The sequence below is a fragment of the Eretmochelys imbricata genome, chromosome 3 (genome assembly GCF_965152235.1).
Source record: "Eretmochelys imbricata isolate rEreImb1 chromosome 3, rEreImb1.hap1, whole genome shotgun sequence".
Classification (NCBI taxonomy): Eukaryota; Metazoa; Chordata; order Testudines; family Cheloniidae; genus Eretmochelys; species Eretmochelys imbricata.
The window spans coordinates 187105551-187249729 of record NC_135574.1 but is presented as its reverse complement, the minus strand read 5'-3'; the positions used below and the strand labels follow the sequence as shown (position 1 = coordinate 187249729).

Below are 144179 nucleotides of genomic sequence, written 5' to 3'. Positions count from 1 at the left end.
AATTCTTCTGTTCAGGACTCAGAGTTCACAATCCCCTCCAGTGGAGAGTTGGACTTCATAATTTCCAGTTTTCCTTCATTTCAGAATTTAGAGGGTTTTCCAACTCTGCCAACAAATGGGTTGAATTTATAATCTTCATTTATGATTAATTTCCATGAAATATACAAGAACTTTTAACAATGTAGCTGAATGCACATTATTCCTCAATTTCAGGGCTCATAGAGTGTAGTATCTTCTCCAGTAAACCAACAAACTTTGCATTTGCTGAAAATATTTAATCTCAAGGCTCACACAGGTTACAAGCTCTGCTGGAAAACCAGGACCATTTGTAATTCATGAGTCCTTGTGCTAGAAGATCTTGTAATTGTCACAAACCATAGCTGTTTGTCTCAAAGTCTTTTATCAGCTTCACAGTTGGAGCTTGTAAATTCCATGAAGAAACAGCATGGGCTCATAGAACTCACAAACATCACTAGTTCAACTAGTGTAGCTGGGAGAGCTTTTAATTTTTGTGAATCCAATGTCTAGCATTCTTGGAACTTCCACTCTGCTGATAGAACAGTCACTTCTCATGACTTCCATGAAGCTAGGATCAAGGAACTTAGAAGCTCCCCAGGCAGGAACTTGTAAATTCAGTTAGACAAATACCTAGTGTTCATGGAAATTTGCCAAGTCCTTTGAAAAACTAATCACAGTTCATGACATTTAAAGCTTTTAACTGCTGGAACTATAGTGAGGTCCACTGCATAGGTTACAATGCTGGGAATTTCATGCAAGTTATATTCTTGGCTGGGTTTGTGAAGGAGAATATAAATTTCCCTAGAGATTTCAAACATTGCAATTTCTACCAGGTGTCTAAAGCATACTATAAACCCTGCTGGTGGATCTCATCCAAGTTAATCTCCACAAGTAGCCTGAAAATTATTGTAACCTACCCCAGGTATCTCACACAAGGTACAAAGGCACCAAAGCAGCCAGAACCTGATTAGGGTAGGGAATGGTTCCAGCCTCAGAGCAGCTCCCAAAGCTTTGATAAAAGGTAAACCTGATCCTTAGTTCAAGACCTTATTGCCCACAACAGACTGATTTGACCCTTCTCCCTGATTACCTCAATGAGAGATGCAGAATCCATCCTCTCCACCATTAACAGTGAAAGGGGCTGATGCCTTGGAGACTCTGGAACAAAGGGGAAAGAGCAAACCAAAAGATATCCCCCTCCCAGAAGATATCTCAAGTCAAAGTGGGAGCTTGGCATCCAACATGGAGGGATAGGTTGGGGCCAGTTTTGGACAGAAGGTCCTGTCTGTTTGCCAGATCATAAAGAAGGCCCTGTATTAGTTCAAGCTCATCCCTTTCTTTGTCTATTGGTCTCTGGAAAACCCAACTTGAACCAGTATAGACAAAACACTCCTGGGGTGATACCTCTCTAGATTTGCTTAGGCTCATTGTTTCCCCTTAATTACCCCCCACTGTTTTTAATTTTTGTGGGAGCTGTGGTAACCTCCCCTTTGGAACAGAACACAGGCATCCCTAAACCATTTAATACACAGCATGGCCCCAAAGATTTTGCATGAGATTGCAATACCTGTCACAGTTACCATCTGATGGCTGTTCAGTGGCATTTGTGAAATAATCTGGCGATCTCATTCCAGTTGTGCATCCACATAAAAAAAAATACCATTCAGTATTAACTGACACCTGGTTAGCAGTCTTAGGATTAGCCATGGATCACACAGCCATAGAAACTGAACACATAATATTGGGCCAGATTGTCCACTCCTGCATTAAAAGTCATGGGACAGGGATTTTGGGAAGGAAATCTCCATGAGAAAAGGTTTGCCCTTCTTGAGGAGAAGAGTGTGGAGATCCTTTGGAGGCCAGGGGCATTTGGGCAGAGGCCCATGACTCCACACAGGCCATGTCCCCCAGTGGTCTACCGCTGGCTCCCTGGCAGGGCAGCTCCACTACAGGCATGTTTCCCTTAGTCCTGGGAGTCCCTAAGACAGCCTTGAGCTGTATTGCCATTACTGTCTGGGTATGTATGGTTCACAAGGCATGGGGACACACACACACACACACCTTGTCATAGTGCTGGAACTAGGGATTCTGGGGGTGTTGTCACACCCCCTGGCTTGAAGTGGTTTACATCATATACAGGGTTCACAGTTTGTTTCAATGGCCCTACTATACAAATTGTTCCAGCACCCCTGCACCTTGTCATCTCAAAAATACACTGAACAATTCAGCCACTCCCAAATTCCCTCCTGTGGTACCCTTAGTGATCCTGATATATTTTTTTATTCCCAGAACCTGAACCTTAAGACAAATCTTTGGACTCAAGGCTCCTGGCACTGCCAAGTTGGGAAGGATTCAGATTTTTTTTTTCAGAATCATTCATCCTACCCAGTCTTCTGTTTAATCAAACTCTGCAACAAATATCACATTTAGCACAAGACATGCATGTAACGTAGCAGCTTCAGAAAATATCAAGCCAACCCAGGAAAACTCCAACTTTACCAAGTAGCCTCACCAGAGCTTTCCCTAACACTGTATGAAATGATAGTTTTCATTAAGATCATAGAAACTGAACACATATAAGTGAGCTGTAGCTCACAAAAGCTTATATTTGTTAGTCTCTAAGGTGCCACAAGTACTCCTTTTCTGTTTGCGGATACAGACTAACAAGGCTGCTACTCTGAAACCCGTAACATTATAGTGTTACCCTTTTTGATCTGACTAGTTAGTCAAAGTTCAGAGCCTGAGGGATGTCCCAGTTGCAAGTAGAAATTGACAATGGAGTCTGTTTTTTCTTTGATGCAGTTTTGTTTATTTATGAGGTGTCATAAATATAAAGGGAAGGGTAAACACTTTTATAATCCCTCCTGGCCAGAGGAAAAACCCTTTCACCTGTAAAGGGTTAAGAAGCTAGGATAACCTCACTGGCACCTGACCAAAATGACCAATGAGGAGACAAGATACTTTCAAAGCTGGAGGTGGGGGAGAAACAAAGGTTCTCTCTGTCTGTGTGATGCTTTTGCCGGGGACAGAACAGGAATGGAGTCTAAGAACTTAGTAAGTAATCTAGCTAGATATGCATTACCTTCTGTTTTGTTTAAATGGCTGAGAAAATAAACTGCGCTGGATGGAATGTATATTCCAGTTTGTGTGTCTTTTTATAACTTAAGGTTTTGCCTAGAGGGATTCTCTATGTTTTGAATCTGATTACCCTGTAAGGTATTTACCATTCTGATTTTACAGAGGTGATTCTTTTACTTTTTCTTCAATTAAAATTCTTCTTTTAAGAACCGGATTGATTTTTCCTTGTTCTTAAGATCCAAGGGTTTGGGTTCAATGAGGATTTTTATCAAGCCTTCCCCAGGAAAGGGGGTGTAGGGTTTGGGGGGGATTTGAGGGGGAAAAACATTTCCAAGCGGGTTCTTTCCCTGTTATATATTTGTTAGATGCTTGGTGGTGGCAGCAATAAAGTCCAAGGGCAAAAGGTAAAATAGTTTGTTCCTTGGGGAAGTTTTAATTTAAGCTGGTAAAAATAAGCTTAGGGGGTTTTCATGCAGGTCCCCACATCTGTATCCTAGAGTTCAGAGTGGGGAAGGAACTTTGACACAAGGAATGTACAAAGTCCTGCTTTTCTGAACCTGGAGGGACCAAAACCAAAAGGAGCAGTGTCTTAGCTAACAGGCCCACGCTTTGGTCAGCTAGCACCACCAGCTCAGACCTCTCCCCAGGCTTCTCTAAGGTCACACCATCCTGACAGGCTGCTGCTTAGCTTTCTTGCTCTGGCGCTGAGTCTCTCTCTCATTCTGTGTGTCCTGCTTTCCCTCTCTCTCTGACACACATGCATGCATCCTAACCCAAACAATACTCAGTCAAACCGTCTGCCCACTCAATTCAAAACTCCTGGGTGTTTTGAAACCCCTTTTTGTCTTAGGTGTGGGATTTGTGATTAACTTTTCCTGACAATTACATTAAATGAAGGGTGTGTTTACACCCAGTCTCAGAGAGTTTGGTGATCCATGCAGAAACCAGTACCTCTCAGCATAACGGGAGGATGAGTCAATGGCTTTGAAAAAGTAATGAATGAAACCTCACAAAGCAAGTTTCCTATAATGTTTTATATAGGGTAGCTAATTTATATCTCCCCAAATCATTGAGACTGATTCTCTTCTTATTTACACCAAGATTACACTGGTAAATTGACTTAAATGGTGTCATTGTTTATTTACATGAAGTGAGAGGAAAATGAGGCCCAATGTATGCATTATGTTATTCTAGGTATCCACTACCCATAAGATACAGTCTTCCTTTGTCCTTTCTAGTTGAACCCATCAGTTCTGGCTCATGTCATTCATGAAGGTTTCTTTATCCATCACCTAGGGTATTTTTTAGAGAATCACAAAAATGAGAGATGAAAAGGACCTAATAGTAATCTAGACAAGGAGTGCCCAACCTACGGCCCGTGGGCTGTAAAGAGCCCACCAGAGCATTTCATAAGGCTCACAGCCTACTTCAACACAATATACTAATGGCTAATTCATTAGCATTTTGTTGTCATGTTTACATCATTTTAGTTTACACAAGGGTATAAATAGACACTATTGTACATAGGTTGTTTCTATCTACATATGAAACAAGCTGAACTTAAAATATAAATCAATGCAGATGACCTTAAATCTTATCAAAATATGTAGAATCTGTTTGGCCCACACAAGATTGTGTTTAGGTTTATGTGGCCCTCCTGTATAATAAGGTTGGGCACCATTGATCTAGACTATTTCTCTGTCAAGAAAGGCTTGCTCCATACAACATAGCCGAGGCCAAACTAAATAAAACAAAGCAGTCAATCTGAACATTTCCAAACTTCAAAGCTGGCCCTATGTCTAAAATGGACTGAACCAAAACCCCAGATCCAAACAGCTGCAAGTTTTGGAGAATTTTGGATCTGGATCCATAGATTCAAGCTTTGACCCAGCTTGGACAACCTTTCGCTAACAGTTCATAGTAAGGAAGGTGTCTTGGTATCCAGGTAAAACTTCGTTCCTTAATTTTATCCTGTTTTTCTCATTCTGGAGAGTGACTCATAGAAAATGTTCCTGTTAACCGTGCTTTGTTTCTAGTGAGAGAATGGCTGTAGAACTCCTCTGTTTACCATATCATGAGACTTGTGTAATAAAACATCCCCCTAGAATAATTTGCCTGTGCTCTGTGTTTAATGTGTCCACTTTTGGATTGTCAATTTGAGATTTCAACTACTATTTAAGTCAGCTTAAAGTTACTATACATTTTAATTGGCTTTACAGTAAATTTGCTACTTTCCAAACAGCATTCTGGGATACAAAGGCAGACAATACCTCCTTTTTGCCACTAGGAGGCAGCGGTCACATCTATATCCTTTTTGATAACTCAAAGCAAAATATTTGATGTAATCCCTAACTAATGGATCTGCAACGTACATTTTAAAGTCAGTATTCCAAAATGCCCTTCATTGTTTAATAGAAAACTGCAGTGGTTGCCATTAAAAGTCTATAGTTACTATGGCATGCTCTCTGGGACACTAGTAACGTCCCTATACAAAAAATTGGAAAGTAAGTATGGTGTGTTTTACTTTTTAATGGCAACCACTGAACAAGGAAAATCACTATTTTTCAAGGATTGTCTTTAGTTTTATTAATCATGTATTTTCCTGTTCTTCCTCATCCTTATGACATTTTTGCTGTTTGTTAAGGAAGATCTCTTAAATGACCTTACAACAACTTACCAAGGCTTTTAAAAATCAGCATGCCTTAAATATGCACTTACATTTAAAACCAGAGATCTATTTTAGCCAGCGTTCACAAGAAAGGAACTGGCTGGTTGAAACTACTGCTGTTGCTGTTTTTGCTATCAAGTCCCATGACATTTGAGTCTATCTTCTCCAGCATCGGACAATGCCCTCAATCAATATTTTCATTTAGGTTCGTTTGTTTGTGTATTTTCTTCTCTAAGGCTCTACCATGCTGAGCCAACTGATGATTGCTGTCAATCAGCTTGCAAGAACTCTCCCACACGTTGAGTGCAGTCCCACTGACATCATAGTCAGCTGCATTCTTTATATAAGCATAGGGGTATGGCAGGCTCCCCAGCAGTTTAGGGTGTTACAGCAAAGTCAGAGTTCCACTGGGCTCTGAGAATAGAACTTCGAGGACATAAATCAAAAGTACATCTTTCAAGGGAGCCACTTTAAGTAATCTCTGGAGGGGTTCTGTCTTCACATCAGTAGATATTCTATTTTTTTTCCACTGACCAGATAGATAACATACTGTATTAGTGCATCTGTAGTTCCCTTTGAAAAATTCCTCCTAAGTTTGATTCTTTAGTTCTTTTTTTTTTTCTTAAAGAACAGTCTTTTTGTCAGAGACCAGAGTGATCATAGCAGTGATCCAAAGCACACTAACATCATTACAACTAACTCAGTGCTGTGCTAGAGGGGCCACTTGGAACTCCCAGGAGCCAGTCATTCATGTTATGCCACCGAACTGAAGGGAAGTTTGGGATGATTTCCCTGCCTCTTACAGAGATCCCAATTCCTCACCCCTGCTCCTCCATAGTGCACCCTCTGCCCCCTGGTTTCTCAAAGAGGGAAAGGAGAAAATCTTGCAGGAGAACCTTGTTAAAATATTATCAGCACATCAATGATAATAACACTATGCTGTACAAGTTCCTTCATCTGCTAGAACCCCTTACAAGTCACACTGTTCATACTTTATCTGGATATCTTCCAGTGACTAATGGAAAAACACAATGACACAAAAGTTTATTTTAAAAGACATCAATCAGGTCACTTCCAGATTAGCCCAGATTGAATTTTCCTCATATTTTGTGAAGGTCTTCAGTGCATTCTGTGAAGCATTCCACCATTTGCTGCAAAAAAAGCAAGATCTACTGTATAGAGTTTGCATATGCAAAAGCCTGAATGCCTCATAGTAGAAAATACCAACGTACAATAACACATCTTTTTGCTATTCACAAGAGAACCACTGAGTATTGCAAAACTTGATAATTACTGATTCATGTCAGATTTAGGAAAAACATCATCTTAAGTAATCAGGTCAGGGCACTGCTGTTGACCACAGTGTTGGCAAGAGAAGCAGTTTCTTTCCTCATGTCTTTCATTAATGTTTAACATTTCGTAGAATTTAGCGTTTAGCACTTTATTGGTCCAGTCCAATAAACAACTGATAGCTTGAAATTTCCAAATTACCTGTGAGTAAACATCTATATGTCGTATTAGTGATAAATTCAATCACAACATTCAAAGACTCTTGAATTAGAATGATTGCAATTATTGAGGATATCTAATAGTTCTGGGATGAGCTGCTTTTAGAAAATTACTATTGGTAAATTTATAAAATTTGTAACCCTTCAAATGCTCTGTAACACAAGATGCACTGTGTCACATATTAACTAGCGATAAATATTTCGTTCAGGTTTTTAAGATGTTCATATGGCAAATAAAACTACATTCCAGTGAAGGAAATGTGTGTTTGATCTTCATTTTTTTCTGGAAAAGTCAGCAGCTTTCTTCTAGTGAAAGTTATTCCAAATAAATCCAGTTTATACTCTTCCATGTCCTCATGATTTTCTTTGACTGCCTTACTGCCTTTGCATAACAATTTCTTAATGTCAATTAAAGAAGATTCTCCTGACTCTGAGATAAATCTTGTGGTATCTACTCAGCTAGAAGAGTCAGACACTAAGGCCTTGTCTACATTACGGGGGGGTAGGTAAATCGACCAAAGTTATGCAACTCCAGCTATGTGAATAATGTACCTGGAGTCAACATACCTTAGGTCAACTTACTGCCGTGTCTACACCATGCTGGGTCGACGAGAGACACTCTCCCGCTGACTTATCTTACACTTCTCATTCCAATAGAGTACTGGAGTTGACGGGAGAGCAATCTGCGGTCGATTTAGAGGTTGTGACCCGCTAAATCGACCCTCAGTGCATCAATTGCAGCAGCATTGATCCCCAGTAAATGTAGACATGCCCTAAGAATGATCTCCTGAAGTTCAAGTTGGGGCAGTTGTTGATTTGCCCCACATAATTAACTGTTTTTACCAGGGAGGTAATAATGCACTAGTTGTAACCGTAATGTCTGCATTATTCTATTCAAATGTGTCTTATGCCACAAATAAAGTGTGTTTAATTAATTAAATTCAACCTTAGGGATAACTTTTAAGAACCACAAAACCACTATGCACTAGAACTAGAGCTGTACAAATAACTTGGGGGGGAGGTGTTGGTTTGTTTTTTATTTGCTGGCCAAACCAAAAACTCGGGAGGAGGAATTAATTTTGGGTCAACCCAAGACATCAATTTTTTGAATAACCAAAAGAAGTTTAAAAAAAACCAACAGTTTTGGGACAAACAAAACCTTGTTTCATTTTCAAGGGGGGGATACCTTTTAAAAAAATTAAGCAAAATTCAAAACAAAAAGTTATGAATCAAAAAGTTTCATTTCTAAAATGTTGAAACAAAACATTTTCATATTTTCACATTTTGTTTGTTTGTTTTGATTGGAACAAATTAACAAATGTGACATGAATTCATGAAATGCTTCAATTGACCCAAATCTGCATTTTTTGAAGAAAAAAGATTTGCCCATGGGCACTAACATTTACCCAAGCCAGGAGAAATAATATGTTCTTGTATGTAAAATGATATGATATTTACATACATAGGTTTTAACACAAATGCTATGGCACTGTGTTTATAATTTCTATCACTGTTAGCTCTATAGGAATATTTTAAAATTACTCAGCCCTTGTCAGAGGGTTCACTCACCACTAACAGCGCCTCCTCCTGGCCATCCTGTGTATTAGCTCTACCAAGCATTGTGCCCTCCAGTAACTGCAGCCTCCTTTTAGTGACTCAGCCCTCCAGCTTGGTCACCATATGTGTTCCCCTCTTCTGGGGTAGGTGTAACATAGTCTTTCCAGGACTCCCAGGCAGTCTGCTATCCTCCGCCTGGACTGTGTCACTTCCCCAGTGGCTGGTAGGGGAACCCAGGTCCACCCACTACTCCAGGTTCCAGCTTAAGATCCTTCTGGTCAGCAGCCAAGGCCTGAATTGGCCTACTTTCCTCTGAGGCTCCTCCTGGCTTCCTCTCCTCTCTGGGATCACCAGCCTCCTCTCAGGGACTGACTGCAGCCTACTTCCCTCCAGCTCCTTCTGTTGCCAGCTTCCTGGCTTATAAAAGCCCTGCCTCTTCCTGCCCAGCTGAGCATCCTCTAATTAAATCCTTGCTCCCTGTCTCCTTCTCCAGGTGCAGCCTGGGTAGTTAATTTGTCATTTTAACCCTTCTAGGCCTTGTGTGGGTGGACACCCCATCACAGGTCCATTTCCCTCCCCTAAACTAAGGATTGCCAACTGTCTAATCACAGAAACCCAAACACCCTTGCCCGGCCCCTGCCCCAAGCCCCCATCCCACCCCTTCTCTGAGGCCCCTCCCCCTGCTCACTCCGTCCCCCTCTCTCCGTCACTCATTCTCGCCTACTCTCACTCATTTTCACTGGTCTGGGATAGGGGATTGATGTGTGGGAGGGGTTGGGGAGTTGGGCTGAGAGGTTCGGAGTGTGGGAGGGGGCTCTGGGCTGGGGCGGGGGTTGGGGTGCTGGAGGGGTGCAGACTCTGGGAAGGAGTTTGGGTGAAGGAGGGGGCTCAGGGCTGAGGTAGGTGTTTGGGGTGCAGGAGGGGGTGAGGAGTGTGGGTGGCACTTACCTCGGGCCGCTCCCAGAATCGACCAGCATGTCCCTCAGGCTTCTAGGCTCAGGTGCAGCCAGACGGCTCTGCATGCTGTCCCTGCCTACAGACACTGCCCCCACAGCTCCCATTGGCCATGGTTCCAGCACTCAAGGCGGAGCCAGCATACAGAGACCCCCCCCCCAGCCACCCCTGTGCCTAGGAGCCAGAGGGACATGCCGGTTGCTTCCAGGAGCCGTGCAGAGCCAGGACAGGTAAAGGGCCTGCCTTAGCCCTGCTGTGCCATTGGACTTTTAGCTGCCTATTAAAATCTCCCAGGTTGGTTTCAATAGCCTCCGGGAGATCGAGGCCAATTCCAGGAGGGTTGGCAACCTTACCTAAACTGTAGTCTCAGAGGGATAGATTTATGTATTTTCTTGTTAAAATTTCTAATAGTTAAAGAAAAAGAAAACACAATTTGTGGCTTCAGTAGCCCAAACACAGGATGTGGTCTCACTGAGATGAGCAGGGCTATGTTTACATGTTAACAGACATGTTCAACCACACAGACCACTTCTCTAGTCTGCCTGCTGACCCAGATTCTAACATAGGAATCTGAGGTTCAGGAAGTGTAGTCCTTTGGTACCTGTGAGGGAATATATTGCCAGCTGAGTTGCTTTGAAGAGGAGTCCAATACCATAGAATCATAGAATCATAGAATATCAGGGTTGGAAGGGACCTCAGGAGGTCATCTAGTCCAACCCCCTGCTCAAAGCAGGACCAATCTCCAGCTAAATCATCCCAGCCAGGGCTTTATCAAGCCAGACCTCAAAAACTTCTAAGGAAGGAGATTCCACCACCTCCCTAGGTAACGCATTCCAGTGTTTCACCACCCTCTTAGTGAAAAAGTTTTTCCTAATATCCAATCTAAACCTCCCCCACTGCAACTTGAGACCATTACTCCTCGTTCTGTCATCTGCTACCATTGAGAACAGTCTAGAGCCATCCTCTTTGGAACCCCCTTTCAGGTAGTTGAAAGCAGCTATCAAATCCCCCCTCATTCTTCTCTTCTGCAGGCTAAACAATCCCAGCTCCCTCAGCCTCTCCTCATAAGTCATGTGTTCTAGACCCCTAATCATTTTTGTTGCCCTTCGCTGGTCTCTCTCCAATTTATCCACATCCTTCTTGTAGTGTGGGGCCCAAAACTGGACACAGTACTCCAGATGAGGCTCACCAATGTTGAATAGAGGGGAACGATCACGTCCCTCGATCTGCTCGCTATGCCCCTACTTATACATCCCAAAATGCCATTGGCCTTCTTGGCAACAAGGGCACACTGCTGACTCATATCCAGCTTCTCGTCCACTGTCACCCCTAGGTCCTTTTCCGCAGAACTGCTGCCTAGCCATTCGGTCCCTAGTCTGTAGCGGTGCATTGGATTCTTCCATCCTAAGTGCAGGACCCTGCACTTATCCTTATTGAACCTCATCAGATTTCTTTTGGCCCAATCCTCCAATTTGTCTAGGTCCTTCTGTATCCTATCCCTCCCCTCCAGCGTATCTACCACTCCTCCCAGTTTAGTATCATCCGCAAATTTGCTGAGAGTGCAATCCACACCATCCTCCAGATCATTTATGAAGATATTGAACAAAACCGGCCCCAGGACCGACCCTTGGGGCACTCCACTTGATACCGGCTGCCAGCTAGACATGGAGCCATTGATCACTACCCGTTGAGCCCGACAATCTAGCCAGCTTTCTACCCACCTTATAGTGCATTCATCCTGCCCATACTTCCTTAACTTGCTGACAAGAATACTGTGGGAGACCGTGTCAAAAGCTTTGCTAAAGTCAAGAAACAATACATCCACTGCTTTCCCTTCATCCACAGAACCAGTAATCTCATCATAAAAGGTGATTAGATTAGTCAGGCATGACCTTCCCTTGGTGAATCCATGCTGGCTGTTCCTGATCACTTTCCTCTCATGCAAGTGCTTCAGGATTGATTCTTTGAGGACCTGCTCCATCAAGGTTGTGGCCATCATTCCGGTAGAGGGATTGGATAAACCTTTGCTGTCAGGAAAACATTTCCCTTACAGGAGTGAGTGGTAAGCACATGCCAGAAGGCTGTTCCTGAGATGGAGAAATAAGACTCTGAAGTCCTGCACTCAACACCATCCCAAAGACAGCTTCTGCCAGGGGAGAGGCCTATGGAGCAACCCTGTTGAAAGGTACATGAGAAGGTTTAGATGAGCTTATCTGGATACAGGAGGAAGAGAAACCCTGGGGAGAGAGAAAAAGAGATGAGTGGCCAAGAATGGGGAGAAACACAAGGAAAAAAAACAGAAAATAATAAACAGGTAATAGATTATAATAAAATGGAGTAAGAACTGTTTCCAGCACAAAAGAGAGCTTGGAATGCCTACTATAGTAATGTGTCCCTGGGCAGTGTTTTGAAAGCTTTCTAGTGGTCTGTCTAATTACAGTACTGTTCACTGCAGGAGACACCTTCTGGATTACACTATCGAGAATCCTTCACAGGCAACTGGGCATGTCTGTGAAAAATAAAGCATATGGGATTGTTAGCAGCGAGCCTGCGTTTTTCCTTTCAATAAATACATAAAAACGGCTACACCCACAGATATTGAAAACAAAAGCAAGAGATGCAAAGAGAAAAAGCAAGAAAGAAGTGCTGGAAATAGGGAAGGGAACGGAAAAATTAAGAATCAGGCAACTCTGGGGAAATAATTGTATTTATTTTTATTTATGTGCCCAAATGTTGCTATATATGATAACAGGGCCTCATGCTGTAACACCTATGTATCCCCATTCTTGCTGAAGAATTGGTCTATGTCTGGTCTAAGGAGGGCCAGAGAGGAATGTCCATTTAGCTTTGGGCCAGCGTTAGGCTCTGAATCCATGACTATGTTGCTGCAGTAGCCCTACTGCCCTGTGCAATCGATATGAAAGGGCTGCAACTTCTCTTGCTCTTCTATGCCAAAAGGCTCACGTTACAGTCATTATGGGGGCTATGCAGCAGACCCATACCCTGGCCCTAGATTGGGAAGGAGGTATATTCACCTTCCCCACACAGAGTCCAGTCACTTGGGCTTTTTATGGGTGGAGCTGAATTTCACCCTGTGGGAACAAAACTGATGAGTTAAAGAACAAACTCTGTCTAAAACAAGTGAGGATAATGCTGCATTTGGAAGGTGAATAGCAAGGCAAGATTCAAAAAAATTCTTTCCACAATAGGTTGTGGAAGAACTGAGAATGGAATATTTAAATACCTTCTAAAACGTCGCATGATCACTGATACCCCTTGGAAAAACCATTCAGGTATAGTCCTGTGTAGGGTGACCAGATGTCCCGATTTTATAGGGACAGTCCCGATTTTGGGGGCTTTTTGTTACATAGGCACCTATTACCCCCGACCCCATCCCAATTTTTTACATTTGCTATCTGGTCACCCAAGTCCTGTGATGTGATCCTGTGATAGTTATACAGCTCCTTAAGGGACAAATTCTGTAATTTTGACCCATATTTAGTAGTACCTCAACTGGTGACTAGTCACATTGATTTCACTAGAACTATTTGAGGCATAAGTACTACTCAACACATGTAAGAATAGCAGAAGCTGGCTCTAGATGAGGACCCAAATTTGAACATGAGCACATTTGCCCCTAATCAGCAGTCCATCCCTATTCAGCAAAGCCCATAGGGTTAGAGCACATAGAATCATAAAATATCAGGGTTGGAAGGGACCTCAGGAGGTCATCTAGTCCAACCCCCTGCTCAAAGCAGGACCAATCTCCAGCTAAATCATCCCAGCCAGGGCTTTATCAAGCCAGACCTCAAAAACTTCTAAGGAAGGAGATTCCACCACCTCCCTAGGTAACGCATTCCAGTATTTCACCACCCTCCTAGTGAAAAAGTTTTTCCTAATATCCAACCTAAACCTCCCCCACTGCAACTTGAGACCATTACTCCTTGTTCTGTCATCTGCTACCACTGACAACGGGCTAGATCCATCCTCTTTGGAACCCCCTTTCAGGTAGTTGAAAGCAGCTATCAAATCCCCCCTCATTCTTCTCTTCCGCATGGAGCCATCGATCACTACCCGTTGAGCCCGACAATCTAGCCAACTTTCTATCCACCTTATAGTCCATTCATCCAGCCCATACTTCTTTAACTTACTGGCAAGAATACTGTAGGATTCCAAAAGCTTTGCTAAAAGACAGGAACAACAGTCCACTGCTTTCCCCTCATCTACAGAGCCAGTTATCTCGTCATAGAAGGCAATTAGATTAGTCAGGGATGACTTGCCCTTGGTGAATCCATGCTGACTGTTCCTGATCACTTTCCTCTCCTCGAAGTGCTTCAGAACTGATTCCTTGAGAACCTGCTCCATGATTTTTCCAGGTACTGAGGTGAGGCTGACTGGCCTATAGTTCCCAGGATCCTCCTTCTTCCCTTTTTTAAAGATGGGCATTACATTAGCCTTTTTCCAGTCATCCGGGACTTCCCCCAATCGCCATGAGTTTTCAAAGATAATGGCCAATGGCTCTGCAATCACATCCGCCAACTCCTTTAGCACTCTCAGATGCAGCGCATCTGGCCCCATGGACTTGTGCTCGTCCAGCTTTTCTAAATAGTCCCAAACCACTTCTTTCTCCACAGAGGGCTGATCACCTCCTCCCCATGCGGTGCTGCCCAGTGCAGTAGTCTGGGAGCTGACCTTGTTTGTGAAGACAGAGGCAAAAAAAGCATTGAGTACATTAGCTTTTTCCACATCCTCTGTCACTAGGTTGCCTCCCTCATTCAGTAAGGGTCCCACACTTTCCTTGATTTTCTTCTTGTTGCTAACATACCTGAAGAAACCCTTCTTGTTACTCTTAACATCTCTTGCTAGCTGCAACTCCAAGTGTGATTTGGCCTTCCTGATTTCACTCCTGCATACTCGAGCAATATTTTTATACTCTTCCCTGGTCATTGTCCAATCTTCCACTTCTTATAAGCTTCTTTTTTGTGTTTAAGATCAGCAAGGATTTCACTGTGAAGCCAAGCTGGTCGCATGCTTAACTTTAAGCCTGTGTGTAAGTCCCATTGACTTCAGCACATGATTAAATGCTTTGCTGAATAGGGATTTAAGCTTAAATGTGCTTAAATGTTTTGATGAACTGGGGCCATAAACCTGAGCGTATGTTTCAGATATATGAATCCAGGTCCCCAGATTGTCTGGAATTAATAAAAACAAAATAATAAATTTGAGCTGACTTTTTTGAACAGCAAAAAAATAGTTTGTAATCTGTTAGGTTAGAGTCAGTGCAAAAGTTTGAGCCACTTCACACTGTAATCAAATGGGCTGTACCCCTAGCTCCACATTAGATTCAGACTCCTGTGCTTGATGACAGCTGTGGTTTTCTGGGAAAAGGAAGAATAATGGCTACATTTACTTCACAGCACCTTGCTGTCACCTAAGCCATACAACTGCATTGGTGCAAGTTTCACAAACTGGTGTTTTTCATACCAACCAGCAGAAAAAAAGCTGAGACAGTGAAAGGATTGTCTGAAGCACAGCTCCATACCTTATGAGGTCACTAATCATTTTAATAACCTGAGATGAATCAGTCTCATGCTAGAAAGCTGCATATGTTTTTGTGTCTTTACAGTTTTGGCGATATCAATGTATAATGCAAGTTGGCAAAGAAGGAACTAAATGGATTTATACGCAGCAGAAGGATAAGTGGCATGATTTAAAGGTCATGCCTAGAAAACGCACATCTGGAGTGTTTTGCGTCTTTTTATAACAACTGTTTGCATGTTTTATCCCCCTTAGAAAAACGTTTATTTCAAAACTCATCATTTTATGTAGTTCTGTTTCCTAATATTAAGGTATTGCCATCTCAAAACCACTGCTACAAGTGGCACTAATTGCCATCTTTGTTGGCCGTCTCAGTAGAGAGGCCAGATTGGTCATGGAGATTAAACTACCCTTTCACCTGTAGAAGAGTTCCTGAAGACTAGGGTTAGGATCAGGTAGGGTGACCAGATAGCAAATGTGAAAAATCGGGACAGGGTGGGGGATAATAGGCGCCTATATAAGACAAAGCCCCAAATATCAGCACTATCCCTATACAATCGGGACATCTGGTCACCCTAGTATCAGGACACATTAACAGGGCAGCACTGGGTACTTACCGCCAATGTAGCTGCTTGGTAAAAAAATAGAGGACTTTTGTCTACAGATGTGGCTCTAAATTCTCTCTCACACACACACGCATGTGCACACAAAACCTAGTATGTCTTATTTCCAGAGCTAATCAGGACAACATGAGAATAATCCTTGTCAAGGTCAGGAATCTTAGCACTTTCCTAAAAATATTATTTATAAATTATTCTACTAAATTATAGTATAACTCAACAGTCAGCTATTCATTTTGGGCAAATCCTCAGCACCAGTAATGCCACTGGGATATATGTGGGGGAAAGCAGGGGAAGAATCCTTCCCCAAAGGCAGCAGAGCTCTGACTCCAGACTAGAGAAGACTCTGGTCTCAGGACTGAAGTAACCTCTGTGGCCTTTGTGCCCTACTCTTTACTGTGCACAGGCTGGTGGATCATTCAGCAGCAGGTCCACCTGCCCTACCCTCAAAATCCACTATGTGTAAGGGGACTGTTGTCCCCTTAGTAAAACTCAGTGGGGGTGTTTTGGTTGGCTAGCTCCCAGGACCAAAAGAAAGGGGAACGATCGATGGGAAATCAGGACCGTGAGACTGACAGTCCCCAGGAACAATGGGGAGAGGCCAATGCTCCCGGTCAGCCTGATTGACAGGGCGGGCAGGCTAATCAGGGAGTCAGGAGGCCAGGGGGGTCCAGTCCTCCGTGTGACCTGGAATTGCCTGGGTCAGACAGAGTGGGGCAGAGCTAAGGAGAAAGCAGGGGCCCAAGCTGAGCTGGGGAGTAGAGCCGTGCCAGCCAGAGGGGCCAGAGAAGCGGGCCAGAGAAGCAGCCCAGGAAGCAGGTCAGTGCTGGGAGCAGAGTCACAGAGCAGACCTGTCCTGGGAGGAGAGCAGCAGCCACAGAGCCAGAGGGGCCAGAGAATCAGCCGAGGGAGCTGGAGGCAGAGCAGCAGCAGCAGCCGTGCTGAGGCAGAGTGGAGCTGGAGCTGACGCAGAGTGGTGGAGCTGGAGCTGGAGCTGGAGCAGTCCAGAGCTGGGTGGGGTGAGCAGCCGTGGAGAGCAAGGGGCACCCTGGGCAGCGGACCCAGCACAGGAAGATGCCCCCAGCCAAGACGCCTGGCAGGCCAGACTTGGAGGGGGATTGTAACCTCGACGGGGCGGGGGCGATGCTGGGAAGAAGGGTCCTGCCACCTAGAGCCTGAGAGTGTGTGGCCACCACCAGAGCAAGTGTCTGACCCGCAGCATCCCTGCAGCACAGAGAGGGCCTGAGAAAGAGGTCTGGGACTTGTGAGGAACAGACTGAACTCCTCTCACATTCCAGAGATGCTGGTTGTGATGTCCCCGTGCCACAGAGTGGGGTTATGTGTTTTTCTTTAACCTTTCCTGTTTTTTCATTATTTTTTTAATTGATTGCTGTTTAATAAATTGTATTTACTTTGAACTGTATGTAATGATCAGTGGGTCAGGGATGCATCCAGTGCAGAGAGAGCACCCCGGAGTGACGACATCCTAGCCCCTGCCCTAAGTGACCACGACAAGGTTGGGGGGTCGAGTCCCAAGGAATCCTGGGCCCAGCCTTGTTTGGGTTATGAGGACTCTGCCACACAGGAGAGTGGAAGGGGAACCCTTGAGGTCAGGCAGGCCTCTGGGTAAAGGAAGTGGGCGCAAGGGCTCAGATCCTTTCACTAGCCCACTTCACCAGAGTAGTGTATAAGCCAGGAAAGTTCCCCACAATAGCGGGATCATTCCCCCACTTACATATGTACATTCACCCAGGAAGCTCTCAGAGTCACGTAGCCCATTTTACACATTAGTGCCAATGTTTATGGGATGCCCTGCACCTGGGGAGGACGCGGAGGAGAATTTGACCCTCAGTCCCATAGAAAGAAGAACCAAGGAAAACCATTATACTACCAAGCAATCTAGCAATTAACATTCTTAATTTCCAAGATGACGTTTCAAACTGAGTGCACACAGACTTCAGTCAAGACCTCAAGTAATGAGCTCTTTCCCCCCAAAATTTCATAATTTCCTGTCAGATAATTAATAACTGAGCCACTACTTGCTGACAAAAAGTTGAGCTTTACATGTGAAGAGAGAACAGCCAATCCTAATCAGTAATGCCTCTCTGGCTCTCGTGTTCTCCTTCAGAGGTTGAATTTATATGATGAGGTGTGTTCTTTCTTACAGATATGTCTTTAAACAATGATTGATTAATGCAACCCGAGATGGCCAGGGCCTCAAAATCTGACATGTCAGATTACTCCTTCTAGAAGTCAAATTTCCTGCTGAATATAGTTCACAAATTTAAAATGCCATAAAATAAGATATACTTTGGGAAATGGGGGGCAAAAAGGAGTTGGAAAAATAAATATTCTGTACACAAAAAAGGTTAAAAGGGTTTCTTAAGCAATAAAAAGTTGCAGAGCCAAGCGGAACAGTTGTAAATAAAACACATTCCTCCTTTTGGACCACAACATGCAATTCTTCCGAATGCCCTTTCTGACTTTCTGTTATTTCCTTATAAATCCGGAGAAAGGGGCATAGCTTTGGGATTTGGACTGCATGGAGGATTTGATGACCCGTTTATAACCTGTTCTATCCAAAAGGGTTTATATTTTCAAAGGCAAATGACTCTCCTTTATTTATATGGATTGTGTTCATGTACACCAGACAAACTGTTCTACCAGCTTTATGGTGACTTAGAGGAGAAGAAGGCACAACTCCAGCACACAAAACACTCCCTGGCTAACATAAGAAATGGTGGATTTATCAGTGAGGGAAGAGCTAACCCTCATGTTAAGTCCTCTTTGAGTATGCTCCGTATAGTCACCTGAAATCATTGGGAGTTACCAGATTGCCTTACAAGCAGGGTAGAATCCCTAATGTGCTGTTCTGCAGCCACGAAAAAGGGACATTTTAATATTTTAATCTCCTGAACTGTATTTACGATCTGCAGCTGTGGGGCCAAAGAGGCCCACAGTCCAGCACACACTGAGTCTATTATTGGCAGAGCAGAGCTCTGGGTCTTTTGGAGTGACATCAGCAATTTAACTCAACTATGCTAGGCAGCTCATGGCTGGGGGTTGTTTGTGTTTCTTTGAAGCAATCGGTTTATTCTGGGCCTTTATCTTTTTTGGTATAGCAATAATTTTTTTAAAGTTTTAATGGACCTTAACATGTGCTAACTATTTTCTGGGGTGACCGAATAAGAACTGATCTCTGTATGGCTTCAGGCTTTCATGAAAAGAGCCATTAAATGTTTAAGAAGAATGCCTACATTGAACATAATGAAAAGTTCTAATTCAGCTATAAAAAAGGAATATATATTATACATCAAATGTTATTTACTGTTAAAGTACATAGCTTGAAGCAAAGATACTCTACAGGTTTCCTTAGAGTTAAAACTTAGCAAAACATAAAGAATTTTTTGCCTTTTTAAAATTTTGTTCTGTCTTGCACATCACAGTTCTCCAGTGTTATCGTCTACATCAATGTATTTACTAGCATCTGGTAAAACTAAGGAGTACTAGAAAAACAGAACTTTTAGGTTCCTTATGCTAGCAACAGCATCTTATTTGGCAAAGCCTGTTTCAAAAATCAAATTTCTTCAATTTCAAGTATCAATACCCTGGGTTTCTTCAATTTTATCTTCTTATAAAGGAACATCCACTTATCTGATTTTTAAAATCAACCATTGTCTGTTTTATTATTATTTAATAAGGGTGTATTCTTAAAAGCACTCAATGTTGGCCTCTCTTTGCTTACCCTTGGCAACCAGAATTAGGCTAATGCTGAGTGCTTTTGAAGAGCTCATCCTAAATGTTTTTGGAAAGTAGAAGAGCACAATATAGAACATTGCATAAAAACATTAGCAAACAATGCAATAAATAAAACCAACAGACAAATAAATTAAAAAAGAAAGTTGGTTTTAACGATCCAAGTCTGAAAATGCTCAAATGAATCGGCAGTTTAATGATAGATTTCCACCATAAGGAAACAACATAGGAAAAGGCCTGGTATTCACAACTGGGAATATGGGGAAATGAGAGACACATCAAAAAAAGGAAGGAGATTCCAAGCAAGTGTATAAACAGAAATTAAGTAATTTTAAATAAGGCAACACACCAGAATGGGCTTGATCCTGCTTTCACTGAAATCAATGGCAAAACTCCCATTGCAGTCTCTCTAGGTATTTTCATGGTTCCTATCCTCATAGACTGAGATTTTCAAATAAGCCAAACCATCCAAATTCCACTGATTTTGAATGGGACTTGGACATTTATCTCTGTGAGACACCTTTGAAAATCCCAGATATCTGAGCACTCCCAAATATTTATTAATTTATTCTCACCACACCCTTATGAAGCAGGGACGTATTAGCCGCCACATTTTACACACTGAGAATGCAGGCAGAGAGAGATTAAATGACTTGCCCGAGGTCACATGGGAAGTCAGTGTTAGAGCTGGGAATTGAATCCAAATCTCCTGAGTCCTTCTGGTATTTCTATTTCCTGGACAGAACCAGGCATTGCATAAGAACATAAGAAACATAATATTAAAACAAAACAATATAATAAATTCAAGTAGACTTTTTTCAACATCCAAAAATAGTTTGTATTCTGTTAGGTTAGAGTTGTGTGTAAAAGTTTGAGCCACTTCACACTGTAATCAAACAGGTTGTACCCTTAGCTCTGCATTAGATTCAAGTTCCTGTGCTTGCTGACACCTGTGGTTTTCTGGGGGAAAGGACAGGAAGAATAATGGCTACATTTACTTCACAGTACCTTGCTGTCACCTAAGCCATACAACTGCATTGGTGCAGTTTTCACAAACTGGTGTTTTTTTCTACCAGCTACCAAAAAGAAAGCTGAGACAGTGGAAGGAAAAAAGGAATGCAGTAGGCAGTTATAATAGAAAGACCTTCTCAGGAAAAGATAATGAATGAATGGACCAGAAATATCAATATAAATAAAAGTTTTTTAAAATACAGAAAAACTGTGAGAATTACAGAGAGACTGATTAGGGAGAAAGAAATATTAGAACAAAAGCAATTTAATTTAGGGCCTGAGAACCTGCCAGTCCTTACTCCTATGTGTAGTCCCTACTAACATGATTGCTATGTGTACTCATATGAGTTAGGATTGTTTATGTGAGTAAGGGTGTGTAAGGTCAGGTCCCAACGTTTTATCCTTTTCAAATGCTGAGAATGCATCTGTAACCCATATCCTCTCTTTCCTCAGAGGCATAAGTAAGCCTGGAATCAGCTTCTTGATATCAATCAGGACCAAGCAACGGTATGGAAAATACAAGCTATACAAGACACAGGCATAGGTGTACTGCACTGGCAGCAGGGGACGAAGGTGAGAAAAGGGAGGAAAGGTGGATATGTCCCATCTACTACCAAACCTTCATTTTGTATGCTGTTTACGTGCCCTCCCACCAGCTTTATGACTAATTCCTGCAAGCCCTCCAACACCGTAATTCTTTATGGTCGCACAAATGGACCCAGGCAGAAAGGAAGGCTCATACAGAGGACAGCTAATTTCTGAACTCTCTCTCTCTCACACACACACACACTCCTGTTGATTGGAGGAGTTCTGCCTGGGGGCCCAATCCTGCATTACCACAAGTACCATATCCTAAGTAACATTCACATAGAAGAACAAAATGCATGGCTGATGCATCACTTTTGATTTTTAAAAAAGGCCAACATCACTATACTTTATTAACTGGAAAGCATCACTAGTCTTTCACATGCTAAGGTAGCCAGAGGCAAAGCAGGTATCAGCCCAGTAAAATGGGATACCTCAACTCCCATTTAGTTCATATCTTTAGCAAACAGTTGAATTAAAAACCTGCATCTGGCCCGTGCCAGCTGACCGGGCTCACGCTAAGGGGCTGTTTAATTGTAATGTAGATGTTCAGGCTCGGACTGGAGCCCAGGCTTTAGGACCCTGCAAGAGATGGGAGGGTCCCAGAGCCTGGGTTTCAGCCCGAGCCTGAACTTCCACACCACAGTTAAACAGCCCCTTAGCCCGAGCCCCATGATCCCAAGTCAGCTGGCACCAGCCAGCTGGCACCGGTTTTTAATTGCAGTATAGACATACCCTGTGGGTAAAATCCTGGCCCCACTGAGGTCAATGGGAATTTTTCCTTTGTCTGTTATGTCTAGTTAGATTGCAAGGTTCATGGGGCAAGGACTGTTTCTTACTGTGGGTTTGTGCAGTGCCTAGTACAGTGCCTGATTTTGACCTCTAGTAACTACTGTAACACAAATGAATAAATATCAACAACAGTAAAAATATGCAATGCATTTCAACATGAGGCCAAAAGGAGAAAGAGAGAATATCTCTATGTTCCCCACTATCAACTTCCTGATCCTCACTGACTTATTTATAATCCTGGCATCAATGATCAGAAATTTTCTAGAAAAATTCTTCCATTTTACCATTCCCTGGCTTTCTACTGAAATCAAGAGTGATTTGCCATTAGAATTCTTCTTTTTTAAATTTGATTTACAATAAAGCAAGCAATCTGTAATCCTCACATTGTATGCAATACACTCACAATACCTCTCTTCAAGATAAACTTGTAATCTCTTACCTGAAATAAAAGTTCAACATTTGTCATGTTTAATCAGCAATAAATTCAGTAATGTAATTCCTCAGAATATATCCTTCATCAACATGCTGTAAATTCCAAGTAGAAATGTGGAAAATGTTTAATATTTCCATTTACTACTACAAACAAGCAGCATGCCATCTTATCAAATAATTTATGTTCTAAAATTCCTGTGAATCCAACATGAAAATAAAACCTCCATTCCAGCACTTAGTATAGACAACTCTATTGTTACATGATACATGACCAGGAAAAGAAATCCTCCTAAATGGATTGCTAAGCCAGTGTGCTCTGCAGGCTTGGATTCGAATCCCATATTCTTCAAAAGATGTTTTGCAGGGGGAGGGATAGCTCAGTGGTTTGAGCATTGGCCTGCTAAACCCAGGGCTGTGAGTTCAATCCTTAAGGGGGCCATTTAGGGATCTGGGGCAAAAACTGGGGATTGGTCCTGCTTTGAGCAGTGGGTTGGACTAGGTGACCTCCTGAGGTCCTCTAACGCTGATATTCTATGACACTGAGAGCCCCGCTGAGCTAATAGTACCAATTACTTACATTCATTGTGTGCTTCATTTTTTGTTCAGATGACCTACATTTGGCTCAGAAAAGGGGAACAGGGAGTGGGAGACAGAGGAGATTAAAACACTATCCTATTTTTTGTATTCTTGGACTAATCTCTCTAGGGTCAGTCTCAGGGCTACTCTACATTATGCCCGGCTGCCTGTTGCCCCAAGGGGTAATTTCAGCAGCCAGGACTAGCTGTAGTACACATTCCTTCTTCAGCCATTCCCACCTCCTACCTGCCAGGCTTGTGAGGGAAGGTGGCATAGAGCTATTAGCAACATGTACATTGAAAAAAAAAATAAATTACTCCTCCCCCTTCCCAAAACAAAACAAAAAACGTATCAAAACAAAATATGCACTGCACACACCATTCTCCCCCTGGGGACAGAATAAGAGAAAGAACTAACTATACACAATAAATGTTAGTCATGTTGCTTAATGCACTACTGGAAGGCATTCAAATAGTACAGCTGTGAGGGCAGTGTAAGCACCTATAGAGAACAGAACAGAATTATGCTAGTTCTACACCACCCATGGATCGCACCATGCCAGGGGAACTCTCCAGTGGCTAGATTCGCCTTATTTAATGCCCTTTGAAGCAGGAGAGCAGCATAGAGGGGCCATAACACAATGGAGAATCAGGCTCCTTAGATCTATAAGTCACAGGCCTGAGCTGCAGAGTCCAGAATTGAGCCTCAAAGTTTGAGTGTTTGTTCAGATTCATCTCTGATATAATCCAGCATGATTCTGTTAGCTGCTGTATGCCTTTCACTCCCTTTGATTTAGTTCAGTCCCACATGTTGTCAGTGAAATATAATCATAGAATAGAATCATAGAATATCAGGGTTGGAAGAGACCTCAGGAGGTCATCTAGTCCAACTCCCTGCTCAAAGCAGGACCAATCCCCAACTAAATCATCCCAGCCAGGGCGTTGTCAAGCCTGATCTTAAAAATATCTAAGGAAAGAGATTCCACCACCTCCCTAGGTAACCCATTCCAGCATTTCACCACCCTCCTAGTGAAAAAGTTTTTCCTAATAGCCAACCTAAACCTCCCCCACTGCAACTTGAGACCATTACTCCTTGTTCTGTCATCAGCTACCACTGAGAAAAGTCTAGATCCATCCTGTTTGGAACCCCCTTTCAGGTAGTTGAAAGCAGCTATCAAATCTCCCCTCATTCTTCTCTTCCTCAGACTAAACAATCCCAGTTCCCTCAGCCTCTCCTCATAAATCATGTGTTGCAGTCCCCTAATCATTTTTGTTGCCCTCCGCTGGACTCTTTCCAATCTTTCCACATCCTTCTTGTAGTGTGGGGCCCCAAACTGGACACAGTACTCCAGGTGAGGCCTCACCAATGTCGAATAGAGAGGAACGATCACGTCCCTCAATCTGCTGGCAATGCCCAACATATACATCCCAAAATGCCATTGGCCTTCTTGGCAACAAGGGCACACTGTTGACTCATATCCAGCTTCTCGTCCACTGTAACCCCTAGGTCCTTTTCTGCAGAACTGCTGCCGAGGCATTTGGTCCCTAGTCTGTAGCGGTGCATGGGATTCTTCCGTCCTAAGTGCAGGACTCTGCACTTGTCCTTGTTGAACCTCATCAGATTTCTTTTGGCCCAATCCTCTAATTTGTCTAGGGCCCTCTATATCCTATCCCTACCCTCCAGCATATCTATCTCTCCTCCCAGTTTAGTGTTAAAAAAAAAGATATTGAACAAAACCGGCCCGAGAACCGACCCTTGGGGCACTCCACTTGATACCGGCTGCCAACTAGACATGGAGCCATTGATCACTACCCGATGAGCCCGACAATCTAGCCAACTTTCTATCCACCTTATAGTCCATTCATCCAGTCCATACTTCTTTAACTTGCTGGCAAGAATACTGTGGGAGACCGTGCCAAAAGCTTTGCTAAAGTCAAGGAATAACACGTCCACTGCTTTCCTCTCATCCACAGAGCCAGTTATCTCGTCATAGAAGGCAATTAGATTAGTCAGGCATGACTTGCCCTTGGTGAATCCATGCTGACTGTTCCTGATCACTTTCCTCTCCTCTAAGTGCTTCAGAATTGATTCCTTGAGGACCTGCTCCATGATTTTTCCAGGGACTGAGGTGAGGCTGACTGGCCTGTAGTTCCCAGGATCCTCCTTCTTCCCTTTTTTAAAGATGGGCACTACATTAGCCTTTTTCCAGTCATCCGGGACTTCCCCCGATCGCCATGAGTTTCAAAGATAATGGCCAATGGCTCTGCAATCACGTCCACTGCTTTGCCCTCATCCACAGAGCCAGTTATCTCGTCATAGAAGGCAATTAGATTAGTCAGGCATGACTTGCCCTTGGTGAATCCATGCTGACTGTAATGCTGGTAATAGTTCACCTTACCTGATCACTCTCGTTACAGTGTGTATGGTGACACCCATTGTTTAATGTTCTCCGTGTATATAAAATCTCCCCACTGTATTTTCCACTGCATGCATCCGATGAAGTGAGCTGAAGCTCACAAAAGCTTATGCTCACATAAATTTGTTAGTCTCTAAGGTGCCACAAGTACTCCTTTTCTTTTTTAAAAAAGATCTGAGTGTTCAGCATCTTGCAGGATCAAATCCTCAGATTTTAAAACATAATCTTATTAGGTGTGCTGACCATGTAGCCACCCTCATTTAAAGATGACCTAGAAAGTTTTCTTAAATATATTTTAAAGGTAAACTGGAAGGCTTTGACCTACCAAGATCAATTGTCAAGGTTCTGTGCAATAGATAATGAGGTCACTGACATCTAAAGCAGGGAACTGCACTTGATTGTTTCATACATTAGCCAGTGGTGTAGCAAGACAAGCACAGAGGGCCACCAGTGCTTCTGATTTCACCCACACTGATGTAACAGGGGTGTCACCACTTAAGGTGACAAGTCAAGGGAGACTGAGCAATGGTGCAAGTGACCGCAGAATCAGGCCTGAGAGCTCTGAAATATAAGTGATACATAAAAAGGAGAAATATAAGTGATAATTAAATTTGCACTTTATAGCAAAATATATGAAAATCATGTTTTTAAAAAAATTGCGTTGTGGAAATCAGTTAGTTGAAGTGGAGAGCAACCAAGTACATTAATATCAGAAAAGTTAGATACAAATAAATCTGATGTGGAGTTATGAATTAGGGACCAACCTCTTGGGACTACTCATGGGTAGGAAGCATTATGCCAGTAGTGAATATTGGCAGGATCTGGCCTAAGGGATTCAAAATCATAGAGTGGGGAATAAAAGACTATAATAAAATAAATGCTTTAACCACACTTTCCACTGACATCTTCAAATATGTAATCTAACTTTTATTCATATTTCTAAAATAACAGGTAATCCACAACTGTGACGTTCCCCTCTGGTTTTATCCAGACCGGTGATCTGCTAGGTCACTCCAATCCTTGACTCTGGAACTCAGCCTTACCCTGCTCTGCTGTGAGAACCCCCACGCATGGGCTGTTCACGCATAGCCTCTAGCATGTAAGCTGCTCCTTGGACTGTGCAACCAAATGACACTAACCAATATCTCCAGTCCCAGATACAACCTTAGGAACCCCTGTCTTGCAGTGTTCAGTTATGCCCACTGGACGCTGCAAGCTTATACGACTTTGTCATTTTGACAAAGAAATTGATATGAACTAGGCTTGTTATCCCAAGAGGAGTCTCTGGCACACTTCAAATCAAATGCACTGCTTCAGGTAGAATAAACAAACAGATTTATTAACTACAAAGATAAATGTTAAGTGATTATAAATGAAAGCATAACAAGTCAGGTTTGGTCAAATGAAATAAAAGAAAAACGCATTCTAAGCTGATCTTAACACTTTCAGTGCCCTTACAAACTTAGATTCTTCTCATCACAGGCTGGCTGGTTGCTCTTCAGCCAGGTTCTCCCCTTTGATCAGCACTTCAGTCGTTTGATGTGGTGTCTGTAGATGTAGGTGGAAGAGAGAGAGAGAGCATGGCAAATGTCTCTCCCTTTTATCGTGTTCTTTCTTCCCTCTTGGCTTTGCCCTCCTCCTTTTAGAGTCAGATGAGCATTTCCTCATCGCAGTTCCAAACTGACCAAAGGAAGGGTGTGACTCCCTCAAGAGTCCAACAGATTAGTCTGTTGCTGTCTAGGCCAGAGTCCTTTGTTCCTGTGAGGCTGGGCTTGGTTTGTCCCATAGGCTGGCCTTACCATGAGGCAAACTGAGGCGGTCGCCTCAGGTGGCAAACTGTGGGGGGGCACCACTAGGACCCAGAGTGTAGAAAATTGTGTCTGCTGCTGGTGCATATGTATTCTTTCTGCTCTGGATGCACAGAGATGGTGGAGTGCTGTGCTGGAGGAAGGAGGGCACAAGAGGTGTAACAGGCAGGCAGGAGAAAAGGTGAGGGAATAACAGAAAGCAGCAGGAGCTGCAGGGAGAGAAAGGAGGAGGAGCCTCTTATGTACCTCTCTAGCGCCCCCAGGAGCCTGGACTGATTAACACCAGCTTCTCAGGGAGCTTCCTGTTTCCTGCTGCTTCCCTGAACCCACTTGAGGAGAACAGGCAGTCAACTGAAGTAGTAGGAGCCAATTAGGCCCTTAAGACGCTGATATCTTCCCTCACTCAGGCCTTGCTACCAGCCTGCTTATTTGTCCCCTTCAATTGAGTGGTGAGAGCCACTATAGCTCGCACAGAACAGCAGTCATGAGTGAAAGAAGAAAATGCCCCTCTGGGGCAGCATTCAGAAAAAGAAAGAAATCAAAGGAAGCTTTTCTATTTAAGCAGGAAGGAGCTCTCCTGAGATACATAGACACAAATGTTCACGGTGAGCCTTCCAGCCCCAGTGAGGATGTGAGTGGTGAGGAGATGCCTGATCTTCCAGTTTTGCAGAGTGTAGGTGACCTGGCAGCTACTGCAGCATCCATATCTCCATCTCAAATGAATGTAACCATGCACATTCCTGAAGAAAAGTGTAGATCAGAGAAGAGTGTGGTGGAGGCACAAGAAACAGCTGCTGCTGAGTGTAGTTCCTTAAGTCTAGATGATCCAGGACTGTGGACCCACTTGAGCAGTAGCCTGAGGGACTTCCTTGTACTGCATGGGCCACAGCAAGTGAAAAACTTCATGTTCCCCAAAGACAATGAAAATAGAAGTTTCCATCCAACACATTATTGGCATGAAATCCCAATGGTGACAAAGTGGAGAGGCCATGGCTTATGTACTCAAAAACCCAGAATGCTGCATACTGTTTTTGTTGCAAACTCTTCCAGTCTAATGTTCCAGCCACATTGGGTTCTACAGGAACAAAGGACTGGAAAAATCTGGCTAGAAATCTGGCATGCCATGAGAAGGCAGCAAATCACCAGAGACACCATAGGTGGAAAGAGCTTGAGATGAGACTAAGGTTAAAGGCCACCATAGATGATCAGCATCAAGAGAAAATTGCATCTGTGTCTCTTTACTGGCAAAATGTTCTGAAAGGGCTCATTACAATCGTGAGAATGCTTGCTACCCAAAACCTAGCACTGCATGACACTTCAGATCAGCTGTATGTGCCAAACAATGGAAACTTCCTTAGAATTGTGGAGCTGGTGGCTGAGTTTGATGTTGTACTCCAGGAGCATCTAAGAAGAGTCACCACTCAAGAAATGCACACACACCACTACCTTGAAAAAACAATTCAAAATGAGATCATACAGTTACTGGCAACAAAAGTCAAACAGAAGATGGTGGCAGTTCTGAAGTCAGCAAGATATTACTCTGTTAATCTGAACTGCACACCTTGACATCAGCCATACGGAACAAATTACTTTAATGGTGTGTTTTGTAACAACAGAACCTAGTGAAAATGTCCCTGCAATGGTGACTGTCAGAGAGCATTTTCTAAAATTTATTGACATTGATGGTACTGCGGGAGCTGGTATGACAAATGTGCTTCTTAAAAAGATGGAAGATACGGGAATTGTGATAGCTGACATGAGAGGTCAGGGATACAATAATGGTGCCATCATGAGAGGAAAGAACAGAGGAGTGCAGACACGGATCCTAGAGTTAAACCCTCGAGCTTTTTTTGTCCCATGCGGTTCTCATTCATTGAACTTGGTGGTCAGTGATGCAGCATCAGCTTCTAGTGAGGCTGCTGAATTTTTTAATGTAATTCAAAGCATCTATGTATTTTTCTCTGCATCAACTCACTGATGGCAAATTTTGAAGCAACATCTAGGAACATCCTCTCTGACACTGAAACCACTGAGTGCCACACGATGGGAAAGTCGAGTGGAGGCGATAAAGCCTATCAAACACCAAATTGGGAAGATAGATGATGCCATAGTTGCCATTATGGAGGATAATGCTATGACAGGAACTGTTCGTGGGAGAACAGTGGCAGAGGGAAATGGAATCACCAGAAACATAGATAACTTCAAATTTCTGTGTGGCTTAGTGTTATGGCATGACATACTCTTTGAAATAAATGTTGTAAGCAAGAGATATATCTGGAGCAATGGAATAACTGGACAAAGCAAAGTCAGACCTACAGTCTTACCAGTCAGATGAGGGATTTCAAAATGTTCTGAAGAGTGCACAGAAGTTGGCAGAGAAACTACACACTGAAGCTATTTTCCCACCCATTCAAGAATACAAGAGTCACCGAAGAAGAAGACATTTTGATTACGAGGCATGGTATAATCCCATAAGAGACCCCAAACAACAATTCAAAGTTGAATTCTTTAACCAGGTGCTAGATTGTGCAATACAATCAGTTGAAGAACATTTCATGCAGCTCAAGGAACACAGCAGTATATTTGGGATGTTGTATGATATTCCAAAATTCCTCACTATACCTGAAGAAGACCTACACCAGCAATGGAGGGCACTAGAGACAGTGTTGACACATGATGACATGCACAATATTGATGCGAGTGATTTAGGTGATGAGCTGAAAACCCTTTCAAGATACATTTCAGCAAGATCAACTCCAAAGGGTGTTCTGGAATACATGTGCGCAAATAAGATGACCACCCTCTTTCCAAATGCTTTTGTTGTTCTGCACATACTTCTAACACTTCCTGTAACAGTTGCCAGTGGAGAACGCAGCTTCTCCAAGCTGAAGTTAATAAAAACACATCTACGCTCCACAATGACATAGGAGAAGCTGATCGGCCTTGCAACCATCTCAATAGAGCATGAGCTGTCCCAGGCTGTGGAACTTCAGGAATCAGTTCAAATCTTTGCAACCAAGAAGGCACAGAAAGCACCGCTTTGATTATTCAAACAGATAAAAATGCCAGTGTTTACTATGCAGACAAGAAAAGTTACATTTGCTGTTAAGGCATTTGAAAGTTAAGTGTTACTTAAAATTTTTGAACAGGGCATTTTAAGTTGTTTGTTCTCCTTTATTGGGGTAGGCAGCAGAGCAGTACCATGAGAGAAGTAGAACAGGAAGAAGGCAGAATTGAGACCTTTAAAAGTTTTGGCCCAAGCGAGAGGGTATGGGGGCATCATTTGAGCTCCCCGCCTCAGGTACCAAAATGTTGTGGGCCGGCCCTGCCCATACACGCCCTGATGAGGTGTGAACTGCCTCTCAGCTCTTGGAGAGTTTTTGCCTGAGCTTATTTTAAACCATGAGAATACATTTTCATCCTCATAACTATATACATGAAATTATAACCTATAACATTACTATAACAATTACTGTAACAATTACTATAACATCACTATAACAACAATGCTCAGTACATCATGAGCCTTCCGAAGACACCCAACATGACAAACTTTGCATTGGATACCACACAATCATTTTATAAAGATGAACATGGGGGTGTAGGGTGTTCTCCCAAGGTACAGAGCGTCACACCAACACGCTTACTCAGCCCTTTCAAATACTTCTTCAAATTGTCAAGGGTCTGGATCCTGCTGTCCTTTAAAGCCCCACTAAAGTCGAAGTTTCCACTAAAGTGGAAACTTCGAGACTACAGGACTATGGTATGGACCTATTATCTCTATTTTTAAAAGATATTATTGTTATTAATATAAAAGGGGAAATAATGTTTCTTGGGATATTGTGGAGGTGTATTTCAGTGAATGTATAGCACCGTCTACAGGCTGGTACAGGGCACATACTCTGCCAGTGTTCCTCAATCCCACACTGAAATGTTTTTGTTGTTCTCTGTTTAGGCTTTTCCAGAGCAGGGACTGTCTGAGATAGTTTTGTGATACAGATAACATTTTCCTTAAGTGCTAGGTTAAGCCAAACTGTTTTTTTTAATTTTTGACTTAATCTAGGTTTGAATCCAGATCTCCTGAGATGAAAGACTTACACATTCAAAATTCATTGACCCCCCCCCGCTTTTATCACATCTGTATCCTATATATTATTATTTTGCATCCATCGGATTACTGGGAAGACTTTTTTTGAGGCAAGGATGAAATTGTTTTCTCCTAATGTCTATGCTGCTGGATATAAGCACTGGCTAGTACATTTCCAAAGCACTGTGTAGGGTGTTAGCCACATGAATCTAATTGACATGAGTCCAATCCAGCAGTCATGCAGTTAAAACCTATGCAACACTTTGAACTTTTGTTTCTAGGAGCTTTATATATACTTTGAGGAAAAGAAACGGCTTTTATCAAATGATAGCTTGTTAAATTGCCAGTTTCATGACGATATGTGCCAAATGCCCTTAAAAACTTGATTTGAACATACATTTCTTATACCACACTTTGTTGCTACTGCTATGCTGTAATTATCAATAAACTGTATGAACTGCAAATCCTGAATTTTTAGAGGGAGCCTCACTCACCTGTAATCACAGAAACTGCAGTGAAGAAAGAAACAAGACAATATACTGTGCTTCTAAAGCCACTTTGGAAGATGCTAACATGGCTCTTCCTAAAGCAAGTGAGAAGAGACTTAAATTTGGTTCACTGAATAAGAATGAGTGCAGTATATGGAGGTCAAACAAAGAGTTAATGTTTGGAATAGGCAAGGCATGTTTTAAAACAGGGGATTTAGTAGATTACTTAAAGAGTCATGCTTTTGACCAGTTGCAGCAGAGTATTTGTTCCCTACCAGGCCATGCAAATTTCTGAAGGCCTCTACAAGCTCACCTGGAAAGACCAGCCTGCCACGGAAGGTCAAAAAATCCCAGCCTTCTCTGATCTGTGTTAGGGATTCATAAGATACTGCAGAGGAGATGAGAGCTCTTGTTAATGAAGTGCATGCCTCCACAACTCCCTATGGACTCAGCGGTGGCTAGGGAGCCATGCAGAGCTGCACTACCCCAGCAGGAGGCTCAGGTGGCTTTATGCAACAGGCAGGCACAACCCCTGCAGGAGCACGTCTGTTGAGCTATCCATTGGCCAGTATCATCCATATGTAGAGGGGAGTCCTTTTGCATGCGTATCTCCTCCTCCTACATCAACAGGATGCTCAACCACTTCCTCCACATTCCCCCACCCTCCAAGCTCCACAGAGAATTCTCACTGGCTGCATGAGGGGAGGAGGTGAAAAGCAGGACGGATGGGAGAAGAAATGTCTGAGACAGGGATGATGCCCATTGTTCCCACTTCTGCATTATAGGGATTCCCCCTAAACAATAATACAGCCCAGGACAGTATTATCTTTTCCATATATGTAGCCCCAAGCATAGGTGCTGGAATTAGGGTTTGGGGGGTGTGGCAGCACCCCCGGCTTGAAGTGGTTTCCATCATATACAGGGTTTACACTTTGGTTCAATGGCTCTCAGCACCCCCACTATACACATTGTTCCAGCATCTCTGCCTCTAAGGGCAGCCTGGAGGATCCCAGGGAGCAGAGCACCATTAGATTTGAATGGTCCTTGAGTTCAGAGAAGCAGTTGGATTACCAGTGTGCCAGCCCCTGCACAGAGATAAGGAGGAGGAGGAGGGAGGGAGATAAAAAGAGTGCACAGAATCCTGTGTGTTGAACCTATTCCTCTCTCCTCTCATGGGAACCACACAGCCCATGAGAGTTTCTATATATCTGCAGAGATCCCCTAAGAGACTTCCTACTGTCTAAAGGCAAAGCAGCAAGGCATTCATATGTACAGGTGCCCCATGCCTGAAGGCCTCTGAAGGCCTAACATCTCACACACCAGATATCATAAACTAATGATTCCTGAGCTTACCTGTGCACTAAAGGAGTCTTTTGAGCCTCCCCATTAATAGTCTTCTGTTGATACCAAAGAGAGAAAGGGCCTCCCTGTCTTAACTACTGTAACATCTTCCTCTCTGGCCTTGACCACTGCAACCTTGCTCCCCTCAAGTCTGTTCAAAGTGCTGCTGCTAAAATCATCTTCCAGGCTCATCACTTGGACTATACCATTCCCCTATTTGAGTCCTCCCACTGTCTCTCCCTTCAGCTCTGCATCAACCACAAGTTTTCTAGATAGGAGTTTCAAAATCACCTCAGTGACTTTGGAGAACAAGTTCCATTGACTTTCAGTGGGACTTGTGCTCCTAAATCCTTTGGGCCCTTTTGATAATCCCCCCTTTACTTTACCTTTAAGGCCCTTTACAACTTAGCTCTGCTTTACTCATCTGATCTAGTAATGCATTGCAACATCAACCCCTGCCTTCATTCCAATGTTCCTGGCCTTTACCACCCACCAGTCAGCTTCATCCATAAACACCTCTGTGCTTTTTCCCATGTGCCTCTTATGAATGATAAAATCCATATAAACTTCTCCCTTATCCTCCTTCAAATCCCCCTGTAAGACTCACCTCTGTCATGATGCCTTCTGATCATGGCTGGCAGGTGCTAAGCTGTGAGCATCCTTCTTCACTTTCCTTCCCTTTCTCACGTCCTAACTCTTACTGACTTCTCCATTTCTCACCCTATTAAAGTATTAAAGTACCCCAATTAAACATATTAAAACACAAAACAAAACCACCAACAAAATGTCACTCTGCCAGTTCTTCACCATATACATTGACTTTGTAACATTATATCCCCAAACCCTACGCTCTTCTGTTCTAAATATGTTCTTTATACTGAGCTCATCACCACATTATCTGAGCACCTTCCAGTTGTGCATTAAGCAATGTGATTATATATCTGTCCTATGTGTGCAGTGGAATGTTTTGTCTGGGAATTTTTATATTTATATATAAAAATACATCTACACACCTTCCTTTGGGTTTATGTTAGAGAAAGCAAGGTCAAAGAAAGGCACCTTGCACTTAAAGCTGAGAATGGTGAGGTGTGTGATGAACCTCAGTTCCTGTGGGAGTACATTCCACGGTCTTGGACTGGCCCCCGAGAAAGCCCCCTATCCTCCATCTCTTTTATCTTTGTACAGCAAAAGCCCTCACTGCACTTATATCTTTGTACAGCACTCTTCACAACTGGACTCCAGTCACAATTAGGGCCTTTGAGTCTTTATCATAATACAAACATTTACAACTACTACTAATAATAATCGTGCTCTTCTGGCAGGCTATCCAGCTGGAGGTCTGATATGTTGTTTCACTTTCTTCTTGTTTACTGATTCATGATTGTTTTTTACCCAATTCACCCATGCTTTTTCAAATTCAAAATGGATTGGCTGTAAGGAAAACTACTCAATACTTGAAGAGTCTTAAACTGGATTAAGTTTTCAAAAGTGAACTAATTTATTTTGTTTAAATATACTTTTGCTTGTTTCACCCAAATCATTTTCCAAAAAGAATTGCACAATGCCCTGTGAAAACAAGGGATGGACATTGTAATAATTCTTAAACACATTTTACATTAGAAAAAGTCTTATGAGAAGATTTGAATACATCTGTCTTTTTAGGATTTTTTTTTAACACTCTAAAAGCTTGGCCCCAATCCTGCAAATACTTAAACTCGTGCTTAACTCTACACATGAGTAGTCCCAGTGGAACACCTCAGGTGCATAAAGTTAAGTATATGTACAAGCACTTATCTACAAACAAAAGTTGTACCATTTTAACTACCCCAGTATATTGAAAGCAGTACAATCCCCTAGAGTTGAAAAAATTATACCAATGTAAAGGTGCTTTAGATTGGTGCACTATTCCTGTATTGGAAGGGGAATAAGCTGTACCAGGGAGTATAAGGCACTTTTATCTCAGTTTAACTGCATCCACACTAGGGACTGTATGAATATACGTATTTGGTTTAAAAAATAATAATAATAGCCCTAAAGAAATAGTTATACCAGTATTAAACTGTGTTTGTGGGATAGAGGCCCTTGTCCCTATTTCAATTCTATAAAATATAATATGATATAAAGCCCCATCCTGCAAGGCTCTGAACACCTCTTGTAATGTACTGAACACGCTCGAGCCCCATTAAATTCAGGCATAGTGCATATTAGTGTACATGTAGCCCCAGTGAGTTCACTGATGTAGCCCCAATGAGTTCAATGAGTTCACAGTAGTAAGCTCTATCCCTGGTATAAGAGTCTGCAAAGTCAGGCCCTAGATTTCCTAGTTATATTTCATGATATTGAATGCCTGCACTGATGAAGCTGTGAATGCAGGGAAGGGTTTATTTTTTCTTATTTCTAAATGTTCCTGTTACTTGCTTTCATCTATCCCAACTCCGTCATACATAAATAGCAATGTCCACTGACACATAGAACCCTGCTTGTCACCACCCTGTGGTTTCACCTTAAGCTTGAGCATGAAACATGCAGCGTTAGGACTCAGATGTGTTGAGGGGCTTCACCTTCTGTGATAGCAAAAATTATAGTGATGGTTGCAAGGCATCTCATTCTCTCTCTCTCTCATCTCATCTCTATCAAGCATTCTTACAACTGCAATACCCACCTGTGGAAGTGAAGAAACAGATTGATAGAGCCAGAAGAGTTCCCAGAAGTCACCTACTACAGGACAGGCCTAACAAAGAAAATAACAGAACGCCACTAGCCGTCACCTTCAGCCCCCAACTAAAACCCCTCCAATGCATTATTAAGGATCTACAACCTATCCTGAAGGATGACCCAACACTCTCACAAATCTTGGGAAACAGGCCAGTCCTTGCCTACAGACAGCCCCCCAACCTGAAGCAAATACTCACCAGCAACCACATACCACACAACAGAACCACTAACCATAAACCTATCCTTGCAACAAAGCCCGTTGCCAACTGTGCCCACATATCTATTCAGGGGACACCATCACAGGGCCTAATAACATCAGCCACACTATCAGAGGCTCGTTCACCTGCACATCCACCAATGTGATATATGCCATCATGTGCCAGCAATGCCCCTCTGCCATGTGCATTGGTCAAACTGGACAGTCTCTACGTAAAAGAATAAATGCACACAAATCAGATGTCAAGAATTACAACATTCATAAACCAGTCGGAGAACACTTCAATCTCTCTGGTCACACGATTACAGACATGAAAGTTGCGATATTACAACAAAAAAAACTTCAGAACCAGACTCCAGCGAGAGACTGTTGAATTGGAATTCATTTGCAAATTGGATACAATTAACTTAGGCTTGAATAGAGACTGGGAGTGGCTAAGTCATTATGCAAGGTAACCTATTTCCCCTTGTTTTTTCCTACCCTCCTCCCCCTCAGACATTCTTGTTAAACCCTGGATTTGTGCTGGAAATGGCCCAACTTGATTATCATACACATTGTAAGGAGAGTGATTACTTTAGATAAGCTTTTACCAGCAGGAGAGTGGGGTGGGGGGAGAGAAAACCTTTTGTAGTGGTAAACACCCATTTTTTCATGCTTTGTGTGTATAAAAAGATCTTCTGTACTTTCCACAGTATGCATCTGATGAAGTGAGCTGTAGCTCACGAAAGCTGATGCTCAAATAAATTGGTTAGTCACTAAGGTGCCACAAGTACTCCTTTTCTTTTTGCAAATACAGACTAACACGGCTGTTCCTCTGAAACCTCTCATTCTAATGTTGTCTTCATTCACAGCTATCCAAAAAATCTCCTTTCCATGTTTGGCCTCAACCCAATGGTGTATTTTAAAAAACAAGGCTGAGGAAAATCTCTTCATCTCTTTTTTCTTATTTGTTCAGAAATGCAAATATAATTTTTCCATTAATTTGGACCCCAATGTTGCAGCGGGTTCAGCCTGGATGGATCCTCATGGTTGGGCAGTTCCCTTGAAGTCAGTTACAAAGATCCACCCATGCTGAACTCATGGCAGGATCAGGTCCAAGCCCAGAAAACCTCACATAGTAGTCCCATTGGCCTCAGTGGGTGGTTAAGGTATTCACACAGGAAACAAAAATTGCCATGATCCATCAAGTCCAATACCATGTCTCTGACAGTGGTCAACATCAGATGCTTCAAAGGAGAGTACAAGCAACTTTAGACAAATGTAGTTTAATCTGCTCCCCACATTATGTGGGCCCGGATTATTGTGGATGATACTAAACTGGGAGGAGTGGTAGATACGCTGGAGGGCAGGAATAGGATACAGAGGGACCTAGACAAATTGGAGGATTGGGCCAAAAGAAATCTGATGAGGTTCAATAAGGATAAGTGCAGGGTCCTGCACTTAGGACGGAAGAACCAAATGCACAGCTACAGACTAGGGACCGAATGGCTAGGCAGCAGTTCTGTGGAAAAGGACCTAGGGGTGACAGTGGATGAGAAGCTGGATATGAGTCAGCAGTGTGCCCTTGTTGCCAAGAAGGCCAATGGCATTTTGGGATGTATAAGTAGGGGCATTGCCAGCAGATTGAGGGACGTGATCGTCCCCCTCTATTCGACATTGGTGAGGCCTCATCTGGAGTACTGTGTCCAGTTTTGGGCCCCACACTACAAGAAGGATATGGATAAATTGGAGAGAGTCCAGCGAAGGGCAACAAAAATGATTAGGGGTCTGGAACACATGACTTATGAGGAGAGGCTGAGGGAACTGGGATTGTTTAGCCTGCAGAAGAGAAGAATGAGGGGGGATTTGATAGCTGCTTTCAACTACCTGAGAGGTAGTTCCAGAGAGGATGGTTCTAGACTATTCTCAGTGGTGGAAGAGGACAGGACAAGGAGTAATGGTCTCAAGTTGCAGTGGGGGAGGTTTAGGTTGGATATTAGGAAAAACTTTTTCACTAGGAGGGTGGTGAAACACTGGAATGCGTTGCCTAGGGAGGTGGTGGAATCTCCTTCCTTAGAAGTTTTTAAGGTCAGGCTTGACAAAGCCTTGGCTGGGATGATTTAATTGGGGATGGGTCCTGCTTTTGAGCAGGGGGTTGGACTAGATGACCTCCTGAGGTCCCTTCCAACCCTGATATTCTATGATTCTATGATTCTATGTCTCCTCCTAATCCCTAATAATTAGACTTTATCTTAAACCCTGAATTATAAGGTTTACCACATCTTCCAAAATGCACATTAGCATTCACTGTAGCAATGCTGGTTGTTACTGTTAGCCATATCAATATCCAATCCGGTGTTAAATCTTGCTGAGTTTTTGACCTCAACAGCATCCTGTGGCAATGAGTTCCACAGTTCAATTATACATTGTGTGAAAAAAAAAGTATCTTGACTGGTTTGAATTTGCCACCTCTCAGTTCATTAAACACCCTCTTGTTCTTGTGTTCTGAGACAGAAAGAATGGAAACTCCTGATCTACCTTCTCTAGACCATTCATATTGTTATATACTTTTATCATGTTCCCTTTGATTCATCTCCTTTCTAAAGTAAATAACCTTAAACTTTTCGGCCTTCATATGAGTTTTCCCAAGCCCTTCATCATTCTCATCACACTATTCTTCATTCCCTCTAATTCTGCATTTTTTTCTGTTAACTAGGATAACCAGTACAGCACACCCTATTCCAGATGAGGCTGCACCATTTATTTATATAATGGCATTATAATGTTTTCCGTATTAATCTCCATCCTAGACACAATGCACCCTGTGTCCTTTTGACCACAGCAGCTAATGCAGATGTGCCTGACTTCCAATGACAAACTCTCTGGGGCAAGGACCTGCCTTTTATAGCCCCCAATTCCGGCAAGCACTTACATTTGTGAGGAACTTTACACACAGTGGTCTGACTCCTGAAAGCACTCTGGCACATGCTCAACTTGAACAGCACGAGCAGTCCCACTGCAACCAAATTGACCCACTGAGTGCTGAAGTCTCTGGCTCTTCACATTTTGCCTGGAAGGGGACAGCCCGCCCCCCGGAGCTACCGAAATAACGACGCGTTCACATTATTCTCGCTTAGCCTCGGAACAGCCCAGTGCAGTCTGGTGCAAGGGGCGGAGGGGCAGCGGCTGGGGTTTCTTAACAAAGGTGACACGCTCCCCTGTGGGTGGCACCGCTGGGCACGGGGAGATCGCTCCCTAACCGCCTGGCTGTCTCTCCTCCCCCGCAGCGTGCGCCCTAGCCGAAGGGGTTAACTCACTGAGCACGGGGCCGGGAGGGGGCGTTCAATAGACACCACCGGAGCGGGCCCTTGTCACTGAATGCCAGGCCGGCGGGGGGAGCAGGAGCGCCAGGCAGCCTTGCGAGCGCTACCTCGGCGGCGCGCGGAGAGGACGGGCTGGGAGCCGAGCGCGGGGCCAACCTGCTGCGGGAACTCGCTCTCCTCCCCGGCGGCGCTTGCCAGGCTAGCCCAGGTACTAGGTGCCCTCAGAGGAGCCCTGCTCTGCGCTCAGGTAAGGCGCCGCCTGAGCAGCCCACGCGGGAGACGAGGAGCTGGGGGCGCACTGCGAACGGCTCGCCGGGGGCTGGTGGGGTGAGTGCGTGCGTGGGGCACAGTCCTGCGGGGACTGCTGGTGAATTGCTCTGTGGGCGCCAGAGGCCGGGCAGACCGGGAGAGGGGATGGGATCACTGGGCTCAGGGCAGAACACGACTCTCGCGGGTTCGGGGCGCTGGGTTTCCCCGCTCCCCCTCTTCCGTGCGCAGGGGATGGGGGACTGCTTCAGTCTACCTGCTTTGCTTGGAAGCTGTCCGACGTTGGCAACGTTAATCAGAGCATAGGGGGAAGGTTGAGCAGAGAACTTTTCTGAGTTAATTGAAATACGAAGTAACCCGAACTGAAGTTGACTAGATGGGTTTATTTTTAAAAACCTTCTGAGAATGGAATACATTGGAACTTCCCACGCTTAGTTTATAAACTGGTTCTGCCAGGGGCTTGGGGAAAAGTTGAATCCTGCCAGATTTTGGGCCCAGGCACATCATGGCACAACAGTGTCACCAACGCTGGATCCGGCACCTGGATCCTGCCGGATCTCCCATTTTTTGACCCAAATCTGAACACCCAGAGAACATGTTTAGTTGCTCCTAGCTACCTTAAAAACCCTGATCCTGTTGCACCCCAGTGCAGCAGCACCACAAAAGCATTTTTGTGGCCACAATATGTTGGTAAACATAAATGAATTCCTTGCAATGAAGGGTCAAATACAGTTGGATGGTAATAGTGTGACTGGGAAGTTCATGGCCAAAACTCAGCCAGCTTTAGTCACTGGATACATGTTTTTGCAGCACTGTTGCACTATGATACATTGGGATCCGGATGATCGTGGTGGACTAACAGAAACTGCATACATTTAGATGGTAAACTGGGGGGAGTAGGCAGCCAGCAGTTAGCCAGATCCAGCAGAGTACACATGCCAAATTAGAGTTGTTGGTAGCTTCCTTGTACCTGCGTGAGTGAAGGTCCAGATTGTTTTGGTGGAATAATGGAAGGTGGTACAGTTTCTGGGTTTGTGGAAAAATTGGGCAAGACCCCGCAGCATCCAGATTTCAGAGCAGAGTTTTTGTGGGATTGTTGCATTAGGATACATCAGGTCTGGATTTTTAAGTTGCAGTCAGAGCAGCTAAACCTGTTATCTGTTTAGATGATGCAGTTTGGGGGACTAGGGCCAAAAATTGTCAGGATGCAGGTGCTAGGTATGTCATTTTGCAGTGCTGTTTCATCAGGATCTGAGATTTTTTGGTGCGGTAGATAGGGCTACACTTAGTCTCTATTTTGATAATACTATATGGGGGTTGTTTACAAAAACTGGCAGGATCCAGGTAAATCCCATTTTTATCTTTTTTCCCTGGTTCTTTTACCTGTTAGATCTCTCTCACAGATATTTCTGGTGGGACATGAAGTCATCTGAAAATTAATTTTAAAACCAAATCAGATAATTGCAAGAATGTTGGTACTTGGGCTATGTTATTTTAGAGAACAGACGCTTGAGTGTGATGCAGTGTTAATTGTTACATTATTTTAATGTCTGTTACTTCAGCTGGGGAAAGATAAAACTGACTAAGACATTGCTAAATCTCAGCCACTTCCTCATAATCTAACAAGGGCTCCATCTTGCCTTCCTTATTCTTCAGTGGAAGTCTTACCCTAGTAAGGAGTGTGGGATATACCCCCATAGCTGGTTATTCTTAGCTTTTTAACAGTAAAAGGTGCTAAACATTGGGTTTCTTTATTTCTTTCTTTCAAGATTCATGATGTTGACAATTATGTTCTTGGCTGCTTTCACTCTTACTACAATAAATTCACAGGAAACTGAAGAAACTATAACATACACGGTAAGATTTAATAAACTTTGAGATATTTATTGCTTAGCAGGGATTCTTTTCTAAATAACCCTCAACAGAGAAACCATAGTTCTTTGCCAATATAGAATGTTCAGTTCAAAGTTCTTTGACTTTGTATTTTAATTTTAGACTAAGGTGCTTCTCGAGTGAAACCAAGTTTCAGACTTTGAACTTGTTGGTGATACCTTCTGTTTTGAAAGGTTTATTTAGGTACTAAATTAGATGAATTGAAGAAAATTATAAGATGAGGCTTTTTCCCTACCTTTCAGAAAGATTTGAATCCTCCGAAAGCATTTTTGTTTTGTTTTATGGATGCAAAAAATAGACTGGAAAATCATAAATGTACAAAGTAAATGTTATCCATAACAGAAAAGGGTATGACATATTGTTATATGCAATTCCAAGTTCTGTGAAATAAGATGCCCAAGCATCTTCAAAATTACAGAAATACTGTATATGACTTATTTAAAACAAATGTATTACATTAATTATAAATATATGAAACATCATATATGTCAGCTACTAGTCAAAATGTGTTGCTCCATTTCTTCTAGGAGATTTCAAGGTGTTTTAACAAAATATAAGTACTTTGTAACTGTAGTCTTAAAATTTAATGCTGTGTGTAAATTATGACATTTTCTAGCTGGTAAATCATCAGTGTCAAGAATAGTTTTGAACAATTATTTGTGTGGCTATGACCAGCTGCTAATAAAATATTGGAAATATGTTCCACTCATACCCTAAAATGGATGTGATAAGAATAGAGGGGCAGGGCTGTCTTCTTTATGTAAGTTACTTTTTCATCTATGTTTGCTCATTTACTTTTGTAATGAATATCACTGGCAGAGTAATGTTTACATTGGCTTGGATCATGAAAAAAAAAAACATTTTCATATTTGACCCCTATTACAAACACAGGCCCTGATCCTGAAACTTGTTTTATGTAGGTGGACTGCTGTTCCTGCACAGAGCCCCACTGAAATCAGTGGGATTCCACACAAGCAAAGAAGGTTGTCCTTGTGGGACAAATTGTAGGATTTTGGCCAAAGAGCCTGATATCATGCAATTGTTGCTCACATAAGTAGTCTCACTGAAGTCAGGGGACTGTTCACTTGAGTAAGTGCTGCAGAATCAGTCTATATGTTATAACTACTTATGTTACAGCAAAAAGCAATTTATAAAATGTGTTAACATAGGGCCTTAAAAGTGAGATTATGCCTAGTACACAGGCTTATTTTCCATTTTTTATTGTGTATTCCCTAAAAAAAAAATCTAGCATTCTTCCAATAAACTTGCCTAGTTTCGTTTAGACCTACCATAACATTTTCAAAAGCCTCTAAGTGATGTAGGCTGCTAAGTGCTATTTTCCAAAGTGTCTTTAGAACTTAGAAGCCCAAACCTCATAGAATGTCAGTGGAACTTAGGCTTTAAGTGCCTAACACACTTTTAAAAACAGGATTTAGTTGCTTTTGAAAATTGTACCCCTATTACACTAATATTTTTGATACATGTACTATATGCATTTAGGGCCAAATCTTGGTTCCACTGAAGTCAATGGCAAAATTCCCATTGACTTTGATGGGAGCGGATTTGGCTCATTAGTATTAAGTACACATTACTTCTGTTGTGCATTAGCAGGAATTGGGTGATTCAGTAAATACATAAATTTGCTTGTTTTCCTTTGGGCTTGGGTTTTCATAGCTACAGTAACTTTTGTGGTGTCAACTCAGCATGCAGTCATTCCTTTAGAGAGCTAGAATTATATTACAATTAGCTGTCCTCTTACCCCCTCCTAACACTAGAGGCTTTTCCCTCCAGCTCACTGCTACATTTGGCAGATCATTGATGTCACCTGTGAATAAACAAAATGTTGTTGTTTCTACTGCTGATTCAATCTCTATTAGTAACAAGTTTCTCAGAACAACTTCAGCATAATACATTGAGCAATATGGATATCAACACTCTGGGTCAAATTTATCCCTGATGTAGCTCCACTAAAGCCAAGGAGATACAGCAAGAACTAATTTGGCTCACTGTGACTAGCTGATTTATTGAATCAACTCCTTTTCTGCAACACTATGAGAAATAATATATCAAGCAGGACAGACAACACGTACTATATCTTAGTTTATCTATTGATGTTTTACGTCTGTATTCTTGTGCACTTCAACAGCACTATGGTGCTCAGTCAGTTTCCACTAATTGTCATTTGAGATGATAATTAAGCCTCTCAAAAATTAGATCTTGTGTTCTAGAAAATGAATACTTTGGGGCAGAAGGAAGGTGAAGATGCCTTCTAAAAAGTCTGGAACCTTATCCCTCAAACTCTTTCTCACATTTGTAGTCCATACTGATGTGAATAGATACATGGATTTCATGTTTTATCTCATTTGAACCCTGCAAAGTCTTACTCACATGAGTAGTCCCAGTGTTGCAACTCACAATTTTATCATGAGTCTCACAATACCTGCTGTTTTTCCTAAAGCCCAAGCTCCTGGATTCATATGATTATGTGAGAATCTCATCTTTCTTCTTTAAAAAAAGAAAGTAAGTTTCTAGCCCTCCTGGCTGTAGAGAAAAGCTTAAGAATGTAAACCTTAATGGCTTAAAATCAAGAAGGCAAATAAAAAAGAGTCCACAATTTATTATTTTTTAAAATCTCATGATTTGGGGCATGACTCATTATTTTTAAGATGGCAATACTCTAGTGACATTGACATCCACAGGACTACTCCTGTGAATAAGGCTTGGCAGCATCAAGGTCTTGAACTGGAGTGTCATCTACACCAGTGCTTTTCAAGCTATCTGATATGGGGAACCAGCAATTTTTGTTTCCAATGTGCGCACAGACTGGCAGCCGCTGGCTTGCAGACCAGCATCAGTCCACGGACCACCACTTTGAGTAGCACTGATCTACGCTTTATGAGTCAAAGAACTTAGGGTCTGGTCCTGTGAGATCTTGAGAGCCTTCTGCAATTATTGACTTCCCTGGGAACAGAGGATGCTCATCTCTCTGGAGGCACTGAGCACCTTAAAAGATCAGGCCCTAAATTTGTCAATTTAGAATATACATTAGGCCAACATTTAGGAAAGGATTATTCATTTCCTGTTATAAACTACTTCTTAGTTTTGTTACACAGTAGTACTGCACTGAGATCTATTTTCCTGATATTATGAAAAATATATAACCACGCTGGTTATTGTTTGTTCAGAACACAATTTTCCATAGCAACAACAAATGCATGAAGTATTTAAAAATATTAATTCATCAGTCATTTTTCTGCATCTCTTTTCTACATAGCAATGTACAGATGGCTATGAATGGGATCCTGTCAGGCAGCGGTGCAAAGGTATAGTAAATCTTTATAAGTGAAAGACTTACTAATGGTATTTTTAGTCCTTTCTCTTGAGTTATCTTCTACATCCGTGTTTTGATGTTTTGGACAATACACGTGTACTTGCATGCCTTGTTACATTACTTGTGTTAATGTCTGTTAAGGTCTCATTTTAAAATATGACTTGTGTTGTTGCTAATCACAGATATTGATGAATGTGAAATTGTCCCAGATGCATGCAAAGGTGGGATGAAATGTGTTAACCACTATGGAGGATACCTCTGTCTACCTAGAACAGCTCAAATTATTGTAAATAATGGACGAGAAGACACAGCTGCTGAATCCACTGGTGGACGAAACAATGTCATTCGACGGACCCCTGCTGATCCTCATCGACCACCTCCAAATCCAACTCACCAAATACAGTGTGCAACTGGGTATGAGCAAAGCGAGCAAAATGTATGCCAAGGTAAGCAACTGCCTTCTGTTAAGCTTTACAATCATGTTCAAAGTGAATGACAGAAAATCATACATATGCAGAATGACAGCAGGGGAGTTTTGTCCTTGCCAGCAATTCCATTGCTGCATCCTAGTATAGTACACATATATAAATGACAAATTTTAAAGAACATCCTAAGAAAATATATTTCACTGTCATAGTTCAAGGTAACAATATTTGTGATTTCCTGCAGCTTTACCAACTCTGGTCCTGCTTCTGCTCCCACTGATGTGAATGAGCAGAATCAGTCCTACTGTTTATACATCTTCATGTAAAACTTAGATAAGCAAATTCAGTTGTATTAAGCATTTGGGGTTACATTAAATGTGTCTGAGATACACTGCATTGAAGAAGGTAGGAAACATAGTACCTGAAAAAGTAGGGGGTATTCTTCCAGTTTCAGAGATAACCTTAAACTATATATTTTCTCTAATTAAAATTTGAATGCATGAAAGATTAATTGCACTATGAACTTTACCTTAGACTCAAACTATAATATAGAATGTTTAGATCACATATATTTAGATCACATTTGCATACAGTCTCTATCTGAAAGACTAGGAAACAAACAGCTGAACAACTTGTGCTCTTCCGATTTTAGAGGAGTAGATCTGCTGAGAGTCTGCCAGCTTACTTCCAATATGAAGGTTATCTAGCCTGTGAAACTATGGCAATGAACAAAATCCATATGAGTGCACATACACCATGCACAGTGCCACAATTCTCAGAGTATTAGCAATGTTAATGTTAATTCAAGAGTCAGACTTGCAACACTATTCTAAACTGAGATGGCTTCTCATTTGTTATTTGTTTAAATAGTTTACTTGAACATCTGTTATTTTCAGAAAGTATACGTTTATGAAAGAAAAGATGTTGGGCTAAATTCTGCCCTTGATTCATAAGCATGGTTTTCAAGCAAGTCAATAGGAAACTTGTGGAGAACTCAAATTGCCCACTGAAACTTGGCCTGTTCATTTTTTCCATCCTCTGGCTTCAAAATCAATGTAATCATATAAAATAGTAGTAAAGTGGCTATAATCAGGGCAAGCTGTGTTACACAGCTGTAGTTCCTTTCTTCTTAGTATTCATTTATACAGTACCAACATCATTTACTTACTAATAAGCAGAAGCATAGTTATTGTAATGGAAACTGTTTTTAGTTAGTACCATAAATCAGTATTTCAACAATGATGCTTCATCTGCCTGACCAGTGTATTTTATGTCTTTAATTTCAGAATTATGGTACATGGCACTGAACTTAATGTGACATTTGTTAACATTCATTTTGTTGAATTTCAATAAGTTATTTCAATTTAATGGATTATTTAATATATTTTATATATTATAGTGTTCATAAGTAACTCTAAAATGTTTTAAATAGAAGTGTGTTTCCTGCTACATTCTTTTTAGGTTTACAATTATTTAAGGTGCCAGTAGGGAAGTGCTTAATTTTATGTAGTATTAATGCCTTACTGTGTTCTGAGTATTTTGAATTTTGAACTGAATTTATAAAATTCATGGTATAATGAAGGATTAATTTCCTAGGGTTGAACAAAACATTCTAATTTCTTATACCAGCATTTTTTGAGAGGAAGGGTGCTTGTGGTATTAAAGCTTCTTTGGCTTCCAGAAAGCTTTTCAATTAAAGATAAAATCAGTTTTGTAAAGGCTTTGGTTAACTATAACAATAATTAACTAACAGTGGCTAAAATCTTAACTTTGGCTAATCATGTTGGAGAAGCAGAATGTATGAACTAAGGATGAAATCTTAGGTCCATTAAAGTCAGTGGATGAATGAATGAACGAACGAACGAACGAACGAACGAACGAACGAACGAACGAACGAATCCCAGTTGCAAAATGGTTAATAGTCACTATGTTTGAAAGAAAGGTTAAGAGGTTTTGGAGGATTTAAAGTACACACACAACTTGGATACTTTCATGCATTGCAATGCTGAAAAGATCTTATAAATGATATTGTTGATCATCAGTGACCGCACTGAAGATTTACTTGTGGTTAAAAGTTCTTATTTCATATGACAATCGCAGGAAGGGGAATCTGACTTCCGTACATACAGGGCTTGTCTACATGGCATAGAAAAGTGCTCTACCGGGCAGGACATTAACTTGAATGCAGTACCTTTTAGATCACACCAGCAGGTCTACATGGGGAAGTTAGAGAACAACCCATTAGAGCTTTCTACAAAAAGGACCCTTGTAGCGTGCTTTGCCACACTGTGTAGATAAGCCCACAGTCACACTTAAGGATGTTTTATTGTTTAATTAATAAAAAAAATAGTCCAACTCCTTCTAATTGTTTGCAGATGTATGACATTTTCCTTCCAGTCCAACAACACTAAATAATATTTTACAACCAATGTGAAAGTTTGGGGACCTCTGTTTAAAACAATAGCATGCTCTGAGGAGCTGTATTACTGACATCATGTTGGAGTAAGAAGGGCCTTCTGTTTTAATACAAATGTCCACTCCCTTTTCAAACATTCCATAGCTATGGTATGATCATCCAAATAACTTCACTTTGGTCTATAAATTTGGAATAAATAAGTATCTAAAGATTAATCACATTTGCATTCAATTTACTTCAATTTTCAACAAATCTTAGTCAACGGATAAAGTTTAAAGATACACAGTGGGCCCAGATTCTGTTTCTACTGACATGAAAGGCAAAAGTTTCATTGACTTCAAGCTCTTCCTACAATAATGCTGTGACTAATGTGACTTGCAAAAAAGAGAAATTTAGCTATTCATCTGTAATATTTCAGCCATTTTTGTTATTTAAAAGAAAAGACATGAAAATTATTAAGATATTTCACTTTGATTAGTATCTACTGTCCATATATGGTATAGTAAGTACTTCTCAGGTGGTTTTTGCAACATACAATCTACCATATTTATCCAAAAACCAAATCTCTATTCATAATGCATCCTACATCAGATACATAATACAAAATTGAAAAATAGTATGAATATATACTTATATGATAGGAAAGATTAGTCTTTTGCCTTAAGTCATATATTGCAAAGCAAAGTTCTTTATATAAAATGCTTACAGTAAAATTAGGTGTCTGATTTAAATTCAAAAACTCAGAAAATTCAGTTTAAAAATAATCAGTTAGGTTTAAAATATGCCCTTAATTTGCTCCATTTTGTCTGATTCATACAGACAACTTCCACTGACAAAACTGAGTTCACATTACTTCTAAAACAGCTCTCCCCGTTGCATTCAAATTGTTACTGAATTCCTGAGCTAAGTAGACAAACCTTTATTTAGCATGCTGACTGGTTTCTAAACTGCTCAGCTCTTCTAACACTGGTAAATGTGAGGGTTAGTGGGAGAACATCACCCAAAGAGGGAAGAAGCAGCAAGATTACTGAACAGAAATAGCAGAGGAAATAAATTTTTAAATAAACTTTGAGTTAACTAACGGCCACCGACATTTATTTATGATACGGGGGGAGAAACACATTAAAGTTTTCCCATTGATGTCAATGGGAGTTTTGCCATTAACTTTAGTGGGGCCAGGATTTCACCTCTACTGTATACAAGGAGTATACATATTTTACTTTTACTATATTGTTCAGATCACTGAGGACCTGATCTCATTGAATTCAATGGCAAAACTCCCAATGACTTTGATGGTGCAGGATCTGGCCTATACATAACTACTAGTTTTGGCTGGAATGGCGCGATGATCAAAATGTACCTTAACGCACAAATACACTGCTATGTTTGAGAAGGAAAAAATACATTTTGTACCATCCTATCATGAAAGCTCCACAAGCAGCTCAGTAAACAAACTATTATTTTGCTCTCCAACCTGCCTGTAACCTTTGGTATTATGTACAAAATGTGTTTTTGTAGTAGTGTGGAACAAGCCCTGATTATATGAAAGAGTACCGTGTGTGTTCGAAATACTTATATTTCATCACTAAAAGTATCCTCTATAGCATGCAAGTATTTTATGTGTTCCATCATTATTTGCAGCCTAGTATACAATTGGTCTTGTAAAAGGTGCATTTGAGTTTGTGCATTTTGATTTTTTCTAAACTGATACAGTTAGCTTCTATTTTCTGCATAGCCTCTTTTTGTGTTTTTTCTGGTAACAGCCTACATAATTATCTACCACATTCAATCCAGGATTTTACCTAGAGAAGTAGAATTAGTGCTAATTAATGTCACAATCCCTGGGCCAATTTGTTTGTTGTTTTTTTCCACACAGATATTAGTTTACATTATGGACATTAATTACACATTATGGTCTTGACTCAGCAAAGCACTTAACCAGTTGCTTAGCTTTGGCTTCAGTGGAACTTAAGCATGTGTTTACTGAATTAGGGTCTATGTTAAGACACCTTTGTGATGCTTTGGTGTTCAAGCCAGACCAGTAAGGGGTTGTGTCACTGCCTGTGCTACTGTGGCTTACAACCCTAACACCAACAGCCAGCATATAAACATGCAGGTCACACCCTAGCTTCCACCGCCCAGTTACTCTTTGCAGGGTGACCCCAACGCCCACATAGTCCCAATTTTCCCCAAACCGTCTGCCCTGTAGTGTCCAGCCCTCTTGCTGAACACTTATGGATGTTATTAGGTTCGCTGCTTCTTTAAAGAGACAGTGCCCAGCAGCTTATTTCCTTAACTGGAGTTAACAAACACTCCATTTTAATCAAAGTATTGGATTGTTTTCTAGTAAAAGTAAAACAAGTTTATTAAACAAAAAGTCATTGGTTTAAGTGATACCAAGTATAAGGAATAAAGGTAGAAAGGGTTACAAGCAAACAAAAATAAAAATATGCTTCTAAGTCTCTAAAACCTAATTTGACAAACTAGAGTCTCTTTTTTCAAAGTGTTTCTCACCAAGTGTCTTCTCCAGACTCTCTGGCCAGGACCCTTCCCAGAGCTCAAAGTGGTCAGTCTCTTGTCTTCTCAGGTGAAGGGGTTCTGTCCCCCTCTCTCTATAGTAGTAAATCTTCAAAATGTATTCTTCTGAAGGGTATCCCCAGATAAAGTTCTGTTTCCCTCCTGATTGTAGACACCATGTTGTCTGGTGTAGACTCTATGCTGGTTCCTCCCCTTCTGGTGCTTTTTCCAATGCAAATGATGTCTTCCTGCAACCTCCAATACAAATGAGTATCATATAGACTTTGGTCATACCTGGTTTGAGGTGTTGGCCTCTTTCTTCTGTCTGGGGAAAAACAGTTTATCAACGTCCCTGACACTCCTGGTTTAAACACACACATTTTAGTCACATGTTTCCAACACCGCTATAAAGTTCTTTGTGGGTTTGCCATACATACGTGACACAAGAATATTAATGATCAGTGAGTTACTAGTTTTCTAATGGTATATTACATGCCACTTTTGAGGTAAATATCATGACAACAGTGTGCCAGCTGGCAATGCGGTGGATCTAGGAGTCATAAACTTCTTGTTCCCCTTAGCCCATCCTCTGGGGTTGGATCATCCTGCAAGCATCTTGCCATCTTTGTCCATCCAAGGCAGCCCTAAGGTCCATCCATTGTTTCCTAGGCTTTCTTCAGGGTCTCTTTCCTGCCAACATCTCCTTCCATGCTGTCTTCACCGGGCCCTCTTCATTCATCCTCAGTATGTGTCTGAACCAGCGAAATCACACTTCCTGGATTTTGTCAGTCACGGAATGACTTTGACTTCTATCCTAATGCTTTCATTTCAAAATCTGTCTTTGTGTAACTTGCATTGTGTGAAGATATCTTGAACACCTGTAGGCCATCTCTCTACCAGCCATGCTTTTACACCATACAGCATGGTGGGGTGCACCATTGTATTATACGGTTGGGCTTTCAGTCGCAGTGTCAAACACAACACCTGAGGTGTTATTCAGCACTATTCCAGCACTCCCCAGTCTGGACTGTCTCACATTCAAGCCCACTATCTTCCATAAACCAGCCACCAGAGTACTTGAACAGATCAGTTTGATGTAGACATGCTCCATTAATCTCTACATCCAGTTTCCCTGCGGCACTTCTGCTGACCCACATTACCTCACTCTTAGTCATGTTCATCCCATGCCTGTTTAGCTGGCCATACCACTGGTATAATTTTTCCTATATTAAGAAGCCATTTATGAAATATTTTATTATTTATTAAAGGGGCACTATCAAGCAGTTAAAGATTAACATTTGATCATTGTTACATGAATAAAGCATTCATACTGACCTCTTAATTGGAAAAGTTGACAACCTTAACTGTAATGCTGTTGTTGTTCTAGTAAGAGTTATTACACTTTTCTGCTGACATCAGAAAAAGACTATACTTGCTCACTTACATGGTGAAAAGGTAATAAAAATTGTTGTAATACCCTTTTATTGACATCAGTGAACAGGAATGGCCTTTTAATGACAGTAGTGATCTAGCATTTCTAAAGCATGTTCAAAGCATCTTTGGAGAATCCTCCTCTCTTTGCTGTGAAATTAATATACCATCATGGTATAATCTTCTATGCTCCAGCAAGGAACTACAATAACTTCTTCATAGAGCCAAAACAAATATCTTTATTTGGTTAACTTCAAATGGTTCCTTTTTGCCGCCATTTCTATAAAAGCTCTACATGAGGAACTCCCAATTGACTAAAGTGAGTTACAGCTGAAGGAGGGCTTGCAGATTTAGACCACTGATTATTTTGAAATACTAAACAAATTATACTTTTTCATATTTATAGATACAGGGTAACATTTTCAAAAGTGCTTAAGATACTTAAGATACTAAATCCCATTTTCAGAAGTGACTTGAGTGCATGGAAGCCTAAGTCTCACTGGAAGCCAAAGTCATGTCAGTATGGGCCAATCTTCCAGCTGTAATTGGCCTGTCACAACAGCCTCTTGTAAGGATTACTTCTGCTAAGGGCAGGAATAATCTTGCAAGAAATGAGGTAACTTGAGAAATGGGGCCAAGAGGCCCATATTTTAAAAAGAACTGACTATGGTCAAGCTCAGTTCTAAAGTCCTTCCAACCAACAAAGACCTTTTTTGGTAAAGAAAAAAACTTTTTAGAAAAAAGGCCTGGTTATTGATTTTAGAGACACAGTACAAAGTAAAGTCCCTTCATAAATGCCTTCAGTTCCTCAAACTGCTTATTCAGTCAAATTCATGATTAAAAATAAGCAAAACAAAAGTACAGGAATTCGTAGCAATCCATTAGAGAGAGGAAAAGTAGTTCTCCCCTAGCAGCAGATTTCCTAAGAGGCTGTGTGCCTTCATTATATGTGACAGTTGAAAATCAGATGTATGGAAAACCTGCAAATCAGGAACTGTGCAGACCTGAGAGAATCCACAGAAGGGTGCAACATTTTTGCCCCACTTGGACAAATCTTCCCCCTTCCCACCAAGTACACATACATGACATAGGTGGCCTGAATTTGGGGCAGCAATATACAGCCCACACATAGGATGAATAGTCATGAAGTTATTGTTGTCAAGAAGAGCTTAAGTGGCTGTCGTATAGTCACTCTGAGATCATCTATTATATATTTTCTTTCCCTATTAACCAGAAAATCATTGCTTTGGAAAGAAAACAAAGAAAAATATTTGCCATAATTTGTTAATAAATGTCAACCTGAGCAAACACCTTACATGCTTAAGAGTCATGCTGTACCTTTTAGTTTATATTTTAACCTAACTAAAAATACTGTAGGGATTTTCAAATTACGGAGTTAAAAAATAATTAAGTATACCTGTAGTTATTATAAAATAGCTTTTATACTCATTCACAGTTTTGTGTTTTGTTGCCATGTTGTTGATCTCAACTCATGTTAAAGGTGGTTCTGTTGTAAGTATAGTGGGGAAGTGTTGAATTTTTGTTATGTATGATTATATGGTAAAATGTGTACATTTGAAGCTGAAAAAAGATACTAAAAAAAATGTGTTACAGATTTATTTTGTAAAGTTATAGTGCCAACAAAAGAAAAGATTCTTGAGACATACAAGAGAATTGGGCCTTCCCTGGCATAATGCATTCCAAGGAGCTTTTAATTAAGCATTTTTTAGTACTAAAAGTTCGCTAGAGCTGTTTTTATCGCTGTTTTAAATAAGTAACCTTACCCCATAGGAAATGTCATCATATTCAGCAAGCTACCAGTACTTGGAAATATGGTCTGATAACTAAGTTTTGTGGCTGGAAATTAGCTGTTTGGCATTCTCTTCTTTTACATTTATTTTTCCTCATTTTCAAATCTATATAGGGTTTTTGGAAGGGACATCCTGTACTTGTTTGCCCAAGTATGACAGTGTGGCCATAGACTGCCCTCAGTATACACCGAAAATTCTCATTAATAATGGGAATTAAATGTGGGAGTAAGAAAAGTGTGTGCCCCTTAGACAAGAAATGTTAAAACAGTTGCTTTGCATTTCAGGGCTTCCCAAAGTTATCTGTATTACAGCAGAAGGCTCCCTGAATGAGTGAAATTCAGCCTGTACAGTAAAAAGAAAAGGAGTACTTGTGGCACCTTAGAGACTAACCAATTTATTTGAGCATGAGCTTTCGCGAGCTACGGCTCACTTCATCGGATGCATCGGATGCATCTGTAGCTCACAAAAGCTCATGCTCAAATAAATTGGTTAGTCTCTAAGGTGCCACAAGTACTCCTTTTCTTTTTGCGAATACAGACTAACACGGCTGTTTCTCTGAAACCAGCCTGTACAGTGATACCATCTGAGCCTTTTGCATTACTTAAGACACATATAATGCAGGTCTCAAGTGCAAAGGACCTTGCAGAGGCCTTCTTTAGTAGGTGAATTTCATGTCTAATTCATGACGTGGTAATATATGATTTTAGCATGTCTGACACTACACTTGATGCTGTTATCCAGTGACTGAACAGATGCTGTTTGCAGTATCCTGAATACAGAGTGAGCTTATTCAAGGTTTTTTGTGTGGGTGATGTGCATGCCTGGGTCAGAGGAGAATTCCTGTTAAAACTAGTTAACTGTTAATGTGTTCAGTCAAGTTTCAATGGATAGTAGCAGCAGTGAGGAGTATGTTGAAGTGAAAGTTGTAAGCTTGGATGATCTCAGGAATGTGCACTGTAGTCTGTAACCAAAGTCTTTAATCTGCGTTTTCAAAAGTAGTCAACAAGTGACCACCCATACATTTATTGAAGGCCACCTCCTCAAAAACAGGAACTGAACTGTCTGTTTATTATATTTGAATAAACAAATTAGTCCTTCATACACAGTGATACAATTCATTTTTTAAATTAATTAACATATTTCTTTTGCCTATCAGCAGCTATAAATCAGATTCATACAAAAAAGCTCAATAAGATTGATGGAAACACTATTGCAGAACAACTGGTGTTAATATAAAGAGCATTTTAGCCCCATTTGCAGGTTCCAGTCCAATAGTTCAAAACTAGAAGACTTACAGAAGTCTAAAAAAATTGGAGGGGAGAAATGGAAGGCACAATGCCAAAAAACCAAGCGGCAGAATGAATAGCTAATTGCTGCAGATTCCATACCACTAAACAATTAACATGCAGTAGAGTCATTAGTGAGTCAATCTCATATTGGTCTATACTGACAGCATTAGCATAACCTTAGAATGAAAAAGTTGATAGTCTTTTTTAAACTAACCTTTTTTTTTTTTAGATGTTCTCAAATAAGCCAATATTTAATAAAGGACACATGGAGGGAAAAGAAGACAGGAGTGAGTGGACGCTGTTAAGTGGGGTTTTCAATTGAGATAAAATAGCTCAAGCAAGCTAACTTGACGGGAAAAGGCACCTTTTCCCTAGTCTAAACAAGTCTTTGGGGGCAATTTGAACCTCTGGATGTTAAGAAGAAGCAATCAGAATGGAATATATTGATAGAAAGTAAATTATAGTTCATACACTATATTTTTTTCTGCAACTCCTTTGATATGGTATCTTCCTGTGTTTAACTGCCTGAAAACAGTAAATAGGATGATAAAGCTACCATATCTTGGCACATTTTATCCACCACATTTTTAAAAAATTGATAAGCATTTATCTTCACCAAGTGTCTTAAAATACAGTGTGGCAAATTGCCAGCACACTATAATGGGTCTCGCGCTTTCTCTTCTTCTGGGGGGGTTCAGGGCACCATTTCTTGCCCCTGAACTGGGGTATTAACTGCCCCACTAGTGTCCTGGAGGAGGGGAGAGGAGAGGGAGGGACCCGGGCCTGCCCTGTACTCCGGGTCCCAGACCAGAGGCCCTAGGGATAGCAGTAAACTGCTTGAACTAGTGGTTCCTTCCCCTGGACTACTTCCCTCTCCTGCCCTTCAGCTTGCGGGGCTTCCTGCCCTCCCTCTGTACAAACCAGGTGTCCCTTTACCTAGGGTCTTGGTCTTCTTAGCCCACCGCAGCACTTATCCAAACTCTCCTCTGCTTCCCTCCAAACTGCTCTCTGCTCCAACACCAAACCACTCTGCTTCAACTCCTCCTCTTATCTGATTGAAGCAGGGGGGTTTTATCAGGTGACTGGCTTCAGGTGCTCTAATTGGCTTCAGGTGCTTTAATTAATCTATAGCAAACTTTCTTCCCTCTACAAGTGCTTTAATTAATCTATAGCAAACTTTCTTCCCTCTCCCTTCTGACACTCTCCTGTTGCCCTCTGGCCATGCTGTATCACATATCTTCCCCCCGTCCCCCCACCCCCGCTCAACACAATGGGGTTGGGCTACTTGGGATGAGAGGCAGTGCTGTCGTGATAGGTCATCAGCATTGCCATGTTGGCTTCTGGACTGTACCCAAAAATGGAAGGGCTGCAGGGATAGGAACCACCTAGTCACGCTTGTGTTCTTCTCCTTGTTTCTGTGCATCCACTGGAGAGGGGTGTGGTCTGTCACGAGGGTAAACCGCCTCCCCAGTAGGTAGTAGCAGAGAGTCTCCATAGCCCATTTTACTGCCAGACATTCCTTTTCAACAATGGCGTACTTTTGTTCCCTGGGGAGGAGTTTCAGGCTGAGGTACAAGATTGGGTGTTCCTCCTCCCCTAACATCTGCGAAAGGACGGCTCCTAGCCCTACCTCCAAGGCATCTGTTTGTCGGACAAATTCCTTCTCGAAGTCTGGGGCTATGAGTACTGGATGGCAGCAAAGGGCTGTCCTTAAATCTGCAAATGCTTCTTCTGCCGCATCAGTCCACTTTATTATCTCGGGGACCCGAGCCTTTATCAAATCCATCAATGGCCCTGCTCTTGTGGCCAAATGAGGGATGAATCTCTGATAGTATCCTGTTATCACTTGACATGCTCTGACCTGCTTTTTGCGGACTGGTCGAGGCCAACCTTGTATTGCCTCCACTTTGTTCCATTGGGGTTTCACCAAACCCCTCCCAACTACATACCTGAGGTATCTGGCCTCAGCTAGTCCTATCATGCACTTGAGAGGGTTGGCAGTGAGGCTGGCCTTCTGCAGGGCATCTAGCACCGCTTCTACTTTTCCTATGTGCATTTCCCAGTCAGGGCTATGGATGACTATGTCATCTAGATAGGCGGCAGCATACTTGGCATGGGGTGCAATTTGTCCATAAGTCATTGGAATATTGCAGGGGCCCCATGGAGTCCAAAAGGGAGGACAATGTATTGGAACAAGCCATCGGATGTAGAGAAGGCAGTCTTTTCCTTGGCATTCTCGGCCAGGGGAATTTGCCAATATCCTTTGGTCAGGTCCAGAGTGGTTAGGTATCGGGCCTTGCCTAACTGATCAACTAGCTCGTCAATGCGTGGTATCAGATAGGCATCGAATTGGGATACTTCATTCAACTTCCGGAAGTCATTGCACAACCTCAGAGTGCTGTCAGGCTTGGGGACTCGGACGATAGGCCTGGACCACTGGCTGTGGGATTCTTCAATAACCCCAAGTTCCAGCATCTTCTTCACTTCTGTCCTAATTTCTTCCCTTTTAGCTTCCAGTATTCGGTATGGTCTTATCATCACCCTTACTCCGGGACTGGTGACAATATGATGTTGGACCAGTGTTGTACAGCCCAGCTGTGTACAGAACACGTCCTGGTTCCATTGGATCATATCAATGACTTCTGTTCATTGTTCTGGAGTTAACTCAGGAGATATCTTCACCTGCCCCTGTGGGTCGTCTGTCTGGGGTGGAGCTCCCCGAATGACCAGGCACGTCTCTCGGTCACACCAGGGCTTCAGTAGGTTGATTTTCAGTAGATTTGCTCCGGCCTTCGGTGGTCTGGTTTTCTGACCTTATAGTCCACCTCCCCAATAGCTTCAACTATCTCATATGGTCCATGCCAGCTGGTTAGGAGTTTGCTTTCTGCTATCAGCACTAGCACCATCACCCATTTCCCCGGCTGAAATCTCCATACTTTCGCCCGACGGTTGTAATATGGGCCTCTTGTGCTTTTTTCCAAATGTTCTCATACTATAGGGGTTACTCGAGTTATTCACTCTCTCATCTGTGTCACATGCTCAATGACATTCTTTCTTGGGTTGGGTTGTTCTTCCCAATCTTCCTTGGCAATATCTAACATTCCGCATGGGTGGCATCCGTATAGTAGTTCAAAGGGAGAGAAACCAGTGGACACCTGCGGGACTTCCCATATAGCAAACATTAGATATGGTAGAAGGGTATCCCAGTCTTTTCCGTCCTGTGCTACCAACTTCCGGATCATACTTTTAAGGGTACGGTTAAACTGCTCGACCAGTCCATCTGTTTGTGGATGGTAGACTGAGGTCCGTATGGGCCTGGGTCCCTCCCTCTCCACTCCCCTCCTCTAGGACACTAGTGGGGCAGTTAATACTCCAGTTCAGGGGCAAGAAACAATGCCCTGAACCCCCCACCCCCAAGAACAGAAAGCACGAGACCCATCATAGTAGTGCCGGCAGTTTGCCACACATGGTGTTAGCGGTGGGATCTATGAGCTGAGACTTAAACCAGGGTTAGCCAAAACCCTCCCATCCCTAAGATGGACGACATGATCAAGGCCCTAATACAAGCTACCGCAGCCCAGCAGGAGGCTACCTGGACCCAAGCAACCGCCCAACAGGAGGTGACTCGGATGCAGCAGGAGACTAATCATCTGTTGATGAGTCAGGCTGCCCAGGACCAAGCCCTGCTGCAAGAGCTGGTGAACCAGATGAAGGCCCTTAGGGAACTGAACCGCAACTGCGATGGGACCCGGACCGTACAGGCCAGCCACTGCCTACAGAAAATGACATGGGAGGATGATGTGGAGGCATACCTCCCCGCTTTTGAAAGAGCAGCCCTGAGGGAGGCTGGCCCTCAGATCAGTGATCTGGTATCCTCGCCCCGTTCCTGTGTGGGGAGGCCCAGAAGGTCTATTACAATATGGCCGCAGAGACTGCAGCAAATTACCCCCAGCTGAAGGCAGAGATCCTGGCCAGATCTGGAGTAACAACAGCATTGCGAGCCCAGAGGTTCCATGAGTGACAGTACACAGAGGACAAGACATCCCAATCGCAATTGTTTGAACTGATCCACCTGACCCAGAAATGGCTGCGCCCTGAGGCCCTCAGCTCTGAGAAGATGATGGAGTTCCTGGTACTGGACCGGTATATGAGGGGGCTACCAACAGGCCTCAGGGCTTGGGTTGGCCAGAATGACCCCTCCACCTAGGATGAGTTGGTCTCCCTCGTGGAAAGACAGCTGGCAGCCCGCGAACTGTTCCAGACCCCAGGGGGTGAGACACGGCAAACCAGGAAGCCAGTCCCAAACCCAAGGCCCCAGACTGTCGAGAACTCCAGGAGAACCATAACTGGGAGGAAAGACACCGAGGAATGGCCCGAGGCCAAGAAGGGACCTGGGGGTTTGGAAAGAGAGGGCTGGACGGGCTGGCCAAATAGCCCCAGGCAGAGGGCGGCAACCAGAATAAGGGGCGGTGTTACGAGTGTGGGGAATTGGGGCATACATCAGCCCAGTGCCCCAACAGGGAAGAGCCTATACAATGTAATCTGTGGGATCACGGGGAGCAATGTAGCCTAATCAGCCTGGTAGGGGTCATAATGACCTTGCATGGGTATACAAGATCAGTAAAAATGAATGGTATTCAGACCATAGCATTAGTAGATTCTCGGAGTGCTGTCATGCTGGTCTCGGGGAAGTTGGTGGGGCAAGACCAACTAACCCAGGCCAAAAACACAGGGGTAACGTGAGTACATAGTATCATAAATTTCTACCCCACAATCCCGGTACAGATTGAGATCCAGGGGAATACTCCCAGGGTGACTGCAAGGGTGGTCCCCAGGCTCCCCTACCCTGTCTTAATTGGTAAGGACTTCCCCAGGTTTGAGAGCTTACTCCCCGCAATAGAACCAGGGGAGGGTAGCAACCCCCGGGCTGAGATGGAGGCACCTACAGATAGCTTCACTGCAAAGTTTGCCGAATTTGCCCCAGAGTTATTCTCATCCCCCAGAAAACCCGAAAGTCTAGGTGGGAAAGGAGGGCAGATAAAAGATTAGGGACCAGAATTCTAGCAGAGAACCAGAAAACCTCCCTTGTTGGTAGGCGAACCTGTTCAGGAGGCAAGGAGATAATTCAGGTCAGTGAGGACGGGGAGGCAGTTCCTAGCCCAAATAGGGGCAACACAGGGGGCGGAGTAGAAACAGGCCCCCTGGAATTAGGTCAGATCGGTACCACACATGAGAATTTCGGGCATGTCAAGGTTCCTTCCCCACTCTGAACTCTAGGGTACAGATGTGGGGACCTTCATGAAAGACCCTCTAAGCTTATTCTTACCAGCTTAGGTTAAAAACTTCCCCAAGGTACAAACTTTGCCTTGTCCTTGAATCGTATGCTGCAACCACCAAGTGTTTTAAACAAAGAACAGAGAAAGAGACCACTTGGAGATGTCTTCCCCCAAAATATCCCTCCAAGCCCTACACCCCCTTTCCTGGAGAAGGCTTGATAAGAATCCTCACCAATTGGTACAGGTGAACACAGACCCAAACCCTTAGCTCTTAAGAACAATGAAAAATCAATCAGGTTCTTAAAAGAAGAGTTTTAATTAAAGAAAAGGTAAAAGAATCACCTCTGTAAAATCAGGATGATAAATACCTTACAGGGTAATCAGATTCAAAACATAGAGAACCCCTCTAGGCAAAACCTTAAGTTACAAAAAGACACAAAAATAGGAATATACATTCTATCCAGCACAGCTTATTTTACCAGCCATTAAACAAAAGGAAATCTAACGCATGTTCTAGCTAGATTACTTACTATCTTAACAGGAGTTGTAAGTCTGCATTCCTGATCTGTTCCCGGCAAAAGCATCACACAGACAGACAGAGCCCTTTGTTCCCCCACCCATCCAGATTTGAAAGTATCTTGTCCCCTTGTTGGTCATTTTGGGTCAGGTGTCAGCAAGGTTACCTTAGCCTTTACAGGTGAAAGGGTTTTGCCTCTGGCCAGGAGGGATTTTATAGCACTGTATACAGAAAGGTGGTTACCCTTCCCTTTGTATTTATGACAGGGCAGGACCAAGCCAATGACCCGCTATATGTGAATGTGAGGGAGGAGGTAGTGGAAGTAAATAGCGTACCTGTGGAAGGAAAGACCAAAGGCCATATTATGTGCTCAAACGTGATCTGTTGTACAGGATAGCGCAAATACGAGGGGAGGAAGTAAAGTAACTCTTAGTCCCATGGAAACACACAAGGGAAGTACTAGAGTTAGCTCACAGTCATCTATTTAGGGGACATCTAGGAGTAGACAAGACACTGGATAGAGTCCTAAGAAGGTTTTATTAGCCAGGAATATGTGCAGAGGTCCAGCACTATTGTGCCTCCTGCCCTAAATACCAGTTGCATAGCCCCCGACCTCATTTGCGGGCCCATAAGTACCTTTGCCTATTACTGAAGTCCCTTTCGAGAGGATAGCCATGGACATAGTGGGCCCACTGGAAAGATCGGCACAGGGCCACCGAAACGTACTAGTCATCCTTGACTACGCCGTGCGGTATCCAGAAGCCATTCCTTTAAGAAACCCCACATCCAAGGCAATAGCAAAAGAACTACTCCAGGTTTTTGCCAGAGTGGGCATCCCTAAGGAGATCCTGACAGACCAAGGAACCCCTTTCATGTCAAAATTAATGAAAGACTTATGTACCTGTCATAAATATAAAGGGAAGGGTAAACACCTTTAAAATCCCTCCTGGCCAGAGGAAAAACCCTTTCACCTGTAAGGGGTTAAGAAGCTAGGATAACCTCGCTGGCACCTGACCAAAATGATCAATGAGGAGACAAGATACTTTCAAAAGCTGTGGGGAGGGAGAAACAAAGCCTCTCTCTCTCTCTCTGTCTGCATGATGCCTTTGCCGGGGACAGAACAGGAATGGAGTCTTAGAACTTAGTAAGTAATCTAGCTAGATATGCGTTAGATTCTGATTTCTTTAAATGGCTGAGAAAATAAGCTGTGCTGAACGGAATGGATATTCCTGTTTTTGTGTCTTTTTGTAACTTGAGGTTTTGCCTAAAGGGATTCTCTATGTTTGAATCTAATTACCCTGTAAGGTATTTACCATCCTGATTTTACAGAGGTGATTCTTTTTACTTTTTCTTCTATTAAAATTCTTCTTTTAAGAAACTGAATGTTTTTTTATTGTTCTTAAGATCCAAGGGTTTGGGTCTGGGGTCACCTATGTAAATTGGTGAGGATTTTTATCAAACCTTCCCCAGGAAAGGGGGTGTAAGATTTGGGAGGATTTTGGGGGGAAAAACGTTTTCAAACAGACTCGTTCCCAGTGATCGGTGTTAGACATTTGGTGGTGGCAGCAAAAGTCCAAGGGCAAAAGGTAAAATAGTTTGTACCTTGGGGAAGTTTTAACCTAAGCTGGTAAAAGTAAGCTTAGGAGGTTTTCATGCAGGTCCCCACATCTCTACCCTAGAGTTCAGAGTGGGGAAGGAACCTTGACAGTACCCTACTCTGCATCCAAGCCAAACTGCTCTCTGCTCCAACACCAATCCATTCTGTTTCAATTCCTCCAAACTGCTCTTTGCTCCAACGCCAATCCACTCTGTTTCAACTCCTCCTCTTGTCTGATTGAAGCAGGGGGGTTTTATCAGGTGACTGGCTTCAGGTGCTCTAATTGGCTTCAGGTGCTTTAATTAATCTATAGCAAACTTTCTTCCCTCTACAGGGAAGAAGGCTCCCTTCTGACACTCTCCTGTTGCCCTCTGGCCATGCTGTATCACAAAAGCAATCTATTGCAACTTACTTAATACACCACTGCTTTGAAACATTTGATTATTTAGGACCTGCATTGCTAGGTTTTTATTTGTACTTCCATTATATTTTACCCATATTTCTGGCTTCTTCCCAATACTGAAAAACTGGTCTGAACAACTTTATCAAGTGCAAGTTCTCAGTGAAGATTTGTCGAAGGTATAGGTGAGCCACCTTTGTTGCTCACACTTCTTAACTTAATCCAGAGACTCTCCGGTTTTTCTGCAGTTTCATACTGGAGCTCTGAGAAGTCATACTGCTCTTACATACAATACAACTCCCCCACCTTTTCTGCCCTGCCTGTCCTTCCTGAACAGTTTATATCCATCCATGACAGTACTCCAGTCATGTGAGTTATCCCACCAAGTCTCCGTTATTCCAATCAAATCATAATTCCTTGACTGTGCCAGGACTTCCAGTTCTCCCTGCTTGTTTCCCAGGCTTCTTGCATTTGCATATAGGCACTTAAGATAACTCGCTGATCATCCTGCTTTCTCAGTATGAGGCAGGAGCCCTCCCCTCTTGCGCTCTCCTGCTCGTGCTTCCTCCCGGTATCCGACTTCCCCACTTACCTCAGGGCTTTGGTCTCCTTCCCCCGGTGAACCTAGTTTAAAGCCCTCCTCACTAGGTTAGCCAGCCTGCTTGCAAAGATGCTCTTCCCTCTCTTCATTAGGTGGAGCCCGTCTCTGCCTAGCACTCCTCCTTCTTGGAACACCATCCCATGGTCAAAGAATCCAAAGCCTTCTCTCCGATACCACCTGCATAGCCATTCATTGACTTCCACAATTCGACAGTCTCTACCCAGGCCTTTTCCTTCCACAGGGAGGATGGACGAGAACACCACTTGCACCTCAAACTCCTTTATCCTTCTTCCCAGAGCCACATAGTCTGCAGTGATCCTCTCCACCTCTCTGTGGACTGGATCTCAGATGAGTAAACCTAGTGAAGAACTGGTTTGTGTATTCATATGGGAGTCCTATCCCCTTTCTGCCACATGAACAAAGACCAGGATTCGATTTTCAGCTTCACTGTCAGCAAACCAGTATATTTTTGTCATAAAACTAATATGCCATGAAGAAATCAGGGAAAAGAGAGTAAAATACAGACATTTTTCTGTAACATTGTTATGCTTATGTACAAATAATCACATATAAATCAGTACATTAGCTACCTAATAGAATGTAATGTGTTTCCGTATCAATAAACAGAAATCAGATAGGAATATCAGAATGCTTTCAGCAAAAGAGCCAGAGTCCTAATGTAAGGAAATATGCACAATACTGAAATATGTTAGTTTAGTCATTTATATATTTAATGCCTGGAGTTCAGCTCTCAGACTAAAACTATAATTTTTTGTTCTGCAGTAGCACCTACAGACACTAATGAGGGTTCCATTGTTCTAGGCAACGTACACATACAGAATGAACAGATGGCCCCTGCCTTACAATCTAAGACCCTGATGCTGCAAGCACTTACACATGTGAAAATGAATAATCAAGTGCTTTACACATGTTTAACATTACACATGGGGACTAAAGTGATTTCTTCCTCAATTGCTTTTCTTTGGATTTGATTCTTTAAAGTTTTAATGAATATCTCTTGTATCCAGTGTAGCCAAAACATGGTCTCAGCAACTGATGGTTCTCAGAAGCTGCGTGGGCCTCTTGGGTTCCATATGCATTCCTCATCTGTGACCACATGGTGCCAGATGGGCCATTGCATATTGACCCCACCCTGAGGAAGAGGCAAACTCATGACAGTTTTGAACAGTAGGCTGAGAGAAAAAAAAATTAAAGAGACCAATGGGACAATCTGGGGTTTTCCCAGACGGAGTACTCCATTCTGGGGGTTCAGCCAGGCAGAAAAATATATCTTCATTGCCTGAAAATAAGACAAATGGCAATGGAGAGGAGGTTTTATCCATAACGTTCCAAGCTGAATAGCCATGGGCGCGGGATCTATCACAGGCTGACCTATTCAGAATACTGCAGAAACTTACATGACACACCAAACAAAAACACACTCCTGCTCCATGCAGAACCTCCTTTACTCTACAACTTTAGATTCAAGACGGTAATTAATATCCCCAGGAGATACAAGGATGTGGATGGAGAGACTGATGGCCTTTAGAATCTTAAGTGAAAATAGGCAGTTTTGCCCATGACTCTGTCACTGTGTTTTCAGAGCATGTTAAGAGTAAACTAGGCTTGTTAACACATTTTTAAATGTTCCAGTTCCATCTGCAGTATTTCCTGCATAGGCTTTATAGTTTATATTAAAAATAATTTACCAAAGAAGTCTAAGAAAATAGTAATGTATGATTTTGATTCTAAGATATACAGATAATCTATGATTGAAAATTACTACATGGCTTGTATAAGTGAGCCTATCAGCATTTATATTAATTTGAAAAAGAAAATCTCTCTGTTCACTTCTTGAGATTAAGTCTGCTTTTTGTCCCATCAACTAGGGTTGGCAGCTCTTGTTCTTCATCTCCAAGCATTCTTGGAAAAATGTGTTTTCCAAGCTGACATCACCCTTCTTTATTTCCCCCTGCAGCATCTTGAACCAGGGGGATGCTAGCTCATGTACTCTTTGGCCATCATATAGAATATCAGGGTTAGAAGGGACCTCAGGAGATCATCTAGTCCAACCCGCTGCTCAAAGCAGGACCAAACCCCAATTTTTGCCCCCTCAAGGATTGAACTCACAACCCTAGGTTTAGCAGGCCAATGCTCAAACCACTGAGCTATCCCTCCCCACCACATATTATCTCACATGACCCACCCATCTCAGTTGGAACGCCTTCAGCTTTTCTGTGATGCGGGCCACTTGCATCAAAGCTTATATGGCTTCTTTGTGCAGTTCTTGTCTGACCCAGCATCCACCTGAGCATTCTCCTTTCGGTAGTGTGAAGTAGCTGCTCTTCTCTCTTCCTCATTGGCCAGCATGCGAACCCATACATTATGGCTGGCCTAATCATGATCTTCTACACACTGCTCTTTAGTTTACTTGGCATATTCTTATCACAGAGAATTCCAGTCACCTCCCTCCATTTACACCAAAGCACTTTTCATGAAGCCTATAATATCCACATCATGGCGGTACACTGAAGTATTTAGATTGTTATACAGACTTTAATTCTATACCATCTAGCTTTACTGGCTTCTTCTAATCCCTCTTAAAATATCAGAGACCATGGGTCTTGAACACAGGTCCGCAGGGTTTTTAAGAGGTAGTAAGTTCCGAACGATCACTCAGTGATCTGCTAACAGTTGCCAGAACTAAAAGCTCAACTCTGACAGAGGACTTTACTCCTGGGATCTGACTGGCAGAATTCTGGGGGTCTTGACTGGTTCCCTGCTTTTATTAAACCAAGTACAGAAACAGGAAGTAGTCCACGCAACTGGGTTTCTCCTGCTTAGGACTATCTCCCCTGCACTGCCTGCTCCTACTGCCTGACTCTGATCTCCTGTTAACCTGATCCTGCCTGCCTCCTGACACCTGACTCTCAGTCTGTCCTCTAGCATATCTCAGAGTTTAATCTCCTTATATCTGATGCAGCCTGGCTCCCAAAAGACCTCTTGGTCAGACTGTCCACATCCTGGTCATGACACAACAAAGCATTGCTCCTGTTCCGTCTTTTCACAGATGATTTGTAAGCCATTTTCTCATAGCTTACAATGTAAGCCATAGTTCCATGTCCCTTTCCAGTTTGGATTTATCTTCACATCACCACATAGTGTCATCAGCGAAAAGCATGCTCCGTGGAGTCTTTCCTCTAATCTCCTGCCTCAAGGTGTCCATTACAATCAAATAGGAATGGGCTTAAGGCTGATCCTTGATGAATACTTACTGTCACAATGAATGACTCACTGTAACTGCAGGTACAGTACTGTTTCGCTACCCTTGTAAATGTCCATGGTAGTCTGAATAGACATCTCTGGCAGATGGTATGACCACAGACACCACAATAACAGTTCTCTAGGAACTCTGTCATAAGCCTTCTTTAAATCAAGAAACACTAAGTGCAGTTCCTTGCATTTCTCCCTGTACTTCTCCTGAAATATTCAGGCTGCAAACAGTGCATCCATTGTTGACCTTCTTGGCATAAATCCGAATTGGTTGTCACTTACTTGATGCTCCAGTTCCTCCTAGTCTTTTCTTGATAATTCTTCCCAGCCATTTCATCATGTGACTCATTAACTTGATGGGTTGTTAATTACTACATTCTTGCACATCTCCTTTATGCTTGAAGATAGGGACCAATGTACTCAGGCATTTTTCCAGGGCAGAGAACTCAGTTTTAAAAGTTTGTCATCATCACCGCTCCCTCATGGCCTAATGCTTTAAATGCCTCCGTGAGCACACCCACTGCCTTCCCCGTGTTTCATCATCTTTAGCACCATCTTTAGCTCCACGATGGTGATGGGCCTTGAGACTGTTGCTTGCTCATACTCCCTCCATGGTTTCTGTGCATTCTCTTCACAGGGCAGTATTTCCTAAAACCACTGCCACCTGCTAGTGATTTCATTGTCTTCAACCAGCACTCTTCCATTTTCATCTTTGACACACTTCACAGCTCCCAAGTCCTCTGTGCTTCTGTGCCTAATCTTTTCCCTTTCCTTCATTAGCAGTCCTGCATATAAGACCCTTAGCTTAACACTATTTTTACTATTTAGCATAATGGCAAGCAAATTGTTTCTTTTAAGATTTTTATTGGCCTCTATTTCACAGCTGTCCTAATCTTCTTTAGTTTAGTGCTTAGTTTGCATAAGGATTAGATTTATGACTCAGTCTTCATACATTTATTATTGCAGAAATCTCACTAGTATCAAATATTGCTTACAGAACACTGTATTTCTGTAAGAAATCTGGAACTTGTACTTTAGCCAAGTACATAAAAGATACTATATATATTCTGTTACTATTAACAGATGAGGACATGTATACCATTCATTATTCAGTTACAATAATAGACAAAAGAAGCTGCTGAATAGGAAAAGACTATTTGGACCAATAAGTCTAAATTTCTCTGTCTCCCCAACACTATTATATCACTACATTTTACTCCCCTGTCTCTCTCAATAATTTAAATCAGTGGGAGTTAGGTATCTAGGCACTTTTGAAAATCCCTCAGGCACCTATCTGCATCTTTAGGCACCTAAAAATACCTTTAAAAACAGGTCCCATTGTGAACTTTACCTGGATTGTGTTCAGTCAGGTTCGCAAAATAACCATCTCCCTGCTACTCCACACCCATTTTTAGAAGTGAAATCTAGTCACGACATGAAACATTCGGATAAGTTCCTTACACTACCATTTGCTAGCCAGGATCAGAACTAGAAATGACAGAACACTGCAAGGACAGTTCCTCTGGCATTACTCCTGGCAGGGAATGCAAGTGAGTATCAGAAAGTTTACAAGAGAGTTGTTTTCTTTATCTTTTCAGACTAATTTTTCAGACTCAAGAGACCTGATTCTCCACTGCCTGGCACCTTGTGCAGAAACTTACACATGTTCAGAATAGGAGTGAAGTCTTAAGATTTTAACTACAGGAGTCAGTGACTACACAAGGTGAAAATGTGTGGAGATTCAGGCCCAGGAGGTTCAGATAAGCATCCAAAACAGCCTCAAACCCTACACTTTTTGCCGTATGCCCATTACCAGATTGTTGCTTATTTTTACCCCAAAGAGCTTTCAACTTTTCTCTTATAGTATTTGTTTACTTCCTACCCATCTGTTACACTTTAGCCTCTTTTTTCATTTCCCTCCCCTCCCCCATTTAAAAAAATGAAACCATTCTACATGTGGTCTTCTTAGAAGTCACTTAAATATGGACTTGGACCTGAAAGACACTGAGCATTTTCCACTCCCACTGAAATCCATGGGACTAGAAGACACTCGGGATGTCTCAGGATGGGGCCTTAGCTTCCGCTGTTCTGAAGTATATTTGAAACCTAGAAATTAATCACAGTTTACTCACATGATTAACTCAAAACAATTAATCGTGATTAAAAAAATTAATCATGATTAATCTCAGTTTTAATTGCACTATTAAACAATAGAATACCAACTGAAATGTATTAAATATTTTGACTGTTTTTCTACATTTTTAAATATATTGATTTTAATTACAACACAGAATACACAGCGTACAGTGTTTACTTTATATTATTTTTATTACAAATATTTGCACTGTAAAAATGCTAAACAAAAGAAACAGTATTTTTCAATTCTCCTCATACAAGTACTGTAGTGCAATCTCTTTATCATGAAAGTGCACTTACAAAAGTAGATTTTTTTTTGTTATAACTCAAAAACAAAACAATGTAAAACTTTAGAGCCTACAAGTCCATTTAGTCCTACTTCTTGTTCAGCCAATCGCTAAGACAAACAAGCTTGTTTACATTTACGGGAGATAATGCTGCCTGCTTCTTATTTACAATGTCACCTGAAAGTGAGGACAGGCATTCACATGGCACTTTTGCAGCCAGCATAGCAAGATATTTATGTGCCAGATGCACTAAAGATTCATATTCTCCTTCATGCTTCAGCCACCATTCCAGAGGGCATGCCTCCATGCTGATTGCGCTTGTTAAAAAAACAATACATTGATTAAATTTTTGACTGAACTCCTTGCGGGAGAACAGTATGTCTTCTGCTCTGTTTTACCCGCATTCTGCCATATATTTCATGTTATGGCAGTCTCGGATGATGACCCAGCACATGTTATTCATTTTAAGAACACTTTCACTGCAGATTTGACAAAATGCAAAGAAGATACCAATGTGAGATTTCTAAAAATAGCTACACCACTCAACCCAAGGTTTAAGAATCTGAAGTGCCTTCCAAAATCTGAGAGGGATGAGGTGTGGAGCATGCTTTCACAAGTCTTAAAAGAGCAACACTCCAGTGCGGAAACTACAGAACCCAAACCACCAAAAAACCTTCTGCTAGTGGCATCTGACTCAGATTATGAAAATGAACATGCGTCAGTCCACTCTGCTTTGGTTTTTATTGAGCAGAACCTGTCATCAGCATGGACTCATGTCCTCTGTAATGGTGATTGAAGCATGAAGGGACATATGAATCTTTATTGCATCTGGCACGTAAATGCTACAACAATGGCATGTGAATGCCTGTTCTCACTTTCAGATGACATTGTAAACAAGAATCAGGCAGCATTATCTCCTGCAAATGTAAACAAACTTGTTTGTCTGAGCGATTGGCTGAACAAGAAGTAGGACTGAGTGGACTTGCAGACTCTAAAGTTTTACATTGTGTTATTTTATAATGCAGTTATTTTTGTACATAATAGTTCAACTTTCGTGATAAAGAAAGTACTACAGTACTTGTATTAGGTGAATTGAAAAATACTATTTCTTTTGTTTTTTACAATGCAAATATTTGTTATCAAAAATAAATAAATATAAAGTGCACTTTGTGCACTTTGTATTCCGTGTGGTAATTGAAAGCAATATATTTGAGAAGTAGAAAACATCCAAAAATAATAATTATTGTTTAACAGCACGATTAATTGCGATTAATTATTTTAATCACATGATTATTCACAATTAATTTTTTAATTGCTCGACAGCCCTACCAGAAATCCATTCAGAAGTTCTTATTAAAGACTAGCTCATCTGTTGCTTCCTCTGGTACTTTCTCATGAGGGTTTCAAAGCAAATAAAGATATTTATTGTAGATTCTAGATCAGAGGTGGGCAAAATATGGCCTGTGGGCCACATCCGGCCTGCGGGACCGTCCTGCCCAGCCCCTGAGCTCCCGGCTGGGCAGGACAGTCCCAGCCCCTCACCCGCTGTCCCCCCTCCCCCCCAGCCACGCCGCCACACAGGCAGCACAGCTTGCGCCCCCCCCACGTCCCAGGCTTTCCAATAAGCCTGTCCTGCCGCTCTGAGCAGCATGGTAAGGGGGTGGGGGGAGAGAGGGGTTGGATAAGGGGCAGGAGGTCCCGGGGGGCAGTCAGGGGACAGGGGGTGGTTGGATGGGGTGGAGGTTCGGGGAGGGGGGCAGTCAGGAGACAGGGAGCAGTGGGGGTTGGATGAGGGTGGGGTCCTGGGGGGGGGGCAGTTAGGGACGGGGGTCCCGGGATGGGGCGGTCAGGGGACAACGAGTGGGGGGTGGTCATGGGTCAGGAATCCCGGGGGGCGTGTCGCGGGCGGGGGTGTGGATAGGGGTTGGGGCAGTCAGGGGAAAAGGAGCAGGGGGGATTGGATGGGTCGGAGGTTCTGAGGGGGGCAGTCAGGAGGCGGGAAGTGGGAGGGGGCGGATCGGGGTCGGGGGCTGTTTGCGGAGGCACAGCCTTCCCTACCCAGCCCTCCATACCGTTTTGCAGCCCCAACGTGGCCCTCCGGCCAAAAAGTTTGCCCACCCCTGTTCTAGATGCTCTCATCAATTGGGCTCTTTGATAAGATTAGGTCTAGATAGGCTCTATCCATGTAGGATGTTCAACAAATTGATGGAACTCAATCTTGCAATTGTTCTCTTACCTGTGTTTTGCAGTTATTGACTGAGCTAACATCTGAGTAATTAAAACAGTCCTATAAGCAATGTTCCAGCCTTCTTACAACTGTAGAAAAAATTCCCAATCCACTTTCTTTAACTGCCATTGATATCTGATGTGACCTGGAAGAAGAGTATAGAGCTCAAAAGCGTCTCTTTCACAAGCAGAAGTTGGTCCAATAAAAGATATTACCGCAGCCATCTTGTCTCAGTGATATCTACAATTCAAGAAGACCCAACTCTCATCTGACTAGTTTATTGTTTTTGCTGTCTCATTTTTACAGGCTCAACATTGTACCTAACCTGTATTTACTTTCCTTATCTCTTTTGGTAAACTTTTTAAAATTCCATAGGAAAGGTTTTCCATTTCCATATTCCTGCAGTGTTTGAAATTCAAGGACTTTTGGTTCAATCATGAGAATCTGAAAGTGAAATTGATAACAAACATGAAAATGACTAGTCTGTTTTTGTTGTCCTTCCAGATAGAGATTTAGAAAGCAAAGAGCACGGTGAGGAGTAGTGTTCTCTCTAATTTTTCCCACGCATGTGCGGAATTTTGTTATGTGCACCGATATGGAGGCAATGTGTAACATCACCTCCATATTGGTGCACATAACAAAATTCATATGGTGGGGGTGGGGCTGAGGGGTTCGGCGTGTGAGAGGAGGCTAAGGGCTGGGGCAGAGGGTTGGGGTGTGGGGGTGAAGGCTCCGGCTGGGGGAGTGGGCTTTGGGATGGGGCTGGGGAAGAGGGGCTCAGGGCTGGGGCAGAGGGTTGGGGATGGGGTTGAGGGCTCTGGCTAGGGGTGTGGGCTCTGGGGAGGGGCTGCATATGAGGAGTTTGGGGTGCAGCCTACAATGGGGGGATAGGACTCCCCTCAGCCCTCTCTCACTGTAGCAGTACCGGGGCTGGGGGGAGAGGGAAAGAGGCGCCTCTCCCCAGGCCGTGGCAGGTCCGGGGCTGGGCTGGGTGGGGTTTCTCTCCCGCATCCACGGCAGAGCCAGGACTGCGTTGGGGGAGGGGCACCTCTTCCCGCCATGGCAGATCCAGGTAGGGTTGCCAACTTTCTAATCACACAAACCGAACACCTAGCCCCACCCCTTCACTGAGGCCATGTCCCCTGCCCTACCCCTTCCCCAAGGCCATGCCCCCACTCACCATATTCCCCCTCCCTTGGTGGCTCGTTCTTTCCCATCCCTCACTCACTTTCACTGGGCTGGGGCAGGGAGTTGGGGTGTGGGAGGCGGTGAGGGCTCTAACTGGGGGTGTGGGCTCCAGGGTGGGGCCAGAAATTAGGGGTTCGGGGTGTGAGGGGGGGCTCCAAACTGAGGCAGAGGGTTGGGGTGTGGGAGGGGGTGAAGGCTCCGGCTGAGGGTGCAGGCTCTGGGGTGGGGTTTGGAGTGCAGGAGGGGGCTCAGGGCTGGGGCAGGGTGTTGGGGCTCAGGATTGGGGTGTGGGCTTACCTCTGGCGGCTCCCAGTCAGCGGTGCAGAGGTGGGGGGCTAAGGCAGGCTTCCTGCTTTTCCTGACTCTGCGCTGTGCCCTGGAAGTGACCAGCAGCAGGTCCGGCTCCTAGGCAGAGGTGCAGCAGGTGGCTCTGTGCACTGCTCTCACCCTCAGGCACCACCCCCGCAGCTCCCATTGGCTGCGGTTCCCAGCCAATGGGAGTGTGGAGCCGGTGCTCGGGGTGGTGGCAGAGTGCAGAGCCCAGTGGCCCCGCTCCTAGGAGCGGGTCCTGCTGGACACTTCCGGGGTGCAGCACGGTGCCAGGACAGGTAGGGACTAGCCTGCCTTAGCCCCACAGCACCACCTACTGGACTTTTAACAGTTCGGTCGGCAGTGCTGACTGAAGCTTCCAGGGTCCCTTTTTGACTGAAACACCCGGTCACCCTAGGTCCGGGGCTAGGGGAGAGGCATCTCTCCTCACCACAGCCCTGAGCACCTGTGTAGTGCTTAATAGGCTGCTGTGTGGCTGTGCAGCTTAGAGAGAATTTAGGTGATGAGTAAATCTGATTATTCGTGAGTTAGTAATAATAATAGGCATTATTAGTTTAAAATATATGATTTTTAACTTGTCTTTTTATGCAGTTCTGCTATTATTCTGTTATTTGTAAATAAAGTTGATATACTTCTAGCAGTTGTACAGAAGATACTTGGATTTCCTTTCCTCTGTTAGTCATTTATAAAGCATCAATAACTACTGTTTAGACATCTTTCCCTGCTCTTCATTTTAATTATTTCCTGTTCTTTTTTGGATATGTTAGTTGGACATAAGCAATCGCTCCTCTTAATTGTTCTCTTCCCCCATCACTTACTGGAAAAATCCTTTTGACATTTTTTGCCATCGAGCATTGGAATCAGCATGATGTAGGCTCTTCAGCTGGACTGAACAGCTGCAGCTGAGTGGCCAGTCACTCACCTCGGGTCTAATCCATTTGGAAAGCATTTGAAAAAAACTTCAGTGACTCTGACAGTCTTTTCCAATCATTTTGGGTGAAAAATCCAAAATTGGGTGAAAAATCCCTCCTCCTTATTGAACACATTTTTACATGAGAAAAAAATTTAAACTGGCCAGCACTGGCCTGTATCCAGCAGAACACAGCCTCCTTGTGCCTACCCTTTTCAGAGGGGCTAGTTCATCTCAGTGGCTTGCAGGTGGTGATCAGGTTAGGTATTAAACATTCATTTCTGACTGTCTCTAAGAATTAGTGGCTGTGGCTTCTATGGCAATTGGATGAAGAAGCAATTATGCTGGGGGATGTATTGAGCATGCTTAGCTGATCCCTCAAAAGTGCTAAGTTGTAGGCAGGTTCATCCCTGGCTAAGTATATGCGGTTAGCCAGAGTAGAATTTTTAGGGGGTTGTGTTATGGCCTAGAAATGTTGTTTCTGGAAGATGAGGGCGTACCAGACCAAACATCATGCCCAACCCCAGAAAAAAGTTCAATGGGGGAAAGGGGCATCACCACTAACTATACTCCTTGTTGATGTGGGCAGATCATCCCTGTCCACCACCATCCCCTGGAATCAGGAGTGGGAAAAGTATCCCTTGCCACACAATTAAAAAAACTTGCCCAGTAGATCAGCCAGGATCTGCCCTCTTTCCTGTTCGTACAAGGGAGTTTATTAATAATTCCTGTGGGGGTCTCAGGAGCTACCAGTACTAGTGACCCCCTCTAGTACTTAGAGGGTTAATTCCTAACTATTCCCTGCAGTACTACATATTTAATTTTAGTATACTTTCTTGAATACCTACATTTTCTGTCACAACAACAAATATTTTCAAAAACAACAATTTTCTCTCAGTCACTTATAAACTACTCTTTCTGGGATTTCATTAACTTGTGCAGAGTGGAATAGACTGTCAGAGAAACTTCCCATCCTTTCTTGGCCATCTTGCAGGGTTCACTTTCCCACAGAACTGCATTTTGCCAAAATATGTTCTCTTTCAGTTCTCACTTACCTGAGTCCCATGGGTATCAAGATCATTTTGAAACTAGCACAATGATGTATCTATTTTAGTTTATGTTTGTTGACAGCTAATTTATTTTACCATGCACCCACGTGAACAACATAATAGATCCTGGACTTTTTTATAGAATTTCTTTGGCTACAAGCTCTCTGTGGATTTCACTTGCCAGAAGTGATATCAAGCAGAAGTCTCTGCCTCAGTCTCTAATGTAAACTGAAATATACCTTAGAATTAGAAAATACAGCTAATGACAGTAATGCTGCTGGGCATACGGCCACTTCTGGGCTATGAGAAAAATTCAGTTAGATATGATTAATAAATATAATTAATAGGATGCCATAAGCACTTTACAAACAGAGGAAGACAAATTCCCTGCCCTGCAGTATTTTGAAGGGCAGAACCAGGGAGAATAATATACAGAGAAAAATAAGAGGAAAAGGAAAATGGGAGGTCAGAGGTGAAGGAAACAAACAAGGGGAAAATTTGATTTGTCATAGTTGGAAATACAGTTTTAAAGCTCTTTAGACAATTTACCTATGGTGAACTTAAATTAAATGTTAACTAGATTTAGATTTAGTGCAATGTCACCTATGTGTCTCGTGACCTGTTGAATAACTTCACAAGTAATTTGGCAAAACTCAGAGTAAAACATTCAGGACTTTTAAAAGAAGCCGGTTTATCCTGTTAAAACTCAGTCCAACTTAAGTCAACAGAAGACTCTCATTGACTTCAGCTAAAGCTGAACCAAGCTCAGATCAACCAAGTCTCCTTTGTAAAATCTCTCATTAGTGACAGGTTTCTCATTCAAGAGATATGATGATCTGCTTAGATGATATGACAGTGATTTACACAGACACTTCTTGGGGTTTTCGCTTATAGAAGCTTCAGATCCTAAATCCTAGCATGTTTACATTTGTGTTATTATGTTTGGAGGAATTATATGAGAAATATAAAATTACAAAGCTCTAGTATAGCTTAACCAATCCATTATTGCTTTGCTCCAATTGACAAGTGTATAAAACTTCAGAAGCACCTTATTTAGTATGTTTAAACATTTTGCAAACATATGTGCTATTTACCATGCTCCCCACTGTTCTCTACTGTGGAAGGGGGGGCAAAGAAGTCCCCCAAATATGAGCTGAAAATCACAATACCAGGGAATCATCAGCACATTGCACCTTCTTCCTAGCCCTTCTTAGGGAGCCTGCCAAAATAACTCCATGTTAAAACTCTGCAAGTGTTGATCCTTGAACTTGTGGTTGGTACAGAGATGGAGCTATACTGCAGGTGCTTTCCATGGCAGGCTACCGTGGGGATCCAGCAGATTTCTCAAAGGGCACATGGTGTGCCCAGCTCTCTTTCCTGATCCTCAAAGGTTGTGGGGTTTTCTGAAGAGCAGGGCTTCAATGCTGTGTTTTGTGGTCTCACCACTAAGGCCTGGTCTACACTTAAAATTTACATCAATTTGGCTGTGTTGCTTAAGGGTCTGAAAAAAATCACATCTCAGAGTGCCGTAGCTAAGCCAACTGAACCCCTGGTGTGGACGCAGCTACGTCAACACAATAATTCTTCCATCAAGCTAATTACTAGTGCTTGGGGAGGTGGATTACATAAATTGACAGAAAAACCCCTTCCGTCGCTGTCTGACGCATCTACACTGTGGTGCTACAGTGGCATAGCTGCTGCGTTGCACTTGAGCTGTGGTAAAACCCATAGAGTAGACATGGCCTAAGCTTAAAAGCCCTCCTCCCCCTTGAAAATCCCACTCCCTCCCAGTTTTCTGAGCACTTTTTCTCTTCCTGAAGAAAAACCAAAGGAAGGAGAACATTTAGCACTTACTTAGATTCTAAATGTATTTACATGCTTCTTTAAATGCTATGTAAATACAGGGAAGTAAAACAAGGATCTTATGAAACAAAATCCTTCGAGCTTAAAAGCAAATGTAGAACGCAGAAATAGGCTTAATAGCAAAGAGAGAATTGCCGTTGCTACCGGCAAGTCAGTGAGAGATTACGTGACCTGACTTGAAGTCACAACCTAAATGTGTAGCACCATCTACTGCATCTCATCCCTTCAGTCCAGTAATGTTGCATTTTTATCTTTTAATAAACTGCAATTTTTACTGGTATTTACCCTTTCTATTTTATTCTGCTTATTTTCTAAAAAAATATCAAAGCCACTCTTTTTACTTTAAACTTGGAACAGGTTAATAAAGATTCCCTCAAATCAACAGTATCATTAATTGAGAGGCTAAATCAAACAACTAGGAGCGAGGAGAACGTGGATTTATCCACAGCTCTGCCACATATTGTAACCTTGAGCAAATCATTTAGCCTCTAATTTTCACGTGTCTACTAATTTTGAGTGCCTCCATTTTTATTTCCAATTTGAGACACACAGGGCCTGATGTTTATAGGTGCTAGGCACCGACAATTCAGCTGAAGCCAAGGACATCTGTGGGGGTTTTACACCATGCTGGAAGATCAATGCATCTTGACTATTTCAGCCCACGGGCAGGGGAGTGAATTTCAAAGCAGGGGGGCCCTTACAGAGAACACCTGGTCAGCAGTTCTCTTTCACATATACCAAGGGCGCTCTAGCCCTCATGACACTGGTAGAGAGGCAGTAGGGTGACCAGACAGCAAATGTGAAAAATCAGGATGGGGGGGGTAATAGGAGCCTATATAAGAAAAAGACCCCAAAATCGGTACTGTCCCTATAAAATTGGGACATCTGGTCACCCTAAGAGGAAGTGTCATAGGTAGGATAGTCCTAGGCCATTTAGGGCTTTTACAGGTCAAAGTCAACATCTTAAACTCCACCAGAAGCCAAAAGACAGCCAGTGAAGATCATGAAGCATTGGTGTCATATGCTCACAGCATGACATTTAACAAAGCTACTGCATTCTGCCCTGTCTTCAGTCTCCAAGTGGTATAAGAGGTAGCCCTTGTAGGGCATATTGTAATAATCTAATATCAAGGTGGCAAAGGTCTGGATCCTGGAAGCAGCATGTTCAATATTTGAGAGAAAAGGATGCAACCTCCTGGCCAGACAATGGCAGAAGAAAAACTGTCATGATCACTACAGCAATTCGATCTTCTAAAACCATCAGGGAGTTAAACTAGAGCCCAAGCCTGTGAAAAGAGCCGGTCGAATTTTTTTAATTCGAAATATTTTTAGATGGAATATGGCTTTTTCATTAAAATAGAAATTTCTGTGGGAAATATGAATTTTCAGAGATTTTTTTCTGGTTTTCATCAAAAAAACAAAGTCCCAAATTTTTTTAGTTACCAAACAGTAAAAAGTGTGGCTAAAATCCAGAAAATTTCAGTTTCTAGCCAAACTTTTTGGTTGTCAGAAACAAGAAAAAAAATCAGTCCGTTTTTGGATTTTCATCTAAATTTTTCATAGGAATAGAAAACATTTCCTAACTGGCTCTAGTTATAAACTTTAGAAACAAATGTAGAGTGAACACCATGTCAAAGGTGTTCCTATCTAATTTCAGCCATGCCTTCCCCTTGCTCCCCCACCCCAACCCACCATACTCACTTTCATCTTATCTAGCTTGTTCTCATCCATGTTCCAGTCTTGCACAGCCACTGGGAGACACCCTCACCTGCACTCTCCAAGACAGACAAGATGGAGATATAAAGCTGTATGTTATCAACACTTCAGCCCAAACCCCCTAACTAACACTCCTGACAGCCTCATATACACAGTGAATAGGAGTATGATGTTACATTTTGACAAGTACCTATAAACCTTTCAGACAAAATGTGAACATCCAAAGCATCAGCCAGGCCATTATTATGGCGTATCTTATATGGGAAGCCATACTAGATTATCATAACAGTCCCTGCTGGCCTTAAAATCTATGGAAGTATTTAATAAAGCAAACTTTTGATAAACTTTTTATCTATTAGAGCCTCTTAGAGCTTAGTTATAATCCATTTTTCTTGCTAAAGAACAAGGACATTAAATGAAAAAAACTTTGTTAATGAACATTCAATCTGCACAATTCACATTTAAAAAAAATCAGAAAATGCAGATATATGGTTCCTGTGGCAACACTACTTTGTCAATATAGGAGTATATAATATTCCTCTTGTTCTTGTTAAATGATACCTTATAATGTTGCATGCCTGTGGCATGGCTGAAACAACATTGCTATAGAAACTTTAACTTACGCATTTCCTAACATATTACTTGAACTCTGCAACCGGACCATTGTCTTTTGTCCCCCATCCCCAGAAAGTCTGGGCTCTGGACCAAATCTACTGACATTTTTCCTTATAAAAAGAATAATTTCCATAATTTGGTGTTATAAATTAGTCATTTAAAACTGGCAGAGAGCAGAAGAATTAGACTGTATTCATCCCATCTTAACTGTTAGATAAGTTCATAAATGGGACAGTGTTTTCCAAATAATCCAGTTTAGAAGTAAATATTTCTTACAAAACAGCATACCTCTGTACACACAGAAGCACATTAAAGTATTACACAAGCATGTAGAAAAAATTCGTGGCTAGCTGAAAGGCATTTTTTGATGCTGGAACAGCATCAGGAATCTGCTTATTTACATAGGGAGTTGTAGAGATTTAGAATGTTGGTACTGCCAACAGATAGGATGATTATTGCTCAAAAAAATATCATCTTTTAGATAAGGCTTCTACTTCTGATAGTTGCTACTGAACTCAACTTGAACTTAAATGTTCCCAGGGAGTTATAGGTACAGATTCTAAAAGAGCTCATTCACCAAAGGGAATTAATTTGGGGGAAGAAAATATACGCAGATACTCTGGTGTATGTTTCTGATCATTTTAAATGGTTTCTCACATGAGTTATCTTTTAAAAAAATTATTAAGCGATTATGCACTGTGGGGATCTTCCTGCCAAATCTTAAGAACATGAGTAACTTTATTCACATGAGTTGTCCTCATAGCAGTACATATCTATAACATCTCAATTTAGTAAAAGGAAAGAAATTCACTGACTGTTAAGTTATGTCTTGCCTGAGACATCACTGCTAGAAAAATTAGGTCACTGTAATTCAGAGTAGGCTCAGATTTTAAATTATTTTCTCTCAACACATCTACTCCCTGTTGTGTTAACTATTATTCTTTTGTAACTACTTTTAATAATCAACATATGAGTAAGGGGTTCTGCCAATAAAAGTATGATTAGACCCCAGCCAAACAACATCTCTTATTATGAACCATGGCCAGGGACAAATACAAATGCAGATACCTCCCCTCCACCACATGGTACATAATGGGAAATGTAGTCCAAGCCCAGCCCATAGAGGAGAATGGAAACATGAGGCACCAGCATTTCCTAATCAAAATATGTCAGTTTTCAACCAAATTATTTTAGGTTTTGATTTTTTTGCCAAAAATTTGAAGTTCTCTGTAGGAAAACAGCCTGTTTTCTGACCGTTGCTACTGAATGTGCAGTTAATTAGCTTCTAGCATATACATTAAGATATGATTTATGACTTTTAGTACTACATGGGACCACTTCTTACATTCATTGCAAAAAGATATGTAAACTAATAAAGGGATTGCTGTGTAGGAACACAGAAAACTAATTTTTAAACCATTGTTTTTGTCTTTTGGGGATGTTGATTGTTGAACAGAATAATTGATAGTTATCTATAGTGTAATTAGATGCAGGGGCTAGGAAAGAAAGGACGGACTTGTAGGAGATCTGAGTTCTATTCCCAGCTTTGCCATAGACGTGCTGTGTGACCTATAGCAAGTCAGTTGATCTCTCTGCCACAGTTCACCATCTATGAAATGAGGATAATAATACTCTTTGTCTATCTTGTCTATTTATATTGTAATTTCTTTAGGGCAGGGACTATTTTTTCCTATACATTTGTACAGTAGCACAGTGGGGTCCCAATCTAGACTGGGTCCTCTAGGTGCAACTGTAATACAAATAATAATACATTCACAAGAATTTTAAATGTTTGATGTTTTATATGCATGTAATAGTTTCTTAACAGAATGTTGTAATATAATATCCATTTCTGTTATTCTCCATGAGAATAACATCTATATGCTTTTCAGTACCACTCTTTCATCCAGTTTGGGAAATGTTCCCAAATCCCATCCTTTTCTTTCCATTCCTACCAGTAAAACTTTTTTATCTAATTATTTTATCTTACATTAACTAATTGAACCCTTTTCTTCAGGCTCCCTCTTTCTTCATTCACCCGCTCCAGTCTATCCAAAATAGTCACTCTGTGTCCAAGCCCTGCTTCTCTCCAAGAATGGCTCTCGCTCCTTCTTCATGAGATTCTGTATCCTTGTCCTCATTTTCCTCTAACTACAAATGCATTCATGCCTATATTGGCTCTTATATTACTCCTCTTCCTCCATAAAACACACTTTTCCTTGAAGCCTCTCAATCATTTTCCACTCAACAAAGTGTTATTTTTATTTAAAAATCTCTTTGCACTGCCCTGTTATTCCCACAGCTTCTTACTACCCAGTGCTAAATGCATTGTTTTCTTTGTCAACTTTAAGTTCTGATTGAAGAAAGTATCCCTATTGAGCCAGAGAGCCTAATCATATGCTTAAAGTTAAGCTCATCCATGAGCACCCTTCCTGAGCAAAGATACCTTCCTGAATGGAAGTGTGTGCTTAAGTCCTTTGGACTTAAAGTTTGAATAGGGATGGACTTAAACACATGCTTAAATATTTTTCTGAATTAGGGACATAAATTGTGAAGATTAGATTGTAAACTCCTTGGGGCAGGGACCATATTTTTGTTCTGTGTTTGTATAGTGCAGTGGTGCCCAAACTTTTCCTGTCACACACAACCTTACCAGCAATGGAATCTGTCCCCACCCCCGCTCCATTACTGCACAGTTGGCTCAGCTAGGGTTGCCAACTTTCTAATTGCAGAAAACCAAACACCCTTGCCCCACTCCTTCCCCGAGGTCCTGCCCCTGTCCCACCCCTTCTCCAAGGCCCCACCTCCCACTCACTCCATCCCCCCCCCCCCTCCATCACTCTCTCTCCCCCACCCTCATTCACTCACTCATTTTCAATGGACTAGGGCAGGAGGTTGGGGTGCGAGAGGGGGTGAGGGCTCTGGCTGGGGGTGTGTTCTCTGGGGTGGAAGGGATGAGGCGTTTGGGGTGCAGCAGGGGGCTCTGGGCTAGGGGTTGGGGCCAAGGGGTTTGGAGTGTGGAAGGGGGTACAGCCTCTGGGCTGGGGGTGTGCGCTCTGGGGTGGGACCAGAAATTAGGGGTTCAGGGTGCAGGAGGGGGATCAGGGCTCAGGCAGAGGGTTGGGGTGCAGGGGGGATGTGGGCTTGGGATGCGGGTTCTGGGATGGGGACAGGAATGAGGGGTTTGGAGTGCAGGAGGGGGCTCAGGGCTGGGGATGCAGGCTCCAGGAGGGAGTTTTGCTGCAGGAGAGGGTTCTGAGCTGGAGAAGGAGGTTGGGGCATGGGAGGGGATGCAGGCTCCAGACATCAGTGACCTCAAGCGGCTCCCAAGAAGTGTCCGGCATGTCCCTCCAGCTCCTAGGCAACGGTGTGGCCAGGGGGTTCAATGGGAGCTGCAGAGCTGGCACTCAGGGCAGTGCCCGAGGGTGGGGGCAGCGCATGGAGTCCTCCTGGCTGCCCCTCTTCCTAGGAGCTGGCGGGACATGCTGGACACTTCCTGGGATCCATGAGGATCTGGGCACGGAACCAGCCTGCCCCAACCAGACTTTTAGTGGCCCAATCAGCTGTGCAGACCGGAACTTCCAGGGTCTCTTTTCAACCGGGTATTCTGGTCAAAAACCGAATGCCTGGCAACCCTAGGCTCAGCAGAGGAGTTTGAACTGCAGACAGAGTTGCGGGCAGACCTGGGGACGGGGGAAGAGCTGGGGCTAGAGGCGAAACTGGCCTTAGGGTGGAGAGGGAATGAAAGCAGAGCAGGAGGCGGAACACAATGGGGCTGCTGCTGGGAACAGGGCTGTGGCTGGGTCCTGAGCTGGGCTGGGAGCGGAGTGGAGCTGCAACTGGGGATGAATCTGGCCTGGGTGGCACTCTCTCCCCGCCCTTCTTGGGGGCTGGCCCTGGCCCTGCCGTGCACGCCCTCCCTCCGAATGTTGTACCCCACAGTTTGGGGACCACTGGTATAGTGCCTAGTCCTGGTCCATGACTAGGGATCCCAGGCACTATGATAAAACAAATAATAATACAGGTGAAATTTTTCAAAACTTGAGTGCCTCAAGTCCAGCATCTAAGAAGAGTTATTTAATTTTGAGAAATGCCAAGCACCTGCAGGTCTCTTTGAAGTCAATATGGAATGAGTGGAAGTCAGTGGGAGCTCATTATCTCTAAATAAAATCACATTACTATTATGTAGGTGCCTATTTTTAAGCATCTGGGTTTGAAATTGTTGGCCTTGCAGGAGGAGGTGTCTGGTTTTTGTTCTGTAGAGCACTGAGCACACTGTATTGTGTTTGACAGAGAGCAATAATAGAAAGCACTGCCTGGGGGTGGAGAGGGAGAGGATGGTTTTCCCTGAGCTCCCTATTTCAGAGGGCCCCCAAAACAAGTGGCATAGAGGCCCTGTGTGCTAGGTTGCAATGCCACTCACTGAAATTTGGCCTGTCAGGCCCTCTGTCATGACTAAACTGGGGTGGCACTGTACCTTCTTTACCAGGTTGTCCTGCAGGGAACCAGGCCCTGCCCTGCAGGACAGGAGTTGAGCCACCACTGTGCGTGAGTGTGATGTGGGTTCACTCTCCAAACTTCCCCCTCTTCACCGGGGCTCCCCCAGTGGTAGTTTTTTGAAAGGGGGGTTCTCAGTTTCAGATTTTGCTCTGGGCCCCCATAAACCTCTGTGGGGCCCTGGTAATAGCAAAGTTATAGTATAACAAATGGAAAATTATCAATTACTGGTGCCACACAAACATTTGTACTAACAAGATGTTAATGCTTCAAATGAGATACTTTCTTTTAAAGTATAATAATGAATAGAACCCTGGGAAATTGTAATGCTTTTTATGTTAGATGCTGCTAAATTGGTAGTGTTTAATTTATTTACATGAAAATAAAAAAGATGTTTGCAGAATTGATAACCTACAATCACGAGGGATCTAGAGTCTGTCTTTCTAGCATGCTCTTGTCACATTTTTCACCCGTGCAGTTGGGATGCCGTGCAGCTGGGGAAGGCATGAGGGCCAAAATACCAAACAGTAAACAGAGATTATGTATGTAGTTTCTTCAGCAGCCTAGATGCTGAATTTTATTTTAAAAGACTTTAAAAGTAGGCCACAAGTTCACCCAAAGCTATATCGTTTCGCTCCTTAAAGCAGTCCAGGGATTGTTTCAGACATTTTGAACTGTTGTAGCAAACAGTTCATTTGGCATTTTCTTGTCATCATAGCCTAAAAGCTGGCCATCCATTGATCTGTTTTAGCTACAAGACAAGTAGATCACTCCTAGGTGGGTGACTGGGACAGTTGATAGCCAGAAGGTTGAAACAAAAGAAGCCTCCCTTCGACTTTCCTCTTAGTCTGCTGCAGAATGGATTTTTCACCCACTCAGGTCTTTAAGGTGGAGGATTTGTTGAAGGATCTAAATTGGTCAGAGGTAGGACTTTTGTTATGATGATAATCAGCCATTATTATTATTATAGAAAAACTTCATTATCTATTTTATCAATTTCAATTATGATGCAACATCTAGAGCTAAAGAAATTGAAACCAACAATTCCTGTGGTATATTCTAAAATTTTATTACAGCTACCTCAAAGGGATAGATTCCCATAGCATATCTTTGATTAGTGGGGAGAAGAAAGAGGGCCTACATTATTATCTGCTGTTGAAGTACAGTGCACTCAGTACATTTATCCAAACGGCCCAGGGGTTCTCAGGACAAATTATTCAGTGGCCTCAGAGTGTGACCACCAACTCTTGTTGGTGGCTGCTCTCACACTTTTTCCTAAAATATTTAATTAGCTTTAGGAAAAACAAATAAATATGCAAATCTACACATCCAAATCATTGTAATTTATTTATTGCTAGCTAGTAAGTCTGTTGTGAAAAGTGGTATTAACAAACATACAAGTATCACTTTTCACAGCAGACCTACTCAGCCCCAGAAAGCCGGGGGACAAATTAAGTTGTAGATGGGGGGTCGGGTGGAGGCAGCGGGGACCAGGGGAGATGGGGGTGGGTGGGTGACTGGGGAAGGCAGCAGGGGGCTGGAACCTGAAGCCCAGTGGACGAGGTCCAGGGATGGAGCCCGAAGCCCCACGGCCGGAGCCTGCTGCCTGCTGCCGCACAGCCGGAGCCCAGAGCTGGAGACTTAAGCCCCACGGCCAGAGCCTGCCATCCGACCACCCGAGGACTGAGGCCCAAAGCCTGAACCCCACCACCCCTGGCAAAGTGGGGAACTCACCAGCTGCTTGCTCCTCCAGTGTTGTGCCCTTGATATCTCCAGAGTGGGGCAGTGTCAAACCCCTGTTTACAGCCCCAGCAGCCAACACCAAGGTGGTGCATTCAGGAGCACCAGGGAGGGGCCACTGCTTCTCCCCCCCATCACAGCCCAGGAGGCTGTGACTGCAAGAAAAGCCCCTGGTGGCCACATGCAGCCAAGATGGCTGCATTTGAGAAATGTTGGCTTAGGGGACAGCCATTTATCTGAATACCTGGTTATCTCAAAATTTCAGAAGTGCTATTTTGAGCTACAGTTTCACTGATGCAAGCTGCTGTTGCAGCTGAAATGGAATTAGGTCTCAGTAACTACAGATAACCACTCAGAACCACTATATAAATACAAACTCATTGATTTGCTCTAACAGGCGCTAAGCTGCTAATTGAGAAGTTATTAGTGGGTGGTTAACTAACACAGTACTACATGGGAGACACACTGTGGATTCAGATAACTAGGAATTTTGGATAATTGGAATTATACTGTATATTACATTGCCATAGTATACAGCTGGAGAAGATTTATTGCTGAAAAGTGATGCTTCCCAGTGTATTTTTTTAAATGTCATTATTTACAGCAGTGGTTCTCAACCAAGGATACATGTACCCCTGGGAATATGCAGAGGTTTTCCCGGGGGTACATCAACTCATCTAGATATTTACCTAGTTTTACAACAGGCTACATAAAAAGCACTAGTGAAGTCAGTACAAACTAAATTTCATACAGACAACAACTTGTTTATACTGCTTTATATACTATATACTGAAATGTAAGTACAATATTTATATTCCAAATGATTTGATTTATAATTATACGGTAAAAATGAGAAAGTAAGCAATTTTTCAGTAATAGTGTGTTGTGACACTTTTGTATTTTTATGTCTGATTGTGTAAGAATGTAGTTTTTACATAAGGTGAAACTTGGAGGTATGCAAGACAAATGAGATTCCTAAAAAGGGTACAGTAGTCCAGAAAGGTTGAGAGCCTTTGGTTCACAGCATGTGCAGTTTTTCATACAGACCAAATTGTTCTATATACTGATAAACTACCATTTATTTCAGTTTAAAATACCATTCTGAGCTGGTTGCCAAAAAGGCAACTTCTGGAGTAACTGTTTCCTGTGGGATTCTTTATGCTTGTTTCCCCAAATAATACATAGATTTTCATTTTAAAAGTATACTATGCAGACTTTCTTTTGTGGGGAGATTGTGCAGTGGCAGTGTTGTGAAAAGCCCAGCAAAAATGTAATGTGATTCTCCAACATCCTAGTTAAAAAACACAAAAAACATGCACACTTTTACTTCCCAATATTGCAGGTTGTAACAGTAGTATTTTGTCCAGTCAAGCCTAGTAAAAGAAGATGCTTACGAGGTTTCCAAGGAGAGAAATAAACAAAAACTAAATGAACAGGGAACTTGGAATTTAAAACGATGTCATTAAGAAAAAATACATACTTCAGATAATTCTGGAAACTATTAGAAGATATTCATAATAAATAACTAGTTGGTTTTCTTTCATGCAAGGGTGACAGCTTTACATCAAACACTGGATAGCTTTTCCATTAACTTAACTAAACAAAACATCATGCCTCAAGGAAATGGTCATCTTTTTTCATAACTGTGTGTTTTAGTTAGAGAATGAGAACTAGAAGCTTAATTTTCAGATGTGAAATTGGGTTTGTATGCTATTACTTCATATTAAAAAATACTTTGAAACACTGGTGAAAACAATGGTAAGCTGAATTTATGAAAATGTTTCATATTAGTTTTGAAAATGACATGCCAGATGTAGGGGAAAACTCTTTCATCTGCAATAATAGAATTTTTTTATCCACCCTTGTTGTTTTTGAATATAGTCCAATTGTATTGGTCATCATGGGTGGGTAATCCTTACTTGTCCTTTTTAGTTCATGCCTGCCTAAACTGTTAGTTCTCTACTATAAGATCATAAGGCGGTAACAGCAGGAAATACTCCACTAAATGTAAAAATAAGCTATTACAGTGTAAATCAGTCAGATTACTATTTTGACAGCTAGTATTAACATACCAGTCAGTGAGGCTTTCTGCAGCTTACTGATATATTGCATTCAACTGTTAGATTACAACATAAAAGTAAATATATCTCAATTTACAATCCCACTAGAACCAGGAAAGCCAAAAATACAGCCCTTAAAGTAAATGTAGATCAATTTTACAATGTGGAATGTTTGTCTTGTTGAATAATGATGAAGATAATAGTTAATTTTACATTCTTGCATTAGGGGAAACTCTCCTCTTCCCTCTGAGAGGCTTTTTCTTTTTTAATGTAACAACCATGTGCTTATTTTAAGAACAGGACCTTAAATTTTTGCATTATCTTAATTAAAAGAACCTCAAATTGAAAACACTCATATGAAAAGCCTTTATGGAACAACTGCAGAAGAGAAGAATGAGGGGGGATTTGATAGCTGCTTTCAACTACCTGAGAGGTAGTTCCAGAGAGGATGGTTCTAGACTATTCTCAGTGGTGGAAGAGGACAGGACAAGGAGTAATGGTCTCAAGTTGCAGTGGGGGAGGTTCAGGTTGGATATTAGGAAAAACTTTTTCACTAGGAGGGTGGTGAAACACTGGAATGCGTTGCCTAGGGAGGTGGTGGAATCTCCTTCCTTAGACATTTTTAAGGTCAGGCTTGACAAAGCCCTGGCTGGGATGATTTAATTGGGTATGGGTCCTGCTTTTGAGCAGGGGGTTGGACTAGATGACCTCCTGAGGTCCCTTCCAACCCTGATATTCTATGATTCTATGATTCTATGAACTTTTATGCCCCTATATTGGATTAATATATTGGTTGCCTACATACATATGGTCAACTGCTTAAATGTTCTATTATTTCAGGGATATTTTGCAGGTAGGATTCTTTGTAAGTGGTTAAGAATTCTGACCAGCTCTAAAGTACTCAATCACATGCTTGATATTCAGCACATGCTTAAATACTTTGCTGAATCACAGACTTGTGTTGCTAGAGATCTGCTGAAGTATAAAACACCCCGCTAAGTGTAAAATGCTATTACATAGCAATAAAAGCTTCTAACTAACCTAATATGGTATTACTAATATGGACAGCTGTTGACAATTCCCAGTAAGACAGTTAGATCCCATCCCTGTCATACTTTGAAGAGCTACCATGGGACACAGCTATAACAGGTTGGTGTCTACTATGGTTACAATATCATTCCACTCTTACTGTATTTCCAAGGTTTTAGCACAATCTGTGCTTCAGCACACTTACATTTTAATAATATGGTTAAATCACTGTTTGGTCTGGTCTGCACTGTAAGACCAAATTATGTTTTAACCTATGTTCGGCACTGCTTTGTTGTAACTGGGGTCCACAATACGTTAGCTGATAGTGGGTCAACCTAGGGTTAAATAATCACAGTTTGTCCATGTTTGGAACTAATTGGTGTTTTAAAATGATTATTTAACACATTAACTAACACCTATTTTCCCAATCTAGACATGTGGAGAGTATAGTAGATCCCAGGACGGATTAATTCCAGGATTTGTCTCAACTTCAATTTAAAGGTGTGTTGTTAGAAGGTGTTCAGCTAACAAGTTCTAACTACTACAAGTGTAGTGCAGCCAGTGCTAAGCTTGTAGAATTGAAGCCCAGGAACAAGTAGCTTTGAATTCAACATGATCAGCTTTGCATTTGTTAAAAGTATATAATACCCTTGTCTACTGGAGAGTTTTAGAACATATTAGCTAAAACCTTCTAAACAACACAACTTTAAATCCCACTCAAGACAAATCCCCAAGTAAAGTAAGAAAAGGAATATTGTTTCAAACTTACATTTTAGAAAAGGTGTTAGGTAGGTTAGAAAATATAAACCTCAATGGAGTTGTAGAGGCAGAATATGCACTGAGGCACCAATTCAAGAAAATGTTCCTATTTAGGACATCCTTGAACATCTGTCCATGAATTTAAGCAAATGATTAAGTATTTTCCTTAATCAGGGCCTAGGGGAGGAGTGAAGCATGTAGCACACGTTCAGTTGTATAGGGCTTGCATTAGTCTTGTACCAGATCATATAAAAATAGTATCTGAATCAAAAGCACTTTACCTTATCTACTCTTCTAACGAAGAAAGATGGTACCATGGATGCAGGCAGAGGGAAGCAGAAAGGAAGTCATGCATTGGTTGACAGCTTCATTCACTGCTTTCCTTTCAGCTGCCTACCACTCCCAAACAAACATGTGGTAGATGTTTCAGTGCTGAAAACTATGGCTCACTTCTTTATTTAGTTAATCTGCAAGTTAAATCAATTCAATTTGGACATACAAAAGACAATGCATAATTGTGACAAAGTACTCTAGATCAACCTTAACTGTTACAGCTCACTCCTCTGTTTAACAAATGGACACTTTTGCTATGTCTTCCTCTTCATAAATTCATTGTAGTGGGTAGTTTTCTGTACTATATGCTCACTTTATTGGAGACTGTAGATAGGAATCTCATCTGATGGTTATGGTTCACCTCTACTGTGCTTGTCATCCTGAAAGGGTTACTTGTACTCTGCTAGGAATGTCTGTAGCACTGAGAAACAATTACGAGGGCCCTCCTTAGCTGTGCCCAGAAAATTTGAGAGTTCATATATTTATGCATGCAAAAAAATTGCATCTCTGCATGAAAATCAGATGAAAACCTGTGTTTCCATTTGCTCACAATTACTTGAGGTGTGTGCACAAATACAGGTTTTGGCTCACACAAATACAGGTGTCTTGCCCATGTAAACAGATGTTTGTGCAAACTGCTCTTAAATATCTGAAAACTACCATTGCTAGGGCTGTCAGTCTGACATACACATAACATAAAAAGCAAAAAAAAAATAGCAAGGGAATTTGTTAACTTATGCTGAATGAACTAAAGCAGCACTGAAATATTAATAGGCTCCATCATTCCAGAACTGATAGGCAACTAGAACTATTAACCCTTTGGGTATCTATTTATCTGATGTTATATAACAGCTTTCCCATTGGTGCTTGCCTTGGAGAATTCAGTCTCCCATCACCAATGAGTTAAAAGTTGTCTGGGCACCATGCCCAGATGAATAACATCCCAAATGTTGAAGGAAATAGCAAGGGAAATAGAAAAGCTTTTGACAGAATTTTTTGATAGCTTGCTAAGGCTGGGGAGGGAACCAGAGAGTTTGGAAAGTTACTAATGTTGTTCTTGTGTGTAAGAAAGGATCAAGGGAAGATCCAGGAAGCTACATAGCAGTGAGCTTGGCATCAGTTGTAAGAATGATATGAGACATTTAAGTAAGGGATAAAATACTTAATTTGGTAAAATACAGTCAGCATAAATTAATGGAAGGATTATGGCTATTGTATTTCCTTACGTTCTTTTAATACTCTTCCCTAAACTGTTAAGCAATGCAAATATAATTTGCCAGTATTTCAAAGTGATACTATACATTCCAAAGCCAGTAAACATTCAGAAAGGCTAGAAGAGAACACTGTGATAATCTAATCTGACCTCCTCAATAACACAGGCCATAGACTTTCCCTGAATTAATTCCCATTTGAACTAGAGCATTTCTTTTAGAAAAATATCCAGTCTTGGTTTAAAAAATACCAGTGAATCCACCACAATCTTTGGTAAAGTGCACCATATTTTGAATCTGAATTTGTCAAGCATCAACTTCCAACCACTGGGTATTATTTTACCTTTGTCTTCTAGATTGACAAGCCCTCTATGATCATATTTCTGTTTCCCATATAGGTTCTTATAAACTGTGCTCAAGTCACCCCTTAACCTTCTTTGTTAAGCTGAATCGATTGAGTTCCTTGAGTTTATCACTATAAATAGGCTTGGTAAGATTCGAGTTTTTTATTCAGTAAATGTCATTAAATGTCAATTTCACCATGCACATATAAACCAACAAAAATATTTTCATTGATAATAATTGAAGGTTACAGATAGGCAAAGGAAGAAAAATTCAGAATTTATTAGAGTTCAGAATACTTCTGGGTATTTATTTTGTATATTTTAACATGTGATACTGACTGCCCTTCACTCCCCGCCAAAAAATTTTTTTCACAGTTGTGCAAAATTATAAGTCAATAAAAATAAAAAAAAACTGCCTAAAAATAAACATTGATATTATCCATCAAAATTGTTTAAAAAATATCTAATTCTGCCAAGCCTAACTAAAAGGCATGTTTTCCAATGCTTTAATCATTCTCTTGGCCCTTCTCAGAATCCTCTCCAATTTACCATCATCCTTCTTGAATTGTGGACACCAGAACTGGACACAGTATTCCACTTGCAGTCATACTAATTCCAAATACAGAGGTGATATAACCTCTCTACTCCTACTCGATATTCCCCTGTTCATTCATCCAAGGATTGCATTAGCCCTTTTGGCCACACCATCACACTGGAAGCTCACATTCATCTAATTACCCACCATCACTCTTTTTCAGAGTCACTGCTTCCCAGGATAGAGTCCCCCATCCTGCAAGTAAGGCCTACATTCTGTGTTCCTAGATGTATAACTTTACATTTGGCAATATTAAAATGCATATTGTTTGCTTACGCCCAGCTTTGCTCACACTCTGCTCTGGATCAGGGACATGTCTCCTTCATTATTTACCACCACCTCCCATCTGTGTCATGTGCAAACTATATTAGTAATGGACTGTCCTAAATGTAGCATATATCTGGGTTGATAGTGGATATTGTTCTCTAGCCCTGGCCTCAATACTTGGTAGTGGTTAAAAGAGAAAAAGGAGCTTTGATTGGTTAGATAAAGGTGCAAAGTAGCTATGAACCGAATTCATTTTTCCGCAGAAGTGTAAAGTACTGGTGAAATACACACTGAAATACTGTGTGCAGCTCTGATTCCAAGTTATAGGAAGAAAGCTGCAGAGATTAAAACGTTGCATAAATGAGCAAGCAGCATGAGTCAGGGGCTTGGGAGGAATGAGTCACAGCATGGAAAGAATAGAGCCAGGCTTGTAATTCAGAAAGAGAAAGACTAAGAGAGGATTTTGTGGATTACAGATACGACATTTACAGGATAGATATAGTAGGGATTTTGAAAAACTAACTATCTCTACAGCAAGGAGCTATGGATTAGATTTAGGAGGAACTATAGCTAAGATTATAGCTAAAAGCAGGTCAGGCAAAATTTCTGTACACAACTAGCAGCTGAAATATGGAGCAGGCTGCCAAAGTCAGCAATGGAAGGACATAATTGTGTAAATCACTTCAAGAGGGAGCGTGGGTACATTTTTGGAAAGTGAGGGAATCAGTGGGTCTAGCTATTAGCGAAGCTTGTGGAATTAAAACTATGAAACACAAGTTGATTTATATTTCGCAAGAATGCAAGGGGCAAGCTCTGCTGCCCTTAATGGTTCTCACATTATTTTTGCAGCATCCTACAAACTTCAAACAGTAGCAATGCAAATCAATGAGCACTTTCTGAATATATAGATATTTACATATATGAAAGCCTTCCACAATAGATTTTTAAATGTCTTGGAGATTATTGCAAAAGGCAGTATTTGTATTATGATGAATGATTGGGGTCTGGTGGCAATACCATAGTATACCATCATAAACATTTCTGAAAGAGATATTGAAATGCATTTTTACTCAGAGCCCATTACCCTAAATTTTAATGTAGTTAATTTCAGTTACTTTTTTCCCCACCATCATTTTGACCCATAACATCTAACTAAGAACTTTATATACCATTAATCTTTTGTAGCATCTGGGTACATTCTACCTGAATAGAGAAAGCCATGCCACCTGATCCCACTGTGGGAATGGGAATGGGATTTGACTGAGTGCAAGTCTGTGGAAAAAATGGTATGTGCACATGCACAAGTGGGCTGAATTAAAGTTGAACACATTGCATTTCCTAACTTCTGAGTGTTTGACTTTGCAACCTTAAAATTCTTTTAATGTAGTTTTTTGTAATAATTACGAACGGTACATGGTAAACAAACTACTCAATTCCAATGCAAGTTATAGTAAAATAAAAACTACCAAACACTTATAACTATGTAAAGCAAATACAAAAAAATCTAGCAACACAACTTAGCTCTCATGCAACCCTCTTAAAGTAGTATGACTGTTTAAGGCATTGCAAATAAAGAAAGTGGCTTAACTTGAAATGAATTTTAAAATAAATAAGTGTATATCTATTGCTAGAGAAAATACAGCTATTCAAAAGAAATTGTGTAGGGTTAGTGTACGTGTTGAGGGTGGGGGGAACTGGGTTTAAAACAAGATAAAAAATGGAGGCCCAGAATGTTGATTGTGACATGATAAAAAGCTTACTGGCTCTATTTGGGATAGACTAGATAGCCCTGAAGAACTGAGAGTCTCCTTGGAACACATTCTTATATAGGAGGGGAAAATACGCGAGGAGTCCCTATCACAAAAAAAGATGAAAATTTAAATAAAGGCATATATTAGACACTGCCATGCGCTTCATGATGGCTGACATTAACCACTGTGCTTTCAGTAACAGCTCCTAGATATTTATGCTTGAGGACTGGAGACAGAGTAATCTCAGTGGAGGGTCCCTTACTATGAAGCTTACTTCCTCTGGCAATCTGTCAGCATTTATTATCCTTCCGAGAATGATGCAGAGCTCAGCTATTCAGCCAAGCATTTGCTGGATGTGTTTTGGCTATGATATTGTCTTATATGTTCTCACTTTTCTGCTATCATTTCTGGTGAGCGAATGGCTAGTTGCCACAAAGTTCATATCGCTGCCCAAACTTCTGTTTGTTTTTGTGAGTGATTTGCAATGATGAGACTGCAATAGGTTCCTTAAGTTATAAAATACTAAATACTATGTGTACGCTGCATGCTTCCACTATCAAACATGATACAAGACATTTAACAATTTGGCACAGGCATGCAGTTGTTGATTATATACACCGTCATCAGCTACAATGATAGGAGAGATTAGAAAATATAAAGGAATAAAGAAAGGATATTGGCAAAGTACAAGACAGTGTTAACTACGGGTTACTGATCTAATCTGAAGTGGCTATCAGAGTATAGATATAGATATATATGCTTAGCATATGGAAAGGGAATAGAAAAATACAGTCCCCAGTCACTAAGAAAGTGGTAGCGGTCGGGGCACCAGAACACAGGGGGCCAAGGGACCATGGCCCTCCCAGTTTTTAAAGTAAACGGGCCTGGTCAGTCCACTCTTCGCCACAGGCCCAGCCCCTTGCCCCTTCTCTTCCCCCTGAGGCCTTGCCCCCTGACCAGGCCGGAAGCTGGAGCCCGGCCCAGGTAAGAGCGGCCCTGGGTCCAGGAGCCCGGGCAGCTGTGGGGAGCCGTGGACCCTCCACCTGCCGAGGGTGGGGGGGCCCAAGAGCAGCTCCCCATGTCCCCACCTCTCAGACTCCCCACCCAGGGCAGGTGGAGGGTCCACAGCACCCCACAGCTGCTCAGGCGGCTCTTATCATGGCCTGGCTGTGGCTCTTCAGCCCCTTAGTGCCCATCCCCCGCCCAGAAGCAGGAGCCAGGTCAGTATAAGAGTCACGTGGAAAGCTGTGGGAAGCCGCAGACAGTCCACTTGCCCTGAGCCAGGGACCTCGGGGTGGGGACATGGGCCAAGGGCTGCTCTCTGGACCTTCTTGCCCGCCCCTGCTCCCTGACCCAGTTCCAGGGGACTTCTGGGGAAGAAGAGGAGGGGCAGGGCCACAGAACAGGTGGGGCCTTGTGGCCTCCCCACTTCTAGGAAGAATCTGTCACCCCGATGGGGATAGATTTAGGCATTTCCCAAGATAAATTTATATAAGATAGCAGCTATTTCTGAAACACTCAAGAAAACAAACATTAGTATGATGATGACACTGAGGGGGTTGTTTTTTTGGGGGGGAGGGGGGTTGCAGAGGGAGTAGAGAGATGCCCAAGAATGAAGTCATAAAACTACATTCTTTTCTATTCTAATCAGGTTCTTATACCATACTCATCATCATAGTATATGAGCACCTTCCAGTAGTGCACTAAATAATGTAACTAACATCCATCATGTGTTTGTTCTCTCATCACCTTCCCAAAGAGAGAAGTGTGTGCGCAGTTGGGTGTTTTGTTTTGGAAAATACAGTTTATTTATACACACAAATGTACACTCGCATTGCTATATGTCTATGTTAGAGAAGGCAAGGTCAAAGAAACATGCCTTGCACTTAGAGCAGAAGGTTTCTGATGATCCTTATTTCCTGCAGGAGTTCATTCCACAGCCATGGGCCAACCCCCGAGAAAATCCTGTCTTCTGCAAACTGCATTCCCTCAGTGGTAACAAATAAGCTCCAGTCATAGGTGTCTGCTTTAGATAGAGGCCAAAAGGCATGGATTCCCCATAGCCTCATTGCTATTCATATTCTGCTGGGGAGGGTTTGTCCTGAAAGATCAAGGGGAACAAAGAGATGTGATCCAGGGAATAGCATGTGTAAACTGCTATTTTTTAGCATGCTAACTCAATTAAAGCATATATACATCTACCCGAGCTAGAAGTTGCTCCTCTAACCCTAAGCTTCAATGCAGACATACACAATGAGTGAGCTGGTACTAAATGAGATACGTGGTTCATTTAATGTGAAGAAGCAGAAGTGAAATAAAAATTACTGGAAACATGCCTGATTTGTCAGATTTAATGACACTCTCAGATCAGACACTCTTGTTTCTGTGTTTGATTCTGAGCTGGATATTCTATACCATTTATCCTAATAAAAGTTTTCCATTTAAAGAAAAATAGTGATCAGAGAAGATTGATGGTAAAAAACAGTGTGAATGAAATAGTCTGGGAACAGAAAACTCTTAGCTTATATTAGATATATATAGAATTGAGGTGTATGATCTATTGCCATCACCAACCAAAGGACAGATGGCAGTAGGAGGATCCTTGTACCATATACAAAGGAACAACCCGCATCATCAGATTGACACAAGGCCCTATATTTGAGGGCTATTATCACTTAAATGAATTATTGATAGCTCTGTCAAGTTGTCTTTAGTTAAGAGCTTAGGAAATGCACATATCAAGTTTAATCGTAGAGGGTAAAAAGCCAATGAAGTCCACACAATGGTGTTTGCAATAGCAATGGACTAAAAAATTACCTTGTAACAAAGTCCTTGGTGATTCCTCCCTCAGAAAGTGGGGGAACCTGACCACATCCATTTATCTACATGGGATGGTCACAATATAGGCCCACTTCCCTATTTACAAGGGGAGCTCTTCCCTTTATAGTTAGTTGGTTAGTTAGTTCCCATTACACCTCTGGTGTTTAGGGCAGCGATGAAGCTCCTCCACACCTGTCTGTTTCTGGCAAGTCTTTCAATGGTTCCCAACTGTGCCCCAGGTTTTTCAGCTCAGCTTCCACAGCTCTTCACCATGTTGTTTTCGGGCAGCCTCATTTTCACTTGCCTTCAGGTGTCCATCTTATTGCTATTCTGATGATGGAATCAGTTTCCATCTGAATCACATGCCTAATCCATCTCCAATGCCTTCTGGCAATGATGGTGCTAATATCTTCTTGGCTGCACTGTGTGAATAGGTCTTGGTTTGAAATTACTCTAGGCCAAAAGATATGGAGGATTTTTCTGAGGCAGGTTGTGTGGAATGAAGACTGTTTGGACATGTCATACTTTGTCATTCCCCAGCATTCTACACTATAAAATAGTGTTGAAAGTACTCAGCTCTGATAAATCTTGAGCTTGGTTTTGGTGTTGTATTCTGATGATTTCCAGACTGTATTTAAGCTCCTGAAGGTGTTCCTGACTTTATTGATTCTGTTCCGGATGTCCTGGCTTGTTCCACTGTCCTTGCTGATGGTGCTGCCCAAGTATGTGAATGTTTCTGCACTGGTGAGAACATGATCCTCTAACCGCACTGGTGATGGTGAGGCAATATTAAAGGTTATGATATTTGTCTTATTGCGGTTGATTTTCAGTCCAATTTGCTGGCTGAATGTGTTGAGTCAGGTTGTTTATTCTTGTATATGATGTTGGGTATGTGATAGGAGAGTGAGATCATCTGCAAAGTCCAGGTCTTCAAGGGATGAGAAGGGTGTCCATCTAATGCCTCTTCGCATGTCTTCAGTTATACGTAGCATTACCCAGTCAATGGGAATGCTGAAGAGGATCGCAAACATGACACACCCCTGACATACTCCTGTTTCTGGTGTCTGTGCCTTGTCGTGGCAGGACAGCACGCATGCTCCAAAGATCCCCAGAGTCTGTGTCAGTGGGGGCTTTCTGCTCCTGGCACATTCAGTTATGCCGGCTTGGTCTGTGAGGGAGGGGCCAGACAATACAGACGCTCTGGTCCTACAGATTGGGGGTTAGGCACAGGGCTAACAACCCTGTCCCATAAAAAACAAAATATGTTACAGAGACAGCAGCGGAGAAATCGACCATTACTGTGTGTGATGGCTTCAGGAGTCTGCCCTGTATGGTCCTCCTTAAATCTCTCCAGCTGAGGGATCAAAATGAAAGTCACAAACCCATGCATTCAGGGATACTTGCTCCCTGTAATACCTGAAAAAAGGGTTGGGGAGGAACTGGCTAGTCTATAGTGCTGCCAATGATCCAGCCCCCGTGTAATGGGTTTGGGGAAATCGCTCTGACTGGGTCTGTCTCTCTTATCTTAAGAGTCCGCTGTATTCTAGGCAGGAAACCTTCACCCGGACCCTGAGGAAGAGTTCCCTGTACAGCTTCAGGAATCACTCCTGCAGTCTGCTGTTTAGGGCTCTCCTCTCTCCTCCCACTCCTGCCCCTGCCCCTGCCCCTGCCCCTGCCTGCTTTTTCCTCCCTTTTAAAGGCCTCCTCCCTATCATGCATAATTGAAAAGGCCGGAAGAGTGGGGCTAGCCCTGCTGCCAGGACCTTTCTGGCCCCTTACTTGTCCATGTGGGCCTATACACCCCAGCACAGATCTACTTGTTAGAGCTGAAGCTAAGTTTTCCAGCAAAGGTAGCCACTACTTACAAGACTAGTCTACTTCACAATCCGATAAAGCAAGCATTCATGACAAACTTAACTCTCCATTAGTGAGAGAGTGTTAAAGTGGTCCAGTCATTTAAAAACTGAACTCTGAGAAAGCAACAATAGCACAGGATGTGATGGAGTAGGTGTAAAACCCTTTAACAAAAGTGAGTTGTACCAAGTTTCTCATGACAGACTGATGAGTTCATAAAGAAGAAATAAAATTAACATTTATTTACACTATCTTATTGCAGAATGCTTTACTGTTACTGAGAAGCCTCTGTCCCTCTGGCAAGGCTTTTTGTCCAGACCATTGCTTGCTCTGGAGCAGTGACACTTCTACCCATTTACTTATAATCAGAGGTTAAATGTACCTCGTTCCAGGAATATTGTCAAAAAGGTGAAAGTATAAACAGCTTTCCTCCATTTTTATGCAAAGACTAGGAGTCTCATACAAAGCACATTGAAGTCAATGCAAAGAGTCATATTGACTTCACTGCACTTTGGATCAAGCCCTTAATGGCCTGTCTGCTCTGTGACAGCCTGGGCAGCCTGATCTAGTGTGTGAAAAACCTGCTCTGCATCTGAGCACGAGCTTCTCAACTGTCAGTCCAGGACAGTGGAGCCAGCTACTTCTGTATTAGTATGCTGACTTCAGAACTGGTAACATGCAGAAATGAAAAGGACAGCACAAGAGTTAGACCTTTATTTGCGCTGTCAGATTGAGAGGAAGTATTCAGCAAATATTTGGACATTTGAGAAAAGGGCAAATACTGAGAATTAATTCAAACTGTTGATAGTTTATTTTTTATTGAATTTTGTGGTCAAAATTATTTTCATTTGATATGTGAAAGAATCCATCACTTTTTCCAAGGCATCACCCAGAATCTTCCACAGGTGATGTTCTAAGATCCCCGGTGCCTGTACAAATAGAGAGTATCAGAGGAGTAGCTGTGTTAGTCTGGATCTGTAAAAGTGGCAAAGAGTCCTGTGGCACTTTATAGACTAACAGACGTTTTGGAGCATAAGCTTTCATAGGTGATAGTCTATAAGGTGCCACAGGACTCTTTGCCACTTTTACAAAGAGAGAGTTCAGCTGAGATTTGTAAACTAGAGATCATGAGTTATAAGGAAGTTGTTTATTCAGCCTACAGCCACCAGTTTGTGTAGAATGCCACCATTACAAAGTCATAGAATATCAGGGTTGGAAGGGACCTCAGGAGGTCATCTAGTCCAACCCCCTGCTCAAAGCAGGACCAATCCCCCATTTTTGCCCCAGATCCCAAAATGGCCCCCTCAAGGATTGAGCTCACAATCCTGGATTTAGCAGGCCAATGCTCAAACCACTGAGCTATCTCTCTCCCTCCAGTTCTTTCACTGTTCTATGTCAGGTTACAGTAAGAAACTCTAAGAAACAAGTTGACTGATCAACGATAAAGCAAATTGTAATTTAGTTTTATACAATCCTTATCAACACACACAGTGTAATTACAACTAAGTATACCAAAATATTATGAAGAAAACAAATCAGAATATCAGAAAAACACAAGAGTTACTCTTTTGTATACTTTTATATATCTGCATTCAGTCTGATTTAGAAACTGCATTGAATCATACATATAATTACATACACAAAAGACTACATTAAAAGAACATTGTTAAGATTGCAAAGTCAAGCATTTAAAAGTTAGAAAATGCCAGAATTCAGTTGCCTGTGCAAACTTTATTCAGCCCCCTTGTGTGTGAGAGAGTACTATTATTTCTGCTTTAAAGATTGGGAACTGAGGCACACAAAATAAGGTCAAAACCATCCACTAATTCTGGGTGCCCAATTTGAAATTCCTACAACCTGATTTTTCAGCGTACTGAACATTATATAGCATTTATATGTTCAAACCACAGCTTCCATTGGCTTCAGTTGCAGCTGTGAGTGCTCAGAACTTCTCAAGTCATGGTCTGAAGTCAGGCAATCAGAAAATGAGGAAAATAATTAGTGGCCACCCACTTGTGAAAAGTTTGGTTTAAGTGATTTGAGTAGCATCATGTAGGTTCTCTCTGCCAGAAGCAGGGGTAGAATCAATGTCTCTGGGGTAGGGATTCTCAAACTTCATTGCACCGCAACCCCTTTTTGACAACAAAAATTACTACATGACCCCAGGAGAGAGGACTGAGGCCGCCCAAGCCCCACCTTGGGCGGGGGAAAGAGGGTGGTCAAAGCTGAAGCCTGAGCTCCACCACAGTGGGCGGGGGCTCCAAAGCCAAAGTCCAAGGACTTCAGCCTTGGGGAGAGGGCCTGCAGCCTGAGTCCCATCACCCAGGGCTGAAGCCAAAACCCAAGCCCCGCCACCAGGGCTGAAGCAGTGGGGGCTTGGACTTTGTCTTCGACCCCAGGTCCCAGCAAGTCTAATGCCAGCCCTGGCGACCCCATTAAAATGGGGTTGTGTCCCACTTTGGGGTCCTGACCCACAGTTTGAGAACTGCTGCTCTAGGGCAGCATTCAGCTGCCTTAACCATGAGAGCCTCCTTTCTCTTCATGCAATACCCTGCCTCATTTGCTACACATTTTCCATCCCTGTTCCTCCTGATCTATGCACACCCCATCCCTGGCCCCACCAAGTCAAAGGACCTCATCGTCAGCCTCCTCCTAGAACTAGCCAAGATGGCCATCCATCACTCCAAGAGGAGGAAGCTGGGCACAACCGTGACTGTGGGGCCTATTTCCTGTACCTTGTCTGCTCACGTCTCCAGGCAGAGTTCCTCTGGGCAGCATCCACAGATTCCTTGGACACTTTAGAGAAGCAGTGGGCGCTGTCCAGGGTTCCCTGCTTGGGGTTCTCCTCTGGATCCGTCATTTTTAAACTCTCACCTCACACCCACTCCTGTTTTTTTCATTCGTTGTCTCAATAACTCATTTGGAGCCTGGGCTTTGTGGTCCCTTCTCCTTATCTGAAGGACAAGCCTTTACTTATGGGCAGGCCTAGACCCACCTGCCCCAGTGGTACAAATAGTACACACTTTCCAGCTTCTGCAAGAAATGAGGCAGGGATTCTACATACAACAGCCTTCTTTTGACACTAACCTGATCATCCCCTGAGCAGATCTATCCTCTGTACGGAATGTGGCCAGGGTTCTGTGAAAAAATAGAATAATAGAATCATAGGACTGGAAGGGACCTCGAGACGTCATCTAGTCCAGTCCCCTGCACTCATGGCAGGACTAAGTATTATCTAGACCATCCCTGACAGGTATTTGTCTAACCTGCTCTTTAAAATCTCCAATGATGGAGATTCCACAACCTCCCTAGGCAATTTATTCCAGCACTTAACCATCCTGACAGTTAGGAAGTTTTTCCTAAAGTCCGACTTAAACCACCCTTGCTTCAATTTAAGCCCATTGCTTCTTCTCCTATCCTCAGAGGTTAATGGGAATAATTTTTCCCCTCCTCCTTGTAAAAACCTTTTATGTACTTGAAAACTGTTATCATGTCCCCTCTCAGTCTTCTCTTCTCCAGACTAAACAAACCCAATTTTTTCAATCTTCCCTCATAGGTCATGTTTTGTAGACCTTTAATCATTTTTGTTACTGTTCTCTGGACTTTTTCCAATTTGTCCACATCTTTCCTGAAATGTGGCACCCAAACTGGACACAATACTCCAGTTGAGGCCATATCAGTAGGGCCACACCAAATTTACGGCCATGAAAAATGTGTCACAGACCGTGAAATCTGGTCTTTAGTGTGCTTTTACACTATACTATACAGGTTTAATGGGGGAGACCAGCGCTTCTTAAATTGGGGTTCCTGACCCAAAAGGCGATTGCAGGTGGGTCACAAGGTTATTTTAGGGGGGTTGAAGTATTGCCACCCTTAGTTCTCTGCTGCCTTCAGAGCTGGGCAGCTGGAGAGTGAGGGCCATTGGCTGGGCACGCAGCTCTGAAGGCAGCACCATACCATGCCACCCTTTACTTCTGCACTGATGCCTTCAGAGCTGGGCTGCCAGACAGTGGCAGCTGCTAACTGAGGGCTCAGCTCTGTAGGCAGCAACATAGAAGTCAGGGTGACAATACCATACCATTGCCACCCTGACTTCTGCACTGCTGCTGGTGGTGGCTCTGCCTTCAGAGCTGAACTCACAGCCAGAAGCCACCGCTCTCCAGCTGCCCAGCTCTGAAGGCAGCGCCGCTATCAGCAGCAATGCAGAAGTAAGGGTAGCAGTACCACAACGCCCCCTACAATAACCTTGTGACCCACCTGCATCTCCCTTTTGGGTTTTGTTCAATATCTTCATTAATGATCTGGAGGATGGCGCGGACTGCACCCTCAGCAAGTTTGCAGATGACACTAAACTGGGAGGAGAGGTAGATATGCTGGAGGGTAGGGATAGGATACAGAGGGACCTAGACAAATTAGAGGATTGGGCCAAAAGAAATCTGATGAGGTTCAACAAGGATAAGTGCACAGTCTGCGCTTAGGAAGAAAGAATCCCATGCACTGCTACAGACTAGGGACCGAGTGGTTAGACAGCAGTTCTGCAGAAAAGGACCTAGCGGTTACAGTGGATGAGAAGCTGGATATGAGTCAACAGAGTGCCCTTGTTGCCAAGAAGGCTAATGGTATTTTGGGATGTATATGTAGGGGCATTGCCAGCAGATCGAGGGACGTGATCATTCCCCTCTATTCGGCATTGGTGAGGCCTCATCTGGAGTACTGTGTCAAGTTTGGCACCCCACAGTACAAGAATGATGTGGAAAAATTGGAAAGAGTCCAGCGGAGGGCAACAAAAATGATTAGGGGGATGGAGCACATGACTTATGAGGAGAGGCTGAGGGGACTGGAATTATTTAGTCTGCAGAAGAGAAGAATGAGGGGGGATTTGATAGCTGCTTTCAACTACCTGAAAGGGGGTTCCAAAGAGGATGGATCTAGCCTGTTGTCAGTGGTAGCAGATGACAGAACAAGGAGTAATGGTCTCAAGTTGCAATGGGGGAGGTTTAGGTTGGCTATTAGGAAAAACTTTTTCACTAGGAGGGTGGTGAAGCAGTGGAACGGGTTACCTAGGGAGGTGGTGGAATCTCTTTCCTTAGAAGTTTTTAAGGTCTGGCTTGACAAAGCCCTGAGTGGGATGATTTAGTTGGGGATTGGTCCTGCTTTGAGCAGGGGGTTGGACTAGATGACCTCCTGAGATACCTTCCAACCCTGATATTCTATGATTCTGTGATATTCTATTCTATGAACCTTGCAACCCTCCCACAACTCCTTTTTGTGTCAGGACGCCTACAATTACAACACTGTATAGTTTCAGATTTAAATAGCTGATATCATGAAGTTTATTATTTTTAAAATCATATGACCGTGAAATTGACCAAAATGGACCTTGAATTTGGTAGGGCCCTAATTATCAGAGCAGAGTAGAGTGGAAAAATTACTTCTCCTGTCTGATCGCAATACTCCTGCTAATACATCCCAGAATGATATTTGCTTTTTTTTTTTTTTGCAACAGTGTTACACTGTTGACTCATATTTAGCTTGTGATCCATTTTGATCCCTTTCTGCAGCACTCTTGCCAAGGCAGTCATTTCCCATTTTGTATGTGTGCAACTGATTGTTCCATCCTAAGTGGAGTCCTTTGCATTTGTCCTTATTGAATTTCATCCTATTTACTGCAGATCATTTCTCCAGATTGTCCAGATCATTTTGAATTTTAATCCTAACTTCCAAAGCACTTTGAATCCTCCCAACTTGGTATCAACCCCAAACTTCATAAGTATGCTCTTGATGCCATGATCTAAACCACTATAATAATGTGTATGTAGAAGGAGGGCAGATTCAGGTGTACGAACAACCTTAATTCTGTCATTTCCTAGCTTTAAGTGCTTTAACTTTGCAAACTTAGTAATGTTCTCTTGATGTCATTTTGTGTGTGTAATTTCCTAACTTAAAAAAAAATTCATTGTGTGGCCTTATAGGGACATTCACACGGTTCATCACCAGGGTTGGAATCTTTAGATGTGCTACACAGACCTCTGCCACTTGAGCTAACAAGTAACTGATAGTAGTAGTTTGTTTAGTCCTGTACATAGACCAGCACTACAGAAGGATGAGACATTTTGCCAATGGATTTGTGATGGGGGACACTCACCGCTCGTGAGTGCCTCCTCTCAGTTGGGTGTGAACCTGCACTCTCTCTCTTTCTGCTCCCGGCACCCCCTGTCAGCTGTTAACCTCGTCAGGTGGGTCTTCAGTGGCCCAGCCCTCCAGCCAGTTCACACACTGTCAATATGTGAACAAACAAGCATGTCCCTTCCGGGGTAACAAAAGTACAACAGGGCCTATCACTATGCCCTTGTTGGTACCTGCAGCACTGTCTCTGGGCTCAGTTCTCAGCACCTTCTGAGCTAGCTTTAAGTCTGTCCCTGCCCTGGTATGGAACAATGTCCCCAGGGCTTTCTCCCTGAAGACTCTTCGCCTTTCGGGTCCTGTGATGTACCCAGCTCTCCAGCCAGGTCACTCCTTCACTTCAGTTGCCTTCCCAGGGTAACAAAGTTCAACAAATGGTTAGCCCACTGCCAGGTCTTCAGCCCCATCCTAGAGCCCTTTAAACTCCAGTCCTGCGCTTGGGCTTCTAAATGAAACTTGTCTCTTTCTCAGGACAAAAAGAGGTCACCAGAATTTTTTGTAACATGCACAGAACAACATATTTTTCACTAGTCTCATTCTTGGAAACAGTTGAAGCATTATAGCTGAAATTTTCCAAAATATGCAACCTACAAAAGATATCCAGCAGTGACAGTTTCATCCCAAATAGTTAATATTTGGCAAAGTTGTAAGCAATTGAAAACAGGTCTTATAATGGGGAGCATCCAGCAACATTAATAAGTGGTGCTACCAGCCCCACATAGAATAAATTCCTATGGAGAAAAAAATTAATACTGGAAATATTTTAAGACACAATCAGTCAGATTTAAGAACTGTTAGAAATCTTTGTTTTGTGACCCAAAGGAATAAGACAGTTGTGATGTTCTGTACCTCGGGGAAACACCCAGCACCCCCATGTTTATCCTAGTAAAATGATTGTGTGGTATCCAATGCAAAGTTTGTCATGTCATGTGTCTTTGGAAGGCTCATGATGCACTGAGCATTGTTGTTCAAGTAATGTTATAGGTTATAATTTCATCTACGTAGTTATGAGGCTGAAAATGTATCCTCATGGCATAAAATAAGCCCAGTGAAAAACTCTCCAAAAGCAGAGAGGCAGTTCAAACCTCATCAGGGCAGGTATGGGACAAATCCAGCCCAGCCTCACAGGAAAAAAGGATGCTGGCCTAGGCAGCAACAAAAGGATTTGTTGGACTCTTGAGTGAGTCACCCCCCCCCCTTCCTTTGGTCAGTTTGGGACCGCAATGAGGTAATGCTCATCTGACTCTGAAGGCAGGAGGGAAAAGTCAAGAGGGAAGAAAGAATATTATAAAAGGGAGAGACTTTGCCATGCTCTTCCTCTCTTTTCCACCTACATCTACAGACACCACACCAAATGACTGAAGCGCTGATCAAAGGGGAGAGCCTGGCTGAAGAGCAACCAGCCAGCCTGTGGTGAGAAGCATCTAAGTTTGTAAGGGCACTGAAAGTGTTAAGATCAGCTTAGAATGCATTTTGCTTTTATTTCATTTGACCAAACCTGACTTGTTATGCTTTGATTCATAGTCACTTAACATTTATCTTTGTAGTAATGAATCTGTTTGTTTATTCTACCTGAAGCAGTGCATTTGGTTTGAAGCATGTCAGAGACTTCCCTTAGGATAACAAGCCTGGTACATATTAATTTTTTTGTTAAATTTACAAACTCATATAAGCTTGCAGCATCCAGTGGGCAAAACTGGGCACTGCAAGATGGAGGTTCCTAGGGTTTTGTCTGAGGTCGGAGGTACTGGCTAGTGTCATTCAGTTGCACAATCCAAGGAGCAACTTACCAGAAGCTGTGCGTGAACAGCCCATGAATGGGGGTTCTCACAGCAGAGCAGGGTAAGGCTGGCTCCCAGAGTCAAGGATTGGAGTGATCTAGCAGATCACCAGTCCAGATAACACCAGAGGGGAATGTCACAACAGTGTTGTGTGTTCTGTAAATAGAATAAACCCTGGCATAAAAATCTTTTGAATGGATTTGAAACTTGCTATCTTCATTTAAAGCATGGTTTGGAAATGGGTAAAAATTTTTAAATTTGAACCAAAGTTTCTGACTAATGTTGTGTTTGCTTTTTTATGAAGATATAGATGAATGTGCAACAGGAACCCATAACTGCAGGGCAGATCAAGTATGCGTTAATTTAAGAGGGTCTTTCAGCTGCCAGTGTCCCTCAGGTTACCAGAAACGAGGGGAACAGTGTGTTGGTAAGTTCTGAACTAGCATAAGCGATGTTCATTGGCTATCGAGGTCCATTTTCAAACTTTATGTGGAATTATAAAGTAACTCCACATAGTTTAGAAACAGGCCTGCCAATGGGGTGGGCAAAGGGGGCAATTGCCCAGGGGCCAGGGTAATTTAAAAGGGCCGGAGGGCCCATTATCCACCACTGTAGCTCAAGGCTCAGAGGTGACACCGGGGGTGGGGGGCAGGAAGGGTTGGTCACCCACTCTCCCCAGACACCTGCTCAGGGCACTCGACCCAGCAGCCAGCCTTGGCTGGGGAGAGAAAGGGGTGGGGCCAGAGCAGGAAGGGAAAAGGAGGGGACAGAGCCTCTCCTCTTCTGGCCACGCTGCCCGGTGCAGCGCAGCAGCTGCCCTGGGGTTCAGCTTCTCCAGTGACAGTGGCCGAGCAAGCCAGAACTCTCCCTGGCATGCTCAGAGTCAGCTCCCATCCCCAGAAGCTAGGCCTGGGCAAGGCAGGGAGCGGCAACAGCGGCAGCCCTCTCCCTGCCCAGGCTCAGCTCCTGGGGACAGGAGCTGACTCTGAGCATGCCAGGGAGGGCAGGGGACACCGGCTCACTTGCCACTATCACCAGAAGCAGAGCCTGAGGGGAGTGGCCTGCTGCTGCCGCAGCCAGGCACTCTCCCAGGCAGCTGCTGTGCTGCACCGTGCAGCATTCGGGAATGGCTCCAGAGCCTGGTGGCCAGAAGAGCAGCTGAACAGCAGGGCTGGCACAGCAGGAGGACAGAGCCCCCCCACCCAGGTAATGTGGGCTGGGGAAAGCGTGGGGGGCGCAGGCTGGGGGCAGGGTGGGGAGGAATAACGTGGGAGGGGTCTTGTGGGGGTGTCACATGTCCTCCCCTTAGCTGGTGCCCCTCTTTGAGTCCCTCCCACCAGTCATCGCTGTCAGGGCTCCTAGGCACACGCAGGATGGTCCCAGCAGCGGCGCAGGCAGCCAGGTGGGCGCGTAGAAGCCATGGCCATGCCAGAAGAGCGTGCCCAGCAGCACAGCTGGCAGCAGCTTGCTGGGCACCAGCCAGTGCAGGTGGCATCACCACCTAAATGTCAGGCGGACGCATCCGCGCAGGCTGGGGGCCCATTGACTGTTCTGCCCTGGGGCCCAGAATTGCTGTCAGAGGGCCTGTTTAGAAAGATGATGGATGAAAAGTAAATAGTTTCTAAAGGATGTAGCTGCAAACTATTTTAAGCATTTTCAATACTTTTAATTGAATTTAGCTGTTACCATATTTATTACTTGTATGGGGGTAGTGCCCGATTGCCCTCGGCACAATTGTGAGCCAAGTGCAACTCCCATTAATATCAGTGGCAGTCTTTCCATTGACTTTAGTAAGAGTTAGATCCAGCATTATAGGCCTAGGCACTGTGTAGACAAGACACAAGACAACACAGTCCCTGCCTTGAAGAGCTTATACTCAGTGGAAATTTTGGGTCCAGATGTCTTCTCTTTGTGACATATCAGCAACTGTTCTGAATCCCTAAGAGCCAAGAGCAGGGGCTGTAAACTCTGAACTACTCACATAATAATAAGCCCTAATTCATGAAGGAACTGGATTCAAATCTTGACTTCACTGGAAGTTTTGCCTTCACAAGGGTCACAAGATTAGGCCATACATTTGTCACATGTAAGAAAAGTGTGAAATAGTAGAATAAAAGGCATATCATTAGCTGATGTCTAATAGTACCTCTGCAATATACACTGGATCAGACAAGGTGATGGCATAGGTGCTGGAACTAGGGTGCTGGGGATGCTGTCACAACCCCTGGCTTGAAGTCAATGGAAAGATTCTCAATGACTTATATTTGCCAGTTTTCTGTGCAGGACCAGGATGAGTAGTTTGGCATATAGATAGGGGAATCATTTTGACAAGTTGTTGATTCTTATAAAAAAAGTTATGCTTTCACTAGAAGGTATATTCCCATTGTACAGTAACTCCTTTTCATTTCAACAGAATTAGGGTTCAGCTTGTACATAAAGGTCTAATGTAACATTGAAAGTAGAGAACCATCATGATAAATTACTAAAAGTCAAAGTTTTATATGTATGTTTAAATTAAAATATACATATGCTCTCTAGAAGGGAAAGTTTCCCTTCTCCTACTTCCCCCTGTGTGACTTAGGTCAGAGTATAAAACAGCACAAAAACAATGCTACAGTTAAGTACTGTCAGCACTTCATAATAAAACCACTCCTAAGTGAGCCAGAAAAAATCATTTGGGGCAAAACCTTGATAAAGTCTCTTATCCTGGGAGGAAATTATCCTTTAAAGTTTGAACAAAATTGTTCCAGACTTTTTCTGGCTTGAAGGCAGAAAAAGACCCTTTTCTAACTTTAATTTTATTTTTAATTTACTCAAAAAATGTGTCTGGATGAGGTTTTTTTTTATTATTTGATTTAAGGGTTTGATTTTTTTATAAAGTTTGTTCAGATGCAACAAAGATATTTTCTGAAACATGGAGACTGCAGATACAAGGAAACTTTTTTTGGCAACATTCTTTCAAACAGAAAATTTGGTTCTCTGATCAAATCCTGCCTACCTAAGGTTTCCCATAGTCTTTCATAGAATCATGCGCACAAATGGTATAGCCAAGTCCTTCACACTAAACTCACACTGACTTAGGGTCTGAGCTTGCAAATATATACACACAGAGAAGTAACTTTAAGCACAAGCATAGTCTTATGGAACTCAAAAGATTCAATGGAACTACTGTTTCTCTGAAATAAAAGAGCTGTAGTGAGCACCCCCTGTAGTTAAGATTGCCAAACCCTGTTCAATCGAAGCCCTGTTTCCCATCACTCATAACTATCTAAAATTCTCAGCTTTTGGACGTGAGACTACTAAGTTTTTGAAAAAAGGGGTAAAGTCATTTTTGAATATTAAAGTGAAAAAATGAACACTTTCCCCATTGTAAAAAAATACATCTTTAAAAACATATCTACAACAGAAACAGCTGGGGGTAGGAAACTCTAAATTTGGCATGAAAATGAGAACTGCCTTTCACTGTGTTCCAGTGAAAACTGGGATTTATTTGACTGAGTGCTGAGCCTTTTAGAGATCACATTCTCTACATGCATAGGACTTTGCATGGATTTCTTTTGCTAAGCTAAAGAAGATTCTCCTGTGCATGCATGGCCAACTTAGCTATTAGTCATAGAAACTGTTCTGCAGATGCACATGAGCTGAGGCAGAGGCCCATCAGTGCCTGTGGCTTGACCCATGCATAGCTTGCAACGTGCCAAGAGGTCAAGGTAGGGCTGTTGAACACTTTATACAGTTTGTAGGTGGAATACCCGCTCGGCTGCACTTTAGGAATGCTGAAACTGGGAAAGGCAGCATGCTCCACCCCAGAATTATGGCCAGTCTGCAGGGAAAGTTAATACTGCCTGAGACAGCATTGGCTTCAATCATGCAATCTTATTTCCTCCACAGAGTCAGAGAGCACAGCCAGGGGCTGGCAGCCAGTGGCTATAGGGAACTGCTGTACTGTCTTGCCTAGGAAGAGATGGTGGGGAGTGAGGGGAGTCTTCTGAGTAGCTGGCCAAGTCCTGTTGGGGGATGGAGCCCACATTCCCCTGAAATCCCAGCTCTCCACTTCTTTCCCTGCTCACTTCAGAACCCTGTCACTCCCATGGACTGGGGACAGAGAGAGTGCTTGGATTCTGAATTGCTAATGGAGCTACAGAGGTTTAGCATTAAGTTGCTGCTATGTGTACTTTTGTTTAGGAAAGGATCATGAGAGCCACTCTGCTCATCCACTTTATGTCTGGTCAAGATCTGGTCAGGAAGCATGTTCTAAGTTTACAGAACAAATACAGAGATCAATACTACAGTAAGGGTATAATTTAAACACTGAATAAAGGATAATGTTTATGTGTATTGACATCATTGGCTGAGCAAACACACTCAGTGTAAAGCTGATTTTAACGAAACTTAAGGCGTGAAGACAAGAGAAAGAACACAATGCTGCTCCCATTGAAGTAAAGGAGGGAACTTAAGTTGGAGCAGAATTGAGTTGCAAATTAGCTTCTCTCTTTTCATTTAATCAGATCACTTTACACTATTTATTTGGGCACAAGATGGCAACAGTGAACTTTTGTTATTACATTTGAGCTAACATTTTTACTGTTTTGCTCTTGTTATGGTAACAGACATAGATGAATGCAATCTCCCTCCATACTGCCACCATAGATGTGTGAACACTCCAGGTTCCTATTACTGCCAGTGCAACTCTGGGTTCCAGTTAGCAGCCAACAATCACACTTGTGTAGGTAAGCACTTCTCTGTATATCCATATGAACCAGCCCATGTGGTTACAAAAGACAACTACTGACTCATTGCTAGCTTTCATCAGCTCAAGTCACCGGACAGAATACTTTAAAGTATGTCATGCTTTCCTAGGCTTACAGACTCTTGGAACCAATCAAAGTAATAATCTTGAGGAACACAGAATCCTTGGACACAAAAATGGAGACTCACTTTGAAAATGGATTATTTTGTTGGCAGACTGGTTTCTGTGGGCCATGAGTTTGGCAATCTGATCATCAGGGTACTGAACTCATTATTAAATCTTGGGCCTGACTCTCCTCTCAGTTACGCTGGTTTTACACTAGTGCTCCATTGACTTTAATGGAGTTACTTCTGATTTACAGCAGCTTGAGATGAGAATCAGGCAGAACTGGAAACTGGGGAAAGAAATGCCAAATTCTTACAGCTAAGGTTAATTCGCTGCAGCACATGATAAAAGAAAACACGACTTGGCATTTCAAATATGAATCCTTGGGAAATAGTATTAAAAATTAAAATGAGTGATTTGGGGCATGCTGAGGACTAGTGTGATTGTAAATAAAATGCTAAAGGGATCCTTGCAACAACTGAGAAAAGGCAACAAGTGTCCATATTTTAAAAAGGGACCAGTCAGCCTCACTTCAGTCCCCGGCAAAATCATGGAGCAGGTCCTCAAGGAATCCATTTTGAAGCACTTGGAGGAGAGGAAGGTGATCAGGAACAGTCAACATGGATTCACGAAGGGCAAGTCATGCCTGACCAACCAGATTGCCTTCTATGATGAGATAACTGGCTCTGTGGATATGGGGAAAGCAGTGGATGTGATATATCTTGACTTTAGCAAAGCTTTTGATACCGTCTCCCACAGTATTCTTGCTAGCAAGTTAAAAAAGTATGGATTGGATGAATGTACTATAGGGTGGATAGAAAGCTGGCTAGATTGTCGGGCTCAATGGGTAGTGATCAATGACTTCATGTCTAGTTGGCAGCTAGTATCAAGCAGAGTGCCCCAGGAGTCGGTCCTGGGGTCGGTTTTATTCAAGATCTTTATTAATGATCTGGATGATGGGATTAATTGCACCCTCAACAAGTTTGCAGATGACACTAAATTGTGGGGAGAGGTAGATATGATGGAGGGTAGGGATAGGGTCTAGAGTGACCTAGACAAATTGGAGGATTGGGCCAAAAGAAATCTGATGAGGTTCAACAAGGACAAGTGCAGAGTTCTGCACTCGGAAGGAAGAATCCCATGCACCGCTACAGGCTGGGGATCAACTGGCTAAACAGCAGTTCTTCAGAAAAGGACCTGGGGATTTCAGTGGATGAGAAGCTGGATATGAGTCGGCAGTGTGCCCTTGTTACCAAGAAGGCCAACGGTATATTGGGCTGTATTAGTAGGAGCATTGCCAGCAAATCAAGGGAAGTGATTATTCCCCTCTATTCGACACTGGTGAGGCTACACCTGGAGTATTGTGTCCAGTTTTGGTCCCCCCACTACAAAAGGGATGTGGATAAATTGGAGAGAGTACAGCGGAAGACAATGAAAATGATTAGAGGGCTTTGGGCACATGACTTACGAGGAGAAGCTGAGGGAACTGGGGTTATTTAGTCTGCAGAAGAGAAGAGTGAGGGGGGATTTGATAGCAACCTTCAATTACCTACAGGGGGGTTCCAAAAGATGGAGCTCGGCTGTTCTCAGTGGCGGCAGATGACAGAACAAGAAGCAATCGTTTCAAGTTTCAGTGTGGGAGGTCTAGATTGGCTATTAGGAAACACTATTTCCCTAGGAGGGTGGTGAAGCACTGGAATGGGTTACGTAGGGAGGTGGTGGAATCTCCATTCTTAGAGTATTTTAAGGCCCAGCTTGATAAAGCCTTGGCTGGGATGATTTTGTTGGTGTTGGTCCTGCTTTGAGCAGGGGATTGGACTAGATGACCTCCTGAGGTCTCTTCCAACCCTAATATTTTATGATTCTATGAGCCATTAGACCATTACTGAGTTTGATGGAATCTACAGGATTTTTTATTGGAAGACCTAGAGTTAAGAAGAAGAAAGGAGGACATTGGGCTGCAAGCAGATTTGCCTAATGAGGTGCAAGATACTAAAAGAAATAGTCATGTTGAATGTAACTTTTTGGTAGAGGGCTGTTATTTCGAAAGTGAAGCAGATAAAAAAGGTGATTTTCCAGGAGCCAAGAGTAGATTTATTTCCATATGTGGCAAAAACTACTCAGTCACACCAGTGAAGATACATGCAGTCCATGAAAGAATTTATGAAGAAGGGAACTAATGTTTCCATTTCATCCACTGCTATTGTGTGGGTCAAATTAATAAGTAAGTGGGCGGGGGGAGATCTGTTTTCACTGAATATGACTAAGCTAAATGGTTATATGATACATAAAGCTAAATCCTCCCCCACTTTGAGGTTGAAATGAACATCAGGGGAAAACAGATCTTCAGGCCCCAAGAGAGGATGTTGCAGAACTCCTGGCCTCACTGAAATCTATGGAGTTTTTGCCATTGACATGAGTGGAGCTGAGATTTTACTCAGGGTATGATGGATTTGGGAAGGGAATTGGCCATTGAAACGTATGGATGTTGTGACTGGCAGGGAACAAGCCCACCAATCACTGGGCTTCTCCCGGGGTTTCACAGCTGCCACCACTGCTCCAAAGCATTGCCATGCGATATGCCATATACATACATAGACCTTCTCCATGGTGTTGAAATGCCACAGAAGGCAAGCTACTTCTACTTTTACAGTGGTTTAGTTATAATTTCAGATTGTCTTGAGGTGGTATACATCACACAGAGCTGCTATTCCCTCTGGCTGCTTCCTATCCCCTCGCTCCACTCCACTATTGCTGAGTGGAACACGTCCACAGTGCAACGGGAGAGGCAGCTTCCTGGGGTGGCTGTGAAAAGGAAGACACCCTCCACACACTTTCCCATCCCCAAAAAGAAAAGGAGTACTTGTGGCACCTTAGAGACTAACCAATTTATTTGAGCATGAGCTTTCGTGAGCTACAGCTCACTTCATCAGATACATACCGTGGAAACTGCAGCAGACTTTATATATACACAGAGAATATGAAACAATACCTCCTCCCACCCCACTGTCCTGCTGGTAATAGCTTATCTAAAGTAATCGTCAGGTTAGGCCATTTCCAGCACAAATCCAGGTTTTCTCACCCTCCACCCCCCCACACAAATTCACTCTCCTGCTGGTGATAGCCCATCCAAGGTGACAACTCTTTACACAATGTGCATGATAATGAAGTTAGGCCATTTCCTGCACAAATCCAGGTTCTCTCACTCCCTCACCCCCCTCCAAAAACCCACCCCCATACACACACAGACTCACTCTCCTGCTGGTAATAGCTCGTCCAAACTGACCACTCTCCAAGTTTAAATCCAAGTTAAACCAGAACATCTGGAGGGGGGGGGGAGGAAAAAACAAGAGGAAATAGGCTACCTTGCATAATGACTTAGCCACTCCCAGTCTCTATTTAAGCCTAAATTAATAGTATCCAATTTGCAAATGAATTCCAATTCAGCAGTTTCTCGCTGGAGTCTGGATTTGAAGTTTTTTTGTTTTAAGATAGCGACCTTCATGTCTGTGATTGCGTGACCAGAGAGATTGAAGTGTTCTCCGAGTGGTTTATGAATGTTATAATTCTTGACATCTGATTTGTGTCCATTTATTCTTTTACGTAGAGACTGTCCAGTTTGACCAATGTACATGGCAGAGGGGCATTGCTGGCACATGATGGCATAAATCACATTGGTGGATGTGCAGGTGAACGAGCCTCTGATAGTGTGGCTGATGTTATTAGGCCCTGTGATGGTGTCCCCTGAATAGATATGTGGGCACAATTGGCAACGGGCTTTGTTGCAAGGATAAGTTCCTGGGTTAGTGGTTCTGTTGTGTGGTATGTGGTTGTTGGTGAGTATTTGATTCAGATTGGGGGGCTGTCTGTAGGCAAGGACTGGCCTGTCTCCCAAGATTTGTGAGAGTGTTGGGTCATCCTTTAGGATAGGTTGTAGATCCTTAATAATGCGTTGGAGGGGTTTTAGTTGGGGGCTGAAGGTGACGGCTAGTGGCGTTCTGTTATTTTCTTTGTTAGGCCTGTCCTGTAGTAGGTAACTTCTGGGAACTCTTCTGGCTCTATCAATCTGTTTCTTTACTTCCGCAGGTGGGTATTGTAGTTGTAAGAAAGCTTGACAGAGATCTTGTAGGTGTTTGTCTCTGTCTGAGGGGTTGGAGCAAATGCGGTTGTATCGCAGAGCTTGGCTGTAGACGATGGATCGTGTGGTGTGGTCAGGGTGAAAGCTGGAGGCATGCAGGTAGGAATAGCGGTCAGTAGGTTTCCGGTATAGGGTGGTGTTTATGTGACCATTGTTTATTAGCACTGTAGTATTAGCACCATCCCCAGATCCCTTCACAGGTACTGAACCATTCAATTCTCTCCAAGCTGTGTGAGCAGAGGGGAGCCCATAGCTTACAAGGAATATTTCTTCAGGTATTTGTGTTACTATAGCACCAAGAAATGTGAAAGATCCTTTACAGCACATCCTTCTCCTGTTACCAGCCTCAAAGCTCAACATGTCTCATCTCAAAAGGAAACTTTACAAATGGCTGATTGCAATTTTTGCTACATTATGTGGCGAACTGTTGTTTGCAATGAGTATCTCTGTTAACTGTAATATTTGTATGACACCTCAGAAATCCACGGTAGATACATTCGTGTAACAACTTTTGTACCTCTTGAGAGTGGATAAACTTTAGAGAAGCATATACATAAATTTGTTTTTTCTGTCTTTTTGTTTAGTGTTTCTGATAACATTGTTCTCACAAATGTCACTGCACTTTTATCAAAAACTATTTAACAGAAAAAATGCTTCACAGACATTCCTCCCTATCCACTTTTTAAACATATATGGGCTAAATGTTTTACTCCCCAGTTGAATTTTTGATGAATGGTTGATTTTAATAGACATTTTGATAGAGAAGTGAATTTTGTCAGTTGTATTAGTTATATCTGCACATGAATATTTCTGACATTGTTTATATATTAAAACTGTAAAAGTTCAATAATGGTTGTATCTGACAAAACACATTAGGATGTGAATGAAAAGTATTTTCTCTTGTATTCCTCTTCTGTGTACACTAAAAATCTATATTCAAGTTGGTACACATAAATAAATTAGTCAACAGTGTATGGAAAATAAGTGTTAAAGACTCCAGAGAGGGGTATTGCAGGTTCCTGTACATAACTTTCCATTGAAAATGCCCCCTTTTTCAGATTGCAGTATCCTCACACATGTTCTTAAGATGGGCACATCATGGAAAGAATCTAGCATCAAAAAAATGCCTTCCCCAATATGGTCTATGCCTTAGAGCTCTGCAAAACTCTCTACTGGTCTAAACGGCTCATGTTATAATTGTAATGGAATTTAAAAGAACAGATTTTAAGAGTAATAAATATCTCAGATAAAATCTTAACCACTGCATGCTGAGAGTCTTATCAGTATGTGTTCCTTATATCAATTATTCACAGACTTGGCATTTCATACCTTGACTTGGCATTTCATGGAAAAAAAGATGCTGGAATGTGGAGTTTAATAGCTGTACTAAACATTTTTGGAAGAGTTCATTACATGTCAGAATAACTCTCATTCCTGGAAAAATATTCCAGTTTTTCTACAAGGAATGAAGAGCACAGATCTGACACTGTTCCAGCAACTGCAAAATCTTTATTGATATATTCTTCTAACTTTTGCAAAGTGGTGGACCCAATCTAAGGGCTAATAATTTGATCATCTTAATTATCAGATACAAAGAACAAGATGTGCATGAAGATATGTAACCTTTCCTTTCAGATATAAACGAATGTGATGCCAACAACCCATGTGCACAACAATGCTACAATATACTCGGTTCTTTTATCTGTCAGTGTAATCCAGGATTTGAGTTAAGCAGTGATAGAATCAACTGTGAAGGTAAACTACGCTTTATACGTTTTAGAGTAACAGCTGTGTTAGTCTGTATTCGCAAAAAGAAAAGGAGTACTTGTGGCACCTTAGAGACTAACCAATTTATTTGAGCATAAGCTTTCGTGAGCTACAGCTCACTTCATCGGATGCATACTGTTTTATACATAATGTCATAATAGAAAGATGATAGTACATGATAACTGCCATTTTTCTGATTCTGCATTTTTTCTGAGAAGTTATTCTGTGAATTAAGAGGTATGGGGTGGTTCTAGTCAGACTGAGGTCTGGCATCCCTATTGGTGGCCATAAAATTTGCAGCCATAAAATTTGACATATTTTTGCACCTGCCAGAATGAATTGCAGGCACAAGTGTGAGTAGTTGTACCTATATTCAGGTAGGTAGAGATGCTGCTACTCAGATATGTACTGACAATTCAGTTGCAAACACAAAATTGCATACACCCATTTTTCAGGCAACACCTGGGTTGGGGGACACACTTCTGAAAACTTACTCCTGAAACTAACTTGAATGGTGTTTGATCTAATACAGATTATCATGACAAACTAGAAATGGAGGCAAACCTAAACAAGGATAACTTTGTGTGGTGTAAAATTGCTCTAAACAAATCCTCTTACATTTGTCATTCTAAAGAAGAGACAGTTGTGCCTTTGAGTTGCTTTTATGCAAGTGGATGTCCAAACAGCATCTCCTGACAATTATACAATCAGCACTTAATTTTCTCTGTCCGAGCCCCACTGGATCATAGGGAGCAGGAGCAAGCCTTAGACATGATGTCTCCAAAGAGCTCCCAGTCCAAGAGTAAAAGTCTGAGCTCAGGTCTCCAATATGATAAAACACATTATGCTAATGTCAAGACACCCTCTAATTCTATTGATTCATCTATTTTTTCAGAAATATCACATAAGTTGTTAAATAAAATTAAATTCCATCCTAAATTGCTTTTACTGACAGCTAATCAGTTAGGGAAAGCTACGGAAGTCAAAAGAGAATAGGATGCAGCCAATACTATTTGAAGGGAGAAAATGATCCTTATCCTCTTCTCAAGAGCAGTTCACATTGATTACACTGGGAGTTGCATACATACGTCAGGGCAAAATATTTTCCCTGAACTAATAACCAAAGTGGTCAATGCTTTGATCAAGGGTTGGGGGGAGGGGGAACCACCCACATTTTGGAACACTAAAAAATGACTTTCTAAAATTATTTTCCCAAACCTGTTCTGAACACTTTGTCATTTAATCTCTGTTTCCTAGAGTATATTTCTTAAACATCTGATCTTTAGAGAAAGTTACATATACCCAGTAGAATTAGCTTTTTTGGTGGCAACTTTAAGTTGCTTAAACGTAGCGCATTCATTTCAGATTATGGAGAACTTCCTTCTTTCAGACTGGATATATTTTACTTCTGTTAAAGCTAATGTGTAGTAATAGTAAATTAATATATTAATACTTTCTGTGATAAGACAGGTTTTTAAGACAATAAGTTCAAGCTATTTTGCTGTTCTCCAGATATTGATGAATGCAGAACTTCAAGTTACATATGCCAGTATCAGTGTGTCAATGAGCCTGGGAAATTTTCATGCATCTGCCCTGAGGGGTACCAGGTGGTAGGAGCTAGAACATGTCAAGGTAAGTGAACTGATTTTAACATTTTAAAGTACTGCAATAGTGTATGTGTGTATCTTTTGTAACAGGGATTACCCATATACTAGAGTAAGAAAGGGTACAACATTGCTTGACAATTGCCACATAACTTACATGAGTTACATTTTTTAAAAAATTCTGATCTCTCTTGGAATTTTTATGATTTCAGAACAAAATTTTCAAACATGGGTGTGTAGTAAATTTAGACGCCTACATCCATAGTTAGGCACTTAAACAAGCAGCCTGATACAGAGAGAGATGAGTACCTCTGCAAATCAAGCCAGTTGTTCAGGTATTGTGACGGGGCAAGGCCAGATGGCTATAGAAAAGTAGTGGGAGATAGATATATTAGCTCCCGGCTAAACAAATCCCTGGTACCAGGATAAGTGAAATGGCAGCTGCTCCAGGTCAATTAAGACACCTGGGGCCAATTAAGAACTTTCCAGAAGGCAGGGAGAATGCTAGGTTGACTGGGACACCTGAAGCCAATCAGGGGCTGGCTGAAACTAGTTAAAAGCCTCCCAGTCAGTCAGGTGGGTGTGCATGTCAGGAGCTGTGGAAGGAAATTGTGCTATTGGAGAGGCTGAGTAGTATACACCATATCAGGCACAAGGAAGAAGGCCCTGAGGTAAGGGTGAAGTGGAGCTTGAGGAAGTGAGGGCTGCTGTGGGAGAAGTAGCCCAGGGAATTGTACATGTCATGTTTCTAAAAGGTCAGCTACCATAGCTGATACTATTAGGGTCCCTGGGCTGGAGCTTGGAGTAGAGGGTGGGCCCGGGCTCCCCGCTGCTTTGCCCCCAATTAATCACTGAGACTGGGAGACAACAGAGACTGTGCAAGGAAGGATAGCTTCTCCTCACCTCCCTCACTGGCTTACGATGAAAATGGCTCAATAGACTGTGACCCTTGTCTCTACAGAGAGAAGGGTTACGTAGAGCCTCTGAGGCTAGCGAAATCTGCCAGGAAATGTGGGACCCACGGAGGCAAGGACAGAGCTTTTCACAACTGGTGTCAGGAGTGGGATTTCGTTCACAATGTGGTGGAAGAAAGAGGTTTTTTTTAAAAAAAAAAAAAGTGCACTAGGGTTTTGGATTGTTTGTTTGTTTTGGTTTGTTTGTTTGCTTTGTACCACAGTGGAGGAGGTGGTAAGAGCTCTGGTACAAGCCATGGCAGCCCAACAGGAGGCCACCCGGGTTCAGGCAATGGCACAACAGGAGTCTATGCGGTTACAGCAGGAAACAATCAATTATTGATGAGCCAGGTGATCCAAGATCATGCCGTCTTGAGAGAGGTGGTGGACTAGCTGAAGCTCCTCACCACCCAGGCCTGGGGATCTGACGGGACGCGAACCCTGAGGGCCACTGGTTGTCTGCCAAAGACGATGTCAGGAGATAACGTAGAGGCATATCTCCTCTCATTCGAAAGGACTGCTCAGCATGAGGCGTGGCCCCTGGAGCAGTGGGCCAGCATTCTCACCCCTTTTTTGTGTGGAGAGGCCCAGAAGGCCTACTTTGACTTGCCTGCCACGGATGCCACTGACTATACCCGTCTGAAGGCAGAGATCCTAGCACGATCAGGGGTAACAGCAGCGGTAAGAGCCCAGAGGTTCCATGAGTGGAAATACCAGGAGAACAAACCCCCGAGGTCCCAGCTATTTGACCTCATATACCTCGCGCGGAAGTGGTTACAGCCCAAGGTGTGCAGGCTGGAGGAGATTTTGGAGACCCTGGTCATCGACCATTACATGCGGGGACTACCGCCAGATCTCCGCAAATGGGTAGGCCAGAACAATCCGTCCACGTACTACGAGATGATCACACTGGTAGAAAGACGGATGACAGCCAAGGAACTGACCCGACTACCCAAGGAAGGCCCCTTTCGAAGCAAGCACCCGACCCCAACCCTGGAAGGTTGGGCAGCCAAACCCCCAGGGAGTCCTAGGTGGAAGAAGGGGGGGGGGGCGAAAACCAGCAAGGACCCCAGAAGGAAGGGATTGGCCTGAGCCGGGGGAAACCCGAACCCCCGGGATAGGGGAGTGATTAAAAGCAATTATAGATGTTATGCATGTGGGGAGTGGGGACACATAGCAGCACAGTGTCCCAGCACCAAGGAGCCTATCCAGTATAACTTGGGGGATTGGGAGGTCCCATGCTCCCTTATCCACCTTGCGGGGGGTCGCATTAGCCCCACATAATTACACGAGGCCAATGAGGATAAATGGAGCAGAGACTACAGCGCTTGTGGACTCTGGGAGTGCTATCACCCTCACATCAGGTAAGCTGGTAAAAAGTAGTCAGCTGCTACAAGCCAAACGCATAGCAGTGATGTGTGTGCATGGGGTCATGAGCCATTACCCCACCATCCCAGTGGAGATAGAGGTTCAGGGAAACCCCATTGACGTGACCGTGGGCATAGTTCCTAAACTCCCATATCCTGTAGTCATTGGGAGGAACTATCCAGGGTTTGATCATTTACTGCCCCTGGAGAGGCTGGAGGGAGGTGGGGACCCTGAGGACAGCGACTTGTCACCGAGGGAATGTCAGCCCCCGATGTTCGCTGAGATTTCTCAGGATCTGTTCTCAGCCCCCTGAAAGACCCGGAAGACAAATAAAGAGAGGAAGGCCGTGAAGGCCTTGGGAACCTGGATCCTGACCCAGGGCCAGAAGACCTCCCTAGTAGGCAGATGGACGCGAGCAGCCAACAGAAGGTGAGCCACCTTCCACCACAGAAGGTGAGCCAGAGGCTGCCCCCAGCCATGATGGCGGCAAGCCATTGGAAGAAGCAGAAGCCTGCCCCTGGGAGCTTGGGCAGGTTAGTCCCGGGAGAGAGACTTTTGGACGGGACCAGGCGGAGGACCCCAGATATGATAACGCCAGGAAAGAGGTGGCTGAGATCGATGGGATACCCGTGGATGGGAAGGTCCAGGGTCCCGGACCTTACTTTATAGCGAAGAAAGATCTCCTGTATCACGTGGTGCAAATGCAGGAGCAAGAGATACAACAACTTCTGGTGCCACAAAAACATCAAAAAGCCATATTGAGTCTCGCCCACAGTCACCTGTTTGGAGGACACCTAGGGGTAGAGAAAACCCAGGCACAGATCCTGCGGAGGTTCTTCTGGCCAGGAGTACATGAAGATGTCCGGCGATACTGCACCTCTTGTCCGGAGTGTCAGTTACATAGCCCTCCCCCGCACTTGTGGGCTCCTTTGATAGCTCTTCCAATAATAGAGGTTCCTTTCAAACAGATAGCTGTGGATCTGGTAGGGCCCCTAGAGAAGACAGCTCGGGGCCAACAACATGTGCTTGTTGTACTGGACTATGCAACCCAGTACCCGGAAGCTGTTCCCCTACGCAACACAGCTTCCAAGACCATAGCTAAGGAGCTAGTACAGATCTTTGCCCAGGTTGGGCTACCCAAGGAGATATTGACTGATCAAGGGACGCCTTTCATGTCCAAGTTGATGAAAGATCTCTGTTCATTGCTCCATGTACAAGCCCTACGGACCTCTGTATACCACCCGCAATACCTTGTGGAAAGGTTCAATAGGACCCTCAAGGCCATGATCAGGAAAGTGGCGAGCCGGGATGGGAAAGATTGGGATACCCTATTGCCTTACCTCATGTTCGCCATCCGGGAGGTTCCACAAGCCTCCACGGGTTTCTCTCCATTCGAATTACTATATGGGCGCTACCCTTGGGGCATATTGGATATGGCCAGAGAGGCCTGGGAAGAGGAGCCAAATCCTGGAAGGAATATAGTTGAGCATGTACTGCCGATGAGAGATCGGAAAGCCCGAGTTACGCCCGTTGTACAGGAACACTTGGAGAGAGCACAGGAGACCCAACAAACCCATTATAACCACCAAGCGAAGCTTCGACGGTTCCAACCAGGGGATCGGGTGATGGTACTGGTGCCCACAGCAGAAAGTAAACTGTTGGCCCAGTGGTAGGGACCCTATGAAGTAATTGAAGCCGTGGGAGAGGTGAACTATAAGGTGCGGCAGCCAGGCCGCCGGAAATCGGAGCAAATTTACCACATAAATCTTCTAAAACCTTGGCACAATTGAGAGGCATGCTTAGTCATGCAGGAGACCCTTCTCCAGGAGAATAACTTACACGAGCAAGTAAGGATATCATCCGACTTGACGCCGATCCAAAAGATTGAGGCAGCCGACGTGATTAATCGCAACCGAGATGCGTTCTCTACAAAACCAGGGCGGACGACTGAGACCTATCACCATATCCGCACGATCCCTGGAGCCAAGGTAACATTGAGACCCTACCGAATCCCAGCAGCCAAAAGAGAAGAAATCAAGGCTGAAGTAAAGAAAATGTTAGAATTAGGGGTTATTGAAGAATCTTACAGTCAGTGGTCCAGTCCAATTGTTCTAGTGCTTAAACCTGATGGTGCCATGAGATTCTGTAATGACTTTCGCCAACTGAATGAAATATCCCAGTTTGATGCATACCCCATACCACGCATCGACGAACTGGTTGACCGACTGGGTAGTGCCCAATTCTTGACTACACTGGATCTGACAAAAGGGTACTGGCAGACTCCTGTGACCAAAGAAGTGAAAGAAAAGACAGCAGTCTCCACCCTGGATGGGCTATTCCAGTACACCATCCTCCCTTTTGGGCTACATGGGGCCCCAGCCACATTCCAGCACCTCATGGATAAGCTGCTGTGCCCCCATACTAGTTATGCAGCTGCATACCTGGATGATGTCATAATCCAGATGCCAGACTGGGGAACCCACTTGGAGAAAGTTGAGGCAGTACTGCGCACCTTAAGGTGGGCTGGCCTCACTGCTAATCCTGCTAAATGCGCCATAGGGCTAGCAGAGGCTAGGTACCTGGGATATATTGTGGGAAGGGGCATAGTGAAGCGCCAAACGAATAAGCTAGAGGCAATTCAAAACTGGCCCCGGCCAACCCGAAAGAAGCAGATCCGTGCGTTCCTAGGCGTGGTAGGTTACTACCGATGTTTTATTCCCCACTTCGCCACGGGCAAGTCCCTAATGGACCTGGTGAAGGCCCATGGTAAAGTGGACCGACGCAGCAGAGGGGGCATTCACAGACCTTCGGATGGCCCTCTGTAATGACCCCGTACTAATAGCCCCGGACTTTAACAGGGAATTTATTTTACAAACAGACGCTTCCAAGGTGGGGTTGGGGGAAGTTCTGTCACAAATGGTGGGAGAAGAGTAACACCCGATCCTCTGCCTAAGCAGAAAGCTTCTCCCAAGAGAACAGGAATATGTAGTAGTCGAGAGAGAATGCCTTGCTGTCAAATGGGCTATGGAGACACTGCGTTATGACCTCTTAGGCTGGCAATTTACTCTTGTGACAGACCATGCACCCCTCCAGTGGATGGAGTGGAATAAGGAAAAGAATGCAAGGGTCACCAGGTGGTTCTTATCCCTCCAATTGTTCCAGTTCCGCATACGGCACAGGGCTGGATGCCACCATGGCAAAGCTGATGGTCTGTCACGAGCATACTGCCTGGCATCCCAAGTTGCCCAACTCTATGGTGTTGAGCAGAGGGGGGCAATATGTGACGGGGCAAGGCCAGATGGTTATAGAAAAGTAGTGGGAGACAGATATATTAGCTCCCAGCTAAACAAATCCCTGGTACCAGGATAAGTGAAATGGCAGCTGCTCCAGGTCAATCAAGACACCTGGGGCCAATTAAGAACTTTCCAGAAGGCAGGGAGAACGCTAGGTTGACTGGGACACCTGAAGCCAATCAGGGGCTGGCTGAAACTAGTTAAAAGCCGCCCAGATAGCCCAGGGGGTGTGGATGTCATGAGGTGTGGAAGGAAGTTGTGCTGTTGGAGAGGCTGAGTACTACACACCATATCAGACAAAAGGAAGGAGGCCCTGAGCTAAGGGTGAAGTGGAGCTTGAGGAAGTGAGGGCTGCTGTGGGGGAAGTAGCCCAGGGAATTGTACATGTCATGTTTCTAAAAGGTCAGCTACCATAGCTGATACTATTAGAGTCCCTGGGCTGGAGCCCGGAGTAGAGGGTGGGCCCGGGTTCCCCCCCGCTTTGCCGCCGATTAATCACTGAGACTGGGAGACAACAGAGACTGTGCAAGGAAGGATAGCTTCTCCTTACCTCCCTCGCTGGCTTATGATGAAAATGGCTCAATAGACTGTGACCCTTGTCTCTAGAGAGAGAAGGGTTACGTACAGGGTCACAGTGAGCCTCTGAGGCTAGCGAAATCCACCAGGAAACGTGGGACCCACGGAGGCAAGGACAGCTTTGTCACAGTATCTAAATATGGATTTACATCAACTGTTTCATTTTACATAGACTCCTACGTCTCATCACACCACAAGTGAAAGACAACTGTTCTTTCCAATAACAGAAAAAAGGTGTGACAATTTTTCAAAAGCATATTGACTGTACGGTATAGTTATAAAACAAATGTACTCATATCAACATTCAAATCAGTTTTCTTTCCCTTCCTCTGCTACAGGCCAGATGGGGCTTATGTTAAATACAAATACAATGCTCTCACCTCGGCAAGTAGTCTGTATTGTGAAATCAAACAAACAGCACAGTATACTAACTACAAGAGCTGTACTTTATATAAGCCATAAAATTGTTGAAGCAGTCTTGATTTTTAGAATTTAATAATTTTGCAAATTATTCTCAATAAAGAACAAGGAAATAACACACATGGATTCGGTCACTATTTTGGAGGTTCCGCAGTAACTCCATAACTGAAGTTGTAACTAAGCTTCTGTTCTAAATCTGAATATGACAATTCTTATCTACAAGCTGCCCTCCACCATAAATTTCTCATGCATACTGTCTTCTTAGACTAAGTTGGTTTTGTTTGTTTTTAACTAGAGCTTAAGTTGACAAAATAACTTTTCAGTTTTGTAAGAGTAGGTGTTTTTTTAGAAACTCATCTCCTTTAAGAGATTTGGTCTAGAAACTTCAAACATTTCATTCAGTTCTTCTCAAGGATAATGAGTGGTTTTGAGTATTTTGAGGATGGATTGGTGATTAATTTTAGAGGGTTATTTGTTATTATTATTTGGTGTTTTGAAAACTTTGGTATGTCTTGGCAGAAATTATAGATTCAGCTAACCCTTCAGACTTGTGTTATCTCATTTTTGCCACTTTTTAAAAAAAGTTTTGAACATTAATACTGACTACATGAGCAGAAAGTGCACTAGTCATTATTTCCTTAACATCTCCACCTCCTCATAGCCCAGCGTTCCCCTTACCTGCACTTTTTCTGCTCCAGACACTCTCAGCTCCACTCACAGCTGTTCTCCCCTAACTGCAGGCACTCATAGCTCCAATCAGGAGGGTCAGAGAGTGGTGAAATCTTCACAAACCCACTCACTCCCCTCAAATCCTTGCTCTTTGACATACCAGCTCCTTCAGCACCACTCTTAGAAGATTCTCCCTGCTTCTCCCAACTCCTCTCTGGTGAGATAGAGCAGGTACTGCTGTGCTTTGCCTTCTGGGACAGGACCTTCACCTTCTGCAAGAGGTGAAAGTATAAGAGGCAGGTGGACACACCCAACCCCATCAGAAAGGTAGAATCTCCATTCCTGTCTCTGATTATTTGAAGCCTTGTGGCATATTTACTTCCCTACCAGTCATGCAAGACAAAGATGACTTGATGTTTAGAACAGGCTGCAATCTACAGATAAATGGGGTTGGCATGGCATACACTGAATGCAAAACATCACAGGAGCCCAGCACAGGGCAGCTGGGCTCCAACAACATTTAGAGAATAAGCTCGCGGCTTGTAGGTATGGGTACAGTGGGGCAGAAAGGCTGGGAGAGAAGAAATTGCAGGCACAGCAAACTGGCAGAACCACTAGAAGGCATATGGGTAGGGGCAGGAGACTAGAAAGTCAAGAAGATAGGTGAGGCTCACTGAGCCAGTTGTGGCCCTGGATGGGTAAAGGGAATGTCAAAACCCCAGTTCACCCCCTGTAAGTCACCCTGTCAGTGCTGGAGCACAGGAACCATCTCTTCCCCAGAATCAATCTACTACCTTCCTTACTGTCAATCTACAGAATGTAAGTGCTCTACCAGCTTCAGGTTCAAGAAACCTATGAAAGGAAGGTGGCAGGGGGGAAACCCTGGGTCAGATTTGCACCCATCTGTATTTTAAACGCTTTCTAAAAAAACAAAGGGTATTCTCAGACAAAAAACTTTAAGAGTTAAAGATGAAACATATATCAGTTAAATAAAACCTAATTGACAGAATGTTCTATGTATATAAAAATTAAAATAAGCCTTTGAAAGCCAGGCAATTCATAAATGAGGCCCCACAAACTAAGCCTGATCTTCTTCCTTTATTGATGCCCACCCTTTACCTGTTCACCAGAAATCTTCTAACAAATATCTCAGCAAACTCTTAATACATCAGTACATTTGTACTATATAGTATAATTTAATATATTTCTTTAGTCTATTGCAGTGATTCTCAAACTTTTTTTTCCACGGACCACTTGAAAATTGCTGAGGGTCTCGACGGACCACTTGATGATCTTTCCAAATGTTGCTTGTATTATTATCTAACTATTGTAAAGGGCTTTGGATAAAAACACTATATAAAAAAAAACTTAACTTTTTTGTTCTACAAATAAAAGCACACAACTCATATTTTAATATCAGTAGTCTTACCTTTCTAATGCAATGGATGTGCCCTCTCTCCCCTGCTGTGGCAGCCCCCAAGCTGGGGCTGGGAAGGAATGGGGTCTCTCCCTCTCTACCCCACCGTGGCAGCCCCTGAGCTGGGGCTGGGAAGGAGGGCCCTCTCTCCCCAGCAGCCTCAGTCCTGGAGCAGGGGAAAGTCATCACTTTCTCTGGCCACCACAGCCCTACACATCCCAAATTACCCCAGTCCCTCCTCTCATCCCACTGCCTTCTCCTACCTACCTCTTATTCCCCTCCCCCGCACCATCTCACCTTACAAGTGCATCTTCTCCAGGGTCCAGGCACCTAATTAGTGGATCCAGACCTGCTTGTCTCCACTAACTAGGTCGGTGGCCCTTCATTCTCTCATGTGCAGCTGCCCAGGCACACACCTTAGAGGGAACTATCCCCAGACCACCTGAATGGAGCTCGCGGACCACAGGTGGTCCGCGGACCACAGGTGGTCCACAGACCACAGTTTAAGAACCTCTGGTCTACTGGATGTGTTCAGTCAATTTAAACCAAGAGTCAACTCAATAAATACATTCAGTTTCTGCATAGAAGAATCCTACTTCAGAAGGCGTTAGAAGAGAGGTGGGGAGCAGAGGTGTTGGGTGTCCTCAGTGCAGAAGCAGGAGGCATTTTGTTTGTTTTTAAACTAAAACACTCCCTATACGTTTTTTCATACCAACTTTGCATTCCATCTACATTTACTTAGACTGGAAATTGATATGGTTCCTTCCTTCCTATCTAGATATAAATGAATGTGAGACTACTAATGAATGCAGAGAGGATGAAATGTGCTGGAATTATCATGGTGGATTTCGTTGTTACCCAAGAAATCCTTGTCAAGAACCTTATGTCCTGACATCTGAGAAGTAAGAAAAACCACACATAGTTTGTAGGATTATCCTTAATAGGCAGCATTGCTAATTACAACTGAAAGAGTATCTTGCTAATTTGCACATGACTGAAGTTTGATCCATTTTTGTTTGTTTTTCAGTCGCTGTGTTTGCCCAGTTTCCAATGCCATTTGTCGAGAGCTGCCATACTCTATTGTGTACAAATACATGAGCATCCGTTCAGACAGAACTGTGCCCTCTGATATCTTCCAAATTCAGGCAACCACTATTTATCCCAATACTATAAACACTTTCCGGATTAAGTCTGGAAATGAAAATGGAGAGTTCTACCTGCGAGTAAGTATTGTAGGGAGGCAGACCAGGGCAAGGGTGCAAAGAGAATTGGGAGATGTGTTGGTACAGCCAAGTGCTACAGTGCTTTGGCTGTTTTTTATAGCCATAAAAACAATTCTGCTCTGTAAAAAATGGTATTTTGGCATCCTATATTTATTGTCTCTCTATAATTTCCCTATTAAATGTGCTCACTTTACAAGTAAAAAGATGTTCTCTTCTATTAGCCCTGCAAACTCAATCTCTGATCTGAGAATCAAGTTGGGTTCTTTTCATTCAGTGCATCATCACTGATAATAAGATTCAGCAAGATAGATTAAGACCTCAGTTATTCCCATGTAAACCCATTGTCTTCAAATTATGTTCCCTTTCATAAGAGGAAGTATTCACTATAATCACCTGGAAAATAAATACAGAGGCAAGTCCTTGATGAAAAAGGAGAGCTATAAAGACTGCTGTGGTCTTCTGAGCTGTAGATGCCCAAATGACCATATGACAACCAAACGGCTAGGAGAAGAATTCTTTGGTACCAGAAAATGAACTATTAGACTGCTGGTTTGGGGAAACTGAGATGTGATTTAGTGACAGTCTATCCTTGGGGCTGAAAGATGCCCTCAGTGTAACGGGTCAAAGCTGATGTTCAATTATGACTCTTATAAGGCAGAGCCATGCTGAGATTGGCAAGGAGGAGGTTCTGCTCTGTGCACAGCATGGTGTCTGTAGGCATTAAGTCCCTGAAAGGGGGAATGAGGGAAGGGCTTCCTCCTTTTGCTTCAGCTGCTTAAATATACCCACCATAGATATCCTAGCATGCAGAGAGGGGTTGCTATCCCTGCCAGAGGTCCAGATGGCACCCCTCTACATCTTGCATTCCCAAGGTCAGCACCCAGGTTATGGCTGTCCTGCATTTGGAGGGGAGAGTTATGAAAGGATTCCTTATGCCTCACTCTGTTCTCCAGTGTATCTGTACTATAGTGGTCACCATTGGCTCTTAGCTTTTAATATATTTTATTTGTATGACATTTCTTTTCTCTATTGTAAAAAGTAAAAATGGCCATAGTCTGGGATCTAATGCTCTAACCTCAGACCAGAACTGGATTAAGACATTTGCACTATAAATCCATGCCTATGGCCCCAGCTCCTTCAGTCATATGATGAGATCAGAATCTCAGCTTTCATTAAAATATACATAACATATTATGATGGAGTGGTAGCAACGCCGCAGCTAAGGTTGCAGCAAAGGTTTCATTTTGATGGGGTTTGAAGACCTTTATTTTTCAGGAGGATTATAAAAGTTTCAGGAAACAAACCACAGAAATTAGAATTCACTTGTCATTTGACCATTTTGTGATGGTTCTCTGTAGACTGGGCTGATGCAAATAGAATAATAAGATGTCAAAAACAACTACTTTTATAAATGTTTGAAAGAGATCTCACCTTTCTTTGGTTCCTTTTGGAAAATTATTTATAAGCTCCTGAGATCCAATTTTTGCCTCACATATTGCCTTACATCTGCTATGTACAATCATCAAACAATCCAGTTTAATATTGTCATGGTTATTTTAGAATGTTAAAATAATGCTTAAGTTATGCATCTGATGATGTCAGAGATGAACCATTTTACAGTAAAGCAGTGTCTGGAGGTAACTAAAGAATGATTTCAGATTTGCCTGAATGAAACAGTTTTATCTTTGCTATTTTTTTTTTCAGCAAACAAGCGCAATAAGTGCAATGCTTGTACTGGTGAAATCACTATCAGGACCAAGAGAACATATTGTCGATCTGGAGATGCTGACGGTCAACAGTTTGAACTATCGTACAAGTTCAGTGCTAAGATTAACAATAATAGTGGGACCTTACGCATTTTAGTTATTAACCCTTCACAGGCACCTAAAGCAGCCAAAGAATATCTTAAAGAAAGCACTTACTATTTTATTTATAGATTTTGCTTTTTTAAAAAAGATTTATTTAGTAAATCAATATCTATAATTCACACAATATACCTGTAATTCAAAATTAATACATGCGTTCCATATTATAATGTGGATATTGTCACTTTCTGTATAAAGACTAAAGTCTTGCCTTAATTACTGTACTTGGATTAGACATCTACATATTACACGTTTGTACAAGAAATATATGCTTACAGTATTTTGTAAAACTTTACTTTTCCTAGCCAAGTAGGTCATACAATTAAAAGGTGATCTCCTGTGTTTTTTATAATAGATTTTAAGTTCTAGCACAGTTACACTGAATCTCAAAAAAATAATATAGCATTAATGAAATACAAAATAAAAGCTTTCTGATAGGTTAAAATGTATTTCTTCTTTTTAATTGCCTTGTAAGAAAGGATAAAGGTCAATAAAAAATTATTTCTTTAGACACTTATGCACTATCAAGTTGGTTTTTTAATCTGGTTTGGCGTAAATATTTTGCATTAGATGTTTCTTAAGGACCTGATAAATGTAAAGACTTTTAAAACATACCATACAGTAACATGTGATCTTTCCAAGAAAAATGGGATATGATAGAAAAACTTCAACAGTAAGTGAAACTCTCAAAGGAAAATCATCAAACTGAGAAATATTTCTGTATGAATATCAGTGCTTGTTTATCAGAATGGTACTATTAGTTTTTGTGTAGAGGGATATTGCATTTCTAGACAGAATTTAAATGCTACTCTTCCAGAAATACAAAACTGTATACCTAGAATTCAGCACATTTGCTTGATTATTATGTTTTATGCCATATTTTCAAGCAATTGGTCCTAATTCTGTTTTTCTATATCTTGGATTTTTGTTTCTCATGTACAGTGTTCATAGTAATTCAAGAATGAATACATTTTCCTTGTAATATGTAAGACCTTCTCTTATTTCTGGTTTAAAATGTAATAGTTTATACTTTGGTGTACAAAGTTTTTTAATAAATAAATCTCTCTCCTATAGTGAGTTATTTAGTCTTTTAAGATATTTTATACTGAATAACTGTAAATTGGCCAGATCCTCAGCTGGTGTGAATCAGCATAGATCCATTGACTTCCATAGTGGTATTTCAATTTACATGCGATTGGCCCAGAAAGTCTTGACCCATGTATTATTTCAGTTCATAGAAAACTGAAAGGGGACTATTTATTGTCATGAACAAGAGTAAAAAGCAAGCTTCTTAACTGCGGTGCAATGTTTTGTATAGATTAAAATATTATGCAAAAGTTGCAACACACTAACACCCAGGGCTAGTTAAATCAAAAAATCAGAATTACCACAGTATTTCATCTGTAAAATGATTAATAGTAACAGGATGGTATGTGTGCAGCACAGGCTAAAGAATAAGGGGGACATATTCAGGAAGAGGGCAGAATATCAGCTGGGATAACATATTTGTCTGGGGGGGCCTCAAAGCTTTGGGATGGGATACCTAATACATACTGAGTTAGATTCTCCCATCCAGCGGAGCTGCACGTGGTGCAAGACCAGAGTTTAAGGTGACTGAAGTGACCTTTACACTCCACCAATCCTGGGGCTGAAAGAGAGCAAGTCTGTTCGCCATCATAAATTAAACAGTCTCAAGGTTGCTCTAATTTATGCCCAGCTGCCCACAGTTCCAATGGGCCATTCTGGCAGCCAGAATATACATACAGGTTGCCCTCTTCACCCATTTCCTCACTGACACTCACTGTCAGAAAGCATAGGCTCATTATGGCAAAATTATACCAGTCAGACAGTCCCCTAGGCTGAAGGAGTACTCTAATGCACAGGTAAGCACAGAGCCAAGAAGCCACATTGGACCCTAGGATTGAGACCATTATATCTAGCTCATGTAAATTCCACAAAGCTGTGTTTAGTCTGTTAATTAATGTATGGATCCAGAATCCCTTGTGGATGTCACCAATCCACCTGTTGTCTGCATGATGGATTTTCATTTGGGTCTCTGGATTAACAGAAAGAGTCAAAAGTCCATGTAGGTAGATAGATCCCTAATGATTATGCGTCTAATAAGGTTCATATTTATTGATGGTACTGTATGAAATATACTGCACTCATTTTCACATGCTATTTTCACATATAAACATGAAAATAAATGGTGCAGAAGACTATAACCTCCTACTTTTGACCTAACCATACCCCATCTGGTAGATCTCCAAGTCTCAGCATACTCATATATTTGGCTTAATACACTGTAAGGCAAGATGGAACAACTTTTTGGCACAAAGCATACTCTTAGCCATCACACACGCTGACTATGATTCACATGTATTATATGAGTCCTCCATATGGTTGGCCTTTTGGTATATAAAACCAGATAAGAATTTTACTGAGGCTAAAATACAGCTCACTAGTGTGGAGTAGGCTGCTTGCAGCATACCTGTATAGCTTGAGTAATCAGATATGCACAAGCAATTCTCTTTAGGTCTAGGTTCTCTCTTACAAAGCTATAGTAATACCTAAAATGCATTTCAGTGAAAAATCCAATGCAAATTTCTTTTTTTCCTTCGTGAGCACAGTGCTAAAATGCTTCGTGTCTTCTCAGAAATATTGATATTTTCTGTCAAACAGAACTTTAAGTAAACAAGACATAAGGAAATAGAAACCAAGTTCATTCACTTATCCTAGACCACCTGAAAGTAATGCAATGGGACTATTTTGTTTGGAAGACTCAAAATAAGAGTTTATTGTTGAATCCTGTTTCCATGACTGCAAGCAGTTGCTTATGTTTTGAATGGCTATACATGTTGCTAACTTTATAATTCTCCTATTAAAATATAGAGCAGCTGCTGCCCTGGTCATATGCTAGGCACATGGAGCCCACCAGGGACAAAGCCCACTGTTAACATGTAGAATTATTTTTAACACGCTCACATTTCTAACACAAATCCTCATCTCAGCAAAATGGCAAGTGTCCATACTTTCCAGCTGGGGGAACACCTGCATAATAGAAACTTCAACTGTGTTACATCTGGTATTTAAACCAATTTTATTTCATCAGGCTAGCAGAATAACTTATCAGCACTAGTGAACAGAAACAGGGCAAAAAGTTAACTGCCTTTTATATTTAGGTAAAGACAGATGTCTAGTTAAGCTGTTTATACTGCATGCATTTCTGTATACGTTAGGAAAAGACAGACCTGTTTAATAAAATGGAGTTGTCATATAGTTGCAAGAGGAAATTTAAGAGCAGAATACAACAGTTCTGTTGTTTTCATCTTTGCATGGAAGAAAAATGAGAACCTGTTTTATACTGGACATGTATATGTAATGAATAACTTTTAAAAGCAAATTAGCAGTCACAAAAGTGCTCCTTTCCTTAAAACTTCCTATTAATTATCTTAAAATGCATCTCTGTTTGGCAAGAAGAGCCTTTTCCCTATGGTTTTAAACATATAATGGTCTCTGAAAATCAAGCAATAGGCTTACTCTGGCTCATACCAATACGTCCAAAAATGTAAAAATCGTATTTTAATTTATCCCTACTGTCTAGATGCTGTAGGTGAGATGACCCTCCTGTAGGTACCCACAGACTGGTGAGCTCTGTAGATCAAAATAGTGGATTTAGACTTCCAGTTTTGTTTATAAATGTGTTTATCTTGTGTCGACTGCTTCCTCTTCACATCCTTTTGGTAAGCCATTGGGGTAACTAACATTCTGAGCCTGCACTTGATTGCTGTGAGTATCCATAACTCCTCCTGTCTTCAGTGCTCAACACCTCTCATTGCTTCCAGAATCAAGCCCTTTGATAGTAGATTCAGTTCATGGAAGTGTTACTGTAGTATATCATTTTTCATTGTTTAACCTCTGTGTTAGCAGGAAAGTACAATGTTCTCCATGAAGTTGTGTGTGTCACTGACTGAAGGCAAAAGTCCTAGACCCTAATCCTAAACCTGCTCTAGAATGTTTCACTAAAGATGAATGTTTATAAACTGATTATTACATACCTTTAATAATAAACAACAGGTTAGAAATTTAGGGCTCCTCTATACATAGGGTTTATACTGCTTTAACTAAGAACCTGACATAAAGTGGTACAACCTCCTATCATGGATACAGTTATACTAGTATAAAGGTGCTTACCGTTGGTATAGTATGTTTCTGTGATGATTCATACCTATTAATAATACCAATAATTAAAACCTGTTTAATTAGTACTGTAAGGCTCTCAGATCACTGGACACGGGTTGTAAGAGAAGTGAAGAGTACATATTCTTAGCTTTCTTTTTGTCATTCAGAGTTTATACAGAGTAGCATTTTGGAAAACACCCTCTGCCAACTGGTCTATATAATGTGTGCCTGCTTGCAACCCACAGACTGCCAGTTATTAATTGCAATGATCCAAAGATACTGGGACAAATTTGTAAATCAGCCTCAAGCACTCTCAATTTCTGTACATCCAGTCACAACAGCAATCAGCTGCATGTGCAAAGGAAATGTACAAAACAGAGATGGGCTGGAAATTTGGCCCATTATTATGTTTACCCTAATTTATCTGTGAGCTAGTAAGAGATTGATCCTGGCCTCAGATATGCAGACATATATTACCACATATTGTCTCTTTTGAGATCAACTGCACTTGAGTCGCTGAGCATACATGAAAGGAAGGGTCTCAACTCATCATTCTAGAAATTTAACAGATAAATACAGTTGGCATCTACAAAGCTGGCTGTCCTTGCAGAACTGACTGACTTTTGCTGTTTAGTCTTGGGATCTTCTCCCTCAACTGCTAGCACACACCAATAATATAAATCAGAAACCATCCTGGGGACTCTCTCCATTATATTAGCTCTGTATACTTCCAGCATACTTGCTTGTGCCCAGGAATCTGTCCCTCACACAGAGGTTAACTTGTTCACCCAAGTTATAGTAAACCTAGAGGTTTGAAGTTGAACTGTTAGATGGGAATGTGCCATCTACTCTGGAATTAGAAAAGGAAAACACAACAGAAGCTAAGTATGGTGGCAGAGTAATGCAGGGAGCAGCAGCCTGTTACAAACTGTTCATTTTAGATTGCAGTTTTTTGCCTCTGACCAATTTCAAGGAACAGCCCACAGAAAGACATGCTAAGAAGAGCTAGTAAGGACCAGACAATTCAAAGAATGGTGCTCCTGGGTAACACAGGCAGTGTCTGTACCAGTCCCATATCCCACGTTAATACACCCTGAAACTAGAGATGGCAGGGAATCTAAACTGGGGGGGGGGTCCAAGTATGTAGCTTAGTCTCTCTCCATATTAACTCTGGGAAAATTTAAATTCAGATCTGTAGTTTGAAACACCATGCTGAAAAGCACCCAGATTCTGGGTTTTGGTTTATCTCCTTATCTAAACAAAGTCCAGATCTGGTGGAATAATGATCCTTATCCTAAATCTAATCCTGCAAGATGCATTTTCATTTTCAGAGCCTTTCAGAATCAGGCCCTTAAGCCATAGCAGACTGACAAGCACAACTAAAAGAACAAAGCCAATACTAAAAAGGTGTTAGCTAATACACAGCAACTTGTTGAAGGCTGATTCATTGAAAGGATCACAAAATGACTAAAATGTCTATTGAACCATCACATTTTACATTTGTGTACAAAAGATTAATGTATTAATCAGGACCTCCTGCTTTTCAGCTGCCCAAACTTGTTAGAGAAAACCAAACAAAACAGTAAGCACTGAAAACCAAAATATTTTAATTAGAGAAATACCACTGGAGTGTATCATGGGAATTGTTCAATTTCCTCATGTTCCCATTCTCTTCAATGGGCTAGGGTTCCAAACCAGTTCTGTATCTCCCAGGATGCACCTCGTCCCCTTACCTGTATAGGAGATCATGTTATATTATGGGAGACATAGTCTGACCATTTAACACCTAATTAGTCATAAGGGCAAACTAAAATCCTAGTTTTGAATACACTTGCATTTTGAAGGGGATAGAAATGTGAACATGGATATGGATCTAACTTTCATCGCTGGTCCCATTTCTATAATGAGTAAAACAAAAAACCCTGGACTCAAACAACCCTCCTCCTGAACTGTGGGGTGTCTGAAATCCCAATCTGTATTTTGCAACTCAGACCCCAACCTACCCTAATCCTTAATGAGGCTATTTTGTTTCATGAGCTCTTTAAAAGAACTGGCAAAGGTAGATAGTGGAAAACATGAAGCAACATGCTGAGCAGTCATTGTGAGGCAAGCTATTCTCTGCTTAAAATCAAGTCATGAGGATCAAAATAGTAACACGAAACCTTAATGGGATAGGAAGAATTCTGCATTTGCTCTGGTATGCTGAAAGGGGAAGCCCAAAATTATACAGTGAACATCTTTAATCAAGCACTAACATTTCATGGAATTCAGGCTAGGCTATCAAAGTGGGGTTTGTTTGTTTTAAGAACATATTATGTAAATGCCACAACAGGTCCCTTTCCTTCTATTTTAATAAATGCACAGCAGAGCTCAGTGTCTCTCCAAACTGACCCGTGTACCATTTCTCCACTGATGCAAATAAATGTTATCTGATTGGAACTGTAGTGAAACCTTTTACAAAAGAATACACTGTTTTAGGGGACAGCCCAGATTACCTTCAAATGTATTGGGTACAATTCTGCTTCCCATTTTTATTTGAAGGGTATTTCTAACAAGCAACTGATTAGTGTCAATCCCTTAATGCAGGCTTTGCTGTATTATTATTCACAGCATACCTATGCTAAATTTTGTTCTTGGTTCTATCACAAACAAGCAGTTTAATTATTCATGATTATCTTATTTCACTCAGTTTAAGGCTTCTTAAAATTTATTTTGGGGAGTGGCAAATACTAAAATGCATAATTGGAAAATTACCAGACAGAAGTAAATGGTGTACAAGGACTATTCACATACAGAGGCGAACATAAGTTGGAAAACAGGCAACACATATTTTTATAGGAATCAAAGGACAACAGTGTTTCTGGCTTTGAGATAAATACACTGTATTAGATTCAGTAAAGAATAACAAACAGTGCCAACATAGCAAGATAATATATGTATTTTTAATTATTGTAAGTGAGGAAGTTTTTTCGCTGCAGGACATTCCATGCTTTATTAAGTAAGACACTCCTAGAAGAAACATGGGGATTATGCCATTGGGCAGCAATAGAACGTCTCCTAACTAACAAAAGAAAACAGAGGAAGGAATCAATTTTCCTAGTAGGAACTTCATTAACCACCAAGGCTGATTTGTGATACAAATTCTATTGTCTCCACTTTATGTAAATTCCTACTCCTATTTTCACTAAGATTTTTTATTTTTGCTACAACAGTCACCAGAGGACTTGAGTTTGTGAAATTACTTCTGCAGCTTAATTAACACCATCAAGCACCTGCTCCTATTTTGGCTGAGTTTTGGCTGACTGTTTTGGTGGGTACGTGAGAATCTGGTAGAACATACTGTTCAGGCACAATACAGACTTTCTTGCACACTCAAACCTCCCATTGACTTTTGGTGGGAGGAAGCTGAGGGAAGAAAGAATTTAAGAGCAAACATGTAGGGAGGACTTGTCCCTGGAAAGTAAATATTCACTTGTCTACCTCTACAGGAATTTTTTTTTATTTTTTATTTCAGAACTCACTGCACTGCGTAAAATCAGACCAGTTTATGGGAGGGAGGGGCTAATGAGCATTAGGAGAAATACTGTTACTTTGGATCCAAGAAGAATTGTGTGAAATGTATATATAAAGTAGAAAAGACTAACTTGGCCTTTTCTCATATTACACAGAAAGTTTCTTTAACAATCCACTTTTGCTAATTCAGTTTTGTTCCTTAACAAATAAAACTCTCGTAAAAGATGTCACATTGTTCAGAAAAGAAATGAAGGCTCAAAACTGTTAGTGTTCATGTTCACATCAAATAAAATTGATATTAATATTCCAAGCAAATACATTCACCTGCAAGGCACCTACATAATTAGAATACAATTTCTAAAATGGCAATTTATAGGCATAGCCTTTTGCTATCATAAAAATAGCTGTTAAGTAACCATTCAACTTGTAATAATTTGATGCTTGTTACTAAGTCCAAAAAGTCATTAAAACAAGATTCTTTAAAAATGTAAATCTAGTAATGTTGTCTGTTTTTTTATTTCCTGTGCTCCTTTCGCTGGAGGGGTGTGACATGGTAGAAGATTAACAGCTATAACAAAAAATTCTTTGTAAAATCTCCTGTTGCTGGCCTAACTGCCAACATTTTCATCTAGTATGCAATTCCACATAATATTCTTGGCATTTATTAGCAATGCAATATACAAGGGAAACCCAATTTGTACTGTATTTTATATGTTTGGGGATTATTCTAGATGAAATGCACTAGATTATAGACATGTAAAAGATTTTAATTATTTGCTTCCAATGCCCTTGTATTTAAGTGGTACTTTAAAAGAACCCCACAAATCTAATTATGGCCCTGATTATGACCCCATTTGCTTCAATGGGATTATTTATGTGGCATAAAGTTATATAAACACTCAAGTTCTTTGCTGTGTCAGGGCCCAGTGAGCATTCAGGGCTTGCGTGCAAAGGTTAGCCATATACTTAGGCTGCCTTTGGAACCCTCCCTCAAATTGAGGAAGGACTGGTTCAAGACCACTTCGCCAGCTGATGATGATGATATAAATCTGACTCAGTCTCAAGTTCGGGTAGCTTCTATACCGTGCAAAAGTTTGTGTCTTCTGCAACTCAGAGCTCAGGACCAGAGGATTGTGATTTGTTTCTATTGCATTAGAACTGTAAATGAAGTTTCAAATTTACAATCACTAATTATAAGTATCTTGTGCCAACTCACCCACAGTCACTATGTATGGCATACTGGAAACTCCGTAATAGATTCTTCAAGATATTCAGTCACAGGTATTAAGCTGCTCTGAGGAATATAGTGGATGAGGATAGAGTATTTGCAATCCAATGTTATGGCAGCTCTTAACTGCCTCTTGTCGATAGGACTCCAGATTAATCCTAATATTATTCATTGCAGATTTGTCCTGCCTTTGAAGTTCAATTCCTCTATCCCAGCTCTCTGGATACTGCTAAACCATCCCTGCCAGGCATAATTTTTACCCCAGAGGTTTAAAGATAATTCAGAAGAGCTTTTTCCCCCATTTGGAAAACACCACATATGCTGTGATGAAGTTGGAGATTTTTGTAGTGTTTTACATTAAAAGTGTGTGCGATCCTCAGTTTCCCTGTGTGCTGCATGTTTAACAAGGTGGTGGGAGAGGGTTTGTTTTTGCAGAGGACCAGGTGTGACCTCGCCTAGCAGCTGGGACCCCCAGACAACGGCCTGGAGATGGGGAACCCTAACAACTGGTGACCTGGTGACTAAGAGGCCCACCTCAGCGTGGCAGTCAGCCGGTTCTGGCCAGTGGGAGGACAAAGGGCTGAAGAGAAAGGACCCTGGTGACCTGACCAACCAGTTCCAGCCAGAGGGGAACAAAGGATGGAAGAAAGAGGGCCCCAGAGACCTTTTCACCTGGGATGGAAGACAAATGACAGGGGAGGAGCTGTTGGGACCTGTGATATAGGATGCCTCGGCTGAAAGGAGGGGGTCTCTGGGCTGAGAGGAGAAAGCAGCTAGAGACCACCTGGAGGCTGGAGAGACCTAGATGTGCTGTTCTGAGGGTTGCTAGGCCTGAGGCCCTGAGAGTTTCCTGTGCTGTGTTCAGACACTCAATAAACTCTTAGCCTCCTGTTTTACAGAGGCTCCTCCTGTTTTACGCTGGCTAAGAGTCACCTCGGTCTGGAGATCAGGGTGGCATTATTCCCTTTGGGTGTGGAGGCCCCAGGGGTCCAGAGAGAGTGGACTCCCTGAGGGGGCCCATGGCGAGAGACAGGAGTGCTAAGGGCTCAGAGACATGCGGTTCCAGGAGGCGACGGGACTTACAGCTTAACCCCCGAGAGAGAGTGGACCCCGAGAGGGGCTGTCGCACTGAAGGGGGTTCCTCCCAGGGATGGTACGGAGCTGGGAGAGAACATGAGTCCTGTGAGTCTGTGACATATGCATGCATTTTTTAAAAATTCCCAATGTAAGGTTAGCCCCAGTTAGTCAACCACCACCAAAGGGATTCCCAACCAGCACCATTCTCCTCCACATTGTCTAACTAACTCATCATCCTCGGGCAAGGCCCTCCTTAAACTCTTCTGTCAGAGTTGACAAAAAACTTGACAATGGTTTCACTGCTAGTGTGCTGAAACCACAGCCCAGCATGCTGACCAATATTGTCTCATTATTTCTTTGCACGCTCCTGTCTATACCAATCTGTTATCCCTTGTCATATACTTACATTGTAAGGTCTACAGGGCAGGTCTTTTTGTTCTGTGCTTGTACAGCACCTATCAAAGTGAGGTCCTGGTCCATTACTAGGGTTCCTAGGCACTATGATAATACAAAGAATAATAATACCACCACCCTGTTAGATTTGTGAGATGGTTAGAAAATATCAACTAGGCAGCTCACACCTACCAGTCTAGCCATCAAAATAAAGGATTGTTTGTTGTCAAAATGTGATATTCCACATTCTTACGGGATTCTTGAGGTAGCCCTGAATCAGCCTGCAATCTGGGGGATCTCTATCATTATCTCTATTACTCATAAAGGCAGGAGGTGGAAAGAGCTCCTTGAGATTGTCTACAATCCCAGCAAGATTTTTAAATCTGCACTGCCTAATTCCTTGAACCAACCCAGGAGGCTTCCTTGAAGTAGAGTCCTCAGCTCTGTTGACTTGTGTTTTAAAAGGTAATATCAATTCCACTGACATTGGTTTGTTTTGATGTTGTAAATTGGTCTCCAAAGATATGGCTGAAATCATGCCCTAAAGCACTGGTGCTGAAGCCAATAACCATGTATTCATTAGTCTGTGCAAACATTAAAAAAATTTTAAGGTGTTAATGCCTACCCATCTATTTTAACAGTGAAATGCACTGAGGAAGAGATTAACATGAGGTACAACGATAGGGCTATAGTAGGGACCAGGAGATCCCCTGTGGTACAGAAAAGTAACAGCTGAGCATGTGTGTCCTACTAAATGACAATCAAGGGAGGAATGTTGTTATAGCTGTATGATCCCAGAGACAAGCTTTCAAACTACACAGAGCTCTTCTTCAAGTCTGGGAAAAGAAGAGCTCTGTGTGGCTTGAAAGGGTGTCTCTCTCACCAACAGAACTGCATCCAATAAAAGATATTACCTCACCACCTTGTCTCCCTAATCAGGGGAGGATATCTACAGTACTGTACCTAGTCTGCAGTTCAGGTGACTTTCAGGGTGTTTAAGCTCACATTGTAGATGTTTAGTTGATCTGGGTGGATCACAGATTTCCTCAAATAAAAATTGAAGCAAGAAAAGTGCAGCTGGTCTGGGACTATTGATCAGGAACTAACCTACCTACAGGTTTTTAAAAGTAGATTTCTGCAACAGGCTATGGCAGCTCTCTTGATGACTATATAAATCATGGGCTACTGTAACACCTGCAAAAAAATTCAGGTCAGCATGCTTGTATATAATGTAATATTTGTATCTGTCACAAGCTTTTTAATATCTCAGGGAGGTATGTCTGGAGCCAAAATTAGAACTGGTGCTTCTATGGTGTTTCAGTTCTGCAGGACTGACCCCAGATCTTTTTAAATCTTCAAGAAGTAAACAAAAAATAAATCAGGATCCAATTCTCTTCTGACTTGCACTGTTGCAAGTCATCAATGTAAAACCACGGTGAGAATAAAACCAGGCCCAATAATGCCAAAATATTCAGGTTTAGCTATCAAGATGCTTGGCTTGTGCAGACTGGCATGCAAAGTCCCTGTGGAAACACATGGGAATGGCACATGATGCTTCTTGAGATGCATACCACCACTTTTATCATCAACTCACTTCAAGTTCCAAAGGCAAGTAGCAATTTAAGACATTTAAAGAAATTAACATTTTTGCATGTGAATCAGAGAGGTACCCTCTGTCACTACATCATGCACAGAAACCATTTGATTTCAGGGTACCACATGGAACAGCAATCGCAACACAATCTATTCTTGATTATGTCTTTTATGATGTGCTGAAAGAGCTGCTGCATCCATATCCATTGCCAAAGGCGTAAAGAAAAAAAGAAAGAAAAGGACAAAGTGCAACTCAGACTTGAATAAGGGGTGAGATTATCCCATTCTGCTCAGTGTCAATAGGAGGTATGACATGAAGACATTACCCAATTCAAAAGAAAAGCAAGTTTGCTCTTAACACACATGATAAAATGTTCAAGAACAATTTGTCCTAGTGAAGCTATTATTCCTGTAAAACTGCCAAGGTCAGTTTCTGCTTGGTTTATACATGATGTAAATTTCACTCACATGAGTTGCCTTGGGGCAACTTAAACTTGAATATCTGATATTTCAAACCCATTCAGTGCTTTACATTTAGGAATCATCATAACATGCTCTTTGTGGCTAGTCTCCTTTTTCCATGTCTCCCTTGAAACTGTTCACCAGGCTTTCCTAGGACTTTGAAATGAAATATCCAAGATTATACAGATTAATGGCATTTCCTAGAAGAGCAAAGCTGAGCAACTTGTGTAACTAACATGACAAGTCGGGCTTCGCAAGAGCATAAGTTCTTTGAGAAGAATATAGGGATAGGGTGACCATATGTCCCATTTTGGCTGGGACAGTCCCTTTTTTAAGCCCTGTCCCAGCTGTCCCGACTTTTTTGGCAAAAGTGGGCATTTGTCTCATTTGCTGTCGCCTACTTGATCAGTTGGCAAAAGCAAATGGGACAAATGCCTACTTTCGTCAAAAAAGTGGGGTGCAGGGAGGGAGAGCAGCGATGCCAGCCCGTGCGAAGGGGGAAAGGGAGGCAGGGGTCCGGCAGGCGGAAGGCAGGGCTCGAGCCAGCAGCCAGCCCCAGCCTTTGGGAAATATGGTCACCCTATCTAGTATGTGTGTTGCTGCTCACCCGAGCCCTGCCTGCCCCCAATGTGGGAAGCAGGGCTTGGGCAAGTGGCTTGGGCCAGCCCCATTAGGGGGGCCTCAGGTGAGCGGCTCGGGCCAGCCTGCATGGGGGGCCTCAGGTGAGCAACTTGGACCAGCCCCGCGCAGTGTCCTATTTTCCCTTTGGAAAATGTAGTCACCCTGTACAGGAACCTATTTATTTAAATGTACTACCATATTGCATGAAAGTTCCATCTGTGTGGTATTTCCTCCCAGTCATGAAGCTTGCATACCATGCTTGAACCTATTAAGTCCTGCTAGTTTATTACAAAGATGAACAACACTGGTAATGACCTAGAAACAAATAAATGAATATACTTATCATCTGAGATAGCTCTATAGATTAAAAAGCAGGTCTATAGATAGGTGTGTGGGTGTGAGAGAGATAGAGAATTTAAAAGTTTCCTAAATTCCTTATTTGTTTACTTATCTAATTGCATATGAACAATTTGAATCCAGCACAGGCCTGTTGAGATGCCAGATCTTGTTCGCATGCATGTTCCATCAAAGTCAGGTACACAGTTCAAGTTATATGCTATGCAAATCTAAACTGGCTAATATAGTTATCTAACTTTTTGCAGAATTAAATAACATAAAAGATAAAGATCTTAGCTTTCAATCTTCACTTGTGACAGTCAAAAAACAACTATTTTGCTAATATATTACTAGTTAGACAAGTTATGAATAAAATTAATTGATAAACGTAGCTAACTAGAAACTAATATAATTCATTAAAATGATTGAACTTTTTGCACCAAAGGTGAAATTCAATTAAAGTTGTGCCATGGGCTGTGATGGGGCCAGGATTTAAGCCAGGTTTTCCAACTTCATTATGCATGACTACATACATACATTTACGTGAACCTTATGTATGCAGCTACCAGA

General features: G+C 42.4%; 1 protein-coding gene across 1 annotated transcript; it reads left to right on the top strand.

Moving 5' to 3' along the window:
• The first annotated feature begins 39522 nt into the window (after positions 1 to 39522).
• On the top strand, positions 39523 to 130202 carry EFEMP1 (EGF-like fibulin extracellular matrix protein 1). The gene is made up of 11 exons (XM_077812020.1): positions 39523 to 39794; positions 41504 to 41591; positions 44902 to 44950; positions 45141 to 45404; positions 106361 to 106483; positions 110667 to 110786; positions 116685 to 116804; positions 118329 to 118448; positions 127895 to 128018; positions 128144 to 128339; positions 130044 to 130202. Exons 1-11 carry the CDS (start codon positions 39523 to 39525, stop codon positions 130200 to 130202), a joined length of 1635 nt encoding a protein of 544 aa, XP_077668146.1.
• The last annotated feature ends 13977 nt before the right edge of the window (positions 130203 to 144179 follow it).

What these genes read in the sequence shown, in the direction of transcription:
- EFEMP1 (XM_077812020.1), top strand. Translation starts at nt 39,523, where the DNA reads ATGCCAGGCCGGCGGGGGGAGCAGGAGCGCCAGGCAGCCTTGCGAGCG. An exon ending in TGTCAGGCAGCGGTGCAAAG is followed by an intron (nt 44,951 to 45,140) that starts GTATAGTAAATC and finishes TGCTAATCACAG; the next exon opens with ATATTGATGAATGTGAAATT. An exon ending in CAACAATCACACTTGTGTAG is followed by an intron (nt 110,787 to 116,684) that starts GTAAGCACTTCT and finishes CTTTCCTTTCAG; the next exon opens with ATATAAACGAATGTGATGCC.